Source organism: Physcomitrium patens, chromosome 17, assembly GCF_059467195.1.
Source record: "Physcomitrium patens ecotype Gransden chromosome 17, ASM5946719v1, whole genome shotgun sequence".
In the NCBI taxonomy this organism is placed as follows: Eukaryota; Viridiplantae; Streptophyta; class Bryopsida; order Funariales; family Funariaceae; genus Physcomitrium; species Physcomitrium patens.
In genome coordinates this window covers 9,760,370-9,891,485 of record NC_143426.1, presented here as the reverse complement: position 1 = coordinate 9,891,485, position 131,116 = coordinate 9,760,370, and the positions used below count along the sequence as shown (strand labels likewise).

General features: G+C 36.4%; 14 protein-coding genes across 36 annotated transcripts; 7 read left to right on the top strand and 7 right to left on the bottom strand.

The window, feature by feature from the left end:
- Positions 1 to 3,058: 3,058 nt before the first annotated feature.
- On the top strand, positions 3,059 to 9,022 carry LOC112294459 (uncharacterized). 4 transcript variants are annotated; one of them, XM_090243723.1, is made up of 7 exons: positions 3,059 to 3,196; positions 3,507 to 3,747; positions 4,079 to 5,146; positions 5,545 to 6,554; positions 6,685 to 7,209; positions 7,698 to 8,192; positions 8,680 to 9,022. In XM_090243723.1, the coding sequence occupies exons 3-7, from the start codon at positions 4,396 to 4,398 to the stop codon at positions 8,974 to 8,976; spliced, it is 3,078 nt and encodes a 1,025-aa protein (XP_090099849.1). In that variant the 5' UTR covers positions 3,059 to 3,196; positions 3,507 to 3,747; positions 4,079 to 4,395; the 3' UTR covers positions 8,977 to 9,022. The 4 variants fall into 4 exon arrangements, with proteins under 4 accessions (XP_090099849.1, XP_090099848.1, XP_024400663.1 ...); XM_090243722.1 differs by having other exon boundaries at positions 8,677 to 9,022; XM_024544895.3 differs by having other exon boundaries at positions 3,507 to 3,751.
- A 5,351-nt stretch (positions 9,023 to 14,373) lies between these two features.
- Positions 14,374 to 18,794, bottom strand: LOC112294008 (glucan endo-1,3-beta-glucosidase 3). Of its 2 annotated transcripts, none has more exons than XM_024544077.3 (6): positions 17,683 to 18,794; positions 16,915 to 17,023; positions 15,631 to 16,676; positions 15,243 to 15,459; positions 14,970 to 14,997; positions 14,374 to 14,833 (listed from the first exon to the last, which is right to left on the bottom strand). In XM_024544077.3, the coding sequence occupies exons 2-6, from the start codon at positions 16,985 to 16,987 to the stop codon at positions 14,728 to 14,730; spliced, it is 1,470 nt and encodes a 489-aa protein (XP_024399845.1). In that variant the 5' UTR covers positions 16,988 to 17,023; positions 17,683 to 18,794; the 3' UTR covers positions 14,374 to 14,727. The 2 variants fall into 2 exon arrangements, with proteins under 2 accessions (XP_024399845.1, XP_024399844.1); XM_024544076.3 differs by having other exon boundaries at positions 17,181 to 18,352.
- A 25,342-nt stretch (positions 18,795 to 44,136) lies between these two features.
- Positions 44,137 to 47,514, bottom strand: LOC112294019 (uncharacterized). 2 transcript variants are annotated; one of them, XM_024544100.3, is made up of 5 exons: positions 47,287 to 47,514; positions 46,430 to 46,698; positions 45,790 to 45,857; positions 45,478 to 45,647; positions 44,137 to 45,219 (listed from the first exon to the last, which is right to left on the bottom strand). In XM_024544100.3, the coding sequence occupies exons 2-5, from the start codon at positions 46,572 to 46,574 to the stop codon at positions 44,571 to 44,573; spliced, it is 1,032 nt and encodes a 343-aa protein (XP_024399868.1). In that variant the 5' UTR covers positions 46,575 to 46,698; positions 47,287 to 47,514; the 3' UTR covers positions 44,137 to 44,570. The 2 variants fall into 2 exon arrangements, with proteins under 2 accessions (XP_024399868.1, XP_024399869.1); XM_024544101.3 differs by having other exon boundaries at positions 47,302 to 47,469.
- A 4,829-nt stretch (positions 47,515 to 52,343) lies between these two features.
- Positions 52,344 to 55,391, top strand: LOC112294783 (uncharacterized). 2 transcript variants are annotated; one of them, XM_024545614.3, is made up of 4 exons: positions 52,344 to 52,770; positions 53,157 to 53,667; positions 53,916 to 54,074; positions 54,264 to 55,391. In XM_024545614.3, the coding sequence occupies exons 2-4, from the start codon at positions 53,335 to 53,337 to the stop codon at positions 54,843 to 54,845; spliced, it is 1,074 nt and encodes a 357-aa protein (XP_024401382.1). In that variant the 5' UTR covers positions 52,344 to 52,770; positions 53,157 to 53,334; the 3' UTR covers positions 54,846 to 55,391. The 2 variants fall into 2 exon arrangements, with proteins under 2 accessions (XP_024401382.1, XP_090099847.1); XM_090243721.1 differs by lacking the exon at positions 52,344 to 52,770 and having other exon boundaries at positions 52,924 to 53,667.
- Positions 54,926 to 58,373, bottom strand: LOC112294782 (uncharacterized). Of its 3 annotated transcripts, none has more exons than XM_024545612.3 (5): positions 57,997 to 58,373; positions 56,956 to 57,132; positions 56,767 to 56,839; positions 56,426 to 56,528; positions 54,926 to 56,312 (listed from the first exon to the last, which is right to left on the bottom strand). In XM_024545612.3, the coding sequence occupies exons 1-5, from the start codon at positions 58,106 to 58,108 to the stop codon at positions 55,374 to 55,376; spliced, it is 1,404 nt and encodes a 467-aa protein (XP_024401380.1). In that variant the 5' UTR covers positions 58,109 to 58,373; the 3' UTR covers positions 54,926 to 55,373. The 3 variants fall into 3 exon arrangements, with proteins under 3 accessions (XP_024401380.1, XP_024401379.1, XP_090099846.1); XM_024545611.3 differs by having other exon boundaries at positions 56,426 to 56,531; positions 57,997 to 58,260; XM_090243720.1 differs by lacking the exon at positions 57,997 to 58,373 and having other exon boundaries at positions 56,426 to 56,531; positions 56,767 to 56,982.
- A 14,165-nt stretch (positions 58,374 to 72,538) lies between these two features.
- LOC112294556 (uncharacterized) lies at positions 72,539 to 77,066 on the bottom strand. 2 transcript variants are annotated; one of them, XM_024545132.3, is made up of 13 exons: positions 76,909 to 77,066; positions 75,860 to 76,309; positions 75,631 to 75,757; positions 75,420 to 75,493; positions 75,253 to 75,299; positions 74,948 to 75,098; positions 74,701 to 74,769; positions 74,105 to 74,309; positions 73,821 to 73,882; positions 73,619 to 73,722; positions 73,417 to 73,471; positions 73,259 to 73,306; positions 72,539 to 73,065 (listed from the first exon to the last, which is right to left on the bottom strand). In XM_024545132.3, exons 2-13 carry the CDS (start codon positions 76,194 to 76,196, stop codon positions 72,800 to 72,802), a joined length of 1,545 nt encoding a protein of 514 aa, XP_024400900.1. In that variant the 5' UTR covers positions 76,197 to 76,309; positions 76,909 to 77,066; the 3' UTR covers positions 72,539 to 72,799. The 2 variants fall into 2 exon arrangements, with proteins under 2 accessions (XP_024400900.1, XP_024400899.1); XM_024545131.3 differs by lacking the exon at positions 76,909 to 77,066 and adding an exon at positions 76,588 to 76,868.
- Positions 77,067 to 77,096: 30 nt separating this feature from the next.
- LOC112294557 (acyl-CoA-binding domain-containing protein 1) lies at positions 77,097 to 78,757 on the top strand. 10 transcript variants are annotated; one of them, XM_024545140.3, is made up of 3 exons: positions 77,097 to 77,237; positions 78,018 to 78,241; positions 78,362 to 78,757. In XM_024545140.3, the coding sequence occupies exons 2-3, from the start codon at positions 78,044 to 78,046 to the stop codon at positions 78,584 to 78,586; spliced, it is 423 nt and encodes a 140-aa protein (XP_024400908.1). In that variant the 5' UTR covers positions 77,097 to 77,237; positions 78,018 to 78,043; the 3' UTR covers positions 78,587 to 78,757. The 10 variants fall into 10 exon arrangements, with proteins under 10 accessions (XP_024400908.1, XP_073396322.1, XP_024400903.1 ...); XM_073540221.2 differs by lacking the exon at positions 77,097 to 77,237 and adding an exon at positions 77,251 to 77,275; XM_024545135.3 differs by lacking the exon at positions 77,097 to 77,237 and adding an exon at positions 77,254 to 77,299.
- A 2,558-nt stretch (positions 78,758 to 81,315) lies between these two features.
- On the top strand, positions 81,316 to 83,784 carry LOC112294246 (uncharacterized). Its single transcript, XM_024544521.3, has 2 exons — positions 81,316 to 81,510; positions 81,876 to 83,784. The coding sequence occupies exon 2, from the start codon at positions 82,142 to 82,144 to the stop codon at positions 83,195 to 83,197; it is 1,056 nt and encodes a 351-aa protein (XP_024400289.1). The 5' UTR covers positions 81,316 to 81,510; positions 81,876 to 82,141; the 3' UTR covers positions 83,198 to 83,784.
- A 3,404-nt stretch (positions 83,785 to 87,188) lies between these two features.
- LOC112294537 (dolichyl-diphosphooligosaccharide--protein glycosyltransferase subunit STT3B) lies at positions 87,189 to 91,489 on the top strand. Its single transcript, XM_024545085.3, has 6 exons — positions 87,189 to 88,159; positions 88,943 to 89,473; positions 89,645 to 90,099; positions 90,304 to 90,426; positions 90,768 to 90,827; positions 91,073 to 91,489. Exons 1-6 carry the CDS (start codon positions 87,212 to 87,214, stop codon positions 91,200 to 91,202), a joined length of 2,247 nt encoding a protein of 748 aa, XP_024400853.2. The 5' UTR covers positions 87,189 to 87,211; the 3' UTR covers positions 91,203 to 91,489.
- An 846-nt stretch (positions 91,490 to 92,335) lies between these two features.
- Positions 92,336 to 96,275, bottom strand: LOC112294538 (origin of replication complex subunit 5). Its single transcript, XM_024545086.3, has 7 exons — positions 95,575 to 96,275; positions 95,053 to 95,404; positions 94,389 to 94,708; positions 93,976 to 94,184; positions 93,593 to 93,827; positions 92,957 to 93,305; positions 92,336 to 92,745 (listed from the first exon to the last, which is right to left on the bottom strand). Exons 1-7 carry the CDS (start codon positions 95,961 to 95,963, stop codon positions 92,695 to 92,697), a joined length of 1,905 nt encoding a protein of 634 aa, XP_024400854.1. The 5' UTR covers positions 95,964 to 96,275; the 3' UTR covers positions 92,336 to 92,694.
- A 190-nt stretch (positions 96,276 to 96,465) lies between these two features.
- On the top strand, positions 96,466 to 98,500 carry LOC112294540 (large ribosomal subunit protein eL32z). 2 transcript variants are annotated; one of them, XM_024545091.3, is made up of 4 exons: positions 96,466 to 96,612; positions 97,089 to 97,270; positions 97,640 to 97,809; positions 97,988 to 98,500. In XM_024545091.3, exons 1-3 carry the CDS (start codon positions 96,523 to 96,525, stop codon positions 97,767 to 97,769), a joined length of 402 nt encoding a protein of 133 aa, XP_024400859.1. In that variant the 5' UTR covers positions 96,466 to 96,522; the 3' UTR covers positions 97,770 to 97,809; positions 97,988 to 98,500. The 2 variants fall into 2 exon arrangements, with proteins under 2 accessions (XP_024400859.1, XP_024400858.1); XM_024545090.3 differs by lacking the exon at positions 97,988 to 98,500 and having other exon boundaries at positions 97,640 to 97,867.
- A 726-nt stretch (positions 98,501 to 99,226) lies between these two features.
- Positions 99,227 to 102,561, bottom strand: LOC112294539 (uncharacterized). 3 transcript variants are annotated; one of them, XM_073540255.2, is made up of 5 exons: positions 102,080 to 102,561; positions 100,460 to 101,417; positions 100,143 to 100,283; positions 99,874 to 99,977; positions 99,227 to 99,534 (listed from the first exon to the last, which is right to left on the bottom strand). In XM_073540255.2, the coding sequence occupies exons 2-3, from the start codon at positions 101,248 to 101,250 to the stop codon at positions 100,175 to 100,177; spliced, it is 900 nt and encodes a 299-aa protein (XP_073396356.1). In that variant the 5' UTR covers positions 101,251 to 101,417; positions 102,080 to 102,561; the 3' UTR covers positions 99,227 to 99,534; positions 99,874 to 99,977; positions 100,143 to 100,174. The 3 variants fall into 3 exon arrangements, with proteins under 3 accessions (XP_073396356.1, XP_073396354.1, XP_073396355.1); XM_073540253.2 differs by having other exon boundaries at positions 99,874 to 99,946; positions 102,080 to 102,558; XM_073540254.2 differs by lacking the exon at positions 102,080 to 102,561 and adding an exon at positions 101,861 to 102,052 and having other exon boundaries at positions 99,874 to 99,946.
- A 1,026-nt stretch (positions 102,562 to 103,587) lies between these two features.
- Positions 103,588 to 107,857, top strand: LOC112294169 (protein XAP5 CIRCADIAN TIMEKEEPER). Of its 2 annotated transcripts, none has more exons than XR_002973246.3 (12): positions 103,588 to 103,841; positions 104,555 to 104,620; positions 104,830 to 104,894; positions 105,037 to 105,149; positions 105,457 to 105,544; positions 105,885 to 105,961; positions 106,112 to 106,173; positions 106,452 to 106,583; positions 106,832 to 106,910; positions 107,132 to 107,197; positions 107,336 to 107,410; positions 107,660 to 107,857. XR_002973246.3 is itself a non-coding variant. In XM_024544387.3 (12 exons), the coding sequence occupies exons 1-12, from the start codon at positions 103,590 to 103,592 to the stop codon at positions 107,708 to 107,710; spliced, it is 1,101 nt and encodes a 366-aa protein (XP_024400155.2). In that variant the 5' UTR covers positions 103,588 to 103,589; the 3' UTR covers positions 107,711 to 107,857. The 2 variants fall into 2 exon arrangements, 1 of the variants encoding a protein (XP_024400155.2); XM_024544387.3 differs by having other exon boundaries at positions 106,832 to 106,885.
- Positions 107,858 to 108,772: 915 nt separating this feature from the next.
- Positions 108,773 to 114,273, bottom strand: LOC112294168 (uncharacterized). The gene is made up of 6 exons (XM_024544384.3): positions 113,801 to 114,273; positions 111,082 to 112,653; positions 110,695 to 110,821; positions 110,154 to 110,433; positions 109,754 to 110,031; positions 108,773 to 109,591 (listed from the first exon to the last, which is right to left on the bottom strand). The coding sequence occupies exons 2-6, from the start codon at positions 112,413 to 112,415 to the stop codon at positions 109,160 to 109,162; spliced, it is 2,451 nt and encodes an 816-aa protein (XP_024400152.1). The 5' UTR covers positions 112,416 to 112,653; positions 113,801 to 114,273; the 3' UTR covers positions 108,773 to 109,159.
- Positions 114,274 to 131,116: the final 16,843 nt, after the last annotated feature.

Genomic DNA, 131,116 nt, shown 5'->3' with positions numbered 1-131,116 from the left:
TTTATTACAGATCTTTGAAGTTCAAATTTATATGATTTTAAATTCATAATCGTAGATCAATTCACCAAAATGATATTTTTTTTATTATATACAAAATCTATTTAAAGTGAAGAAATAACTAAGCTTTTCATTGATAATATCTATTGGTATCATGGATTACCAAAGGATATTATATTGGATAGGGGAACTCAATTTATATCAAGATTTTAGAGAACCCTATTCAAGATTCTAAAGGTGGATATAAAGCTCTCTTTTGATTTTCGTCTTCAAACTGATGGGCAAATAAAAGAGGTGAATCAAGTTCTGGAGCAATATTTGAGGTGTACCATCAACTATCATCAAGATGATTGGACAACTCTTTTGCCATTGGCAAAGTTTGTATATAATAATTTAATACATTCTTCTACTCAATAAATATTTTTTTTTGCTAATTATGGTTATCATCTACAACTTGATATTTTTTACATTTTAAAAATTGATAATCCTATGATGGAAGATTTAGCAAATCATTTATCAAAGTTACATGCAACAATAAAGACACAATTAAAAGAAGCTTAAGAATGATAAAAGACCAATGCTGATGCCTATCGCAAAGAACAACCACAATTCAACATAAGTGAGAAGATATGATTACTTCATTGCAATATCAAGACTATTCGTTCTTATGATAAATTGGACAATTATAAGTTGAGATCTTTTTTTATTTGTGAATAAGTCAATCTTGTTGCTTATCAATTATATCTATTGGAATCTATGAAGCTCCACCTTGTATTTCATATATCCTTTCTTGAGCAATATAAGACAATGAATATCTCAAGAAGAAGATAAATACCACCTTCTTCTATAGAAATAGATAATAATCAAGAGTTTGAGATAGAAGAAGTATTAGATTCAAAGCAACACCGAAATAGGTTAGAATATCTTGTTCATTGCCATGGATATGATATTTGTGAATGTATATAAGAGCCAACAAAGAATCTTATAAATATAACAAAGAAGGTTGAAGCCTTTCATTGATGACTCCATCGAAACCAAGATGAAGAATTGTAAAGATCCATAAAAGATGATGAACACTCTTTATAGAACTCGTTCCTAGAAGGAAGGATAATGTCACAAATATGAACATTTATCCCAATAGTTACATATATGATTACATAGAAGTAAGTAAATATAGATTAATTTCATAAAGTCTTCTAAAATAGCTTCCTAGAAGCTTCATAGACGTAATTTTGACTTTAGATGTGTTTGTAGATTAGAAACTTGGCCAACAAGTTAACCACATATTGGTAGCTTGTAGAATAAGTTAATTTTGTATAATAGCTTGTGAAACAAGCTAACTATGTGGTACATACATAGATAACTTACCTTGCTAGTTAAGACATGTGGCTACCAAAATCAACACATGTTGGAGGTCCAATAAAATATCACCATATAGCTCCTAGTTAGAGAATATATATAGAGTCACTCTTGTCAACGCCTTTCTAGTCCTTAGTCTTGTTTCAAGACTTTCTAGTCTTCTTGTTTTTGGAAATAGTCATTCTAGTTCAATATTATATCATCTTTGAGTGACTTTTTAGTTTGTTTTAGTGATATAAGAGTGTGTTGAGGATTTTCTTTCTTCAAGATTTATATCCTTGCCATCTAGTATCCTCTCCAAAAACCATAAATTCTTTCAATTTGCCTAATATGTCTTGAATGTACTTGATAGAGTCTTTGTCAAAGATGATTTTTAGTGATTGAATGATGTCTTCTTCTTTGAGTCATTCTTCTTATTGTGCATCCTATTCTAGTTTTGATAGCTCATGTATTTTTTGTATCTCATTTCCATCTCATCACAAAAAATATGATATTTTCTTCTCTATGAATTCATTTGGCATTATATTTATGAAAATTGGAATAATTTCAAAGTTCAATGGTCTTTGTCTGAGTGATGGAATCTCATATGGTTCCTTGAACTTTCTATAGTCCTCCATAAGGAATTCCAAAAAGGTTGATAAAACCTATGCAATGAATTTTTTAAGTTCTTTCATACTTTGTATAAGTGTGGGATAGGTTCAAGTGACCATGTTGGCAGAGAATCAACTTTCCTTGCACTTGCCTATTGATAATCTATTTGTGTAGGAAACAATATATATATATATATATATATATATATATATGAATATTTGTGTCGCCTCATGTACTAAATGTGTCCTCGAGATTCTCTACTAGTCACTTGTATTAAGGTGTGCCTTGTAGTATTACTATTCTTTGTCTTGATATTGGAGCAACAATGTCTTTTTTCCTGGTTCTCCCATGTATGCTCAACAATACATTACCATATATTCTATTAATATATTTATATGTATTAAAAAAATTAAAAAACTTCAAAAAATAATTGAACATTTTAAAATAATTATTAATAAGTTTTGTTGATTATTTTTTAATTATTTTATTGTCATGCAAAAAAATTACATAAAATTATAAAAAAATTAGCATGAAAAAATTATATTATATCTAAACTTAAATATAATATCATATATAACATAAAATATTATATTTTCGTATTTTATAATACAATACTTGATATTCAAATATTATGAAATATATTTAAGTTTGATAGTTTGAATAATTTTATCAATGAAAAAATTCTAAAAAAATTAATATTCAATATAAAAGATATTGCATTGTACAATATGACATATAGTCTATAATATAAGAAGAATATTAAAATTTAAAATGAATAAATCATAATGAAGAATAATAGATAAATTTTATTATATTTTTCATTTTCATTTTGAAAATATACAATGAAAAACTAAATAAATTTAATAATTATTGTATTCATACTTAATTATCATCTTCATGAGGGTGTGGAGAGCTCGATGCAAGTTTGAAGGGCAGATTACCGTTGATGGGTGAGGATAAATCAATACCACCTCCAAATACCCGACGGCAGGGGGGGATGAGAAACGAGCATCGCCATCCACATCCATTTGGGGCTTACCTCCCAATGAGCCACGTAGGTTTAGAAAGGGGTGGCAAAAAGCTGAGGTGGCTGTCCAGCTTTATCCCCCGTCCCCAGCTTTTGTTGCCATCCACACACCAGTTGCCAAGCTCACACTCCAACACTCCCCGTCGCCGCTCCTTAATGGGGAGCGTTGTCATGGCCTCCCGCTCCATCAAATTCGTCTCCACGGATTCCTCCATCAATCAGGTCCTCCTTCTTGCCTTGTCTTTGTCAATCAAAAATCTCAATTCCTTCTTTCGGCTTCATTTTTCGCAGCTTCTAACGCTGCAAGGTGGAAGCCATTGTCTTCGACAGGCGTCTGTTGTCATGTATTTAGGGTTTCCTCTCTTGTTATGTGGTGTCGTTGATTCCGGAGGCAGGGGACTTAGCGGTTTAATTGTGAATAAAAATGTGCTTGATTTTCGCAAGAAATTTTTTAGAGCATTTATTCATGGTTTTGGTTGAGGAGGGCAACGATTTTCACTTTTGTGGCTTTTTTTTTAATAATGATGAGCAGTTGCAGAAAAGAGTTACCAGCATTCAGGAGAAGCGTGTGGATTCCTCGTCAGGAGGGCTGGTAGTGACAGCTGCGGATGTGATCGATCCTAATTTGCTGTTGCCTTCTGTGCTGCCATTCAAGAGAATAAAACTCACTGATCGCTATCCCAAGGGTCAAACTCGGGGGTGGCACTGAAAGCATCTCAAGCAGATCATTCAGGATGAGAGTTATCATACGTACCATGCGGTTGAGCCTTCTTGTACGTGCGTAACTCATCTCCTTGCAACCCTCATATTCGACTTAATTTTGTCTTCGTTGTAATTAAGGATTGCTGTAAGACAAGTGTGCGAGGTTTATTGCTGCTGGTGCTGATTTGGCAACCTGGTGACTTTTAGATGTAAACATTGATGCTCTACCTTCCATGTATCCCGCAAAATAATAATGTGACATCACTGGTTTCGAGGTAGGCTGGGATTCCTGACATTTGCTGTTGAAGTAGTAATCGTTCAAAATGATTTGATTAAGGATGTTTTATGTAGATAAGGTGATTCTTAGCTTCATATTCATGTGTGGCGGATGCGGTGATGCAGGCACCTTACACAGACCCCAGGAACAAGCTGCGCTACGTCAATGCAGAAGTGTTCAAGAGAATTAGATCCTCACCGGATGAACAATTTCAAGGCTATTTTTCTCTTCGGAATGCAGCCGTTTTGCTGAAAGAAGGATTGAAAATTGGTCTTGATTTCAATCACATATCGTACGCCTAACATTTTTTGAGGACTCGAATGAGCGTTGTAGATAATTGAAGCTAGCTGTCGCCTGATATCCTCTTATTTCTTTAGATACTTCCATTTGAATTTTTCATTGATGTAATACATTCTATCAACTTCTTTTTCTATTTCTGGAAATGGACTGTACGAGGGTTTGTAGTATATTTGGTCCGTGTCTTGGTTGCATCGGAGGCAATGAACTTGGTTCATTGACGCAGCTAGCATCAGCAAAGCAGAAGTTTCCGTTGTCAGTGTATAGTTCCAGCTTTAATGGAAGGAAGAGTTTGAAGAGTATAAGTCATACAATGGGGCACTCGTGTTTACAAGACTCACCGGTTCGGCTAACGTCCTTTCCCCGGGAACGATTTTCTTTTAATGATATTACAGCTACTTCTGCTACAGCAAAAGCTAGTGAGGTTTTGACCACGTTGGGAGGAGAAACCGCTAATGTTTCGTACGAAGTGAGCAACGAAAGTTTCCTTAGCGATGATGTGAAGGCAGACATAGATGATGGTAACAACGTTGAAACAGAAACACTTAAGCTCTTAGAGTGGCCCAGAGTATGTATTCAAGTGTCAGAGTTTGCGAGTACGCCTATGGCAGTAGCAGTCGCTCGCAAGGGGGATTTGCCCATTGGCAGAACTGTAGTTGAAAGTGAGGAGCTTCAAGCACAGACGGTAGCTGCTCAATTACTCTCCAGCCCGCTTGAGTTCTCTGGTATTGAAGACCTTCGAAAATTTATCGAAGATGCTCAATCTGGAAATGTTTGTCAATTGGAAGAGCTTTGTCTAGTGAGGAAAACTTTAGCAGCGGTGAGACGTTTACACAATCAGGTTGTTGGCCAGTCCCGTGATGGAGCCTCCATAGAAACCCATAAAGATGAACAAGGTGTGTAACGCCGTCACCTATTTCATTCGATCTTTACGTCTTTGCAAGCGAATATCTATTCATGTTTTTGATCAGCTCTGGTTTCATCCACACCCAAAGCAAGCCATGAAGTCCCTGTCATGCCCACGTTATGCAATTGCCTTAGGTGTTGCAAGGTTTGCTCAGTCTACAACATTTTGTTTTCTGCTAATTCTCTAAGCATGCACCACATATGTTCCTGCTTTCAGTGCCTTGTCTCAAGTCATTTCAAGCTTGTTTGTGATGGACATAGCAATTTCGAATCGCTTCTCTCACATGACGCTACTCTTCTGGTTGCATTCAGAAACGATTGCAGGTAGGCGTAACCGCAGATCGAATCATTTAAGCTGACTCTTCAGATTCATCTCTGCATGTTTCAGGTGCTGCGTCGATTGGTCCATTGCAAGCAGTAATGCTTGGGTGTAATTTATGTTCCGAGCTCGAGTCGGCAATCGAGTATTGCTTGGATTGTTCACGCTCTACTATTCTCGACAGAGCCAGCTCAAAACTGGCTTCAGTAAGGTTAATGAGGCAGGAAAATTCTATGGCCCTTGAATCACTCATAAAAGAGACAGCTGCGATGGTTTTCAGTGCAGGGGGTATGGACTCCCAGCTTGTAACTAAGCGGCGGGGTCGGATGTGTGTAGCCGTAAGAGCTTCCCAGAAGGGGCTACTTAAAGGTGGCGTTACATTAGATGTTAGCAATACAGGTGCTACGTATTTTATGGAGCCCGAATCTGCCATACATTTCAACAATGAGGAGATTCAACTTGCGGAAGAGGAAAAGCTAGAAGAGATTGCTGTGTTACGACAGCTGACCTTCATGCTTCTTGATACAAGTGATGATGTCATCGACCTTTTAGAGAGGGTCACAACTCTTGACCTTGCTTGTGCACGAGCGGGTCATTCAGCTTGGCTTAATGGAGCTCGCCCAGTCTTTGTCAATAGTATGGCGGATTCTATGTCTTCAAGCCATTCTTCCTCTGCCCTTGACACAACGCCAGCAAAAGAGGACCTGTTGCTGGTGGATATTAAGGGTGTGCGCCATCCTCTTTTACTGGGTTCTGCGCTCGAATCTCCTGTCAATTCACCTAGATATGGTATTTATATTCGGCAGAAGGAAAAATCAAGAAGGTCCTCTTCTGGTTTGAAGGGTGCTGTGGAGAGCTCAAATGTGGACAGGATGTTGCCTGTGCCAATTGATATCAACATTAGAACAGGAGTTAAAGTTGTGACGATAACAGGTCCTAATACTGGTGGGAAGACTGCTGCTCTGAAGACTTTGGGTGTTGTAGCCTTAATGGCAAAGGCGGGCTTATGTTTGCCTGCCACTGGTGTTCCACGACTCCCCTGGTTTGACTCCATTCTTGCGGACATCGGGGATGATCAGGTTTGGCATTTTACTGTCGCCGATTTTGCTGCTGATAACCATGTGTTGCATTTCAAAACATGACATTACTTCTGAACATGAGAGGATGATCCTAAGCATAGTCAGTTTGATTGTGTGGTTCTGGTTGCAGTCTTTAGAGCGCAACTTGTCAACCTTCAGTGGTCATATCCGAAGAGTCCGTCAGATTCTAGAAGCTGGCACAGCTCAGTCATTGATACTGCTTGACGAGATTGGAGGGGGGACGGATCCCTCTGAAGGCGCTGCTTTAGCGACAGCAATTCTTAGAAATCTAGCTGCCTCTGTACAGTTAACACTTGCAACTACCCATTGTGCCGAGTTGCGCACATTAAAAGACCATGACCCTGAGTTTGAGAATGCATCAGTTGAGTTTGATGTTAAGACTCTTCGACCTACTTATCGAGTTTTATGGGGCATAGCCGGTCAATCTAATGCACTTAATATAGCAGCTTCTCTTGGGTTTGACTCGGAGGTTCTCACTCGAGCTAGGGAGTTGGTTACGAAGCTGGTTCCTGCAAGCCTGGGTGCCAGGAGCACTGAATTGATGGTGCCACTTGTTAAGCAGCGGAATGAACAATTGGAGCGGTCTGCTGCTGCAGCTTCTGCACTCGCAATCATCTCAAAGCTTTATAATAAGGTGAGCATTATTATTTATAGACAACTTTTTTAGTTTAAAAGTGCTCTTTCACATAAGTATGCTCGTTACATTTCCACTCCTTTCCGACTGTTACTGGACATAATAATTTGGATATCTGTGTTTGCTACTGGTAGGAGATTTTGGGGACTTGTCCTCCCCGATCTTGCTGTTGTGAACCTCTTAAAGTAGAAGAGTTAAGCTAGAGATCAAATAATGAGTTACTAGTTTAGAGGAGGATGTTTCTTAAATTGCAAGAACAAGAAAATCGAACATTTCCATGTCCATTTTACTGCTTAATGTGATAGTCATCCTGGTGGAACTTGCTTGGGATCTAGCCGTGACCTTTTGAGGGGTCAGCCTGTTCCATGCTCTACCTGCGCCTAGCTTCTGTCTCTTTACTTCTCTAGCATGTTTCTTCGAATTATTGTTTCTCGACTGGGACAACGGTCGCGGCTGAGTGTGAATACGCCTCTTCTTGTCTTATTTAGTTGCAATCAGAGGCGGAAAATCTGGCCCAGAAGGAAGCTAAGCTACGGCGTTTGCAAGAGGAAGCCACAAATAAAAAGGTCGCACATGCTAATGCAAGTTTGGAGGAAATCCTCTTAAAATTTCAAGAATCAGCGCATCAGAAGGCTAAAGAGGACGAAGGATTCTCCATGCGTGATGCTCAAGCTGCAATAATAGCAGTTGTAGAAGAACATGCCACTAAACCTGTGGCATCAATTACGTCAAATCCTGCAAGTATCACTGAACCAGAAGGTAAGGAAGGAGAAGGCGAGCAGCTCAGAGTTGGGGATGAAGTGATTATCAAGCGGCTGGGAAAATTGCCAGCAACTATTGTTGATATCCCGCAGGCTGAAAATGATTATTTGACTGTGCAAGTGGGCACCATGAAGATGAGAGTTAAATTGAATGAAATTCTTTCAAGAGTAGCAAGATCGGCAAAAGGAGGTGCAAGGACTCCTACAGAGAATAAAATGAAGGTTGGTAACTCGCAAGGCTCTCCATATATATTACTATTTCTCGGTCACGCAATACTCAGCTCGACCTGGTCGAGGCAGTTAATCTCAGTCTCGCACCTCTAGGGTGCTTTGCGGTTCTTTGGAAGTATGGATAGATACATGTTCTAACTATTTTGTGACGTATAATCCTTAGTTGTCTCAAGCATCTGTTGTCCCTAGTGATCGATGAAAAGTTATTATGTATATGGAATTTCGTGATAGTCGGTGCCTGAATTTATGTACCCAGGGTTCAGTTGAATGGGCTCCTTGCTTTCGAGGGGTAGCTGTCTCATATTTTCCCAATAGAAGAACGATTCGCAGCCATCGTTTGTAATTCGGGTTGTAATGGATTGTAGGGAATTTCTTAAGAGAATCACGGGCCTAATAAATTCATGCCTTTACTATTGTTTCCTGTTGACATATGTTGATGTTAAGAGATTGACGTTTTCCTGTTCACCTTGTTCAGCAGCCTGCCAGATCAAGCAAGGCTGAGGCAGAACCAGAGGAGATCAAGTTTGACGCTGCCGTACAGACCTCAAAGAACACGCTCGATCTGCGAGGAAAGCGAGTAGAGGAGTCATTACAGGAGTTGGATTTGGCACTCGCCGGCCGTTCACGAGGCTCTGTATTATTTATTGTGCATGGCATGGGTACTGGGGCTGTGAAGGAGGCGGTTTTACTACGCTTGAGAAAACATCCTTACGTTGCTAAATTTGAGCAAGAAAGCGTTATGAATCCTGGATGTACTATTGTTTACATTAAGTGAATAGTGTTCCGCATCGTATGTGTTGGAACGGGCGTGACATTGATTATGATGCTGACTACAACAGAAGTTGAAATTGGATTATGGTGCTTCTCGTTTTTGTTGTTGTTATTTTTTCTTTTTCTTTTTTTTTCTTTTTTCTCTTTTGACAGAAGTAAAGAGACTCCTTACTGCAGATATGATATAAATACATACGTACCAGCCAGTTCTGGCCAGCACACATGACATCAACTACCTAATCTACGACTTAAGATGCAAATCTAGGACTGACTAATTTTCTTTTCGGGGCTTTCGATGCTCATGTTGCTACCAAGTCGTTAACACACCATTGTTGGAAATTCTCCACCTGGGTGTTTGCTTTGTCCAGTGCCTTCTTGATCTTGGCCTGCGTTGATACACATGCCACCCGCCCAAAGTCGACAAGGTTAAGCCAAATCTTGTTGTACATCTGCTCTTTTTGCCAATGTCTCCCAGTAAACACGGCATCTTTTCTTTCAAGCCAGAGATTTCATATGACTATCGCTAGCAAACAACAGCCAATATTTGCCAACTTTCTTGAATTTTTGTGGGATCTTGTGTGCAAAAATCCCCTGTTTCTAGGTGAGCATGAAAATGTGAGCAGGGTGGCCACGCACTCCTATTCCTGTGGAATGGTGAACATTGCATAGACTTGCATTTTTGTGTCCACAATTGGCACCTCTACTAGCCACCTTGGTGCCCCTACTAACCAAATAACAGTTAGTTTGTGACCCAATTAGGGTTGCAAGTGTTCCTTCTCCTATTAATTTCTCCAGTATTCTACTTCTCCGCTACCATGTCCAAACAATTGATGGACACTCCCACAACCTATATAGCACAATTTTACACTTTATTTAAGAAACAAATATGACAACATTGATCTATGGCATTGCTCATTTTTTCTCTCCACATATTCATTATAGTTGATTGGTGCAATACAAGCTAAAAGAGGTTAGCCTCTTTGCGTTCCTATTGTCTATTCTACATGTTATTCCATCATAAGCTGACAACACTTTCAATCACTTTGCTTCCATGGCTATCGGCATAATGTGATGTTGTTGCAGAAGTTGTCAACCCATCTAAGTTGAATAACATACAAAGGAAGTGCTACACAACCATCAAAATCTCTTGGGGTGCCACTAAAGTATGTTAATTCAATCTTTAAAAAACAAAATGAGTACTTTCTTTAGCCCTCATTTCACTTGTTCAACTTGGACCCAATGTATAAAGCCTTATATTAAGGTGTTTATAGCTTATCTTTCATCCAAACTAAAAATTTCCTTATATTTGACAATATAAGGAAATCAATAATGGTGTTAGCTACATGGTTGCGAGTATTTGCTTGTACTTGATATATTGGTACATTGATGAGGATCTTCAAGTGGATCAAAGCTTGTTCAAAGTTATATATATATATATATATATATATATATATGGTTTATATTACTATGTGAGGAAGTATGTTATCTTTTGTTGCATAAATGTCCATCCATTCTTGTATTGATATACACAATTGAAAAGAACGGAGTATGTTCCCTCAAGTCTCATATAATAGTTTGAAGGCAACATCCCATGCTCTCGTTTATTCTATAATAAGCTAAAACAACCCATGGCTTCTATTGTTGTAATAAAGCATTTTCTATTTCAGATATCCTTGTAACTCAATACACTTGCTTGCTGCAAATAGAATGCCTATAATTTGAAAAAACCTAGCCCGATCATTGAGATTGTGGAATAGTTCTACAAAGTATAGCATAGCAATTCCTCTAAGTTCTTTGGAGGAACAAGAGTGAGCTTTGTGAGGATCTATTTGCATGCTTCAACGATCCAATTTCACACTATAGATCCACGGTTGCATTGGTGCAATAGAATTGTGAAATAATAAAGGCTTAGAGGCCATCTCTTGCCACCATATGGTTGGAAGTGACTTAATATGTATTATAACAAGAATTAGAGGTTTAATTGCCTAGGTTTGAATGCCTTAACAATCCATTTGATCATTAGTAATATTATTACATCTTCAAGGTGTATAAGGTTGATTCCCTTTTTGGCTTTGAGTTGGCAATATTATATCTATCCAACTTTTGATTTGGAACATTCCATAGTACTAGAAGTTAGATTAGTCCCTATAGAGATTTTGATCTTAGATATTCTCTTCTTTGTATCTTTCTACACCAATATGAAGAAGAATAGTAAAGATAGTAGAATGCTATTAATCACTACTGCCCAACTTGCTGCATTGATCTTGATGGTGTACAAATATGCAAGTTTTTCCCAAATTCTATTTGTCAAAAATTTGTCTATACCAATAGAATTCAGAGAGAGGTTGAAAGGAGAGCTAAGAAGTTTGTTCATGGCATTGTATTTTCTCCATGTTATCTTTAATTGTTTGGTCCAAAGGGATCTTAGTACGTCACATAGTGATTTTTAATACTTGAATTTCACCAATTGATATTAAGACTAGAGGCCAAATAAAATGACTAAAGAAAATAGATGATGTTACAAATTGGCTCATCTTCTTCCTAGAGGGTGAAAGATGTGTCATCTACATATTGCACCATAATCTATTGTTGATTGTCTTTTGATAGTTGAACTCCTTGAATCTTGCCTTCTTTTTCTTCTTTATACATTGAAGTATTAAACTCTTCTGCCACTATGAAAAGAAAGTAAGGGATAAGCAAGAATCCTTATTGTATTCTTTTTTGTATTGGAAAGAAAGAAGAAAGGAAGTTCTTGATCTTTACACATGCTTCAATGTCACAAAAAAATAAATAAGCTATATTTGTGAATTTGCATGGTAGAATAAGAACCTCCATTATAAAGAATATGAAATGCCAAACCAATAAAATATAGGCTTTGGAAAAATCTAGTTTAAGAAAGAGTAGATGTTTACATGATTGCTTTACTTATGCAATTAGTTTTTTGTATAAGAAATAGATTATCTTCTATGTATCTCATTGAAAAGAAGGTAGATTGATGAAGATTTATGGTTTTTATATAAGATTAGTTGTTGTTAGAGCTTGAAGGACTTGACATATATCTTGTATTCAAGGTTCAATAAGATTACTAGCCTCTAGTTGGTGAAGAGTTGTCTAGGGCCTTTGTTGTAAAGCAAGGCAATCATTTCAATTGTTATGCTTGGATATAAGGAATCAAAAGAGTTGCTACCATATATCATTTAAAGATACTCAAGACCTATTACATCCAAAAAGGCCATATAGAACTCTACTACAATCCCATCTAAGCTTAGGAATTTCCTTGGTTGTAATACCTATAGAGCTTGAGTAAGCTCAACTAATTGAATTGGATGTTATAATAATATTCTCATTGCAATTGTAGTTTGCTTGAAAAACTTTGCAAAGATTGCATGCTTGCACTGATAAATGTTGACAATGGTACATTGGCTTTGTATAGTGTCTCACAGAACTTAGCACATATAAATGAGATCATAGCTTAGCTATGGTGTAGTTAACTATGTCTATCTTTAAGGGAAATAATATGGAAAGATGTTGACCTTTCTTTGTATGTACAGAAGAATTCTCACAAGCTCTTATCTTTGATTTATATCTAGTTCAACATACTATGTACTCGTTAGTTGTCAACTTTGCACCTATCCATATACTAGATGTTACATCTTGTAACATGCCCACATCCACATATGCATGTAATTCCACATCACTTGTATCCATTTGAATAGCTACAATTCCCACAACTAGTTCTTGTATCAATTTGTCTTCCTCTATCCATTGAACTCTTATTTTATGTATCCATAATCTTTTATAAAATTTGATGCATCTTTGCATTTTATCAAAAAAATTGTGATGCAAGTAGGCTATCTATATATGGCAAACTATTACTTGTACTTCTACATCATCTAAGTAAAATATACTCATAACACATGTCAAATATCAAGGCTTGATCTCTTAAAGAAATACTTGCCACCACATAGGATAGTGATTTGCATGTGTATTACCTTTGTATATTCTATATTCAACACAAATGATGGATCTTCCAAGAGATGCAAACAAGTAAATTTTGTCTAGTTTTCTACTATCTCTTGGCCCATCTTCTACTATCTTAAGCGAAGCGGATTGCATTAGAGGAAGGAATAAGATTATTAACTCTTAGAGCCGTCTTGACAAGAAAAGTTGTCCCCTTCTGCTTCAACATTGTTTGTCTAGTAAAATTAGATTTGTTGATTTGTCTTTCTACAAAATTCATATCACCTATGAAGAGCTACCTACAATCATGGGATAATCTAGTTATGAACTCTATTCATAGGTTGTATCGCTTTAGTATTGTCTGTGGGGTATATACGTTGAGCAGGGACAAGTCTTTCCTGAGAGCATATTGAAGTCTCAACCATTGCGCTTGCCGTGAACAACAGTGATGGAAAGAACTAACCATGGGACAAAGTTGGGATGAGACCCACATATTCACACCTCCGCTACCAGCACCATTGATGTTTTCATCATTTATGTATGCTTTAGTTGCCTCGTGGCCTTAGAAATTAGCTTTTGGCCAAATCTTATATTGTATGGCAGCAAGCTTCAGCCCGAGAAATTTTTGCTCCTGAAAGCACAGAAAATCCAGTCCCAATATGTAAGCTGTGAATAATTATGCACGTGTTGTTAACATGAAGCCTCCAAGTGTTGATTCCAACAATTAATGGTGCTTTTTGACCGTCAAGAAGGCAACAATAAACTCAAGATTTCATTTGGGATGCCTTGTCCCTTGAACCACTTGTGGAAGATTAAAACTAGGCAAGCAAAGATTTGTCCTATCATCCTGTGCGGCATTCCTTTGTGTGTCATCTAGTGAACTTGTGGTAAAAGGTTGTTAATCCTAAGAAATCCTATTATGAACAGTTCCCACCACTAAACACCTCATGGTCCTCAGTTGAGCTGTGACCGATTATTATGAAGATGATCAGATATCTTCCACTATTATGATTGAACCCGAACAATACGTATAGGACCCAATGCAATTATATTTGTACTCTCGGCAGCTTTGCTACCCAGCAAGAAGAGCGAACCTGATCACATCTCCGTTCTTGTTCTTCTTTACATCAATGCTACTTGTTCGTGAATTGTTGTCACCAGAAGATCCGAAGAAATTATTGCACATTGATGAATGAAGTATATGTTGCAGGATATTTTCAATTGAGGGGAAAAAAAAATAGTGAAGATATAGGTGAGGGTTACAATTAATAGCAGTGGCGATGAAAAATTGTTCTATATTAGATGAATAAGTTATCTGGGGGTTTGTCTATGACACAGAATTTATTTAAGAGAACAAAGTTTTGCTGGGTGGTCGTATGTGGGACAGTTTAGGTTGTATATTAGACGTTGACGTTGAGGTAGACATCACATTATTTGGAAGTTGTTCTTGAAGTTTTCCTGTTGAATTCTGAAATTTGATGGAAAGCGGAAGTGCCATGTCACTAGTACTTAGCAGTTTTTCCAGCTACATACCGTCGTGATAGTCTAGACGTCCAAATCTGCTCAAAATTCTGCGTCTACAAAGCCTACTTTTAACATTCGGCTTCTAACAACGGATTATTCGTCATACTCATGTTGGTTCTCAAAGCGATGTGAAATGGGACTTGCCAGCCCTCATTCATTCTAGCAAAGCTTGAGCTGGGACTAAATGAACGAGAGTCTCTACTTAGTGAGAATGAGCAGACGCCAAAAATTGCAGTTCGACTCAAGGATGAGATAAACAGGACAGCCCTCGCTATCTGGTGCTAAAACACAGTGCCAAAGCCGCTGATGAGAGCAAAATTATGACCTTAGGAGCCAAGTACTTCGCTGCGGATCTTTGTCCTGATGCTAAGTGGGTGCTGCACAACAAATCGAACACAATATATCAGCTTCCCATTGTTAAATCATTGAGATGATAATCTGATTAAAAGCTTATTCATTATCTCAATGCTACCGGTGGTAGCGAACTGACACGATAGACGTGGGGGTACATACTTGGAAGGGTAAACACATGCCGTGTAACCTGGACATACAGAGAAAGGTACTTATTAGACATTGGGATGGTCGCACTTAGAACATTCTCAGTAGAAACACATCTTTGAACACATGAAAATTCCTCAAACATAAGCTTTGAACTACAATGATTGACCAATTCTGAAGCATACTAGACGAACTAGATCCTATTCAAGTAGTTTCCTCACATTCAAACATTGTGTCTGTGAGCTTAGTGACCGGTGGCGATTTAGGCTAACGAATCTCTTAACTTACTAGGATCCTTAGTGGTGAGTGTTGCTGTTCCCTGAAAGTTGCAGGCATTAGCCGAGTTGGAATTCTTCTGATAGTAGCTGTTGATTGCCCACGATGCATGAGATGTTCTGGTATTAGGCAGGAAGCACGCTTGACCTGGTTGAATAGGCAAGCAGTCTGCTTGTCCAAGTCCACATGCGTAATCTAGAGCTGCTTGCAAGGCATCCTGGCTTGCATCCTGCAGAGCGACAAGGTGCCGTCCAATTATATAGCTTATAAATTGTTAGATGCCTCAATAGAATCATCCGGCTCCACAAACGGATGAAGATCTTGTAGTAAACTGGATTAAAGGACACTGCAGAACTACTTTACTTTCAGACTAAATTAGTATAGAGCCGTGATGCCAGACCTGCTTGGCCACACACCATGTGCGAGTAGCAGAAGCAGCAGGGGGGCCAATGGGAACCTGGGTAACTTGACTCCCTGAAAGATCGACAGCGTATACAGGCGCCATTTCCGCACTAAACAATCCCATGCTCCGAGTGGACAGAGGACCTTGACGCTTATCTTCGTTGAAAAGTTCATAGATATAAGTGATGATCAACACTCCGGGTCTGCCTGGACTGCCGACCTTGCTCAGCACATGCTTCACAAGGTTGGCATTGTAAGTCTGTGCATTCGATGGGGAAAGACCTTTCTCATAAGCCTCTCCTTGGGAAGGCCACCCCGTTTCACTGACCACAATGGTGAGGTCTGTATGATTGAGCTTGGCCAGTGCTGCGTAGGTTGCATCTAAAAGCGAGTCAAAGGCGTTAGTATATAAAAACCCGGTGGCAGAATCCACCACTCCAGGATTGTTCTGAAATAGTGCAAACTCTAGGCTTATATTAGTTTGGCCGTGCTGGTATTCCTTGTGAGGATAAACGTTCAGGAAGTAGAAGGACCCAATCGCCGAGAGGAAGTCCAGCATTGGCACCAAGGTCGTCTTGGTCAGATTTGCACTAAATGCGCCTATTGAAGGAGGAAATTTGCTTACGAGGAGATCCGCCGACATAGGGGTCGTGACTTTCATCATGCTGTCGAGACTGTAAGATACAAGAGCCGTGTGTATGAGCTTCATCGCAGGCAGGAGCATTACTGCTTGACTAGATTCATAGCTGAGGACTTCGTTGCCCACGGCGATGGCTGTAATGTTGCATTTTGAAGCATACGGCACTATGTGGTCGTTAACCCACTTGTAAGCAGTGGCATTGTCTTGCCCGATGGCTACGATCTCGTCATTTCGTACCCCAACGACGAGCTGAATATTGGAGCCTTGGAATGCATTGAGGACTGAAGGGTTGGTGTCGTATATGCGTGCTTGCGTCACCCCGGATTTTTTCAGTAGAGCCACAGCTTGAGTGGGTGTTGGCAAGTTGTCTCCATAAGTTCCGTAGTTAACACCGATAGAGGCCTCTGATGCAGGTTTTCAAACACAGGAATGACCAAGATCAATGCATATACTGAGGCAAATTGGTTGACATTAAGAGTGTCGATCTGCGGTAGGCATTGCAAAGTTTTTCTACTAATTGGTTCAATACCTCCATAACAGCCACAACCTACAAATCTCGAATGTCCAGGAAACTATAAACCTCAAGACCCTCTGAACCACAAGCCTATTTTAGGGGGTGCATGGATTAGCAGTGTCCTGTACCTGCACTTGAAATTAGAATGAAGATTGAAATAGCTTGAAATATTCGCATCATATGTGCGACTCTAACAGCCATAGCTGCAAATTCCACGGTGGGCTTGAAACTCTGGCACTGACGAATCACAAACGTTTCGTTAGAAATCAGTAGTATCTCGAGCAAGAGGCGGACAGCGATACTATGTCATTGATTCCAAGTAGAGTTTTTGACAGCAATATAACAAATACTTCAGGTAAGTTAAATCAACGAGGAAGATATGAGAATGCGGTACCTAACAACTAAAACTAGCCCCCAATTATAGACTGCCGGATATCCCCTGCACGCTACAAGGGCTTTGAATGGACAATAATCGTGAGGGAATAGCTATTGAGAGCAACAGCCACAGCAACGGTGGGAGCTCTTCACCACGTAGGGCGACAACTGAAATCCATCCTTCGCCCAACCAGATGTCCCACACTAAGGCATGAAAGCTTTCAGAAGGAGTACAAGCTGCAGCAACTAAATTGGTGAAATGCAGTTCGACAATAGAACGCTTGGCTCGCAACTCTACGAAGCCGAGTCTTGTGAGAAGCACGAGAGGTCAAATACTCCACGTTCGAGACATGAATCCAACAGAGCTAGATGTGAGACAGCACATCTGTTATTCAGCAGAATCCGCGAGGCGGTGGAGAACGAACACCTTCTTGTAAGAAGAATAGGAACCTGTAGAGACCAAGGGTTTAAGGAAGAGACCGTTGAGGCAGAAGGGCTTGACAATGATGTCAGAATAGTACCTCTCCCTCGGTTTTGCGGAATCCAATGTACTAGCTTATTATCAAAGCCCTCCTTTCGCATCCATCCTCGCTGTGAATGTTCCGCCTGCGTGCCGTCTTTTGAAAACTTGACAGATATGCTCAGAGATGGCGGATTTGACAGTAGGCTGTGGTCTGGGCAACGGGACATGAAAACTTCTCTACTTCGCTTCTGCCTAATCTGACATAGGTGAAATCCGCTCTGCATGCTGAGAGTAGCAGCCAGGAGGATTCTGAGACTATTAAGAATCCAAGACAAGGAATGGCCCTGAAGAACTTCTTCCCCATTTATGAACGTATCTGGACCCAAATCATGTAGTAGGAGGGGACAGCAAACAGGTGAGGCTAATTAAGTTTCTGCCATCAAGGACTTGGAAAACATCATCACGATCACCCATCATAAACCCAACAGTAATCTCTACGTACGCCTGCATGTTTTATCTAACGTTGCCACTGGATAAGCATATAAATCTTTTCATCACCTTAAGGAACCCTACTATTCTATTACATATATATATATATAGTAAACTACAGCATTTATATCAGCTACGGGCCTAGCAGTTTGTAGACTGTAGACGAACATTCCTAACGCTACAGAAACTTGTTCATTGCATCATTCCCAAATAGATGACGGTTAGTTGATATCGCGCGGTACAGGAAAGTATCCATCAAGAGCCGGCCGTGACGAGTGACTGTTGAGGATGATATACATACTGGTATTTGTAACCAAGTCTCTGGTAGAGCCAGAGTAGGATACACATTCAAACCCAGTCAAAATCCTCTTCCCGGCTCTGCAGCGTCGGGCGTACCGATGAGCTGCTGCTGTGGTGACCGATTCCCAACGCTTACGCAGGGGGAGATAACCCAACCAACGGATCTCAACCTCGACGCCTCCTCCTCATCGCATGACAGGCTCAGCGCTGGTCTCGAGACGAGTCCCCTTTCAGCCATCACTTCCGACGCAAGCAAACCCCCCCTCCGAGTGTGGATCCCCTGGGCACCCACCCAGTGTGGCTGCCTGCCTTGTAAGTGCCTTGACTCGGAGCATTGTCAGGGTCGGCAGCTTCGCTGACAATTTAGGGTTTCGGAAACCATCGCCAAAACCCCCACTTCTCTGGGGCTCCGTTGCGAAGACGACGACGGATTCCGGATGGAACATGCGAAGAGATCGACAACGAATGATCTCATCCATCGACCTGCCCTTTTCTGTAATCGCGACAACGATCCGTTCGATCATCTGTCTACTCTTCACGAGAACGAACGATTCATTCATCCTCTTTCTTAAATGACCTATTATTACTCTTTGGTGCATGGAGGACAACTGTGGTTAATGGCTTGTTGCAATTAACTCATACTTTTTCTGTACATCATTTTATGTTAGTTTGAATATCTCACATTTTAAGAGCCCACGTCAATATATTTATTTATTTATTTATTTATTTATTTTGACACAATTAGAATTTTTCTATTGCAAAAATGTTAATGTACAATACTCCAACAAGGGCCAATCAGGGGAGTTAGGATATTATTATGTACTATGAACAAAGTTACTTCTAGACCAGCTAAGTTTCTGCACAAGTTCAGTTTGTTGCTGTGTTGCCAGGATTTGATTCACACACCATTGGTGGCGGAAATGGTGGTGCTCAGCAGCTGCTTGTAGTGGCCTACGTTTTGCATTCTCTTGTATTTTTAACCATGTATTCCTATCTTTGTCAATAAGTTGTAGCCAATTTTTTTGATAAATTTACTCTTTGTGCCAACATATGATATTAAAGGTAGCATCATTTCTTTCGATCTAAATTATCCACATAATAATCTCCTATATTAGCAACCATATTTTGGTCACTTTCTTGAACCTTTGAGGTTTTCAATAAGCAAATATGCAATGGATTCAAGAGGGTGAAAATTGTGTAAGTTACAAATTGTCAGAAAGGACATTCCTTGTACCACTTGATAGACTAGGATTGCCAATTTTTTTACTACTTTGGTACAACCTTTCTTTTGTTTTCTCTCTCTATTGTGAATGGTATTCTTTAATAGGAGTAAGTAATTAAATAATATAAATTCTTCATCTTTAAGCTTTTATCATAAAGTTACATTCCTAAAATCTGTGTAGTATAAATTTGTGGATATCTGCCAAGTAAATTGGATAGGACTTATCTATGGTGTTACACCATCTGCCTCTCCAAACATTTACAACTACCACATAATATAAGATCAATCACATGAGTCCAATTTCTTTTCTTGCATGCTCTGTGTGATTGTCATTTTACATACTCTAAACTAATCTAATCGAAATAAACCTGAATAGGAGGATTCAAATATGACGAAAGACTATTTGCATGATTTTTTACATTATGGTCACATAATTAATTATCTCATGATCAACTAAAATACTCAAGAATGCTATATATCTTTCGTATTCTATCAAAGAAAATATTACAATCCATAATTCTATCTTATATATCCATTGTCTCTTCTCCTCTCCAAACTTATGACAACAATAGGTTATACTACACTATCTTAAAAGACTGCATAAAACATTCAATAATCCAATTACTAGAATTTTCTAAACTGATTGTCATTCCCATTAATCTGCTTCACACAATTCCAAAGTCCACATACTTCTTGAATCTCAATATTCAATGTATTATAATTCTTCCAATTATATCCATACTTCATAAACATCTTTCATTATCAACTTTTCAATCCTCTTTTTATAATTCAGCATACAATAAATTTAATTTTTTATTTGATATCATCTATATCAAATCTTTCTTTCATTCTAGAATTTTACTTCACAATATTCAAAAACTTCTATTATTCTTATTCTATAAAAAAAAAACAAAGAATAAAGTGGTAGTACCAAGCTTATCCTAACTCATGACTATTATAGTCTGGCCCTTTCTACTTCTTCTTCAACCTACTTATGTTTTCCTCAAAATGCCAACCACTACACAATCGATGATAACTATTTTTTTTGACTACATCATCCATTCTACCTACTAAACTATCCATTCATCAGTTTACTAACTTCTTTTAACCCTACATACTAGGTATTATAAAATAAAAAAATCATATCCATTCTACATAGTCCCACTGCTAACTGTACAGCATCTTCGTAAATATAGAATTGGTAAAAGAAAAGTGCTTCAATAGAATCCTTACAAAATCTCTAACTCTCTAGCTTGCTAGATTGATCAATCTCAACATTCTCTTTAGGTAGTTCCACTGATTCTGATTCTAATGAAAAGTCCTCATCCTCCTCCGATACTTTCATTGGCTCTCTCTTCAATTGGGCTAATAAGTACTCATTCTACACTTCTAATTCACGACCTTGAGCCTCCAACTACAGAATCTTGATATCTTTCGCTTCCAAATGGTGTTGTTATTGCCTCACCTTTTTTTTTAATTCATCAATTGTTGAAATGGGTAGAATAGATATTTTTGACTAATCAATATTAGCTAAATCAACCTCTAATTTTGTCACTACAGCCTTCAAAGTTTCAATTTCTATCCATAATATTTTTGTATCAATTTTATATTCATCATCCAATGTCCATTTTTCTTGTTCTAATAATGCTATCTTTTTTCATTCTATTTTAAATTGACACGTTGTTTTTTTTCATTTCAACATTGATGTACTACAAATCTAGATTAGATCTTGCCTTTGGTCTTCCATGATATGTTGAATGCGTTCTTTTTCTTTTTTCCAACCTTCTTGTTTCTCCCTGAATCTAAGCTCCAATATCAACTTGGATTTCGAATTTTTTTAGATAATTTGATCTTATTCCTTAATTTGACGGCTTTGTTCCAATAGCTCTTTCATGTTTGCCTCTAATTATTGCCTTAAGTACCCTTCTCCATCTAGTTTACTCACCATGAGTTATAATTGAGAGATCTGAGCGAATATGACATCCTTGAGATTCACTATTTCTAATGTTCTATCTTGTGAAAATGCTAACTTATTTATGTCCATCAAAACGAAAACTTCAACCTCCACTTTGATTGCTGAAGAGATTAGAATCTGCTCTAGTAGAATCTCTTGTATAGCCTCATGTCTCAACAAGATACTTGATTCCCCAATTTTGTGCACCACGAACCCAAGACTAGTTGTCAATGCCATAAAATTCCAAACACTTCGTTGAAGCATTGGAGAGGGCATATTGTTTGCTCTTACTAGCAATGTTTGACTCAATGTATATGCAATCAAAGAGTGTACATAATTGAAGCAAAACAAATATACAAATTTTCCTATCTTCCATTTGACTCCTATTTTTTCATGGATTTTAGTTGCTACAAAAGTTATGCAATTAAACACCATACTTTCCAGCGTTCCTACTATATCAAATAGTAGCCATTTGAACATGTATATAGTGTGTCGATTTAAGCCTAATCACATTTGAATGAAATGCATCTACTGTCAAGGACAAAGACTCGATGAGGGAAAATATACACCAAAAGGCTATCTCGATATAATAAGTCAAAATATAAACAAGTAGGTATATTAAAAGGAAACTGGAATGGCTATTGCCACAAGACAAGAAACTAAAGACTCTTGAACCTGGACTAGAAGCAAGAAAGGAGTTGACAAGAGTGAAGAAGCCTTCACTCTTGTCTCTATATATACTATCTAACTAGGGGCTACGTGGCGACGTTCTATAGGACCTCCAATATGTGTTGACTTTGTAGGATACATGCCTTGACTTACAAGGCAAGTTTTTCTACGTGTGGGCCACATAGTTAGCTTGATCTTCAAGCTAACAACATGTGTGGCACATGGCCAACTTGTTGACCACGTTTCTAATCCAAAAAGTCAATTAAAGACACCTATGAAGTCAAAGTAGCGTCTAGGAAGTTTCTAGGAAGCTTCTATATTAAATATTATAGAATTAACTTACTTTTATCTACTTTTACTTACTTCTACCTATTTCTATATGTAATTATTAGCTTACATGATTATGGCCGTGACATTACCCCCCCTTCTAGAGACGAGTTCCACGAGGAGCGGTCATCATTTGTTGAGGAAATCTATGATGCGACGAATTGTATTCGCCACATACTCTGATCTCTGTTCTCTTCGAAGATGATTGATAGGGCCTCTCAACCATCAGTAGTGTCTCATACTAGGGCGGGAAGACCACCCAATTATTTGATCATTGTTAAGGCCTTCGTAACTTCCTTCGAATAGAATATTCGGAACACCATCAGGAGTTGTTCCTACCTCTAGCAAAATCACCAAACATCGAGAGTCCCTTCCCAAATCGTGATACCAAATGCATTGTATCTCACCATCTGTTCGAGGAAGAACATGTCGTTCTTGAAGATCTTCATCTCGATTGCGTCGTCTTGAAGGTTGTGACAATCGTAATGTCTCGTCCGACAGGTCAGCAAACGAAGGTTCTTGAGTTGAATCCGCTGGTTGTTGGCTCTCCATCTAATTAGCGTCACAAATGCAAAGAAGTTATAAACAAGGATAGGAAATTGAATGTTATCTTGCCTCAATCTTGTCTCTTTTATAAGAGAGATTTTCATCTTGGTTTTGATGGATGTCGTTGATGAAAAACTTTGACTTTAGTTGATGCATTTCCTAGTTTCCTGGATGGCTCCCATGTGCGTTCACTAATATCATATCCGCGCCAATGAACAAGATATTCCAGCTTATTTCGGCGCCGCCTTGAGTCTAATATCTCTTCCACCTCAAATTCTTCATTATTATCTACTTCTATAGAAGGCGGTGGCATTTGTCTTCTTCCTTGTATATCCACTGTCTTATATGGTTCAAGAAGAGACACGTGGAATATAGGATGGATCTTCATTGACTCCGGTAGATGTAACCGATATACAACTGGGTTGATCTGTTCAAAAACAGAAAAGGGGCCAAGCCTACGATAGTCCAACTTGTCACAAGGTGGAGTAGTCTTGATATTGCGACGAAGTAGCCATACCTTATCACCCACGTTGAATTATGGTTGCTCCTTACGATATAGATCTACGTTTATCTTTTGTCGTTCTTGAGCTTCCTTCAATTGCGTCTTCATTATTGCATGTAACTTTGACAACCGATTTGTCATATCTTCTGTTGCAGGATTATCAACTTTTGAAAAATCAAAAGTATCAAGTCGTGGATGATAGCCATAATTGGCAAAGAAAGGTGTTTCTTGCGTGGAAGAATGTACCGTATTATTATAAGCAAACTCTGCCAATGGCAGAAGGGTTGTCCAATCATCTTGTTGGTAGTCGATAGTACACCTTAAATATTGCTCCAAGACTTGGTTTACGCGCTCTGTTTGTCCATCAGTTTGAAGATGGAAAGCCAAAGATAGCTTTATGTCCACTTTTAAAATCTTGAAAAGTGTCCTCCAAAATCTTGACACAAATTGAGTTCCCCTATCCGATATGATATCTTTAGGTAATCCATGATAGCGATAGATATTATCAATGAAAAGCTTAGTTGTTTCTTCACCTGTGATAGATTTTGTACATGGCACAAAATGTACCATCTTGGTGAAACGATCTACTATCACAAATATAGAATCATAAGATCTTGAGCTTGGAAGATCTGTGATGAAATCCATAGAAACAGAAGACCATGGTTGTTCTGGTATAGGTAATGGCTGAAGAAGTCCGTAAGGTCGATGACGAGGAATTTTTGATCTTGAATAAATATCACATGATTGTACAAAGTCTTTGATTGACTTCCACATTTGTGGCCACCAAAAATCTCTTGATATGAGTTCCAAAGTCTTATTATATCCAAAGTGCCCTGCTGCTGAAAAGTCATGACATGCTTGAAGAACACGTAAACGAGCTTCTCCTTCTGGAACATATAGGCGTCCTTCAAAATATAATAGATTATTCTTGAACTCAAACTTAGAAGGATCATGAGACTTGAAAGAATTATTCTCGATATCATAAACAAGAGGGTCTGAGGACATACTTGACTGGATTTGCTTGAGAAAAGTTGAATCAACAGTCAATGTTGATTTCATTGCTCGGAGATGAAATTGCTTCGGTTTCAAGAGGACCGTTCTTTATTGCTCAAAAGCTGCATCTCCTTCTTTTGGTGCAAAATAAGAACGTCTAGATAGGGCATCAGACAAACCTTGTTGTTTTTCTGGCCGATAAGTGATAATGAACTCGAATCTTGACAAAGACATACTCCAACGAGCTTGACGACGATTCAACACGCGTGCTGACATGAAATACTCGAGGTTCTTGTGATCTGTATACACAGTGACTGGACTAGAAGCGCCTTCTAGATAATGACGCCATTCTTGAAAGGAATCCACGATCGCAAGAAGTTCTTTATCGTGGTTCTTTATTGTAGAAGTATACTTGACGAACATGTATTTCATGTTCTTCGACGTTCTTAGAATAGATCAGGATATCGTCTAGATAGCAGACGACAAAATTGTCTAAGAATTCACGAAATACATCATTCATGAAATGTTGAAAAGCAGTTGGTGCATTCGTGAGTCCAAAGGGCATGACATTATATTCGAAATGTCCATACCTGGTTCGAAACGCAGTCTTCCATTTATCTCCTTCTTTGATCCGTACTAGATTATATGCTCCTCTTAGATCTATTTTTGTATAGATCTTAGCTTGATTCAACTAGTCAAGGAGTCCTGATATCAAAGGTAATGGATACCTGTTCTTGATTGTGATCTTGTTGAGTCCTCGATAATCAACACACATTCGTAAAGATCCATCTTTTTTTTTTACGAATAGAATTGGAGCTCCTGCTGGAGATTTTGAATGGCGTATGAAATTCTTCGCTAAATTCTCGTCAATATGTGTCTTGAGTTCAGCCATCTCATCTTGCGATAAACTGTAAATTGGTCCAAATGGTGGCTGAGTTCCTTCCTTGAGGTCGATTGAACAATCATATGGGCGATGCTCAGAAAGAATATCTGCATTCTTTTTCTCAAAAACGTCTTGATACTCCTGATATTGACTTGGAATGCCAATTGAAGTCTTTACGTTTTCAGAAATAGGTGCAGCATAAATAGCAAAAGTTGATCCTTCTTTTGCTGCGTGTATAAATGCTTTTGCACCTATCAGTACGGGTTTTACTATACTAGACTTATAATTTTTTACTTGGTTGGTAGAACTATTAATAACGCTTTGGGAAAAGTCAAGTTTACGTGAATTCCAATCTATTCGAGGGTTATATTTTTCTAGCCAGGATAAACCTAAAATAACTGGATTGGACGGGGATTTAATTATGTTAAAAGCTATGTAGCTATCATGACCGTCTATTGTTACTTTTATAGGATGAGTTTCATGAGTGACATCTCCAGAAGACAAGGGACGACCATCTATGACTTCTACATGTACTGGTTTAGGTTTCTGTACAAAGGGTATTTTACGACTTTTAACAAATTGTTCATCTAAAAAACATGCTGAGGCTCTCGAATCTAATAAAGCAGAGGCTTTGTAATTCTTAGGTCCTAAATATAAGTCTATTATAAAACAAGGAGACGGTTGTGAGGAGAGGATAGGACCTTCATTAGGAATTGTACAAGGTTCCAGCTGCACGGTCCCTATTGTAGCTGGACGAATCCGTTTTCTGACATGTTGTCTTCTTTGACCGTCGTACCCCTCATTTTATAGTTGCATTGTTTCTTTGGACAATGTTGAGCAGTGTGCTTAGGTTCTCCGCAATATAAACATAATCCTTCTTGACGACGACGAATCTTTTCTTGCTCAGTTAAGGGTTTAAAACGTACCGCGTCAATTTGCATGTCTTCTACTTCCGAATGTACGTTTGGCAAAGATGTTGATGTTGCCATTGAGTAATAACGTTGAGGTTCCCGTGAATGATTCTCGGATCGAAATTCGAAAAGTCGATTATCACATTTTACCGCAAAATCGATTGCTTGACTCAAAGTTTGAGGATCAGGTAAGTTGAGCATCAATTTCTTTACTTCGTATTGCAATCCATAAAGAAATTGACTGATGAGTGCAGCATCATCCCACTTGATGTCAATTGCAAGTTGTCGAAATTGTGAAGCATATATTGTTACTGAGCAATTTCCTTGTCACAGAATTCGGATCTTATTTGTTGCAACATGAGTTACATCGTGTTCACCATACATAGATCGAAACTCCGCCAAAAAAGCTTCCAAATTGTCCAATATTGGATTTCGTTGTTCAAGAAAAGACGAAAACCACGATAATGCAGAACCAGAAAGTAGAGTGCCAATAAACCTGACTTGTGATCTTGGAGTTGGATAGCTTTGCGGTTGAAGTTCAATTGGCAATTGTACTTGATTGATGAACCCTCGAAACTTTGATCTCATACTATCAAATTTCTCAGGTAAGGCAATTCTTGGTTCTCTAGTGCTTATAGGGTGTTGTACAATTGGAGAAGGAACGTGATTTGTTGTAGATGTTGAAGCAGCTCCGATCATCTCTATATCTCCACTTTCTGCTATTCTTGTTCTTTCCTGTGTTGGTGAATTGAGTTGATGCATCGCAAGCATTAACTCCCTCATTTGCTCTTACATTTGTGCCATTGCACTCTTCATTTCAACAAGCTCTGCCATAATGACACTAAGAAGAAAAATTTGTTTGATATTGCTCAAGACAAAAGAAAAGAAAGACTTGATAACAAAGAAGATACTAAGAACAATATCAGTTTAGAAGTGGGTAATCCGCAAACTTCTAATACGCTTATGTCTTGTCAAGAGAAAGAGGTAATCCACTCTTACTCAAGAAAAAACAAAGCTCTGATATTGTAAGTGTACTCTTGTCAATCTGTCAAGGACAAAGACTCGATGAGGGAAAATATACACCAAAAGGCTATCTCGATATAATAAGTCAAAATATAAACAAGTAGGTATATTAAAAGGAAACTGGAATGGCTATTGCCACAAGACAAGAAACTAAAGACTCTTGAACCTGGACTAGAAGCAAGAAAGGAGTTGACAAGAGTGAAGAAGCCTTCACTCTTGTCACTATATATACTATCTAACTAGGGGCTACGTGGCGACGTTCTATAGGACCTCCAATATGTGTTGACTTTGTAGGACACATGCCTTGACTTACAAGGCAAGTTTTTCTACGTGTGGGCCACATAGTTAGCTTGATCTTCAAGCTAACAACATGTGTGGCACATGGCCAATTTGTTGACCACGTTTCTAATCCAAAAAGTCAATTAAAGACACCTATGAAGTCAAAGTAGCGTCTAGGAAGTTTCTAGAAAGCTTCTATATTAAATATTATAGAATTAACTTACTTTTATCTACTTTTACTTACTTCTACTTATTTCTATATGTAATTATTAGCTTACATGATTATGGCCGTGACATCTACTCCATAAGCTCTGAGATAAATACCTCTGTCGTTTACGACTTTATTATATATAAATAAGTTTTTTTTTTTTAATTCAATTTTTAAAGCTCGTTTTGATTTTATGTATAATAAAATTATAATCAATTTTTTTTGATATGTCTGGTAAATTGGATATGCATAAAATCTTCCAATTAAATTGAACTATTAGAAAAATCTTCTACTATACGATACGGTCTATCCCAACGGACTTGAAATTTTCCTGAAAAATTATTAAATTGGTTATAATAAAGTAGCACTAGATCATTAGGCAAAAATACTTTGGAATGTAATTTACTATCATAATTACTCTTACATCGACACTATATAGCTTCCATAGTCAGAAGAGCTGTAGCCCTAACTTCATCTAATTTTTCCAAATCTGCAAATCAAAATTGGATGGATTCTTTGTCGCCAAGACGTTCATCCAATGTAATCTTCAAACTGTACACTTCTAATTCAATTGGTACTATTTTTTCTTATCTGTATACTAATTGAAATGGTATAGAATTGATAGTTACTTTATATGCAATACGATATGCCTACAATGCAGCAAACAACTTAGTATCTCAATTCATTTCTACACCAAACACTATCTTAGTTAAAATTTTGCACAGAATACCCTTAGTCTTTTCAATCTGCTCATTGGCCCGAGGATGATATGGGATTATTTTTCAATGTTTGATCTCATATTTATTTATCAAGACAATAATCGTAGAATTAATAAAATGGGTGCCTCGATCACTAACCAATTCTTTTAGACATCCAAACTGAGTGATAATATTTTCATATAAAAATGTGGCTATTATATTGGCATTATTAGTTTTTGTTGCGACGGCTTCAGTCCATTTTGTTACATAATTGGTCGCTACCAAAATATATCTTTTTTGTCCATTTCGTGAGACTAGAGTGATTGGTCCTACAAAATCAATACCCTTTTTTTTAAATAGTCCTTGTGCCAAAATTGGTACCAATGGCATGGCAGAAATTCTACTAGATTGACCAATGCATTGACAAAGATCACAATGTCACACATATTGGTGTGCATTTGAAAACATTGTTGGCCACCAATAACCAGCCATTAAAGCTTTATGAATAGTACTATCAATAGCAAAATGTCGACCACAACTATCTAAATGACAGCCTTTCAATATATTACACACTTTACTTTGAAAGATACAACGGTGTAAAATTCTATCTCGCCCTTATTTATATAAGGCATCGCCAATCATTGTATACGATGCACTTTTATAATTAAGCATTTCTAAAGTTTCTCACTATAAGTAGGTGAAAATGTTTGAAATATCAGATACTGAATCAATTCACTATATTCAGGTGTAATGACATCCGCAGTAAATAATTCCATATGAGATAGGGCATCATTGATAGGCTCATTATCCAGTATATTGGATGAATGGGACATGTGGTCCGTATTAGCATTTTTCTTTTTTTGTTTGACATTGATAGTAAAGTTAAATTCTTGAAGTAGTAACATCCATCAAATAATGTGTCTACTCAATTGAGGTTTATTAACCATCTACTTAAGAGCATCATGATCGACATGAAATATAAAGTCATAACCAAGTAAATAATGCCAAAATTTTTGAACAAAATAAATCATTCCGAAAGCTTCTCATTCAATCATAGTATAATTTTATTCAGCTACAACTAATTGTCAACTAGCATAATATATTAGATGATACAAATCCTTTTCATCTTTCTAACTCAACACGGATCCTATAGTAACATTGAATGCATCAACATAAACATAAAAAAATTTTGTCCAACAAGGTACAACCAATACTGGTGTAGATACCAATTTTTGTTTTAATTCTTCAAACTTAATTGTACATTTCTTAATCCAAATTGGACTAGACCCATCCAACGTGGGTTTCTTCAAGAGATTAGTTAGAGACTGACATATGACTACAAATAAATGAATAAATCATCAATAATAACTCACATGGCTGACAAAACCATGAACACCTGACATTCTTTCAGGCTTTGGTAAAGCCAATATAGAAGTAGCTTTATCCAAGTCATTAGCAATACTAGCCACTCAGACTATGTGTTCCAATAATTTACCATATTATACCCCAAATTGGCATTTTTCCAAATTCAATGAGATCCCATAATAGCCACAGTGTTCCAAATACTTACTGAGACATTCCAAATGATTGATCTTCATACTAAATGTGCAAAAATCATCTAAAAATATATCCATCAAATATCATAAATGAGCTTGAAGAGCTTGCGTCATTACTCTCTGCAACATGGCTGGGACATTACATAACTCAAATGGCATAACTTTATAAGCAAAGGTCCCTCAATCCGTAGTGAAAGTAGTCTTTAATTGGTCTTCTTCTATAATTTTAAATTAATTATAAGCCAAAAATCCATCCAAAAAGGAATAACATTCATGTTTAGCTACCACATCCAAGATACTATTTGTAAAAGATAAAGAAAAATAATCCTTTTTAGTAGCCACATTTAATTTATGGAAATCTTGATATATTAAATTTTTTCCTTTCTTCTTTGGCACCATTATAATTGGTGAAATCCATTCACTATATGGGATTAGATAAATAAAACCTACATCAAGAAGTTTGTTTAATTCTTCTTTCATTATAAGGAAATATTTTGGATTGAGTCGATGTTGTCTTTGACGAACTGGTGTAGCATTCTCCTCCAAAATAATTTGATGCTCACAAACTTCAACAAGAATGCCTTTCAAATCCACATATGACCACGCAAATGAAGATTTATGATGTAGGTAGAAAGCCTTTTAGTTTTTCAACTTGATATCTATAATCCCATTGATAACCTTCGATATTTCATTGATAACCTTCGATATTTCATTAGTGCCTAAGTTGAAGGATTGGCACACAGGTTCCTCAATAACATCCGATTTGATGTTCGTCTTCAGCTCGTAATCTCTCATATAATTCGACAAATTGGAACTATCCAATTCTAGTTCAAATATACTAACTTCATTAATTGCAAAATTATTCATCCAATTGGCAATAGTATGATCAGAGTTCATTGTATCCTCTAGATATACTAAGTATTTTTCTGGTCCTCTATATTGGTATAATATGCGTTGCTTCTATATGTGAAGTCGATCATCACCAACTTGTATTGTATTGATAATTTCATCATATTCCACATTAGATTGACCTTCATCATTAGATGTCGCCTCTCAACCTAGAATTTGAGACTCTCATGATATTGAACTGGATACATTTGTAACACAATCTTATTTTTTTCTTTCCCAATAGTCAATGTTCTATGGCCTAAATCATTCCTAGCTTTGGCTTGATATAGCCATGGTCTACCCAATAAGATTGGATAGGATAATATGGAATATTATAATTGAAAAATAACATAATCAATCTTGTATAAGATTCCAACAATTACAGTGGCAATACTATGTAGGATATCCATTGATTTCTTGTGACTATAATCTACCATTCTTAATATAAATATTGTGGGTAATAATTATTTTTAAGTCCAAGTCCTCTATTGTATTAGTATTTATTAGATTCAAACTAGAGCCACCATCCTCTTGAACAACAAAAATAAGAATACCATCGATGGATACATCAATAGTTGGTGCTCCCGGATTGAAATTTAAACTAACTTTATGAATTTTTCTATTACGGGACCTACATCTTATTAATGAGGAATTTAATATAGAATGACATTTAGGGGCTACCACCAAAAGTTGTTTCATTATAATACAAGACTAAATTACATCCAAATCTTTCAAAATATCATACAATTTCATATTAGTAGTGATTCTCAAAGTCCTCTTTTTTTTCATGGATTTTAACTTAATCCCTTGAGATAATATATCTTTCTTTATAGAATTCGAATGTGGAATAGCTAAATAAAATTTGTCAAAATGTCCATCTATGAGAAGATCCTTTAATATATAAGATGGCTTTTGAAACTTTCCAGATAATGGTATTAGTTTAGTGTGAATCAATACCTCAATCCTAGGAATATTATTAGCTTGTACAGATGGACCAAGTTCTAACATTGATAATATTTTTGGTGCAAATATTAGATCTAGAGTTCTTATAATTGGATTGAAATGGTCCTTCATAATTGGTATATCCAATTACAGAATTAGGTCTTTCCCTTTTTGCTAGTCTCTGGTAAGTACTATATGAATGCGTTCTATCCAATTTACAAGAGAATCTTATGGCCCTCAATTATTTTCTTCTCTCTTACTATACAGCTTGATTTGCTGGTCTTATATATTAAAATTAAACATAGCATTGCACTATTGATATGTATATCCTTACTTATAATTTTTTCATACTTTAACATATTCATCACTCGTCTTTGAATTGAGACATTCACTAGCATAATGTCTTATTGGCCTGCAATGATAACATCAAAGTGGTCTTCTTCCAACTTTATCAAGAATATTGGGTGTTTCTATTAGTATATATTAGCCAGACATGTTCTAGGTTGGATGGATAAATAATCTTGGCTGTCCAGTTAGTACTGTAGAATCTGAATTTGGTTTTTGAATGGGTGGATATTGAAAATATCCTTGTTGATTTTGTTCAATACATTGAGAATTGGATCCACATTCTTGATTATACCTAAAATTTTAAAAATTAAAAAAATCCTATTTTATTTATTTGAATGATTCCTGTTCTAGCCAAATCTATTTCCTATTTGGACTTGATTAACTTCCCACAAAGTGAGTTGAATCATGGTCTGATTATTGAATTATTGTTACTTTTTTCAATTCTAATAATTAGTGGTGACATGCTTATTCCCACAAAATGTACATTGCACAATCATTTGAGGTGGTCAAGAACATTTTGTTACCATATGGCCTTGTCTTTTATAATTACTGCTGAAAATATTAGGATGCATATTGATTGCTTTATGTCTCTTTTCTTTATCCTTAACTAGATTAACATCCAATTCATCCATCTTCTTTGTCAAAGTTAACAACAAAGCCTTATTTGGATCTTTTGATAATATTTCATTAGGTAATTCTTTTATAGACACTAGTTTTTTATACAAGAGGTGTGGAAAATACGGAACTACTGCTGTTGGTGGTATAGCTTGCAATAGAACAACATTAACTATTTCCTATGGATTAAGATTTTTACCGTAATCAATCATTCTTGGATAATTGTCCACTACTTCATTCCAAGCTTGCATTTGATAATTTCTTTGAGATGGAATCATCGTGGCTTCTATGGTTAGAAATTGGTCATTATGACATTCTTCTCATACCTTAGCTTGATCAAGCAAAGAAGCAACAATGGCCAATTGGGCCTCTTTTATAAACATCTTCAATTTTGGTGGGTATAGTCTGTTTACCAATATAGATAAAACAAAAAAATCTAACATTTGATTATTTGGCCATTTATAAAAGATATCTACTACTTAGCCATAATATGACTGCACCACTTCTCTTGGTAACATTCTACTATTCATTAATCTTTTCCTGAGATGTTCTTCAAATCCAATTAGTTAAAATGGGTTAAGAACATAATTTTTAATACCTCCCAATTAGGAAACTAGCCCACAAGCTGGCGATTATATCATTCAAATATTATGTCTTTCAAGATCACTAGCAACTATTTTAACTAAATATCTTCCTTTCTATCATTATTAGCTACTTATGTCGTCAAGAACTGAGATAAATATTGATCTAAATTTGTACCTAATAAGTCTCTAAAAATAGATAATGGAACTATAATAATTATATGATTGCCCTCTCAACCTATTTGAACTGTAATTGGAACTACTGGGTCTCTTGTTGCCATTCAAGATGAAAATGTTCCACTTAATTGCTTATTAAAATAAATACTATCTTCAACAATTATCTTTTTCAGACTTTTCAACCTCCTTAATTTATTATTATTATCTAAAAATAATTTTATATATTGAATTGGAGGTGAAAATGATGAATTTTAAAACATGCTAAATTGGCCTCTGTTGGCAAGCAATTCATGCCATTCTAAAGAATCAATCTTGCTAGAATTGGTTGTACCCTCTATTAAAAAAGTATCCAATAGAGTACCCAATCCTTCTATGCCTCCTTTACTTTCAATTAACGGACTCAAGAAATATGCTGGATTGTTAATAGAATTTTTTGCGAGTACTCTTGGTAATTTTTTAATAGTATATATGACTAAAATATTAATGATTTTTCAAGTTCTTGGTATGCTCAAATATATCAACAGACATGCAACCATGGTTTAATCTAACTCTGTCAATGCTTCTTTTTTAGATTATATTCTTGCTCATTCCACAACAAATTTCTTGCTTATGCTCTCTCTTATCTTCCTTTCAATTGGTTTATTTTTCTTAGTGCAATGTTCTTATTCTTATTAATCATAGTCTTTTATCATAATATTGAAATTACTTTCTATTTCCAATCTAATTACAAATATAGCTTCACTTTCAAATCAACATCAATTTTGTAACTTCTTTGTGCGACACTACAATGACACACTCCATAGTTAACTCCTAACACTCAATACTATTGTGAATTTCTTGCAGCGACATCAAAATGTGATTGTTTTTTTATTTACTCTATACTAATCTAATCAGAATAAACCTATATAGGGATATTCAAACAAAAAGAAAGACTATCTGTATAAGTTTTTACGTTATGATAACACAATTAACTATTTCCTGATCAATTAAAGCACCCAAGAATGTTATATGTCTTTTGTATTCTATCAAAGAAAATATTGCAATCCATAATTCTATCTTATGTATCCACTGACTCCTCTCTTCTCCAAACTTATGACAATAATAGGTTATACTACACTATCTTAAAAGACTGCATAAAACATTCAATAATCCAATCACTAGAATTTTCCAAACTAATTGTCATTCCCATTAATCTGCTTCACACAATTCCAAACTCCACATACTTCTTCTTGAATCTCAATTTTCAATATATTATAATTCTCCCAATTATATCCATACTTCACAAACATCTTTCATTGTCAACTTTTCAATCTTCTTTTTATAATTCAGCATATAATAAATTCAATTTCTCATTTGATATCATCCATATCAAATCTTTCTTTCATTCTGGAATTTTACTTCACAATATTCAAAAACTTCCATTACTCTTATTCTACAAAAAAAACAAAGAACAAAGAGGTAGTATTAAGCTTATCCTAACTCATGACTATTATAGTCTAGCCCTTTCTACTTCTTCTGTAACCTACTTATGTTTTCCTCAAAATACCAACAACTACACAACCGATGATAATTATTTTTTCTGACTACATCATCTATTTTGCCTGCTAAACTATCTATTCATGAATTTACTAGCTTCTTTTAATCCTACATATTAGATATTTTAAAACAAAAAAATCCTACTCATTCTACACTCTGTATTATAAATATTTTTTCATTTTAGTTTAAATCTACATAGTAAAAGCTCTTTCTATTTGTAGATTATTATATTTGATATGATTTGTCTATTTTATAATAAGGAGTAGCCAAGTTTAGCCATATATTACATAAATAGAATAGGTCTTATCTATTAATACTTTCTTGGATTTCAAATTAATATATTGACTCTACTACTTCATAAAAAGGTGACCTTTACTCCCTGACTTTTAACCATTAAGATGATTTGAATGCTTTTGAATTGACCTATAATATAAGTAAATTTGAAGATCTCTCTCTTCATTATCTGATTTTTTGAATATTTCTATTCTTGTAATAATATTGGATAGTTGTTATTTTATCCAAGGATGCTATATATTATTACTTACAAAAGAACCTAGAATTCTCTCACAAATAGATTGACTTTCATATCTATATTAGTTTACTAGATAATTTTTGACAAAAAAGAATCTTCTTTTAGATACAGCCCTATCATTTTACTTACTTATAGCCTTTGATTGGAAGTAGAAAGGATTTACTATTTTTGTTGGATTAGTGTGACAATTAGTAACTTCTAAGCTCTTCCTTTTTTTTATAATAATCCATATTAATTTTATCCTTCATCAAAATTCATGAAGTTTTTATTATCTATAAGTCCTCATATGTCTTTAAGCTAAATTTGTGGAGCCTTGTTATCCATATTTTGGAGAAGCCTAATCCAAATATGTTGATATTTGGATGATGCCATACATTAAAATTAATCTACTCCTTATGATAGAAAGTAGTATGATACCTTTGAAAGAAGTTCTTTCCATGTCATTCTAATTTTATTTCAAATTTTTGATCCTTATTTGATTTTATACTTTATATTAATAAAAAATTCAAGACTTAGTTGCGACCTTCTTCTTGCATAAAGTTGAAATAGATTAAGCTTGTGTTGCAATATCATATGTAGATTAGAGTCACATGGTTTCATTGCTTCAATATTTTATTTAATAAATAAAGCCATTAAGTTGATGAGATTAATTCCTCCCTTATACAAAGGTTGATAATATTCTAACCACACTGCCTTAGTTTAAGCTCATTGTATAGTGCTTCTTATAAGATAATTACTAAGAGATGCTTTGGTTTTTGCTAAGTTCTTTTTTGTCCTTCTCTATAGAGATATGGAGAAAAATATTATCAATAAGAGAACTTTATTAACTATGATTCTACTTTCTATTATATTAATTTTAATTAAGCACCAATAACTTAATATTTTGTTGATTTTTTGTTATAGGAATGAATCAAAGTCTTTCAACTCAAGAAAAAGTCCAAAAAGTGTTCTTAGTAGTTTTTTTATCTCTTCATCATTAGTCCATGTTATACCTAATATATTTATCTAGAAGAGTTGAATAATTAAATAGTTGATTTTCCAATGTCTATGTAATTTAGTCCAATTTAATATGAGTCTTAATTTTGAGTAAAATTTATTTAGTGTATAGATAACATATTACATATTTTCTTCCCTTCTTAATAATGTCAAAGATGTGTTGTTTATACATTATGCTATAATTTGTTATCTATTAACTATAAGAAGTTATATTTTTTTTATTAGACCCTATTCTACTTCCCTTGCAATTATAGAGTTTAGTACTTCTACTTCTATAAGAAATCTAATTGTTAATTTCTTTGCTCTATAGTTTTGCTCAAAAGCCTATAATGTGTTGGAAGATTAGTTAGTTTAGTTGTTAATTTATGGCCATGCAGCCATTCATTAAAAAGTGGCATCAAATATATCATTAATTTCCAATTAATTTTTCTTATGGATCTTGCGAAAGTATCAAGAGATTACAATATATCCTTTGATTGTATTTTTGTTGTTCAGATAGCTAATTTCTTGCTTACTCTATTTGTGATAGTACCACATTGGTGTCAGCTTCACGTATACTAGAACCTTCCTCTTTATTAAATTCAATTGCAATCACAATTTCTTAAGTCAATTCATTCCTTGTGCTGCCATTATGATGTGCTTTTAGTCTACATTTCTTGTCAAGATTGTTTTGGATTTTGACTTTGTTGAGGTCCTTGATATGTAATAAGCCGTAGTAACCTTATTGGTTTTTATTTAATGTATGTTTTGTTTGCTATAAAGTATTCTACTTAGCAATCCTTCATCTTATTATCTAATCATTTTGAACCTTATTTAGCTTATTGATGTTTTAAAATTTGCATATATTGTAGAAGGACATCCATCCACGACTTTTCTCTTTGTTTCTTCAGGTGGTCTATTTTTAAAAAACTTATTGTGGATCCTTGGAATTTAGTCTATTACCTTGTCTAATTTATTTTCTTATTTGTATTTGACTTCTCTCTCTAATTGAGCTATCGAGATCAACTATAGATCTATTGTTTGGTATTTTAGCCATATGTATTACTAATCCTTGTACCACGAAAAGAAGACAAATCCTATCCTTATTTGGTATTGATGGATATTCATTTTTTTATAGAATCATTTTATTTAGGTAGGCCTATTGATTAATGGAGAGGCTAATCCGAAATTGTGTCCCCAATGCCTTGGTGTACCTTAAATTGTATCCAAATTCACCATTCTATACCAGATATGCAATAGATAAGCAGTATCTATACCTAATTGGAAGTTTGTTGTAATCAACCTAAATTTAAATAATGCTTTTTGTCACGAGATTGAAAGTACCAATTGTGATTATGTATGGGCTACTATTTGTGAGAGTAATGCAAAAAATTTGATCTATCCCATGAAAGTTGTCTTTGACTCTTTCCAATAGAATCTCAAGACTTTATGCAAGATCTCTTACATTACTTACTATTTATTTGACATTACTTTAAAGATTATTCATATCAATATTTTCATGCTAACAAGACAATTTGGATTAAACCTTGCCATCTACAATTAGAAAATATAAATTCTCCATTGTGAGTTGTATGTAATCTACATAAAGACAGGTTGTGATGTTATTTTATCTTTACTCACAATTTAAAAGAATTCATAACCTAAGTCTTGACTTAGTTTAATTTCATTTTTAACTTTGTTCTATAGCTGGTTTAACTAGGCCTACAATGTTTTAGCTATGGATTGATCTTCCATAAAGTATGTTTTTATAATAAAGTATTATAAATATTCTATTTTAGTTTTAATTTTACCTTCATGGACCTTGACCTCTATTGCCTTCGTATTCAACAAAAATCTAATATTACTTCTAAATAAGTCCTCAAAGAAGTTTTTACTTGGAGTGATGTGGGTTGGATTAATTGTTGCATACTTTCTAAGATTTGGAGCTGCTACAATTAACTCCAATTCTACTCTATCATCCTTGCAAGTTTTATCTACTCTTTGTCTATCTTCTAAGGTGGTAGGAGCTACCAATGCATAGACTAGCATAGTCTTAAGTACTTTTGCATATGATACCATTTTCAATATTGACTCATCTCCCTCATATTATCTTAAGCAATTAGATAGTTATTGCATCTTTACATAAAAATCCTAATATATTAAAATATTTTTCATAAAATTAATTCTAATCCACTAAACAACATCACCACAATACCTTTTTCTTGTATATATTCCACTTAGGTGGAAAGGATTGCACTACATGGTGATTAATCCTTTCACTTCACTATGATTGAGCTTTCATTATGCTAAAGACAAAATGTATACTTTGACTACTCTTGGCAATCATTTTGTGTTGAGACAGCCTCTATAAAGCGTCATAGTGTCCTAATATTGTTCATGTCAATGTTTTATTCTTGTCTAAGCATTTCCAATTTTAACATGTTTTTTTAGATTTAATAATGATTTTAAAATATCTTCATTATGACTTCTTATAAATTTAGTTTGGTATCTTTTTTTTAATTCATTCTTTAAAAATTAGAAAATACTTTGGAATAAAAAATATCTCACATTACACATGTAGCACACTTTGAAAACTTTATTTTATCACTTTTATAATCTAAGTAGATATTTTTGATATACATAAAGTTATAGAATCCTATTTTTATTCAGTAATTGTTGATGTACTCATTAACATCAATATTATTTTTTTCTTTTCAAAAAATAATCTTTGTTTCTTTAGGTAACTTATTAACATTCTCTACTTCCTTCAATTTAAAAGTATAGATATATATAAATCATAATAGAACTATGAAGAAAAAATATACTCATGTATCACTGAAAATAATAGTTAATAAAGAAAGAAGAAATAATTATGTGATAAAAAAGAACTAAAATGGCTATTTTTATTTCCAAATAAAAAGAAACTAAAGAATCTTTAACTAAGACTATAACTTAAGAAAGGTGTTGACAAGAGTGATCATCGCCTTTCCTTTGTTTCAACATATGGTAGCTAATAAGTAGGTTGCATGGTTGCCAAGATAAGTAGTATTTTAAAAATTAAAACATGTAATTTTTTTTATAAAAATACAAAAGAAACTTCTAACATAATTTAACAATGATGGTATGGTAAAAAAAAAAATTTAACAAAAAAATATATAATTTCTTAAATATTTATTTATTTATTTATTTTTATACTATACATAAAAATTTGTATTCAGTAATGTTTTTGATGTTAAATCTTTTGGCTCTATAAGACTATTTTAAATTTGTAGAAAATAATAGCATTGTGTAGACTTCTATAATTTTGTGATAAAATAAAGTTGTATAATATTCTATTATTAGACCTATTAAAATATAATATAAATTATAATTTAGATGTACTTTATGTAATTTTTTTAATTTAATAGATATAGAAAATTAGGTTAGTAAATAAATTATTCTCATTTGATACAACTTACTTTAAAAATAGAAAATAGAAAAATAAGAAATTTTAAAAATTATAAATTAGCTATAATATTTCTGGTTTATAATATGATCTATGAATTATATTCTATTAAACTTACTCGTGTTTATTCTAGTCAATAGAAACTAATGGATTTTTGATTTTGTAATTCATTGTCTTTGTCACTAAATTTAAAGAATAATATTTACAAAATATTTTCTAACAAAATTTCTCAATATTCTTTATCAGTTGATAAAATAAATTTTAAATATAATATAACTATAGAAATATTATTTTATTTATGTTTTTTAATAAAATATTTAAATTTGTATACATACCAAAATTTAATGCTGGAAAATATATGTGTGTATATATATATCCATACATACATACATATATATATATATATATATAAGATTCCTGTATGAAGTCTAAAATTAATGGTGTTTAGCATTATGGTACAAAAATAATATAAGAACACAAATGGATATAGTTTAAAATATTAATCTTTATGACAATTTAAAATGATTCTTTTTGTTTTGTTTTGTTTGTTTGTTTGTTTTGTTGTTGTTGTTGTTGTTGTGTTGTGTTTTTTTTTTTTTTTTTTTTTTTTTTTTTCACATTTCAGATTAGTAAAACATCAACTCAAAACTAATTTTCAATCTATTAGTATATGTTATTTATTTAAAGATTTTTTTTAGGTGTTAATTTTAAATATCATCATTAAGTGTATATTTATATTTTAAATAAACAAATATCTTTTTAATCAATGCAAATATTCCATCTGTGTACAGCCATTAACTACTTTATTCTTAACAAAGCAGTTCAAGTTTATTCTTGGTGATTTTATATACTCATAATATTTGAAATATATCCAAAATTACTATTGTATAACAGATCAGCGAAATCAAAAATTGCTTATCATTGTTCCGATAAATATTTACAAGTGATGTGTATGACATAATAAAGGCAATATCCCAGATAAACAAATTTTATTATAAAGATTATTTAAACATATCAATCATTAAAAAAAATTCAAGTAATGATCCTTTTCATTGCTCTATATATATATATATATATATATATACACACACACATATATTCAAAATAAAAATAGAAAAAACTAAATTTGATATTTATGTTATAACATATTAATTGAATTTGATTATATATATATATATATATATATATATATTTAGACATAATTAATATTTCAATCATTGTTTCACTATTATATTTTATTATTAATAAGCCAATGATATATCTTATTCGTTTTTAGTTAAATCTACTTCCACTTATACTAGTTTTTCTTCTATTAAACAATGATATTGCATATTCTAGCTATGGCAATTACATATTTTTATTTAATTTAAGTTTTTTAATTAATATACTTAGAAAACACACAATTTAGTTGTTAAGATTTTAAAATCCATAAAGACAACTAAGAAGATGCTTTAAACAATACAAGTTTTTGAAACATTGTTATAACAAAAGAAATTCTTTTGTATTAAATTGTTAAAAAATTTTACTTATAAAGATTAATGAAAAGATAAATTTATATTTTAAATTTTAATTTTTTTGTTTACAAAATAATCTTATTTAAGAATATAAAGTATATTAGATTTAGATTGTTTTAGATGTCAAGAAAAATATAATCTAAATATGCACATGAAAAAATTGGCAAAAACTTTAGAAAGCTTGATAAGCCATTTTGAATACAAAACAATGAGTTTGGACCGTTTTATTTTTATTTTTATAATTTATTTACACTTGGTATGTAAAACATATTTACACATGCTAAAAAAGCAATAAGATTTAAAATATCTGCAAATATCTATTGATTTTTGGTTCTAAAAATTGTTATAAATAATTATGTAATCATAAATTTTACTTGTTTAAAAGACACTTTACTAAAAAAATGTTTTAAGACCCATATACCAATTAAAAAATTATTATTAATCGTGAATTTTTATTTTGTACATTTAATATTTTAAAATACAAGTTGTGGCACAAACATAGAGGGACTTTAAATATTTTTTATTATTAAATTTATCATTTAATATATTTTGAAAATAGTTTTTAAAAATTTAGAATTTTAATCTACTAATTTTTTTAAAACAATAAAGTTTAATTTACTAATTTTATATTTTCTTATAAACCATTGCTAAATACTTAAAAAGAAATTCTACAATTGAATTTAATAAACATGAAGACACTACTAAAAATATTCTGATTTTTGCAAAGTTATTTTTTCCATCTTGCATACTGTGTGTTTTACAGGTCTTCTTTATTTTATCATCAGTTTTATGTTTTTTTTACAGTTTAACAGAACTGAAATTTTCTACAACTTAATAATCTTTTTCTACATGATTATTTATTTACAAAGATTTTTCTTTTAACACGCTTTAAATTTACATCTTTAGCTAATATAAATTATGAAAAAATATATCAGTTTTCTAAATGTTTTAAATTTGAATTTAATATTTGGTTTTATTATTAAATTGATTATTTAAGATTTCTAATTTTTAATTTTTAATTCTAAAAAAAATACTTGTATGAATTTAAGTATAGATTGAATTATTATCATGATTGAAAAAATCTAATAAAAATAATTAAATTGTATATCTACCCATCTATTCATAAATTATCTATAAGTATAAATCAAACTGGTAAGCAAAAAAAATTAGATATTCAATTGCTTTAGATGCATAGTGCTGCTTAAAAAATAAAAAAATAAGAACACAAAATAGGTAGATTATAAGTCAAGAGCAACGAAAGGCATAACATGTGTAACAATGTGTGCTATTTAACAATAAATAAATGGGAGATATGCCATGGTTCGAAAATCAACAATTATTTTAACAAGACCTTATTAAATCAATAAATAGTGATTAGTGTAGGAAGGTGTTGATTCAAAGTGTTATCTATCCCTTCCTTGTGCTTATTAAAGAAAAGATTAGACAAGGTTTAGGTTAACAAGACAAGTATGTTTTAGACTTAAAAGAACAAATTGCACAATTTTGTATTTCCTTTACTGTAGAAGGTTCTATTTCAAAAAAGCAAATGTTGTAGTTTACAAATAATCAACTCCTAGATTAGATATGAGGGATGATAAATGTTTTAAATTAATATTTATCCAAGCAAAGAGTTTATGTGTATCTAATTTTTTTTAATGTGTCCACATAAGGTGATAACCTTAGGGTAATACATGTAACCAAAAGAAATATGTAACATTTCAAAACAATATGATGTAATTCAATAAATTTACTCATGAGGAAATCTAAAGCATGCATCATCTTTTGAGTTCAATCTTAGAACTTCTTAGATGTAAAGAAACCACTTTTTTCATATTAAAGAACCTCACTAGTACATGTACACTTTTCAAAATATGTTAATATTAAATTAAGGATCAAGTCTAATGTACAACACTGAAGGAAATTGTGGGTCAGGGGCAATACCCAACCAGATAGAAGAAAGATATTGCTAACACTTGAGAAATCAAACATCAACCAAAGCACAGTTTTGCTAGAATATTTGAGGTTGGAATGGAGTGATCCCAGTGTGACTAGGAATGGACACTGATAAAATTGGTCAGGACTTACACCATGATAGTCTTTTAATTGATTTTTGGCACATGGCTGAGGTCTAGGTCAACGCTGGAGCAAGGTTACACATGGTAGCATGGTTCTGTAATGAAAACTACGGTCTTTGTGCAGAAAGGTCGTGAACATAAATTGAAACGAAATGCCATCCAGCGCACACAAGTATGCCAAACAAATATATACCTGAACTTCACTCGCTTTACATCTAACAGCTAGACTCGGACAACACTACATCTCTCTGGACGAACCACACAAGTAGGAGAAAGTTTCTGTCGGTTTTACATTTGCTAGGTGTTATGAAGGTTAAGAGCAGATCGTGTAAAAATGATAGCTTAACTGTTTAGTACACTGAATCTTCTTGAAATCGTAGCAGGACACACAATTATGAGAGCCTCGACTCAGAAAGTTGGCGATACAAGCACGACATCGTAGATGGAATGAAATTCTGTGGAATCTACAGTCATAACCACCAACACTCCACCAACTCTTTCAACTAAAACTATGACGACCAGATTTTTCTTGGTACCAAAAAGGTTCCGGAGTTCAGTGGCAGAAGACTCGCTGATGAGTAATGTTCCTCAAGTCCTTTCAGAGTAAACCAAAAAGAAAAAAATGTTGCCGAATTATCAACAAGTGGCAACTCTCGGTTGTCCGTATACAAGGGCCTGCACCAAGATCATGAACCCTCCACAACACACGGCCACTAGTGATGGAACATTTGCTTAGAAAGAAGGCGCAAAGATGATCCTCAGGACACATCAGAAAAGGCAGCTTTCCAATGCTTAGGTAAAGAATCTCCAAACACAAATTTCAACGTGGCTGCATCTTTTGCTCCAAGCTTGTGAATACCATACCCACGAGTGACAGCATGTGCTATTGAGCTTCGACCTCGTAGAGATGCTTTCTTCCTGGTTCTCACAAGCAAGCTAGAGGCTGTTGGAAAGCCACCTTCACTTAAATTTTCCGAGCCCAGAATTAAACTCTCTGGACACTCTATATAGATGTCCTTATCTTCCGGGAGATTCGATGTCGTAGCTAGCTCTTTCTCCAAAGATCCCCACCACCTAGTAGAAGCTCTGCGAAGACCTTTAGATGGAAATCCGATTTTGAAGTCATCAAGTGTTGAAGCTGGCTTCTGCTTCTGAGGAGCTGGAGCATGCGATATCGCGGGGCTCCGCACATGTGAGGGTGCCGGGCTATGAGATTGTGCTAGAGTATTTTGTTGATTAACTCTCTGTGCTGGAGAATTCCCTGGAGCGGAAGTCTTGGTCTGCGCAGCTGACGCAATCTTTTGTGCAGACTTCTGCACTTGTGCACGTTGTACTGATGCTCCACCTGCCTGCTGTGCCGGTCGTTTAGGGTCAGTTTGTCCCACAGTCATAGTTGGGTTTGACCCACTGCAGGACACATTCCACTGTCAAAGTGAATTCGAAACATGAATTTGAAAAAAACTAAGACTCGACAGCAAAGATGCAGCAGCGAGGATAGCCTCTAACACCTCCAACAGAGAAACAGTACATCAGATCAGGCTCAACAAGCGAGTACTCAATCCAGAAAATTTGAAAAAGGAGTAGATTCATGAAACAATTAATTATGATATTAAAAATAGATTTTCACCCATGACAGAATAATGAGAACAGGAACCGTAGACTTACATTGGAGAGGTTGAGACGGGAATGGAAGCAGGAGTAGGAACAGGCGTTCCTGAAATATTTTCCAAAGAAGATGTCGGCTGCTTATCTAAAACTTTGTATGCACTAGGGTTGGCTGCCAATTCCTTGAGACCCTCCTCTTTGATTTCTTCTATTGACTTGCCTGCCATAACCTGACGTGCCGACAACAATCTTCTAAGTGATTTCAACACAATAGAAGCACCTCCTAAGAGCGGGATATGCTCAACCCACAAGTTTCTTCCAGAGCACACAATGTGTTAACATTATGTAGTGGCATACTTTACAGGACTTTACCTTGCGGTAAGGCCACCGAGCAATGCCATTTTCCTTGCAGATGCGCTGAAGAACGCTCCCACATACATCTGGCACATGACCAATAAAAAGGTTATCAAAAATTCCTCTTTCACGCCCTGACTTATCTACTAAAATAAACGCAAGCTCGTAACGTAGGTAACTATTGTAAGAACAAATCGCAAAAAAGAAGAGAACCACTATTTTCATGTAGACTATCATATGTAATTGTCTCAGAGTATCAAAAGAATTTCAGCACTAAAGTAAACGATGACAACGTGACACTCCTCCGCACAAATTTCATGATTTAATATCGTTACCGTGTTCCTAAAATTTGATCTTACCAAAGTTTTGTGCACGAATTAAGTTCGCAATGCACGGTTCCTTGACCTGACTGAGATACTCATGTCTTCTCCTAAGGAATTAACATTCAAACATCAACTTCTGACGGATGGCCATCTGAAAACCTTGCAAAGACGCAAAAGACAGATTGAACAATGCACGAGAATCTAGAACAAAATGACTGAGACATGGCAGGATAATAAACACAACAAACCCTCTGAAAGATTGACATTCCCATCCTTCCTCGGCAGGCAAACATTCATTTCATTTGACCAAAGGTGAATTAGGTCAAGCTACTCACTAAGCTTTTGGGCAGCCTCAGCAATGGGAAAAGAGAAAAACTTGGCCACGTCGTCAATCGTAAGCGAGCCGTCTGACCATGACACAGATTGCGGTGCCATGCCCAGCTTGGCCATGTGACGATTCATCAACACATCAGACGGCATGATCTTTAAAACTTAACATTTCCGCCTCCCAGTGCATGAATTCAAAACGACAACAGAAGAGTTCTTCGCCTTTACTGCACACAGATCCCACCTCAACTCTATCCTTCTGCAACCTTGAGCAGACCTGAATTTCACACCCCAGAAGTTGGATTACCAATGTGACCACACAATAACCCTCACCTCTACCCTCAGAATCTCTGCCTCCAAATTCAAGTTACAAGAAATGGGGCAAGAATGAGAAAAAAAACAAGAAAAAAAAAAAAAAAATGCAATGGCGATCGTCATACTTTCCGAACAAAGGAACCCTTCGCGCAGCACCTTAAACAATCGAACTAAAGCATCTGCTGCAACAGTCCTTACTACCAAGCTATCCCTGGCTTAGCCCATCATCACGACCTCTCGAAAACAACTCAAGCTTCGCCTCAATACAACTACAATCATCAGCAGAAGATGACAATTCACAATCTGTTGATTCAATTCTGATTAAAGGAAAAAAAAAACCCCAAAGACCTTAACCAAACACAAATCCACAAATTCGAACCAATCAGTGACCAAACCAATTCATGACAATCAGGCCACTAGGTTTCAACCCACCACACAGACCCAGAAAACCCTAAACACCAATGCCTCGACAGCAATACGGAGGGGGGGGGGTCAAACCCAATTAGCAGAATACAGAAGAATTGCAGTACTGACGGTACGGCGCGCTTACAGTAGAAAGACTCACACCCTCGTCATCGCCACATCGTTTCCTACGGCAAAATTGTGCGGTCCCTCGGGGTTTTGCTCCGTTCTGAGCGCCCTCATTGCCTTCTATCGACAATTAACGGCAGAATGTAGCCTTGCGCAACCATCCCCACTCCCGCACCTCGCGTGTGCTCTCTCTCGCTCTCTCTCTCTGCAGCGCAATTCATTCAATCCTGGCCCTGCTGCTGCTGCAGATGATCAGGGCCTCCTCCCCGTCGGCGACCTCAGCCCTGTCGGAGCCACTCTCCCGTCCACGGTATTACGTCTCGACGGCGCTCGGTCTTCGGGTTCGGAGGGCGGTCGCACGGTATTGAGTGAAGAAGGGGGAGTGCCAGGTGTGCGTGGGGGATTAGGGGTGTGGGATAGACTATTTAATGGCTTTACTATTTTATTTTCCACTTTCAACCCCCCATTGTTTACTTTGGGCATAGTCCACCATTGGAATCATGTGTGCGCATTCAATGGCCGTGCTTTTTTGTTTGTGTGTGTCCTGTGTGGTGTTTGTCAATGTTTCATGTCTTGGTCACATCACTACCACAAACCATATGTACAATGAATAAATCATGAATAGTCTATGAAAAATGTATATGTACATATATATAGAGTAGTAGTAGTGGTGGTGGTAATAATTAATGGAGAAGAATGGACTATCAAGAAGTAAATTAATTATTTAAAAAATCAAAAATCAAACCAAAACAAAGACAAGCAAGAGTAACACAAAAATGCATATGTTTGTATATACACTGCTCAAAATATTGAGCTTGATCCAAAATTTTGAACCATGTCATTTTATAATAAAAACTACTTGGAGTTGATGCTTTATTTGTTTTGGGGATATCTTTTTTTTTTGTAAGATTTTTTTTATTAAATGAATTTCAAAATTAGGGATTTATGTTTTTTTTTATTATTTTTACATTCAGAAAAGGAAACATACACCTGAAATACATGTTAAAATTGAGGATAAATATAAAATTAATGTTTATACTCTACAAATTTTCATGTAGAACTGTTGTTTTAAAAAAAGAAACTTTATATCTTAAAATTTAAGACACTAAACGAAAGTGGTAAAATTAGTAATAGTGTCTACAATTTGAAAAAAAACTCTATCACTTATAAATTTTATTGCAATCAAATTTTTGGTAACAATAAACTAAGTTAATTGCAAATTAATAAAACTAATCAGTTTATGCAATATTAAAAATTTTGAATTATAAAATAAGAAGAAAACATTTTGATTGATAATACTAAAAAAATCTTTGACGAATTTATCTATTAACATGTTCTTAAAAAAGCATGAATTATGTCATGAAATTGAACAAGTTTAATTTATTCTTTAATCGATAGTGTGTGTTTTATGTTGATATAATTTTAAATTTATAAAAGTATTTCGGAAATCAAGGGTCAAGAAGTTTATATACATAAATATATAGATAGATAAATATATATATATATATATAGTACGATTTTTGATATTTTCCTTTCTTTCTAAAGTATTGTTGTCATTTAATTATGAATAAATCTAAAAATATAAAAAAACATAATATATATCTCTAAAAGTTAGATGGACCCAATCTTAATAAACTGTATTTTAAGATTCCTTTTAAGATGATTAAATAGTCCAAAATAGAATACAGTGCCAAATTCTTGGTATTTATTTTAAGTGAGAATTTTTATGTGTAGAATGACCTGAGAAATATCATTGTATAAAAGGATTCTTTTTTTGAAGGGACTTTGGATAGAAATTATTTTTAACAGTTACCAAGTAATACTGAAATATCAAAATGTTTTAATAGCCAATAGGACTGTATGTTGTTGATAGCACAATTTTTTTAGTATAGATGCAAAATTCTATATACATTTAAAATATTCATAAAGGTTTAAGGCTATGTAAATTATGTAAGTCTTTTAACTTTATAATCCTCATATAGTAAAATTTAGGATTATTTTTTAAAATCCTGTTTTCAAAATTCAATTGAAACATCACAATTACTTCATGCAATTTTGTATTTCCTCTCTCTTGGATTTTACATGCTAAAGTGTCTAATATAACTTTGCCACTCAACCCAAGCATTAGGTATACTACATTTTAGTGTCAAAAACAAAAAACAAAACAATTATCGAAACTATGTGTGTATATCATCCAAGAAAAAAAAAAAAAAAAAAAAAAAAAAAAAACTTTTCTTTTACCCAATCCTTATTTTTGGACGTCAAAAGAAGAATTATTAACCTATTTGGCCAAGTTAGAATGACAACTTTTGCAAAAGAATTTGCCCAACACTAATACATTGACACACAAATAAAATTCTTTATGAGATTTTAATTTTCAATTTAATTAGAATGTCGTTTGATTCCAACCCTCCTCTTCCAAAGTAGCAACATTTATTTGGCATAAAAGAGTAGCAATCAACACATAGAGATGCAAAGTCAATCCTATCATTGGCATTTAGTATGTTGTATGCCCTCTTAACAAGCCTCAATCTATCATACATCAATTCTAGGAGTGTTTACAAGCTTGCAAAATTTGAGATCGGTCTATCCCTCTCCTATACAAATTGACTTCAAATCCTTGATAATAGTGTCCATAGAAGACCTTCTCATAGAAATATGCCATATTTGCAACTAAGATCTTTCTTAGATCCAAATGTTTTTGGAAAATATAGTTGCTACTTTGTGGGCTTTGCTTATGGACTATTTGGATTCAAAGAAATAAGTTTGTGTTCAAACAAAAAGTACGGAGTAACTTCCATACTAGAATGTTACTTTAACAAAAGGGACAATGAAAACGAGATTATTAAGAATCAATTATCACATTGATAAAGGAAAAAGCTTCCAAATTAGACAAATTGCCATAAAAAAAAAAAACTGACGCCAACAGTGTATAAATAAAGGAATAATAAAAAAAGCTTTTAAAACCCCATTACCACGGCATCATCCTCTGACATAGTTCCCTTCTACAAAAGAGCCAAGGAAATATCACAAGTGGGTACATTGCATTCTTTTTTTCTTTCTTGTTTTTTCTGTGTCTTTAATTATTTATTTATTTATTTATTATGACATCTCTCTGTTGTCTTCGCACTAAATGATTTCAGCAGGTCTCTGCCATTTGGCAAATGAAAGACCTCAAAAGCCAATTTAGGCATCTCTTTACTTTCAAACCCTGAAGGCTGTAGAGATTCCATTCTTTCTCACTAAAAGCTACATTTCCTTAACGTTGTATATGATATAATTAGAGGAATATATGTTTTAATACTCTTATCTGGATTTTGTCTTGTCCATGAATGTGTAGTGAACTTTTGGCAACGTTTGTTAAATGCCTCTTTAAAAAACAGAAAAAAAAAAAAAAAAAAAGGATAACAAGAAGAAAGTATCTAAGAGCACATTGCCAACTAGTTTCAATCATTCATTTAAAAGGTGTTTCTTTTTTCTCAAAAACAATGGGTATTGCCAATTTCTCTACAAACATTGCAACTTACAAATTTCTAAGTTGTAATTTATGCATTCCTTGAATGAATTTTTATATGAATTTGAAAGAACTAGCGACGTATTCATGAGGAAAAACTCTCTTGAGCATTTAAAAAAAACATGTGAAAATAATCCCTTGGATCTGGCCTGTATTATTGATTCAACACTAGTAATAAAGCGATTTTTTTTTTTTTTTTTTTTTTTTTTACTGTGGCATTGGCTTTGGAAGTAGAATTAAAAAGATTTGATGTTGAGAGAAAGACTCCATAACTCGAACAAGCTCAAACGCACACCATACATTTATTCAAAACCCTAATTTGCCCCTACATCATTTGGCCATTGCCTGAGCCTGTTTAATTGTCTCTGATGCTGGTTTGCCACATTTTCATACTAAAAATTGGTCAAGATCATATATGGGCATATAAAAATATTCTTTCACACATCATGATCACATGTATATACAAACATGTTATAGATCATAGACTTGTAGTTACAAGTTTGAGAAAACTCTCCTGTTTTTTTAAATCTAAGCATCCATCTTGTGTGGCCCCATACCATAGTCAACATTGGTTTAGCCTCGTGCTTCATTGTAGCTCCAACTTGCAGTGAGTTTTTATTGCATGTGTATACAAAATATAATTTATTGATGTGCGTGAGAATTCACTGCTCCGAGTTTTAGAAAACTCTCATATTTTTCAACATCTAGTCATGTATAAAGTGCGGCACTGTTTGGTGATGATGATGTTGGTCGACGAGAAGTCTTTGAGAGATTTCATGGAAAATGTAGATCCTATTCCAAATTGACTATTTGCATGCTCTGAGGGATAATTCAGTAGTTGAAAGCTGACTTGAGAAAAATGAGAACACAAATCATGTGCTTTCTCAACGCTTTGAAACTCTATGATAACCCTTCTTTTCTGTGCATTCATATCTACAAGGGGCACTAAAGAATATCCACACACACACACACAAATACATATATATATATATATATATATATGTTTTATTGTTCATTCAAACTTTGACCAAGACTTTTTGACAAAGACCCACAGACCAACTCCAACTTTAACATCAATGTAGTGAATAAGGAAAGGCCAAGCAACGTTCCTACCCTAAGGAAAAGGCACCACACCACCTCATGTAACCCATATTAAAACTCATAAAACCAATACCCACAAACACACACACACACACACAATATCTAATCAACATAATCACCCACATGTCACCTTGATGAATGAAGCATGGCAATTTGGGGTACAGAACAGAATAAAGGAAATCCTGAGAGGAGAATGAAGCCAGCATCGGTGGAGAATGAGTGAACTCCAGTTTGGATTCTGCTAATCAAAACCGCAATTTTTATAATTGCAGCGGTGATGGGAAGAATCTGCAAGCGGCGCGGCGAGGGGGGGGGAGGAGGTCAACACGGAGCCACTGATGCAAGTGTGTGGGATCTGGAGTCTTATCGGGAAACTGTCATGGGATCCTAATTTAGCACTAATCTCATCGCACGTCGGCTTAATCACACGGTGCCTCCATCATCAAGCTACTCGAGTGAAGACTAACCTCGCACATTAGCAAAACCAAAAGTGGGAGTCAAAGATGGGAAGGCGCGCCAACTCCCTGCGCCAAGCGTGCGGCAAGCTTGCATCACAGCAGCAGGAGCAGCAGCCAGCCAGCAGTGGCAGCAGCAGCGGCAGCCTCCATAGCCTCGAGATTAACACCACTGCGAAGTCGGGTTGCACTTGCGGGGTTGGGTTGAGTTGGGTTGGGTTAAGCTAATCAGCTCGTCACCTCGGGGTTGTGAAGATTCCGCAGCGTACCGTGAGTATCACAGTCACTCGTGGAAGGGGCGACTGGGGGCTGGCAACGATCTTTTGACTGCGACTACTAGTTGGGGTTGAAACTATGGGGTGACCCTTGGAGGGGATGCCACGGATCCCCATCCTTGAATTAATCGGCATGTGCAGAGATTGCAGGCCACGGGGTAAGCCTTGTAAGAGTGTTAATGCATCTACCCATTCGTCTTGCGTCCCATGTGCAGCAATCCAGCTTTCTGTCGGGCCAGCCTGCGTGTGATCATTCTCTAGTCTCTGCGTGAAGTACTTCTACTCCTGACCCGCCTTCTCTTCTTCTTCCTCCTCCTCCTCCTGGTTCTGCTGCGTTGTGAGCTGCTTGCTTGCTTGCTGGCGCGGCGTTAGTGGTCGTAACGTGTTGTTGGTAAAGTTTTGGAAAGCTTGCAAAGGGTAGAGGAAGGGTGGCCAGGAGGGCGCCTGTGATGATGTGCTGGAGATCGTCGCATTAACTCTAAGTCAAGAATTATGTCGTGGTCTGATTTTGATACCTGTCAAATTGCGGGGCGGATTCGGTCAGACTGAACATCTATTTGAAGGCCAGTGATGCGTTGGCGGTTTCTAAGCGAAACGTGATCCATCAGACCTTCGACGTGCGGTCGTTGACGTTAGGACGTGCTTTCTGGTGAGATGCATACACGCTCAGCAATGGAGTCGTGTTGGTCACTGGACTAAACAGTGAAGGGATTCCCCGTTCGATGCTTTTTGCCACCACGGTTTGGATAATCGTTGCATCCTTTCGAGGGAGGAGGAGAATTTTGGAGATCATGACGAGGTTGGGGCTGCGGAACTTCACTTGTTTACTTCCGGCTGAGACGTTGGATCACGGTCACCATGAGTGGTCGGAGGAGGTGGAGCAGCCGGGGACCTCGTACAACAGCAAAGGAAATTTTTCCTACACGGAGAACAGGAAGGTGAAGGGTTCTGCTGCAGCTGGCGAGTTTGAGGGTGCAAGGGGGAGGGAAAGGATGAACTGCTCCAGTGGCGGAGCTCATATGCTTGCGTGTTTCCGAGCTGGTGCCATTAATCTGGTCCGTTACCCTCAGCTATCGGTGCTTGTGATATCTTGAGCTGGAAATTTGCGTTTCTGTGTGAGGATGTTTGTTTATGAATTGTGAAGGGTTTCGGATTTCTTAGAAACGAACCCAACATGAGAAATTTTTCCTACTAGCCTTCCATTAGGGTCGCCGGGGTGAGATTTCTGCAGTAAATACGAGGTTTAGCCCCACGTGCTGTGGCGGACTTTGTAGTGAAATGTGGTAGTGGTGTGATTTTGCAGATAGTGCATCCAGCTATGGTGAGTATTGGGGGACAGAAACAAGGAGCATCGACAGTGCAGCCTTTGAACTCTTTGCCACGGGGTGGCTTCCTCGACGGCGCTGCCGACCACGACAGTGGCGACGATCCAACGTCACCTGTTGTCACTTGTATCGGACAGGTATTCTACTATTCCTCCTTATCGGTTTTCTCCTTCCCATCGCAGAAAAGGGTTTTTCTTGTGCGGTTCGAATCCGTTTCGCTGCGGACATGGACAAGTTAGGGCTATGAGACACGGTGCTCTGAATTCTCGATCCCGAACGTACCCATGGCTACGAGAATGAATCTATGTATGATACTCGTGGCGCAGGTGAAGAAAGACAAGTCGAAGACACCACCTAAAACACCGCCCAAAACGCCAACGAACGCTGCAGAGGCAGCGCCAGACCTGCGGAGTTTGAAATCAATGCGAGAGAAGCCTCAGAGATTCGAGAGCGCGTCCGCGCCCTCCTCTCCGAAGCCATCCAGATGGCGACAATTCCTCGGTCCAAGAGGAATGTTAAACCCCAGCGTGCAAAGCCGGAACGAGAACGAGTTTCACGTAGATCTCAACAGGTTCAGTTCAGCCTGCTCCAGCATTGCCAAGACGGCACCCACCTTGGACATGAAGTCCAGCAGGACACAGACCGGCACCTTCTTGGCCAAGTCCCTCATGATGCTGCAGCTGGAGTGCGACTCGGCGCGAGATGAATCTCCTGGTGTGAGTGATGTGAGCGCTTCCAAGACGAAACCGAGTGAAATCAAATGTAACGAGGAAACTAAATGCATAGCCTCAAGACCGCCTGCAGCGGTGTGTAACAATACGAGAGGTGGAAGTGATGAGGTTCTGCTTTGGAAACGGCGAAGTGGAGCAAAGCCCCTCACGCTGGACTTGAAGAGGCGGGCAGTGTAATGAAAGGTCGACAAACGAGCCAAGAAAACTTACTCAACTAACAAGGAAGACGAAGAAAAAGCTTGGAGAATCTTAGGGAGGTCCGTGAAAGACATGAGCCTATTATTCAATTGGAGCATAGGGTATCGCAACACATTTTTCAGCGGCCACATGACATTCTCACATGAAATTAGCTAGTACAGAGAGAGACCATCAGTGGCTCCTCTTGGGAATGCTTTTCCCTATCTCTTCAGGATACTTCAGAAATCACTACATCGTCACTTTCGTGTAGGTTTGTTTTTGGTGCTAACAAGTGTAATACAGCTAGGTAAGGAAATTTATTATCCTGAACAGCAATAGGTTCACTCGTCAACTACGCCAGCTTGAAGAGCGACATTTCTCAGACTCGGTGCGAGCCAAACTCTAGAAGTGCTTTTCTCATGCAAGCTCGTTCAGGGTACCTGCTTTGCTACCCAGCCAGCGTAGGTCACGTTATTATTTCTGAATGTGTACAAAGGAGTAGCACTCCAATCTATATGACATCTCACCCTATTTTGGGGTTCTAAACCATGGCTTTTCATGAATGGTCTCCTCCAACCCTCCCTGTCCCTCTAATCCGTAACATTCAAACCAATTGAATGAATCGTCGAATTTGTCGGAGTTGGATGCTGGTTCTGGAAGATTGGGAATTATCTCAACCCCCATTGACTGCTCGGAGCTGAACGTCGTTTGAATGCCTTGCAAACTGGTGTCCCTCTCGTCCTCCAGTGGCTGTTGCGGCACTTGGACTGGAATATCACCACTGGGCACTCGCGTCACTAGATGCCGGAGACTAGTCGGTGGAATGAGATTCGATGTTGTGCAGTCGAATGCTGGTTGGGGGAAGGGGGGAGCGTCTTGTGCAATTTGTACAGGTATTGATCGGAGGGAAGAAACCACTCCAGGGTTTGGAGGATACGTAATTGCACGTGGGGAGGAGCTATGCATCACTTGCTGGAAGGATTGTGGATTCGCACAGTTTACACGAGAGTGTGACGTGACTGCAGAGCTTGTGTTATTGCCATGACCCGCATCAAACACATACTCAGAGCCCATGAGGCCTGGATTCAGCATCTGGTGGGGTGGGAATCTGGACGAGCTGGGGGCTTCCATTGTTGTCGGAGCACCAAGGCTAAGTCCAAACATCACCTGCATCGACGCCTTCTGCTGGAAGTTGACATCCACAGCTTCAAGGCCAAGAGCCGTGGGATTGTGGGGTATGTTTTGAAACGCATTGTTTGGCAGATGACCACCTCCTCCCACCGAAGTGCCGTATTGCCACGGTTCCAGATGCAGTGAGCTGCGATGGTTTTGTTGGCCTTGTGATTGGTGTGTCAATTGGGGTTGATTTTGGTGTCGAGGCGTTTTCATGTTGGACCACGATTGTTCTGGTTTGTGAATTTGTTGCTGTCCTAGCACACCAACGCTCTGCACCCCTGAAACTCCAGCCTGCGCTACAACCTCGAATTACTGAGGGTAGAATTCATGCACTTTCAGTTTAAGCAGGAAAAAAAAAGGAAGACAAAAAGGAAAAAAGAAAAGAAGCTTGAAGTGACACATACAATTGCTTCTTTACGCAAAGCTTGCTGCGTTACAGCGGAGGCCCCACACAACAAATGGTGTATCTGCATCTGAGGAAAAGGGTCCCAAGAAGATATTCCTTGCCTGCTAGAATGTAGACATCATCAGCATTATTAGCATATTAAGTAAGGACTTTATTCGTGTTGCACTTCTAATCGTACTTTGAAAACGATCAGTCGTAAGAATGATCAACAACCATAGTCTCACCAGGAAAAACTTGTTGGCAGTTGGACACAAACTCACTATGTGCTGAAGAAAAGTTCAACTAGTTGCCTGCAGCTCCAGCTTGGTTACGTGAGTGCAATAGCGATTATTTACATACCTTGAGTTTGTGGTGGCGGCTGGATACTTGTGGCAAAGTCTTTCATATTCCTTCCACTTTTCTAAGTCTCTCGCTAGAATGGCAAACATTGGAAAAGTTAGAAAGAGAATAAGGACACCGCGATGTTAACAAGCATATATCATATTCAATACGATTCCCAAGACTTTGATGAAACTAACGAGAATACACCTTCGTGGTGACCATTCATGTGGCCCCCCAAGGCTTGTGACTTTGAGTAAGATTTAGGGCAAAATCTGCACTTGAATTTTTTGTCTCCGTTCTCTCCGAGCTTTGTATTTTGAGCCACACCTCCGACCCCGTTCCAGTCAAACAATATAGTCGGCACAGATGGTGGTGGCTTTCTTCCTGCAATCCACATTACATGCGAGCTCAATTTGTTGTGGGGAAAAAGAACTAGAAAAAAGAAAAGAAAACCCAACATCCGTAAGTAATACCACAATTCGCCTCTAGATATCATGATCCTTCTGAAGCAGCACTTACAGAAGTATATCGATGCTGAAAGAGCTTAGACAACAGCACACAAAAAAAAAAAAAAAAAAAAAAAAAATTAAAACAAAAAATGAAGAGAGTGTTATTCATCTCCTGGCAAAACAGGTTCAATCTCAAGCACTCTCTCATATTCACTCACAAAGAAGCACAGTGAAATGTGAAAAAGTTTGTGAAATCGACCAGGTCGATGGATCTGTCAAATTCATTTAAGTCAAATGAAGTTCCAGAACCAGTTTTGCATAAGTTGTATACCTGTCCAACCCACTTAATTTGAAAACAAACCTCCTTTTTCGAAACTCACTTTATATTACCAACCACAAAAGCGAAAAAACATTAAAAAAAAAAAAAAAAAAAAACAATGTAAAAACAAACACACAAACAAACAAACAAACAAAAAATAAAACCAAGACGTGAATTACACAACAGATGGCAAACAACACCACCTGCACTTTGTCATATTAGAAGAAACACGAAACCAAGTCAAACTCTAACTTGACCAAACAGCGTTCACAGACGGCAGACTGAATATAACCCACAGCAACACCGAGTCCACACTTCAGAGCACAAATTAGCCATCCACATTGCGAGAAACACGAGCCATGCAACACAACAACAACAACAACAACAACAACAGTGTGCGTCCCTTCCGAGGCAGAGAGTGAGAATTCAAAGCACATTCTGCGACCATGAGGAGGGGTGGGGATCACCAGTCTGTGTTACCTTGGCTGTGATCAGCATAAATGCCAGCCTTCCTACTGCGCTTGTGGCAGCTTGGGGCAGCAGCAGCATCACCGCTGTGCACGGATGAAGACGCCGAGGAAATGCGATCCATGATGCCAATGCAACAACAAAATCAACGACAACAAAAACAAAACAAAAGAAAACACACACACACACACACACCTCTCAAAAACAAAACAAAACAGAAAAACACACGCGCGCGCACACACACACACACACACCTCTCAAAAATAAAGCAAAACAGAAAAACACACGCACACACACATACTCACAACTCTCAAAAACAAAACCAGCTCTCAAGAAACACACACACACACACAACAAAACACAGCACAACACTGAGAACGTGAGAAGCTGGCAAAGGAGGACGTGATGGCAACATAAATAATATTTTCTCCGTTGTTAAATTTGTGGCCATTTTCGATGCCAAAGTGTGAAAAGAGAACAACGTTCATGTGGGTTAGTAATAATAAATGAGTGGACTCCACTTTGCTATTGCTAATTCTGTAGTTTCAGCTTAAATTTGCAACTGAAGTGCAACTAATGTGGTTGTTGTTGGTCAATAGTAAAAGGGTTGCTTGCGACAGGTTTCTTAAAATTATACCTGATCTGGGGTTTTAATGTTTATTAATATGTGTGAATGTGGCATTTCAGAGACTTTTATCTTTATGCTTTGTGGACATCCAAGATAAGGTGATTTTGTTATCTTGCTTTTGTGGGCTATGAAAATGAACAGTTGGCTGGTTTTAAAATTTATAAGTAAAAGGCATCAAACAAAAAAAATTACAAAAGTAAAAGTTAGACAAATATTAATGCTTAAAGAAATTAAAACATGAAATTCATTTAAAAAGATTGAACAAAGATACCAATCATCCATGTAGAAATTTATTACAAAGACCACTGTTAATTTATGATAATAAGGTAAACAAATAATTAAATAAAGTTGTGTTATATTCTTTTCAGGGTATTTTAACTATTGATGGACTATATTACTATACATAGACACATTACGGAGTTTCATAATAAGCATTTTTTAAAAGAATGTCTTCTACTTTCAATAATTATATCTTCTATCATACTAGCATTCTTTTCTTTTTATAACATTCAAATATATATTAAATCAAATCGAAATTTAAATTGTTGTGAAATGACATTATTAAATCTTCTTCCAATCACATTGAATTTTTTAGTACCTAGTATTAAAAATAGATGTGATTATATTTTAAAAAAAGACATACATATATACATACATACATATATCCATATATATATATATACACACACACATATATATATATATATAGATATAGATAGATATCACATTTTTTTATATTACATAGTTTATATTTCATAAGTACTATAATTAAAAATACACTTTAGATATTACCTTGCCCAATACAAAGACCACAATTAGCTTATAATGTAAAAATTATAATTAATAAAGATAAATAATTTCTTTTCACCATACATCATCAAATATTTTATTTAGATTATTTCATGTATCACATTAGTGTAATTATGTATATTCTTTGGATATAATAGATATTAATTTTTAGTAAGCAATATCACAAAAATTAAAAGTAGGCAATAAATAAAAGTGGTTTGATATAAATATTAATACAATAAAATTTAACCTTTTTTATAAAGAGTAGAATATATAGACACAAAATGGATGTTTTATGTCTATTTTCTATATATATGTCGTAGGTCTTTTGTAACTTGTTGAAAATTACTTCTTCTATGGTCAAAATCATACTTATAAGTATAAAATGTAGCATTTGATGTTATATAAAAATCTAAAATATTTTAATTATTGAATGATCATTTTGTAATATATAATTTTAATAAAAAATATTATTCTTAAATATTTTTATTTTAAAGACAATAAAAGCTATAAGTATTTGTATTTATTTAATTTTCTATTGTTTGCATCTTGAATACATTTCTTGTTAATTTATGTATTTATATATCATAGTGCACATAAAATTTACTTTAAACTATAAAACTTATTTATAACATGTTTGTTTTTATCAACAATAGAATAGTTTGATGAACTACCTACAATGACAACATATCAACACCTCACAACTACAATAGAAAATAATAATATAAAACACATTTAAAATAAAAAATGATAAAATATTTTATATTAAAATTTAAATAATCATTAAATCTAATAATTGAAAAGATGTTACAACCTTAAGTATAAAATTAAAATTTATAAATAGCATCTAAATAATTTCTTTATAAAAAATAAAGTTAATTCTTACAATTAATTAATTAATTAAATTATATTTTAAATAAATATTTAATATTATAAAAATCAATATTTATTAAAAATATTTAAATATTATTTTAACATAAATATGGAATAGATCTAGCCTTTTATTAGAGCAATCCACCTATCATCACAATCATGAAAAAATAATGACTTTTATTTTCATTTTTCTATTACTAAATCTCCAACCAATGAAAACCAAACACATTCATTATGATTACCTAATCTTCATTGTTGTTATAATCATAGCTACCTCCATCTATTGCAATATTTTTTTTAAAAAATCCTAATTATTTGTTTAAAAAAGAGCAAGAAATTCAATTCAAAATAATTTCATTACCTTGCTCTTACTTTGTAGCTCAACTTTACTCAAGTTCACTCAAATTTGCTTGTGAGTCTGTCACGGACATACATATAATTACCTATATGAATAGATAAAAGTATGTAAAAGTAGATAAAAGTAGGTTAATTGTGTAATATCTTCTAGAGAAGCTTCTTAGAAGCTTCATAGACGCTGCTTTGACTTTATAGGAGTCTATAGTTGACTTTTAGGTTAGAAACTTGGTCAACAAGTTAGCCATGTGCCACACATGTTGGAAGCTTAAAGAACAAGCTAACTACGTGGTCCATCCATAGAAAACTTGCCTTGCAAGCAAAGGCATGTGGCCTAGAAAGTCAACATATATTGGAGGTCTTATAGAACATCGCCACGTGGCTTCTAGTTAGATAGTATATATAGAGGCAAGAGTGAAGCCCTCTTCACTCTTGTCAACTCCTTTCTTGCTTCTAGTCTAGTTTCAAGGGTCTCTAGTTTTCTTGTATTTTGGCAATAGCCATTCCAGTTTCTTTCTTAATATACATATTTCTATTTTGTCCTATTTCTTTTTGAGAAAAGTCTCACTTACTCTTTAGCTTTCATCGAGTTCTTGTCCTTGACAGATTGACAAGAGTACACTTACAATATCAGAGCTTTGTCTTTTCTTGATTAAGAGTGGATTACCCCTTTTTCTTGATAAGACATAAGCGCATTAGAAGTTGCGGATTACCCTCTTTTAAACTGATATTGTTCTTAGTATTTTCTTTGTTATCAATTCCTCTCTTCTATTTTGAGCGTTATTAGACATCTTCTCTTTTCTAAGTGCTACTATGGCAGAGCTTGTTGAAATGAAGAGTGCAATGGCACAGATGCAAGAACAATTGAGGGAGTTAATGCTTGCGATGCATCAACTCAATTTACCACCACAAGGAGCAACAAGAATGGTAGGAAGTGAAGATATAGAGATGATTGGGGCTGCTTCAACATCTGCACCAAACCATGTCCCTTCTCCCAGAATGGAACACCCTTCGAGTGTTAGAGAACCGAGAGTTGCCTTGCCTGAGAAGTTTGATGGTACCAGATCCAAGTTTCGAGGATTCATCAATCAGGTCCAACTAGTGATTGAACTTCAACCCCAGAGCTATCCAACTCCAGGGTCACAAGTTAGATTCATTGGTACACTTCTTTCAGGTTCAGCATTGTCATGGTTTTCATCTTTTCTTGAACGACGAGATCCAATATTGGATAATCTGGAGGCTTTTTTGGCGGAGTTTCGATCCATGTTTGGAGAACATGATGCAATTCGTGTTGCAACCAACAAGATCCGTATTTTGCGACAAGGCAATCGATCAGTAACATTATATGCTTCACAATTTTGACAACTTGCAACTGATATCAAGTGGGATGATGCCGCACTTGTGAGTCAATTTCTCTACGGATTACAATATGAGGTAAAGAAATTGATGCTTAATTTACTTGATCCTCAAACATTGAGTCAAGCAATTGACTTTGCTGTGAAGTGCGACAATCGACTTTTTGAATTTCGATCCGAGAGTCGCACAAGTGGGCCTCAACGTTACTACAATTCAATGGCAACACCGACGTCTCCTCAACACATACCTTCAGAAGTAGAGGATATGCAAATTGATGCGGTACGTTTCAAACCTCTTACTGAGCAAGAAAAGTCTCGTCATCGACAAGAAGGATTGTGCTTATATTGTGGAGAACCTAAGCACACTGCTCAACATTGTCCAAAGAAGCGACGCAACTACAAAATGAGGAGTACGGCTGTCAAAGAAGACAGTATGTCAGAAAACGAGTACGTCCAGCTACAATAGGGACCGTGCGGCTGGAATCTTGTACAACTTCTAATGAAGGTCCTATCCTCTCCTCAGAACCATCTCCTTGTTTTATAATAGATGTGCGTTTAGGACCTAATAATTACAGAGCCTCTGCCTTGATAGATTCAGGAGCCTCATCTTGTTTTTTAGATGAAGAATTTGCTAGATGTCATAGAATATCATTAATATAAAAAACTAAACCTGTACACGTAGAAGTCATAGATGGTCGTCCGTTGTCTTCTGGAGATGTAACTCACGAAACACTTCCTGTAGATGTAGTAATAAATGGTCATAGTAGTTGCGTAATTTTTAATATAATTAGATCTCCCTCTAATCCAGTTATTTTAGGCTTATCATGGTTAGAAAAGTATAATCCTCGAATAGATTGGATTTCTCGTAAACTTGATTTTCCTCGGAGCATTAGTAACAGTTCTATTAATCAAGTAAAAAACCATGAGTCTAGTATAGTAAAACCCGCACTTATAGGTGCAAAAGCATTTATACACGCAGCAAAAGAAGGATCAACTTTTGCTATTTATGCTGCACCTATTTCTGAAAGCGTAAAGACTTCAAGTGGCATTCCAAGTCAATATCAGGATTATCAAGACGTTTTTGAGAAAAAGAATGCAGATATTCTTCCTGAGCATCGCCCATACGATTGTTCAATCGATCTCAAGGAAGGAACTCTGCCACCATTTGGACCAATTTACAGTTTATCGCAAGATGAGTTGGCTGAACTCAAGACATATATTGACGAGAATTTAGCAAAGAATTTCATACGCCATTCAAAATCTCCAGCAGGAGCTCCAATTTTATTCGTAAAGAAAAAAGATGGATCTTTACGAATGTGTGTTGACTATCGAGGACTCAACAAGATCACAATCAAGAACAAGTATCCATTACCTTTGATATCAGGACTCCTTGACCAGTTAAATCAAGCTAAGATCTATACAAAAATAGATCTAAGAGGAGCATATAATCTAGTACGGATCAAAGAAGGAGATGAATGGAAGACTGCGTTTCGAACCAGGTACGGGCATTTTGAATATAATGTCATGCCTTTTGGACTCACGAATGCACCAGCTGCTTTTCAACATCTCATGAATGATGTATTTCGTGAATTCTTAGACAATTTTGTCGTCTGCTACCTAGACGATATCTTGATTTATTCTAAGAATGTTGAAGAACATGAAATACATGTTCGTCAAGTATTACAAAAACTCAGAGATGCAGGATTGTACGCCAAGATGGAAAAGTGTGTATTTCACACTACTCAAGTTGACTTTTTAGGATACATCATTTCAAATGATGGTCTCACGATGGATTCTAAGAAAGTCCAAACAATCATGGATTAGAAGATTCCAAGGACAGTAAGAGATGTCCAATGTTTCTTGGGATTTGCCAATTACTATCGGATCTTCATCAAAGATTTCTCACGAGTTGCAGCTCCACTTACACGCTTGACTAGTAAAGATAAATTCCAATGGAATCAAGAAGCGGAAGCAGCATTTGAAGCCTTGAAGACATCGTTTGTCTCTGCACCAGTCTTATATCGTGTTGACTTTTCCAAGGTATTTTTTATGGAAACAGACGCATCGGATTTTGCCTTGGGTGCAGTTTTATCACAAATGGGAACAGATGACAAACTTCATCCGATAGCTTTTCATTCAAGAAAATTCTCAGCAGCCGAGATTAATTATGAGATCCACGATAAAGAACTTCTTGCAATCGTGGATTCCTTTCAAGAATGGCGTCATTATTTAGAAGGTGCTTCTAGTCCAGTCACTGTGTATACAGATCACAAGAACCTCGAGTATTTCATGTCAGCACGCGTGTTGAATCGTCGTCAAGCTCGTTGGAGTATGTCTTTGTCAAGATTCGACTTCATTATCACTTATCGGCCAGGAAAACAACAAGGTTTGTCCGATGCCCTGTCTAGACGTTCTTATTTTGCACCAAAAGAAGGAGATGCAGCTTTTGAGCAACAAAGAACGGTCCTCTTGAAATCGGAGCAATTTCATCTCCGAGCAGTGAAATCAACATTGACTGTTGATTCAACTTTTCTCAAGCAAATCCAGTCCAGTATGTCCTCAGACCCTCTTGTTCATGATATCGAGAATAATTCTTCCAAGTCTCATGATTCTTCTAAGTTCGAGTTCAAGAATAATCTATTATATTTTGAAGGACGCCTATATGTTCCAGAAGGAATAGCACGTTTGCGTGTTCTTCAAGCACGTCATGACTTTCCAGCAGCAGGGCACTTTGGATATAATAAGACTTTGGAACTCATATCAAGAGATTTTTGGTGGCCACAAATGTGGAAGTCAGTCAAAGACTTTGTACAATCATGTGATATTTGTTCAAGATCAAAAATTCCTCGACATCGACCTTACGGACTTCTTCAGCCATTACCTATACCAGAACAACCATGGTCTTCTGTTTCTATGGATTTCATCACAGATCTTCCAAACTCAAGATCTTATGATTCTATATTTGTGATAGTAGATCGTTTCACCAAGATGGCACATTTTATGCCATGTACAAAATCTATCACAGGTGAAGAAACAGCTAAGCTTTTCATTGATAATATCTATCGCTATCATGGATTACCTAAAGATATCATATCGGATAGGGGAACTCAATTTGTGTCGAGATTCTGGAGGACTCTTTTCAAGATTTTAAAAGTGGACATAAAGCTATCTTCAGCTTTCCATCCTCAAACTGATGGACAAACAGAGCGCGTAAACCAAGTCTTGGAACAGTATTTAAGGTGTACCATCAACTACCAACAAGATGATTGGACAATCCTTCTGCCATTGGCAGAGTTTGCTTATAATAATACGGTACATTCCTCCATACAACAAACACCTTTCTTTGCCAATTATGGCTATCATCCACGACTTGATACTTTTGATTTTTCAAAAGTTGATAATCCTGCACCAGAAGATATGGCAAATCGGTTGTCAGAGTTACATGCAATAATGAAGGCGCAGTTGAAGAAAGCTCAAGAACGACAAAAGATAAATGCAGATGTATATCGTAAAGAGCAACCACAACTCAACGTGGGTGATAAGGTATGGCTACTTCGTCGCAATATCAAGACCACTCGACCTTGTGACAAATTGGACTATCGTAGGCTTGGCCCCTTTTCTGTTTCTGAACAGATCAACCCAGTTGCATATCGGTTACATCTACCGGAGTCAATGAAGATCCATCCTGTATTCCACGTGTCTCTTCTTGAACCATATAAGACAGTGGATATACAAGGAAGAAGACAAATGCCACCGCCTCCTATAGAAGTAGATAATAATGAAGAATTTGAGGTGGAAGAGATATTAGACTCAAGGCGGCGCCGAAATAAGCTGGAATATCTTGTTCATTGGTGCGGATATGATATTAGTGAGCGCACATGGGAGCCATCCAGGAATCTAGCAAATGCATCAGCTAAAGTCAAAGTTTTTCATCAACGACATCCATCAAAACCAAGATGAAAACCTCTCTTATAAAAGAGACAAGATTGAGGCAAGATAACATTCAATTTCCTATCCTTGTTTGTAACTTCTTTGCATTTTGTGACGCTAATTAGATGGAGAGCCAACAACCAGCGGATTCAACTCAAGAACCTTCGTTTGCTGACTTACCGGATGAGACATTGCGATTGTCACAACCTTCAAGACGACGCAACCGAGATGAAGACCCTCAAGAACGACATGTTCTTCCTCGAATAGATGGTGAGATACAACGCGTTTGGTATCACGACCTTGGAAGAGATTCTCGATGTTTGGTGATATTATTGGAGATAGGAACGACTCCTGATGGTGTTTCAAATGTATTATTTGAAGGAAGTTATGAAGGCCTCAACAGTGATCAAATAACAGGGTGGTCTTCTCGCCCTGGAATGGGACACTATCGATGGCTAAGAGGACCCATCAACTATCTTCGAAGAGAACAAAGATCAGAGTATGTAGCAAATACAATTCGCCGCATATTAGATTTTCTCAATATATAATCACCGCTCCTCGTGGAACTCGTCCCTAGAAGGGGGGGTAATGTCACGTACATACATATAATTACCTATATGAATAGATAAAAGTATGTAAAAGTAGATAAAAGTAGGTTAATTGTGTAATATCTTCTAGAGAAGCTTCTTAGAAGCTTCATAGACGCTGCTTTGACTTTATAGGAGTCTATAGTTGACTTTTAGGTTAGAAACTTGGTCAACAAGTTAGCCATGTGCCACACATGTTGGAAGCTTAAAGAACAAGCTAACTACGTGGTCCATCCATAGAAAACTTGCCTTGCAAGCAAAGGCATGTGGCCTAGAAAGTCAACATATATTGGAGGTCTTATAGAACATCGCCACGTGGCTTCTAGTTAGATAGTATATATAGAGGCAAGAGTGAAGCCCTCTTCACTCTTGTCAACTCCTTTCTTGCTTCTAGTCTAGTTTCAAGGGTCTCTAGTTTTCTTGTATTTTGGCAATAGCCATTCCAGTTTCTTTCTTAATATACATATTTCTATTTTGTCCTATTTCTTTTTGAGAAAAGTCTCACTTACTCTTTAGCTTTCATCGAGTTCTTGTCCTTGACAGAGTCTAATTACCTTGTTCCTACTTTGTATCTTAAGTGTGCTTAGTTTTGCTTTGATGTGCTTCTAAGTTTTATTGCCTTGCTACTATCTCATAGCTTAGATCCGGTTAGGTACAATCAAATCTACTTATATCAACTATTTGTAAGACAACATTCTCTTGGTCTTTATCTTGTGCATATTCAAGCATTGTTGTTGCTTGTATTATTTGTAAGCATTGATTACAAAGTGGTGTTGAACTTGCATTCTAAAGACTATGGTCTTGGCTCCCCCACTTAGTAAATATTTCACTCCTCTTTTCATTTTTTTTTTAATGTCTTGTAAACTTGCTTTAAATGAGATCTGTGCTTTGTGGTTGTGGGCTAGGCTAATTCAAAGATTTTTTTGTTTGTCATAGTTTGGAAGCATGCATTGCTGTCTCTAGAAGATTGTTACAATTGCTCCTAAGATAATATATCTTCTTGTTTAAAAAGACATATTATGACTAACTTTATTATAAGAATTGATATGCTAATTGAAATTACTTCACATACAATTTGGGCTTTTTATTATTGTATATAGGTAGTAGATGCTTTGTAGTAGCAAAAATTGGATATGGTGGAGAATATCATTCCAATATGTTATGTTGCTTCACCTACTCCTAGGTAAAAACCTACAAGATGCATATAATACATATTAATTTGTACATCTTCTAAGCTTTGTCATTCTGGTATTTTTTCATTTGAAAGTTCAATGCATATATATGTAACATTTTCTATCATCTTGATATTTATTTTGTATTTTGATGTCTTTAGGAATCCTTAAGTAGTGCAAACTTTGATCCAATGTAGACTTCCTTTAGCGTCAAGATGGTCCTCATGAAGTATATAAAGGTAAGTGAATGGATGATTGTAATTGATTTGGAAAGCTATCTATTCCTATTATTTTTTTATTAAAGATTGTATATTCTAATTGGTCAAGGCTTAGTGCTTAATAAAATAATTTCCATAATTCTATAATAAATTAGTTCTATTATGGCTCACATTGCAGAAAATACATATATTACTAAGTCTACACATTTGTTGCATAGACTTAGAATCTTCATAAAAAGTCCATAGTGGTGTATATTTATGACATTACATACATGCATGGATAATGAGCAATCTCATAGTTATTGCTACATTTGTATTATTTATTTTTTTTTTCTAACTATAGGCAATTCATCTCTTCTTCTTTATTATCATACTCATTCATTGATCGTCTATTTTGTTTAATCAAACTTCATATATTGCACAATCTTTGCACTATACTCAAGATGGCACTCATTGCTTTATTAATGTTGTTGATTCTTGTTGCAACATTACTTTGTATTCATGTCAATTCTTTCATTTTAGTCTCTTATTATTTATTAATAGTTATTTTTGATATGATTAAATCTTATTTTTATATTTCATAATTTTTATATAAATATTTTAAATAAAACTATTAATTTTACATATTATATTTCATAATTTTTATATTAATACATTATTCTCAAGTACAAATTGAGTATAATTTTGCCTTTAATAGGCTAATTTTGGATACTTTATATTAAAATATATATATCAAAAGTAACTATATTTATTTGATTTTACAAATCATAGAAGATTTTACATGATGCATCTTGATTTTGTAAAGTTGTTATATGATATTTATTGTTGTGCTTAGAATTTTGTGTTCCTATGTACTATCTAATAAGAATTCTAGTAATGAACTTCTTGTGGGATTGTCTTTTAAAACTTATCTACTATCTGAGATGTTGTGTGCTATTGCTTAAAGCTTTGAATTGAAGAGATTTTTGATGTCATGTTGAATTAGAATTTGTTCTCAGTTTTCATATTTTACTAGGATATCTTCTGAGTATGTTGAACAAACTTTAGAGATAACTCATTTGATTCAAGTAGTTGACAAAAATCTAAAAAAAATTATATAATTGCATGAAATGGAGAAGTGACTTGTGATAGAAAATCATGTTTGCAATGTGCATTGCATTTTGACACGCATTATGTACACTCTTTTCATATATATTTTTTTCATTAACAAAATAATTTGAATAAATTATAATCAAAATTTTTTAAAAAATATATTAACTTCTATTTTTATATTAATAATCTTTAATAGATTATAACTATAAATTGGAGTATATTACTAGTCAATAATTGTGAAAAAAAAGTCACTCTTGTAAGATATATGCAAACATTATGGCCAATACATTTACAATTTTTGCAAAGACATGTTATTGTTACTTCAAAAATTTCAAATTGTGAAGAACATTGTATAGATATCTCAACATCTACCTCACTTCTCAATATGTTCCTAGTTCCATGCAGCTTTTCTTTTGGACAACTTATTCTCAAGTTTTTCAATCCCACAGTAACTATTGTAAATTCCAACAATTGATTATATAATTTTTCTTATTGGTAGAAAGGTAGTAGATCAATTGTACCACTAACATCATAATAGACCAGACAAAAAGCTTTAGAAGAAAGTTCAATTTGTGGTAGTATAGCAACTAATAATTCAAAATTATTCACCAAATAATATTGATGATAAAAAATCAATAATTTCCAAAATGCCACCATTTCTTAGTAAACTTCAAATATAATGCTTACATAAAAGATCCAATGTACTTATCATTATTATCAATTGCTATTCATGTATATTTATATTGTTCAAAAATAAGATTAAGAACATATAGAGAAATATATTTTACAATGTTAATGAAGAAACCAATATTGTATTAATGACATATACAAATTTTTTCTAAATTCTCTTGAATCTTGATTTTTCTTTTTATATTTTCAAAAAACTGAGAAAAAAATTTAAACTTTTCTAAGGTCTTTGATAGAAACTTTTAAATATAATTTCAACGCTAAATGTTGACTTTCTACTCATGATATAGTAACACTTCTAAGATAAAAGAAGTTCTTTGTTCAAAATTTAACAAGTCGTTTCTTGTGTGATATCCACGTATTTTATAAATATACAATAGTTGCATGAATAATAATGGAGATGTACTAGTTACAAAGATTAGACCATTCAAGATTAAAAAGTTCTTCAAAATGAGCACTAAACACAATGGTCTAATATACAAGAAATGAAGGCCATCATGTTTCCACCTTATTTGAAAAATACTTCTTATGATTAGCTAACATACTTTTTTGAAGATGCAAAATGCAGAGTAAGACATTTGAAGTGAAAAATATTAGTTCAATAGCATTTATTAATGCCAAATCCTTATTGGTACCATTGCATATGGATCAAATACCTCTATACAATTTCAGAAATTTGGTTAATGCCCAAAAAAAGAAAGATTATATTTTTTCTTGGAAAAAAGCAACAATAATGAAAAAAGAAGTATTAAGAGTTGTCATTCCCACAATATGCAACATAGTCATTCTAAACCTATTTGTTTTGTATGTACAATCGATAACAATAAATAAAGTATATCTTTTTGCAAGTCTAAGGCACTCAAAATATATAAAATACAAAGAAGTTACTTTATTGTTTTCATCACATTAATAAATAAAATGATATTTAGTAACATATACAGTTTTCATAAGACAAACAAAAGGTGAATGACCAATAAGTGCAATATGACATAATCTCTGCCTCTCATTGTAAATAGTATAAGTAATAGCTTTGTTATTTGAATTGCTCTTTCATAAAGCAATGACAACATTTTTTGGTGGAACTCCTACAGCAAGCAATCATAATGTCATTTTTTTTTTTTTCTTCAATTGGTTGAAAATGCCAAGCCAATGAATGACTTGAAAGAAAAGAAAAAGGTCCATGATTATAAAAATCTTTCCAAACTTTCAAGTATTATTGTATACTATCCTACAAACAACGTGCATGCAACTCAAATGGACATCTAATCAATCAACTTGCACTATTTCATTGACAAATATGATTATTTTGCTCACAATAAATTCTTCCTCTATCACACTTGAAATCAATGCAATCCTTCTTAGAATAATATTTGCAAACAACATATCTTTGATTATATGCAAATGTATCTATACTATCTTTCATCTCTTCTATACTTTCAAAATATCCTTCTAGTAGTGCAACCATGTGTACCTCACTTTCTATTGCAAAATGCAAATAATTGTAGAGTATACAATTTCGTCTCTTTTATATATACTACACAATGTCAAAAATGTGAAACTATAGTATAGGGTTAATAAAAAGAAGATTGAATATATAAAGACTTCTAGATGTAACAAAGCAAGATAAATACAAATAGCCATTGATAACCATTGCCATTAGTCATACATTTGTGATTAAGTAAATTATATATGAAAAACCATGATTCTATTAATCAAAATGTAGATGATGGTTTTAATGATGAAGAAGATCTCAACAATTAATGTACCAATTTGTAATGATGGATAGATTGATTTAGTAAAAGATTGGGTCTATCAAATATTTCCCTATTTTAATCAATCTACATCTTGTGTAAGTTGAACACTACTAAAATCACTATGCTAGCAAAACCACATAGGATTTTTTAGATTGAAGATTAAAATTACAATAAAAATATAATAATAATAATAATAATAATAGAATATTCTTATCAATATTGGCATTTTAACTTATTAAACACACATACAAAACACTAGTAACAATTCTATTGAGATTATATCATTCTTTATAATTAGATATTTGTTTGATCATAATTGTCTTATTTCAAATTTTGAATCATTTAGCTTGTTTTTTACAAACATTTTAATTTCTAACAAAATGACTATTTCAAGAAACAAAAAGACTTGCAATCTACAAAATAAATCACAATTTTCAAAAATAATTGACAAAAATAAGAATAATTTTAGTCTTGCTTGTGTATGTATTTATGAAGTCTAAAATCCAACTTATCCTTCAAACTTAGATTTGATATTTATATTTATATTTATTTGAGCTGATTGTTATACATAACAATTGAAATTTTCGATATTGTATGGACTTTAATATTTTAAATACACTGAAAATTACATTAAAGATTAGTTACACAAATCTAAATGCTAAAGAAACCCCAAATTTTAAGATATCTTTCCAACCACTTAAGAAATTGACCATTATACATGCTATTTTGACATATCTTCTTTCATCTACTTTCATTAACTCCTTGACCAAAATTGTGCAAAAATGAACATTTTAACTTGCAGACCTCCATAAAAGATTAGAGGCAACAAACGAAACCAAGGAATTCCTACCATAGTGATGCTCCACGTTGCAAAAATATTTAAAGATGGAGCATTTTGCGCTCTGCAATACAGCCACATCCCAAATTCTCTACAGGAAAACAAATTTCCTCCTCGTCCCCCAACAGTGCTCCCAATAGGTGCAGCTTTCTCTGAAGAAAATCCTTCCATGCCATCTTCACTGTTTGCCACCCCTAACGATGAAAACTAGAGGAAATAACATGAGAAATATTTTGGGTTAGCTTGGGTGCACATTCGAATCTGAACCATGCAACTCTGAAACTTGAACACTCAGTCTTGCCTTTTGAACAAAAAAAACAAAAATACAAAACAAACTGAAAGCACAAGAGCTTTCAATTTATGTTCTGATTATTACTCACGCTGTTGCTTACCCCCTCCTCACGCTGGTGATGATAACTATCTGTCGGACCTAGACCAGGTTTAGCAGCTCTTGCTGAGCTATAACTAGTGTCAAAAACCATACAACGACCATTGTGGTCCATTCCTACTGTGCAGATAGACTACAAAAGCCGTGGTGCTATTCTACTTTCCACATCACACGACCCAGCCTAACATCAATCACAACATGCCCTTTTGTGCTGCCAACACTCGGTGGCTTTGTTTCATCAGCCTGGACATCTTCTGGTGCCTCACCCTTTTCTTTAACCACTGTCCGAGCACTATCCACTTTCATCAAGTCTAAAAGCGGTCGAGGGCCTTTCCACATCTTGCTGGCCCATTTCTGTATCTTATCTGCTTCCTCATCACGATTAGGGAATTTGTGGATGATTTCTGCATAGCGAGCTGTGGTTCAACAAAGAAGAATAGTCAACAAGAATGAACAGTATTTAATACCATGTTCATATATTAGATTCGGAGCCTGATAAAACTGAGATATTTTTCTGCTATGGAATGAAACATTTCATAGTGTAAGTTCATGTCGTCCTTTCTAAAAGATAATTTGCAATGACTGGGTAAATCAACAAATCAGCTGTACCTCTTGAAAGACACATTACATCAACAAGATCCACAATTTTTCCTGTATCTGTACACACTCCATAAAATGCAGTAATAAGAAAATGTGTACGCATGCAGAAACGAGAATTGCGATCCGATGAAAATCTGCTCAATAATATCGCAGTTTGTAGCACACACCTGGCACATCTATGGATGGACTCCTTAAATAATCCTGACATCGTCGATATAGACCCTGTACAACAAACGTTCGATCCAAAAACCGTGAGACCAAACAGTAAAGGAGTAAATTTAAGCATTCAACTGCAAAAGAACGCAGGAGAAAGGAAAGAAAATAGAAAATTGATAGCAGATAACATCAGTCACAAGATTTCTCACTAACCTCTGCAATAATGAAACTATCGCCACTTCCCATGACTTTTCCTCTGCGTGCATACACATCCGCAAGACATGCCAAGATAATTCCTACCCGTGGATGTTTGTCACCTGCCATAAGACGAGTTGCAAAATTGCATCGTTATGGAAAGTTGGCGGCTGCATATTTTATCCTCTTTCTCCCAGCCAGAATGTACAATATATCTCACCATTAATCTTTTCTGCTTGAGTAAGTGCCTCAGTGATTTTACTCTCTGCTTCGTCGAAATCTCTGAATGCACACAAGCGAACGTCACTGAAATGGTGTAACCGTCAAATTTGTGTACAAGTATATAATGTGAAACCAAACATTTATTTAACAAGACCTGACCAGACAGCACAGTTACAACCTGGAAAGGAATTGTGAAGCTTCGAATTTCATATGCGTAGTTAGTTATTAATTATCTTTTGAGTTACTGTTCTTGAGATTGAAATAGGAATAAGGAATTCATACCCCACGTGACAGGCAAGTTGGCCTAATCCTGCCAGAGCTCCAACCTGAACTTCTTCCGGGGTCATAGCACATGAAGCCAGAGTCACCTTGCTTGAACTTTCCTTCGAGTTTTGAAGTATTGAAATAGTTCTTCTATATAGGTCGCCAGCAATTTTCAAGTAGCCCCCAATATGAGCACACTGAGCTACACTAAGCATTCCTACAGCTGAAATAAAAAATCCAAAGTCAGATTCCTTGGCTAATCATACGACTGCGAAGTAAAGAGGTTTCCAATCTCGTGTTATAAAAGAAACTTTGCAAAACGATGAAATCCATTCCTGCTAGAAACATATGTCATGTCCAGATCCAGGTTGTCCCCAATAATTGAACACATATTGAATGGACGTTGCATGAATCAGGTTGATAGCCTGCCCAATTAGCAACATGGCCGCTGAGTACAGATGGTGCCCCTAAGAGCACTATTAGTTTATTCCAAATTATTATACAATGCTCTACCTTTCTCATACTTAAACTAGAGCCATAAGAATAGATGCATCATCAATAATCACTAGATGGTTCGAAATCATGGGAAGAAAAATAACATCATAAAGACTCACCAACCCCAGCTGCACGGTGACAGTCTTCTTCAAGCCTTTTAGGAACATCTTCAAATAGTTGTGTATCAGCTGGCATACGCACATACACTAAAATGTAAGAGACCTGGTCGTATTGGCTACTTACTATGGCATCCTACACCAACGACAAGAATGGTTCATCTTTATGCTGAGTATTGTAACAAATTTCCGCCATGACCAACTTAACTCAATACGCGATCCTCAAAAAAGATGAAATTCAGAACCATACCAGCTCCATGCCGTGCACAGACCGATGCAGGTAAAAGAGCAACTGCTTTGCTTCGAAACTGGAGCTCCACAAGCTCTTCTTTTGGCACTGAATCGCCTGCAGCCATTACAAGTTGGCCACAACTGTGTGCATACTTGAGAGCTGACCCTTCCTGGAACAATTCAAGTATAAATAGAGTTATCTTTATTAATTTAGGCACTATCATTTGCAGCACTAGAAAATAATTGGATGTAATATATTGATGTCTACACACAATCAGAATTGCTAACAAAAAAAATTCAGTACAAACGGTGGCTTCAGGTTACTTCGTGTAAGCGTAAGCAAAGTCCAGCTAAGGCTTCCAAGGCAGCCACTGTAATTGCACAAACAACACGATAAGTCCACTTTAGCAAGAAAGTGTTTCAACCATCTGTACATTAAGAAAAGAACGATTCACTAATATAATCAGCAAAGAACACCAAAGCTTGCTCACCTCGAAGCCCTAAGCCAGCTGACTTAAGGTCACTAGCTACTTGTAAAGCTTCCACAGCATCAGTACATTCTCCTCTGCGTTTGTTTAAACAAATACAATGACCATGTCACAATGGATAAAGTTTCACAATTTGTTCAAAATAATTGTATCGAACGCCGACTTGCATTCATACCCACAAACGAATTTGGAAATTACTTGGCACGAAATGCACCTGTCACAGTGGAAAGTAGCTAGGGTAAGAAGCACACGGCCAGCTGCAGGGGCAGCTGATGATCCTTCGTTAAGAAGAAAAGTTCTTCCCTGTTCCAACACGCGGATAGCCTCCACATGGGCTGATTCTGCAATCCGCATTAAATATGTATTTTTCTCTCAACCTATCCACCCATTGATATAGAAACATAATACGAGAATTGAAAAGCTATTAGGGCGCGGAAGCTTACCATTACTCCTACAAGAGGCTGCATACTTAATCATCTCCGTTGCAATAGAATCAGCGTCGGGCTTTGCTTTCTCGCTGTCGTTCCTGGCATACCATCGCTGTTGCCCATTGTGTTTAACTTTGGGATCAACAAAATCTACTTCTATTCGTTGCACTTGCCAAGCACTCTGTGGGCAGATCTTCCGCACATTCTCTGCTGCGTGGCACAGTCCCGCGCTTTTCACACTCGATTGCAGCGATAGAGGTGCGACACGAACTCCAGCTAAAATCGACCCGAGACCCACCAGCCGGTGGAAACATTCCTTGGTTAACCTCCGGGAGGAGCTCCCAGCAGCCATAGCCGCTCAAGCTCTGCTCTGATTCCTGGAGCCGAATAGACCTCGCCTCCTACAAAAATGAATGCTCCTTCGCTGACTAGATGTCAGTTCACTCCTAAATTCCTCTCAAATCCCTGCATACAGCGACCGGGATGAGATACAATCACCCCTGATAACCATACAACTGACTCTCTGAAGCCTACTATGGGTCTGGGTCAGTGACGATTCCACACCAACTCTGAGAGATTGACAAGTCAAAAAACGGCAAATGGATTACTTTCTTCCCAATTCAACATTTCCAACTAACGAATAGAGACAGAGTAGGTGGCGCCGACAAGAGATACTACAACCAAATTGTTCCACAAAAAATCGTGTGAATTACTTCTAATACTTCTGCACATGTAACACTCACATGCAGTGTGCAGTCCACTAAGCGAGAAATTATTCATGCAACACAGATGTTAGACAATTCATTTATTCTCCAGGAGACAATTCTAAAAGCTATAATGCTTCAGCATGGTAAGCAGTCAATGAAAATCCAGCGCGACAGTATCGTGTCACATGCGATTTCAACATCATAAAACAAACATAAGCGCCACGAAAACGATTGTCACTCTGAAGCCTCCGAGACAGAGAGACAGAGCCCCAACAAAGAAATTATCAACAAAGGTTCAGGTCGCCCATGGAATGACAAGAAATCAGAGATTGTTCTCAAGAGGGCTTAAGTAGGCACCATTTCTTCCCGACGCAGGAAACGTGGCGAGATGCATCAGCACTGCGCGCATGGCGAGCAACACCAGAGGTCAAGCCAGCAACCCGTGACTTGTGGGGCCAAAAGCTGATGTATATCCAGGGGTTAGCATCGGACAAGTAAGTTGCACTATTGATATTTGCTCTCTGCAGGACATTTCCTGAAAAAGGTCAAGCGCGAGCACCGCTTATTGATATCCGGAATTGGCCGTAACTCACCAGTTGATTGCCTTCTCTAACTTCATACTTCGGAGAGGTCCTGCACTGTACCGCGTTCACATTTCGCGAATCGCTGTCGCGGTGGATTGTAAGGTATGCGTATCGCAATTTCAGAGTGAATATGCTGCAGTGTAAGCAGGGAATTCTGTCAGAACGTATCAACGAACCTTGCCATTTTCTTTTCTTTTCTTTTCTTGTCTTTTATTTTTATTGATTCTTCAATGACCGGGGACACTTATTCGGAGTAGAGGTGGTCTTCTCACAGTTATCACAAGGCTTGGGGCATGAAATGTGACTTTCTCAATCTTTACATCAAATTTCGAGGTTCAGAAGGTTTTAATTGGTTTTCCTTTCTCAAGGACTTCAAGGATCACTGAGAGCTAGCTCTGTTTTCACCATCATTTGTAGGGTCCTTTCACGTGATTTTCAGAGAACTTTTGGGGTAGGCAGTGAAACTGGGATAGATATATCATCAAACCCTGAGCGTTGTTGATTTATTTCGGAAAATTAGAGGGCGATATGGGTAGCTTGTTACTTGAGTGAGGACAATCGTTTGGTGAGCAGCAACAGCCTGTGTAATTGAGCAATGGTTGTCAGTGGATAGGATAATTTGCACAACGGGTGGTCGCAATTTTTGCATACAGTCTGTCTGCAATAGTTGATTTCGGAAGCTTGCAAGGACTTCATTAAAGCTCTGTCGCATGAAATCGCGTCGTGTTGTTGTTAGGGTATAAGTTTGAGGTCACTTGTGCGCAATTTGTAGTTTTTTTTTTCTTTTTTTTTTCTTTTATCTTTTGAAATATTTTAAAACGCTTCTGAGCAGCGTAAGTATGTTGGACGATAGCTGAGAAGTGGGTGTTGTACATTATGCAGAATTGGGAATTTGGAGACCATCTAAGATGAGTACACGGGATATCGAGGGCGAGTGGCGAGCAGCCTCCTACTTCTTAGCGAAGGGTCCTTCAGCAACGTTGCAGTATTTGCAAAAGGATGTGCGGTCCAATTTGTTCGCATTGAAGGCCCAAGCCTTGGACGGGGATTGTCCTCCTGGTCAAGACGGATCGATGGCTATGGATCCCTCGCTCAGAATTAGACAGGTCTGTTGTGGAACGCCCGTCGCCATGTCTAAGCTACAAATCTCTATGCTGAATATATTTGGCTTCTTGATTACGAACCCGTTTGAAACCTATTGCAAGTGACGACTTCTCCCGTGACAGGAAGCGTGGAATGCCCTGAAGGGGATGTCGAGGGAGCAAGCCAAGCGGAATTTCGTCGATTTACTCACAGAGGTGCTCCCTGAGTGGAAGAAGTGGAGCGCAGATTACGCATCTAAGACAAACAGTGGAGAAGAACACGAGAGTGAGGCTGATAAGCTCGTGAAAGCTTTCAAACTAAGGATGGGCATATCCTCTAGTACCTCAATCCAATTGTCGAGGCTGTAGTTAGACAACTGTAAATGTTGGGGTGGGTAGACATCATCAGTCTACCACAATGGTAAGCTAGATCGCGAACATATTACTCGAATTCGCTGCGCAAATTATCCAAAGCTTCTTAGTAATCTGAAGAGTTGCGTGGTCACACCAGTGAATCAAAAGAACGTGTCTTTGCATTCATGATATGAGTTACTGTTCCTCATAATATGTGTCGTATTGTTTTGTCGGTTCAAAAGATTGCTGGATAAGAGTTGCGCTGAGCTTTAATTTCACCTTCTGTTGAAAACTTGATGATGTCCAAGCGAAGTAGACGTGCTTGTGGATTGAGCTCTTTCACAAATTTGACCAAAATTTGTGCACATAGTAATGGTAATGAGAAACTTCGAGGATGCAACGAAAGAGAAGTCTAGTAAGCCATCTCTTTGAAGTCCGTTATCTTTCAGAAACTGTTCCCCACCTTTATGCAGGTGCACCGTAGGCAAAATCTCTAAATTCTCGTACTCGACAATCCATGGTTGGCTCTTGTACTCGATAACAACAAACTCTAGCTGGTCACCTACTTCATGAGCATGCAACCGTGGGAAGGGTTGGCTCCTGCATCTGGATTACAAAACTCGTTCCAGAAACTGCTCAAACTCGGAAAACATCTCGAGCAACCATTCACAAATTGGCAGATAGAGACTATTGCGAGGGCCTTTTGGAAACACAACTACTTCTCGAGATATATTCACCGATTCTAATGTGAGAAATTATTTTTCGTGCATGGGCAGAAGGTGCTGGATGAGGTGAACTCAACGACGCACGCCGCTTCGCTCTTTTACTGTTGTGAGATGCTAGATTCGGTGAAGCACTCAGAATGTGCCTTCTTGAGATTTTTACAACATACCACATCATCAATTGTCATGTTAAACGCAAACTGGGGTACCCCATTGAGGATGAGTCCTGTCACTATGTCCAGACACTTCACACTCGCCCTCCTTTCCTCCCGTCTGATTGGGGTTGCTAACTGCCTGCAGAATAACGCCATGTGCTCATTTCCACCCACATATGCTCTGGTCAAGTTGATGGTGTGTGGTGATGCTCTCCAACACTGTTACGTCCTGGCTTGTCCAGACACATTAGCACCCTCGTCATGCTCAGAAACCAGAAGCAGGCATTAGTCTTTGCTTTGTTAAACCTCTTCACAGCACAAACTCGGAAAATGCTGTCGTGCCTTCAACCCTCACACTCTTAAATACAACAGTTAGTTGTGCACACAAAATGGACAGTTGAGCTGGACTTTTACATGCCAAGGATTGTAAAGGTTCTCAGGTTTGATTGTTCCAGTGTTGCTGAGCTTCTGTTGCCCCATGAACCCAAGAGTTGTTGCATTTTTTCACACACATACTATTACTGAATTCAAGCATGGTGGGTATCCTCTTATTGTGCGTTTTTTTTCTTTTTCTGAGGGGCGAGTTATCCATCAGCTTCGGCTTGACTCAGAAAGCATGGAATGCTTAAGTGCGGTTGATTACATGTGAATTTACTTGTTCAATTGTGTGCTGTTGTGACTGTTTTGTGTGTCAAGTTTGGCAAGTTTCAACAAGTTGGGTGATTAGGAAAGTTTGCAAGCTTTGTGAAGACATGATGATGCTTGTTGATATAAAGGGAAGTAGATTATGTACCAACTTGCTTGGCTATACAAGTATACATTTGTTGATAACCTAGTCATTAGAATATTTTGTACGCTTGCATGAATACTCAAATGGTTTCATGTTTATAAATATACACACATATATATATATATATATATATATATATATGCAAAAAAAGAAGTCTAGTCATTGAAGATCACCGTCAATCAATTGTAGTTTTATAATTTATAACTTTATAAATCACTCTCAAAGAAAGCAGGTTTGTATTATAATACAGTTTTTTTATATATATAAAACAAAAAATTCACAATTGCAGTGTAACACCTTTAAAAAATTTAATGAAATTAAAAGAGAAAATAGGATCTTGGAATAATGCCTTTGATTCCTAGATCTTAGCAAGGATCGAACACGAGACCTCCCAATGATCGGGCTCACAATCGGTGCCGGTGATAGAATCATCCGCTGGCGGGAGTGCAACCAATAGGTTCACGTAAATAATTCCGGTTCCGCCAGGCAACTAAACTGCTCGGAAAGAGCCCTCCAAGGGCAGGAAACGCGAGCCATAGAACCATGAAACAGAGGTGATGGCCACGTCGGCATGCCGGGCCCGCTATTATAAGCCCAAATAGAACTCAACCCATTGAATAGGACAAACTGATTGGCTCTGAAAGGACTCTGAATTAAGGGTGGGGTGTGGAGTAATGGAGTGGTGGTAGCCCGCTGAAAGTCGGCGTCGGATCCGCCAATCTGCACCCTCCTGAAAACCTCCGGCTCCAGAGACGAAGCTCCCCAACACCCCAATTTCGGTAGAAGCGCTGGCCGACATGAGCGTGGATGGGCGCTAAGTCGGACTGCGAACCCTTGTCCTCGGGTTCTGCGCCATCGACGATCCCTCATCCAAGCCCAGCACACTGGATTGAATTGCCGGCACAACGGTATCGGGATGAAACTGCTGGAAGGATTCCGTGGCAAGACCCAGTTCCGGGTAGAAGCCGCACTGCTTCTTCCAATGTGAATCATGCGCCTATGTCTGCACCAGCACCATGTTCCTTGGAAAGAGTGGGCTTTGTGGATATAAAACCAGGGCTCAGTGCCGACCATCTACCCCCCAATCCAGTTTGTGTGCGCTTTGCTCTTGTGAGAGCCATTAATTTCCAACTCTGCAGTCGCCTGTCTTGCGGTGCAGGAGATCTTTGTTTGTGGAAGTTCGTGAGGTGAGGGTTTTGGTTGTGTGATGCGAAACGCGTTGAATGGTTGCATTGTGTGTGACCAGACACCGTGGCTATTGAAAATCAGCTTGTAAGTTTCTGTCCCTGATCCACTCCGATTGCCGTGAGTGGTTCGTTTCTGCGCGTTTTTGGAAGTTGTGGAAGTTGCGAGTGGAAGTCTGTGGATTGAAATCTGTTGGCTTCGTGCACCTGGTTAAGTTCTTAGGAGAAAGATACAGTGTATTATGAACGTGAAATGTCAGGAGTTTTGTCTTGTGAGGGATACGTATCATGAGTTTTAACAGAAATCGTGTCATTGATCAGTGCATCCGGCGATTAGTTATAGATTGTGAACTTCAGATATCTTGTTTACTTAAAGCGTGCTCGGTTTAGTTAAATTCCAGGTATAGGAGGTGCATGGAATGTACTCTAACGTGAATTTTCTACTGTTTACAGATCAACAGTGGCTGATCCTTTTCAACTATTGCGAGCGCATCATACAACTGCAGTGTTTCATCGCCTCAACATAAAAGTTTCATGCTACACGTAGTAATATTGAGGAGGGTCGGACCACAATTTGTGACGGATTTAAGGCTTATTTTCCTTTAAATGTGAACCCGCAAGAGATTACCTTCCCTAGTTTCCATGAGGTAGATCACGTCGCTCTGCAATCAGCACTTATATCGTTTATCAGCAGCACAAACTCAATCTCTCACGCACCGATGGCAAGGATGTTCAACAGCAGCGACAACTATGGGTACTCCTCAAGCGATTGTCCCTCTTCGAATTCACATCGTCGGACTTATATGTGCAAAGTTTGTGGGAACCATTTCAACTCGGGACAATCTCTGGGCGGTCACATGAATGTGCACCGAAACGATCGGAGGTCTCCAAGCAATTGTCAGTACAATCGTTCTAAAGGTTCTCCGACCTACTCCTCTCCGGGAGCGGGAAGCGGAGACGAGTGTTCGACACAGTTCAAAGGAGTGCGTTACCGTAAAGAGCAGAACAGGTGGGTGGCCGAAATAAGACCTCCACGATCGAGTAAAACTTGGTGGCTAGGCACTTATTCCACCCCTACAGAGGCAGCATATGCCTACGACGTGGCAATTAAGTATTTCGGAAGTGAAACGTCCCTCAATTTTGATGGTCACCCAGTTTACGACCAAATCCCTACAATCTCCACAACTATGCCAAAGGATTTCGCAATGCAGCTCAGAGAGGTGGTAAAAAAGTACGGCAAGTTGGCGATGCAGTCAGATGGAAGCGGCAGAGCGTCATTTTCGTTTGGCAATGCGTACAATCCTTATGAAACTTATCCGCCTCCATACACATGTGCAAGCAACGACGTCGATTCGGATGATGGTGAAGATGACGAAGAGGAGGAGGAGGAGGAGGAACAGGAGGAACAGGAGGAGATGGAAGAGGAGGTTGAACAGGAAGATGAAGGACAACCAGTACAGGAGGAAGAAAACTGGGAGAATTATGTTAATTTTCCTAGGAATCAGACCACCGAGCAATCTCTAGATGACCACGCTCCCATCGACAATGAGCAGACGCCAACATCCATATTCGATGCCGCTGATCTCAATGCATTCAATGGCGCCAGCTATCCACCCCAGCATTCTTCCTTCACGATGGATTACGATCTGAGTACATACAACTACTGCTTTTCACCTCCGCAGCACCCATTCTTATCTGATTATGATTACAACTGTGGTACCTATCAACCCCAAGCGCAATTTTGGTCACAAAGCTACCAGTACAGCAGCTACTAAAGTCTCAACTCTGGAGTCCCAAGGTTATGCCTGATCTGCTTGAGTTATCAGCGTAAGATGTAAGATAAGAAATCGTCCTGCCAGATTTAGTGACGCGAACATGTATTATAAGTGTCTCCGATGTTCTCCCTGTGCTGTGCTCAGGATGGCTAGCTGTGCAGGACCTGCTGTATCAAGTTACTAGAACGTCGAGGAGTCTTTCCGGAAACGTACCCATTGTGGTAGTCCACGACTAATTACACTGTCAACTTCGTGTTGTCCTTTTGGTCTTCAGATGTAAGTTTTTGTGAGGTTCATGGGCCGGTGGAATACTTTCATAGATAAGCCGTGGACTAGCTTAGCATGACTTGTAGTTACAATAGCCAGCATAGCTATGATATAACAAACTGGGTACTAGGTCAGGGTTGGACTAACTCCCTGGTAGTGTTGGGAAATCTGAGTTGTAAAAATGAGCAATGGATGTGCAATGCCAAGCGGAACTAAACTCTGTTGTTTAGTGCTTGGTACCTAAATTTTGTCCACATGGGTCGTTCTTGCCGCTGGAGTGAGCCTGCATATTTTCAAGCATAAAGCAATTTGTTACTGTACAGTACTACTGATTCAGTTGAATGGTGAAATGGGTTTGAAGGAACAGTGTTTGCATTTTGCAGTTATTGAGTCTATTCAGTCTTTTCGTTTGTAAACACTCAGTCCCTCAACTTCACATCTTCTTTGATTGAACTCTTCTTTGACTTGCGCATTGAAATAAACTACTCGAAGTGCATTCTGAAATTACAGAAGTTACATAAATTGAGATTTAATTTTTTAATTTTTAATTTTTTTTTCCTCGAATATTGTTAATTTGAAACCTATTCGCAATCAGTTTATGGTTTTCAAGGCATTTTTAGTCATATGGATTCATTTGAGGAAGAGCCTGTGCAAAAATTGAAGCTTTAATGCATTGTTGCGATCTGGTCATTTCTATGATTTTCTTGAAAAACTTCTGACAAGGTCCATTAAATTGAGACACACGAAATTTTTTATATTAATTAGAATAGTTTTGGAATTTTTAGATTAACAACCATAATATATGTATATATATATATATATATATATATATGTATATATATGAGGTTTTAAATATAATACAAAATTTAAGTAAAAAAATGCATATTTTCTATTGGAAGTAAAAAATAATAAATCCTATTTTGGTTCATCTTAATTACATTTTTGTCTTTTTTATACTATTTTTTTAATATTCTAAACATGCCTATAAAAACTATATTCAATATTTATCTTCCTTCATTATTATATTTTATTATACCAATGATATTTTTTAATAACTTATAATTTGTTTTCTTCAAATAGTTTTCAAATTTTAATTTTTCTTCTAAATATTTTTTTCATTAGATGCTTAAATTTAAAACCATAAATCTAATATCACATTTAAATTACTTATTCCTTTAAACATAATCTATTTAATGCAATTTGAAGAAATACGAGGTGAGTATTGTTAAAAACAATGTAAAGAATTATAGGTTATATGTAATTGTGTGTTAATGAATTCATTACCATATTAAAATCTAAAAATTAAGGTATAACATTCAAATCTATCAATTAAGATCCTCTACTAATCCACCTTTTGTAAATAGTTGAAAAATTAAAAATGTTGAATTATATTACACACTATTTGTTTAAATAGATGTAAGTTAGTAATATTGATGTAAATAAATTCCTAAACATTGAAAATTTTTGTAATAGACTATAGAAGATACAAAAAAATAATCTTAAGTCATAACTTTTATTTTAAAAAATACAAATAAATATAAAAAATTTATTAATGCAACATCCCTAATTAATATTGCTACACCTTAATTAATACATACCACAATTTTGGGGGTGTTAAGAGGATCAAGGAGGGCTCAGCTTCCTTTTCTAGTGGTCCTACTAATAAGCCAAGAAGCAAAGTCAAGAGCCTCCAAAATAGTTACTTTTTTGGACTTTATTTGTAAAACCCAATTTTGAATTAAAAAGGTGATAGAAAGTTGAGAACATTGATAGAAGGTTGAAAAAAACTATAGCATGGATAGCTTTTGGAATAGCAATGTCAAGAAGAGGAGGTGATAGAACATTGAGATCATTCTTGGAGGACCAAAGACAACTTCTATGAGAGTAAAAAATAAAACATCATTTTGCAAAAAACATGAAGGATGAGGGAAGCCTTGATCGTACATGCTTGTTAAGCCTAAGTACGCTTATAATTATAAAAGCTCATATAAAATGTTAATTATATTTTCTTTGCAAGTTTGTAATTGTATTAGAGTATAAGACACAACAAAGAAAATATCCAATTTAAAATCAAGTTTTACAAACAAAGTCCAAAATAAAATTCTTTTTGAAAGCTTTGCCCCTTAACATTACATGTAGATCAATCAACATGACCATTGCAAAGAAGCATTGTATACCCCTTCTTTCCCTTCTCTTGCAATTGTAGAAGATACTAATTAGGATGTAACAATATTAATTAAGTATGTAGCTTCAATAATTTCTTAAATATATTATCATATTTATTTATGATATTTTAGTACAAAATTAATTTTTTATTTAGTAACCATAAAAATATTTTATATATTATTAAATATATTTATAATTAGAATTATAGATGTGGTCATATTTATGGATTAAAAAATAAGAAAACATCGTAACTTGCCGAAATTGTGTTTACCTTTTAAAAATATTCTAAATCTTTTTTATGTTGTTAAAGTTTACTTTTTTTCTTTCTATTAATTGTACCATTTGCTTACTATCCACATATAATTTAGGTTGTGCTTTTAGCATTTATCAAAATATTTGTAGATTCATCTTTTTGTTAAGAGTAATTAAACGTTTTTTATTTCAAGGAAATCCATTTATATGTCAAAATATGAAATTTGTACAATCACATTGTGCACAAATAAAAAGAATCATCAACTCATTAGTAGCTATGTCTACTCATAAAACAACTTAAATAAAACTAGTTATCTATATTAGAAAGCATCAAAGCAATTTAAAAATTGAAAAAAATAATAATAAAAACAAATACACAATGCATTCTCTTTGTGAATTTCACATTGAAGAAGAAAAAATCTAATATAAGGAGATTAATTGGAAAATGTGACCTTTTATTTTTTGAAGAAAATATTTCAAATATTTTTTATTATTTATTATTTTTTAATTATCTATAATACATTCTCTAAAGTCATAAAAAATAATCAAAATTCACTATGATAGAATTATTCTCCATTAAATTTTCTTTTGTCCACCCATTATCCTTACCTAGTTGCACTCCCACAATTCTCTCATATTATTAAGTAATAAAAAACAACTTATGAACTTATATATCAAAGAAAAAATACCTTTCTGATATGATTTCACATGCTTACTACATCCTCACACTAGCATAATTGAATCCAATGCACATTAACAATTATCTCCCCAAAACAATGGAGACTTTGGGAGCATTCTAGAATAGGAAGACACGTGCGCAACAAAAAAAAAAACCGACAAGCTCACTCCTCATCGAAACCATCGCAATCCGCACTCAGCGCCACGCCGAGTGGAGGCGGGCATGGAGGTCGCCACTTCATTGCGGAGGAGGAGCAACCGTGAGGCTTCGTCTTCTTCATGTCTTGTAGATGAGTCTACTCTCTGTACACTACACCGCACTAGCGCGCAAAGCATAAGGATCCACCGCAAACAGCAGCAATATATTAAAAAAACCTATGCAACTCGAGGGTGAAGGGTTTGGTGACACGACAATGGGAACGTCAAATAGTGACAGGTTCCGATCTGGAATGGTAGTGCAGGGCGCCGTCAGGCTCGGGTTCAAGTTCGGTTGGGAAGCCATAGTAGGTACGAATGAGGCCAGGGGTAGGTTCGGAGACTAGGTTGGGAAGAGGTTCGGACGAGAGAGGGAGGAAGGGACCGAGAGGGGAAGCGAGAGAGAGAGCTCGGTGTCGCCATAGCCAGCCCAGTCCAGTGAAGCCAGCTGCAACGATGGCGTCCAGCGGGAAGAATACGCCTGACGGCAAAGCTGCGAAGGCGCCATCGAGCACAGCATCGGTAGCGCCTTCGTCGTCGTCTCTGAATGTGGAAAAATGGGATTCGTTGATGTCGTCTATCAAGAATTTCAAGCTCAAGACGAAGCAGCAGGAGCTTCTCATTCGCATCGCGGTACTGGTGCTGATTTACATTCTGGCCTTCGCGACGCGTTTGTTCAGCGTGTTGCGGTACGAGAGTGTCATCCACGAGTTTGATCCTTACTTTAACTACCGCACCACTCTGTATTTGACAGAGAAGGGTTTTTCGGAGTTTTGGAACTGGTTTGATTATGAGAGCTGGTATCCGCTGGGCCGCATTGTCGGCGGGACTTTGTACCCCGGGCTTATGGTTACGGCCGCGATCATCTACTGGACGTTGCGCTTTTTCAGTTTCGCGGTGCACATCAAGGATGTGTGCGTTCTCACGGCCCCCTTCTTTGCCTCTAACACAGCCATGGTGGCGTATTTCTTCGGCACCGAGCTCAGGGATCGGGGAACGGGGCTTGTGGCTGCCATATTGCTGGCCATTTGTCCTGGTTACATTTCTCGCTCTGTGGCGGGGTCGTATGATAACGAGGCAGTCGCAATTTTCGCTCTTGTGCTTACATTCTACCTATTTGTGAAGGCTGTGAATACGGGTTCGTTGGTTTGGTCTCTGTTCTCGGCCTTCGCATATTTCTACATGGTCTCTGCGTGGGGAGGCTATATTTTTATCATCAACCTTCTACCAATTTATGTATTGGTGCTGTTGGTTACTGGGCGATACTCAGTCCGGTTGTATATTGCTTACAACACAGTGTACATCATAGGCATGCTACTGGCTATGCAGATTAGGTTTGTTGGTTACCAGCATGTGCAGTCTGGGGAGCACATGGCAGCCATGGGAGTCTTCTTCCTTATGCAGGCAAGAATTTTATTCTATCTTCCATCTCCTTTAAGTGCTACATTCCTTTACTCATGCATCAGTTTCCACTTTTCTTTTCCTTTTTAAATCTTTTTTTTAGGTTCATATTATTTTCTGAGCGCTCTTCAATATAGATAGAGTTATTTGATAACAGTAAATGATCCACAGGCGAGCTCACAGTCGAGTTCATCAAAACCTACTAGTGTCTCTGTAAGTGCAAGCATAATGTCTTGCAGCCTTCACTCTGATCTGCAGTGTCCATATATCAGTGTCTTGAGTTCAGTGGTCCGGTCCTTTTTTGGTGCAGAAATCACATCATTTATAACTTTCCAGCTGATAACTGCCATGTCCCTTCTAGATCATGTTCAATTTGGATTGTCGGAGATCAAACCATCCCATTGAGCAAAAGCCAATGTCGAATTTGCACTTTGAAACATAGGTTTAGGTAGGGATGCCTTATTATTCCTGACGAAGTTTCTGAGTCAAATGTTAGCGCTCTGTTGCTTTTCGTGGTAGCAGTCTATTTAGTAAAACTTCCCTCAAGTAATGTAAATGCGGATCATTTGGAAGTTGGTAGTAAAGTAGGTCTGCTTTTTGGGCCTTTCGAATGGTTTTCTATTGTTAACCTGCCGGAAAAGCTTTTCTAGCAAAATCCTGGATTTACTGCGCTTTTCTGCACAAATTTAATTTCGTTTATCACTTTCTGTCCACTTTATTCGATGATGTTTCGGTGTAGTGCCTTGAAGTGGATGGAGCAACTAACTGACGGTGATATCATGGCAGGTGTTTTATCTGGTTGAGTATGTGAAGAAACAGCTTGGTGACCCTAAATTATTCAAGGCGTTTCTACGAGTTACAGTCACTTTGGCAGTTGGTGCAGGGGCATTGGCATTGATAGTTGGTTTGGCCACTGGATATATCTCTCCATGGACAGGGCGGTTCTACTCGCTTCTAGATCCGACGTATGCCAAGATTCATATTCCCATTATTGCTTCAGTATCTGAGCACCAACCGACCGCATGGTCGTCTTTCATGTTTGACTTTCACATCCTTTTAATCCTCTTTCCAGCTGGTCTTTACTTCTGTTTCAAAAATTTAACAGATGGAACCATTTTCATCATTATCTATGGCATGACAAGCTTGTACTTTGCGGGCGTTATGGTGCGGCTCATTTTGGTGGCCACTCCTGCCGTCTGCTTGATTAGTGCTATTGCAATATCAGCTACGCTCAAGAACCTCTCTGGCCTACTTAGAGAGAAGGCTCCGATATACACTTCGACTAAGATAACAGCCAAGCAAAAAGCTTCTGCCAAGGTGCAACTCGTGGTATTCTTGAACATAGAAGTCTTCTTTGCCAGATATGTTGTTTTTAGTAACTTTTCCTGGTGTGATTTGTCGGCCATCATTGTTAGTTAATGATGCGAGGCTTTTCTCTCATTTAAAAATTCATATTTATTTTTTTGACTGGATCAATTTGCATTGCAGTCTGGAGCTGACCAGCCACTACCGTTCCAGAAGGAAGGAGCCATGTTATTGTTACTGGGCAGTCTATATCTAATGATCAGCTTTGTGATTCATTGTACATGGGTCACTTCAGAGGCTTACTCTTCACCTTCAATCGTATTGGCAGCAAGACAGTCTAATGGTGATCGTGTAATCTTTGATGATTTCCGGGAAGCTTACTATTGGCTACAGCATAACACACCTCCAGATGCCAAAGTCATGTCCTGGTGGGATTACGGATACCAGATTACAGCCATGGGCAACCGAACTGTCATTGTGGATAATAATACATGGAACAACACACATATCGCAACTGTCGGGCGTGCCATGGCTTCAAATGAGGATGATGCATATGAAATCATGAGGCAGCTGGATGTTAATTACGTACTGGTGGTTTTTGGTGGTATAACAGGGTATTCTTCTGACGATATCAACAAGTATGGACATCAGAACCTTGCCATGTGTCATGTCTTGACGTTATTGATACTTCTATGGGTATTCTACCAGGTTAATGTGCATAAAAGTGACATGTATCCGTTGTTGTTTATTCTTTTGATATACTATATTTGCGTAGAATTCTTCGGTGTAGGGTCGATATTCTTTTTTCATGTATCTTTATATTGTTTCCAATGATCTTCCAGATTTCTTTGGATGGTTCGAATTGGCTCTGGTGTGTTCCCGGTGATACAAGAGGCTGACTACCTCAACAACGGCGAGTATCGTATTGACAAGGAGGCAGCTCCTAAAATGCTCGAATGTCTAATGTACGTCATTTCTCTTTTGACTGGTTGACTTTAAGCACCAACGTATATTGTGTCTGCTGCCATCCACATTTATTTTTTTATTTTTATTTTTTATTTTTATTTATTTTGCATTTTACATTTAGTTATCTATCCGATTTTATATTTGGTTGCAAAGAATTGTACATGACCCAGTTGCAACTTTACAGTATGAACTTTTTCTGTACAAGCATTTTTTTATTCGAACATATATTTGGTTCCACTAATTAGCAGGTAAAAACTTCATAATGTATTGAAATTTCTTGTGAGATATTGGAAAGGAAAAAGGTTATCGTCTCTGAGAAGTTGTCCTGGTTCATGGGCAGGTACAAGCTATGTTACTATAGGTTCGGAGAAATGCAAACGGAATATGGCAGACCCAGCGGGTAAGTTATTTAACATGCATGTTAAAAGTAGCTACTTGCTTGCTCAACTCTTTATCTCACCATGTTATGGTGGTATTGTCTCTGAGAGGATTACGAACCACACAAATACTGAGCTTCAATAGCCTATGCTATCGTTGGTGCTTCAATTTATGCAACTTCTTAGAGTATGTTTTCTGATGTTTCATGTCGGGCTATTTCATTACAAGTCTTCTCTGCTTCATATACTAAGAATAATATCATTGCAGATTTGATCGTGCTCGAGGTGTTGAGATTGGGAACAAGGAATTCGAATTGAAGCATGTTGAAGAGGCTTTTACAACTCAAAACTGGATTGTGCGCATATACAAAGTGAAACCTCCTGTTAATCGAAAGTGATCTACACCACATTGCATCCCATCGTTTGAGGATGATTAGTGGACCCTTTTGCCGAATCAAGCATGTGAAGTTTTGTATAATCAACCACGTTTGGATTAAACAAGAGGTAATGCAATTTCTGTGCGTCTGAAATATGAGGTGCTCTTTATCTACCTTGGCGGCAAGTGAGGTAGTTAGAATGAGGAGGAACACCTTATCTTTGATATACTAAGTTCCTTAGCGTAGGATGACTACCAAAGATAATGATGTTTTCAAACCATAATTAGCTAAATTTTGGTGACCAGAAATCTGATCCTGGTTGAGTGTGGACTCTACATTTGTTGGACTTCTACAGACTTCCTGGTTTGCATGTTGGATTTGGATTCTTTGTATGATGTACAATCTGTTGTGGGTGTGGAGAAGCCTTGCCTTCGTATTTGAAGATGTTGCACGATTTGTGGATCTTGCATTAACACTTGGGTGTAAAAGCAACTTTAGCGTCAACCGTTATGACAATTTGTTTCAAGTCGAATGTCATAGCATTAAGGAATTTATTACTATTTCTGGACCAAAACGTTAGATTTCTATGCATACCTCATACTACTGCAGCTTAAATTACAGTTCTGTCTACAAGCACTGAGCAATGCTAACACATATCTTTGCAAATAGGTCAAAGTTAAACTTGTATGAATACTCGGGACTTTACATATCAAAATATTAGCTTCTTGAATAGACTTGTGCAATGATATCATATTATTTTTCACTTTAAATCTTGAAAAATCACAATATAAAATATCATTTGTTGTTTTGATTACATGCACTGGAATCAAAGTTGTTTAATGGTAAAATCAATTTAGAAAATGCTTCAGAAGTTTGGTCTGAATTAAATTCCTACACAGAAATTAATTATATATTAAAATTTGCCAGTCTGTACAAAGAACAATACGAACTCTCTAGTGACGACACAAAGAATGAACATAACTGACATTTTTGAATTGTGGGAATGCTCTACAAGTCCAATATCCATATGATGATAAAGATGGTTTTGTTAGAAAGCCATGATAATCAAAAAGTCAGAATGCTATGACTTGTGATGCCACCAACTGCTCATTTGTGACAGTCTCATCGTAATCTACATATGAACAAATACCATCTTTCGTTTTAAGAGGTGGATGTTACCATGGCACAAAGCATGATGTAGTTGTATTTGAATCAGAGACACACAATAGGCCATAATAATTCCTGATAAACATTTTGAAGATGCATCAGGATTAAGGCCTGTAAAACTCAAGCTTCAAGTGTAGAAGAAACTATGATAACTAGCATGCCGTCACCATGGACCAAGTCCATGTCCCTAAGCAAATGGAATTAAAAGTCATGAAAAGACATCTTGGACATCTTGTTCATCTGCTCAGAACAAACCACTTAACATGATAACAGACTGGTGAACATGGTCTTTCAAAGAAGGCACTTTTTATGTCACCAGAAGTAATCGAGTTTCAGCGCATTATAATTAGCCGTGAAGCAAATACTTGGAGAGAGGAAATTGAACACTCCTTGCAACCTGTCCACATGTTGTAAATACAATACATCAGTAATAACTAGAAATCCTTCTCAATATCTACAGAAATCGTGTTAGTTTACAGTGTACATTTCATATCCAAACAATTTGTGGAGCTTGACGACTGCTTCAAAGAAAATTTCTCAGAATCAAAAATTACTTGAAAGGACTAATAAAAAATGTGCGCAGAAAGAAACACAGAGAAGAAAGTAACCTTCTGAATAAGGTTTCCATCTACGTTGCAGCGATAACGAGCATTGCCGTCAAGAGGGTTAGTAGAACTTTTAGACAAAAGATTCACACTAACGAGGGTAGATAGCTGCATAAGGACGTCCGCTGAGAGCTCCTCTGTCATGTGACCATCCCCCTCTGCTTCTTCAAGGTTCCCATTGAAGAGAGGTCCAGAATGGAAGGACCCAAACCCATTGCTAGGAGCAGAATCACTTTCAACAACAATGCAGCGGAAAATGGCCAATAGCCTCTCAAGTGGAAAGCTGCCAGGCCCCTTCATTTGTTGCTCATGAGCCTCAGCCTCCTTTCTTTCCATGGCTGAAGAGGAATTCCTGTGAATCACAACCACGTTGTCAAATCATGGTCCCAGTGTATCTGACACACAGACTGCACTACGTATTAATATGAAGTACAAGAGGTACATACGATTTCCTCTCATCAACGGAAGTATTGTTATAAATTACCAAGCAGATATAGAGGGACCTGAAGAGACAGTGTACTCAAAGCGGCTTCGATAAAGGACAATGAAGTTGTAAGTGCAAGAACAGCCCACACCATGGTGTCTTTTGGCTGAACGAAGGATGAATCTTCATAGTTTTGATAAATATTTAGTACTTACTTCCTCCTCTTCCGAGAGCTGCCCCGAGCACCATCCCCTGCGTCGAACAGTGCAGCATCCAGTGTAGCAGCATTTCGTGAGGCTATGTAGGCAGCGAGCAGGAGGTACTTGCTGCATTGTGGCATCTCAAAAGCCATGTCCTGTACGTCTTTTCCAGACGATAGAGTCCTTCTGGGAGTGGACTTTGTACGTGCTAGGTTTCCGCCTGATTGATCAATTTTGCTTCTCTTTGGCCCTGTTGAACATATCATTAGCAAGGATCAGAATAAAGGATAATGTTGACCCACAATGAAACCACAGTATCTACAAGTCACCTAATTTAGAGTGGAGAACTCTGTAACAAATACACAAGTAACAAGACAATGCAAAATGGCAAAACATACCTGGAGTAGAGGAATTTATGATAAGGGTTTGAGAAAGGGCTGGCCGAATGTAAGGCTGCAGCATTGCATATCGCTGCCGCTTGCCGTTGTCGTCAGGTGTGGTTGCCCCCCGAAGCATAGGTTCACAATACTTTTCGTACAGAGGCTCTAAACTCCTGGAAAGCTCCGTTACACGTCGACATGCCCGACTAAATGTCTTCAAAACAGCACTGAAGGACACAGGGAAACCCCCAAATTTAATCACTGACGATTCAAAAGTGTAGTGACCAACATTGATTTGCCTGTGTCCCTTGCCATAGAAACAGTGATCATGGCAATGTAGATTGAGAGTCCGAACGAGCTGACATCCAAAAAGCAGGTAGGTTACGTGCGATTTTCAAGTGGCAACATATGCCTCCGACTGAAAACCTTACCTCAGAAATGAAGCATAAAGGTCAACGTTGGGGCGCTGAAGAAGGAGAATCTGGTTAAGCTCAGAATCATTGTAATCGCGAAAATACATGGAGAGTGGCTCCCGAGACAAGCTGGACGCCTGATACCCATCAAGACCTACGCTGCTAATGAATATAAGCCCCAGGTTTGACAATCTAGTCAACTCTGAAAGCCTAAACAACGCGCCCAGAAGTAGAGCACCGCCAGTCCACCCACGTGACAGCTCCACGTTGTCGAAAATTAAGTAAACCGTGTCATCAACGTTCGCACACGATGTTCTGCAGGCTGCCTTTGGAGCGTTCTGTTCTGCATAAACAGGCGATTGAGCCACAATAACATACGGCTATATTCGCTTCACATCAACAATATTAAAGAGTTTATTTTGAAGATGTATACATACTGATAAAGAAAAGTAATCTGGACTCCACTCATGTCACAACCCAATATGACCTAGAAAGGTACAGCCAAGTTTCGTAAACAGAATCCTGATTCCGCATTACTTCAGACACTGGGCAATTTGCCAAACACATCTTTACAACACTATATTGTTGGTGATAATTTTGACGCCGTTGATTACCATGGAAAGTGAAACTCTCAAATGATTCCATGTTGAAAATCTGAGTAGAAAATCTGTCTGTATCGCACCTTATTGGCAGATCGAAATCTCGCATCATGGGAGCTCTTACGAGACAAGGCCTGTGCACAAGCTGCAGGCAAATGCTTCGTGAAGTCTATCAGTCTTTCGCATTTACGCGCACTCCCATAGTTGTTGGAAGCCGATCGAACATGGCCCAAGAGCTGATTGAGCATGGATTCAAACATAAGCCGTGGCGTGTGACTTGATCGACAACTCACATATGCATGAGGGCGCCCAAGAACTCTCATTGTCTCACGCACTATGCTAGTCTTCCCAGTCGCAGCTGGTCCATACACAAACAAAGGTGGGATGAGGTCACAGGGTCGCCCCAGAAGATTCAGCAGCTGATTGATCTCATTTCTGTATGCAAGAAACATGAATTTAGCCTACTTCGTCCAGAGCTGTACAACATCATTGCACCCAATGCAACGTTGCAGTGGTAGCCAACATACAACACAACCGAGAAAATTAGACCTGTTTCAATTAATCAACAAAATCAATTCAGAGGGCATGCTTTTCAAATTAGTTACCTGCGGCCCGGGAAGATTTGGCTCATGTAGTCTAAAGTGGACGTTCTGCTGCTGCGGGAGGTTTTAGATTGTGGGCCGCCATTATTGCCCAGATTCACAGCATCGCTGTCAATGGCTACTCCCCCATCCGATACATTTCTGCCCGATCGCGAGGGAGAAGCCAGCAAAGCTCGCCTCAAGGGCCGGCCCGGGAGTGGCGACGTTTTCGGCTGCACCACACCATGTGGGCTACGCCGAGTTGAAGGTGAGCATGGACTACCCCGACTCTGGCCCGGAGTCACCTCCGACACAAAACCATCCGGAACCTTCTTGGGGCTGGCAGAGGACGCACGATGCGATGCACTGCGGGTTTCCGGGCAAATAACTCTCTGTTCTGGCAATCCCTCCATCGCATCAAAACCCTTTCAAACCATCATCCCCCAAAAATATAGAACAACCCACAGGGAAAGGGGCATTACACACCACAAAGCCCACCCACGTCACTAACCCTCAAACTCCACACCATTACCATCATCAACCAACACGCACACAGACTAGTAAAATCTCCCCCCCCCCCCACAACCGGATTCCAACAAATTATGACTAACCCATTGATCAAACAACAATGCCGCGTAACAGTGGCCCATTACCATAGCCACCCATCGCTGCAAAAAACGAAGCAAAGCGGGAAACACTCACAGCTGTACAGGGTATCAGCACTCAGTTTTAAATTTGCGAGGATCTCAATCGAGGCTCAATATATATCCAGGTAGGTAATGGATGAATGAGAAAGTCCTTATTTTTCATTCGTTCTTGTGGGCGATGTGAGCCCCAAACCCTAAGCCCTGGAGGGGAGCATAGTCCGCGATAACAAAGCCCAGGAAGGTCCTCTCCAGCCGGCTCTTTCTTTGGGTACCTCTCGCAGCGCGGTCGATCTTCTTCTCCTTCGAGCTTCACCAATCTGCCAAGATGGTGACGCCTCTCATCAAGCGCGATGTCGTCAAGAAGCGGGTCAAGAAGTTCAAGCGCATGCAGTCTGACCGCAAGATTTGCGTGAAGGTATTGAAACTCTTCATGAACATTTTCCGTTTTTTTTTTTCTTTTTCTTTTTTTTTTTTTTTTTTTTTTTTTTTTTTTTTGCCGTTTCTCCTCCGTGCTTCTGCGCTGCCTCTAGTTTGAAGGATAGATGGTCGTATAGGCTGCTCGTTTGTGGAGTGGTGTCTTTTGCGATTTTTTCTTTCCAAGTGTGTACCTGTTAGTTACAAGTTTTGCATGACGAGGGTTTTTTTTAGATTCATTGTGTAATGGCACTTGTGTGCTTTGGTTGTGGAGGTTGTTTTTGGAATAGAGGGTCATTGGTTTTGGTTTGAAGCTTCTTTGTGTTGGTGAGATTTGGTAGTTACCTTTCTTAGGTTTTCCCACGCGCACATTTTGATGCGGCTGATTTGGTTCTGAACGAGCCCTCAGAATTGATTTTTTTAAATTGTTGTACGGCTGCTGACGAGAGTTTTGGCCGGTGTGTATGTCTCTGTCAGACGAATTGGAGGAGGCCAAAGGGTATCGATTCTAGAGTTCGTCGTAAGTTCAAAGGCACTACTTTGATGCCCAACATTGGTTACGGCTCAAACAAGAAGACGAGACATGTGCTCCCAAGTGGATTTGTGAAGTTTTTGGTTCACAATGTGAAGGACGTGGAGCTTCTGTTGATGCACAACAGGTAATCAGTTTTTTCATGCTTTTCCCTCTCCACTGGAAATCACTCATTAAAGTGAGCTCTTACGGGTGTAGCTTCGGTGTGCTTGGAGTTTAAAAATGAAATGAGATGTATGATGTCATGATTGTAGATGAGATGTTTGAGGCATATTGCAACTGATGCGCAAAGTAATGAGAGAATAGATCCATCATCCCCACTGCTTGTTGACATTCTGGGACACATAACGGTGTCGCCTTCTTGTCCCCCACGTACTCCCATGTTCCTGCTAGCGAGCTACGTGGTATTGTGCATTAATTAAAATTTTGGTAAAGTGGGTACTCGTGATTTAATTTGGCCCGCTAAGTCTGAACATTTGTGTATATGATAATGCAGAAAATACAGCGCTGAAATCGCACATAATGTATCCACCCTGAAGAGGAAGGCTATCGTGGAGCGTGCAGCCCAGTTGAACATTGCATTGACCAACGGAAGCGCCCGCCTTCGCAGCCAAGAAGACGAATAAATCATAGGACTTAGTGCAGTTCTCTGACGTCTTCCGTAATGTATGTGGCCTATGTGGAAAATTTTCACCTTTTTATCGAGAAAAGAAAAATTTGTGAACTCCTTTGACGGTCTCTCGCTGCTTTATGTTGTGATCCTTTTTCTGATTTGTGAAGAACCGAGTTTGGAGTGAATATCAGTTCTAAATTGGCTATTCTTTGGGTGACAACACTTCCGCAGGCGAAATCTATCTATTCTAAGATGCATCATAAAGATCTGGAGATTGCGTCTTTCTTCCTTCAATATGACGTCAGATATACTTTTTGGGCCGCGAGATATCTGTTCAAGTAATTTTATGAAATGTTAGTTATTGCTACGAGGGTTGTAGTTGTCAATTGTCACGAGTGCAGGAACCCGGAGATTGTAACAATGTCTTTAACAGCTTTGAGAGGAATGCCTGGTCCATCGGGAATGCTAATCACTTACCAATATGTGTGTATTCGTCCAATTCAGCCTTTCATGTCAGCACATCATCCAGCAGGTGTCCACATCCATACGCTCAAAGCGGGACACATGTGTGTAATGAATGAACATTAGTGTGAATGGGGCTTCGATTGAACTGATGTCAGAACTTGTGCGAATCCATAAGATGAGCACTTCTGCTACTGACAATAACCTTGATGTCACAACAATGTTTCTTGTACAGAAGCTTGTGTACACTCTGTAATGCAGAATTATGTGAATTTTAATGGAGCTAAATGTGTGAATAATTGTTTGGGTTTAAAATCATTTTCATCGTATATATTATTTTATTCTTCTTCCTGAAGTAGGATTGAGTGTTTGTCTTGATGTGAGTACTATTTGGTAAATTATTTGTAAGCACGCCTCTTCAAAACTATTTATAATTTTTATTCTGTTTATATCTGTGGCATTGCGATGATTAATCGAGATCTTTTAATTTACCTGCATCAAAATAAATTCAAAGTATAGTTTACACCCCATTTCCATCCATTAACCCATCTGAAATTAGATTTTAGCAGTTGCACATCTAGCAGTGTAGCAATATTCCAAAACACCACACACATGAGTATAAGTAACCAATGTTCTGTGCAGTAAAACTATCACCAAGAGTGTTGAAGCCTAATGACATTTCACCTAGTTAACAATATTATCAAAAGTTCATTAACAACGGTTTGTTCACAGAAGAAATGATATGCCTTGTTGGTGGATAAAAAAGTATATCTAAGGATTTACTGTGATTACAGAACTGTTAGACACAACTTCCTGGGAGATTTTGATGGCAAAATGACATGGCTGTGACAAGAATAAAGGTTTCATATTCCGAATTTTAGGTAGGATTAGAAGATTGAGATAGCATCGCGTTGCACACATACATCATAATAACTCAGCTGAAGATTAATGTAAAGATGGAGTTGGACAGTGCATATTCAAATGCAAATTACAAGTCAATTGCATATCTGAGAGTATCAACACCTGAATTTTTTACTGCAAACTGAAATACTACACAATGCACTGCATGCCAGGCTAAACCGAAGCGTTCCAGGAGTTGCAAAATGGCAGCTGAACTCAATTCTATACAAACTAACTCCGATCCATCTGACAAGGCAGTCAGTAGCAATGGTACCCCAAGTAGTGTGCTGGATCCAAGAACGCCTAACTGAACCCATTTACGAGAAGTCGATAGCGAAACATTGTCGAGGAATCAGGAAGTTCGCAATTAATTTCGAACTACGCAATCCAGCTCTTTGCCCTCCAGTGGGAAATTGCTGTGCCATACATTACGAATGGTTACAGTGCAGATCACCACATCTCAAAGCATTTGATAGTAAACATTTACTGCATGGTAACTCTTTACCGTTCCATTCACTAATTTTCACACTGAACCTCAGTGGCTTGCCCGAACGAACATTATCAGTGACACCACTCCAAGAGCGAACACGTAGAAACACTCGAATTGTGAAGGACAACATACCACCAGAGGAGTGAATACATCCTCCTGAATTCAGCAAATAATCACGAGATATTCCTTACCTGCCTAACAAGGTTGATATTTAACAATAGCAGAAAAAATGTTTGAAAGTGGAACACAAGCCACGATACAGTACCTCATACATAGTGTGCCTCTTTTATAAGCTCAAAACCCCCGACACGCCTCTCAATATGTCTTCCTAAAATTCTCTGCACATCCCACAGGACAGCGCAAAGCCATCTGACAGATTCAACCACGACGGCAGTGCAGTATCAAGACCAGAAAAAACTGGACCACTAGAAGCTGGAACTAGTAACGGTAAATGCCATTTAAACGAAATAACAGGGGTGCTCAATTTTGAATGCTACAAAAGGTGGGTTGCATCGAGCGTGAGAACAGGTATACCTAGATGATGCAATAGGTTATTTCGTAGGTTGTCAGAAAGTATCACCATCAATGGAGCTCCTGGGGCTGGAAAGATTATCACGTGACTTACAATTGTACTTGTGTCCGTCGGACCAATGTTTCACTTGACATTCTCGAGAGCTGGACAACGAACCAAGTCGGATCAGATAAATTAGGTAAGGGCTTCGAAAGGGAATCATTGCCCTCGATAACAATTGCGATTATCATGATCATAACAAACCTTCAACAGGGTAAACCGCTAATCTTTACCCGGTCTTCAGGATTACCTGCTAGGCCAAGGAGAGAAGAAAACGTACCAGTAACTGATGCTCTTGCAGCGAGAGCATCGCCGTCTTGTGGGCTTCTGACACACAACACAGCTAAGACCCTGGACGTTTCTAGGAGAAAATTGGGCAGTTTCTAGCCTGCCTGCTTCCTCCTCTTTCCACCTTCTACGAGCGTCCTCTTCTGCTGCGGCGGCTCGTCTCCTACGCTCTTCCTCGGCCTCTCGCTTGGCTTGAGCTTCTAAGTCTGCTTTCCTTCTCTGCCATTCTTGCTCTTCTTCTTCTTGTCTCCTCAACTCATTCTCAGCTTCTTCTCTGCGTTTGCGGTCTTCCATCTCCGCTTGCTTCCGAAGAGCATCAGCCTCTTCCTTTCTTCGGATGTAATCCGCTTCCTCTCGTTTCCTGTGCTTCTCGTCTTCTTCAACTTGCCGTCTGCGTTGTAATTCAGCTTCTTCATGCCTCCTGTGCTGTTCCTGTTCTACAACTTGCTTCCTTCTGCGAGGATCAGCCTCAGAGTCCCTATATCCTCTTCTATCCTCCCTCCACTCTCCTATCCCTATATCGTGTCCATAACCGTTTCCTGGCGACGCTCTGCGGCGAAAATCCTGAGACTCTACCTGTTTATGCCGCCTGTAATCCTCTTCCAGCTCTCTTTCGGCCATCGCCTGCTCTCGCATCGCCGCTTGCTGGAGTCTTTGAAATTCGCTTCGGCGAACATGGCTAGTTTTCGTGGACCGCTGACAACAAAACCATACGCCATAGGCGCATGCTATAATCGGTAGCAACAACACAGCAGGAATGTGTATATCCAAAAGTTCCCACATTTTGGACCTCGTTTCTTTCTCCCTCCAGGCACACAACAAGTGCTGTCTGACCACCAAGTGCCTTCGTCTCCCTAGAAACTTCTTATGACAGCCCTCTCTCGCTTAGAAGAAACTCAAAGCCCGACACACGTGCCCTAGAATGCTCCAGACTAGTATACTTCAAAACCCTGAATGCAATTTGTGGCAACAAGGATCAGCACACGTTCTAAATGACCCAAACTGAGTGAATCAACAAACCTGCCCATTGCCAGACGCACAATGGTATGCCAAATGGATTATGAACACAAGCAACATGAGAGAATACGTCAGGTTTGATTGATCAACCGCCGGCGGATCTTACTGTTAGTCAGAAAAGTACAGCATTGTTCGAATATTACCAAGTCATTTGCCTCTCGGCCGAAAGCTAAGAACCTCAGCAACCAATTCATTGAAGTACAATTACACTAGCATCCATTTGATTACTTACGCTTCCAGAAACAAATGACAACGACAAGCACAATACAGAATCCCAGCTAGATTCCAACAGCAGAGGTTCAAAACTAGCAAGCTCTTGTCTGGTTCAAAACGGCGAGGTCTCGACAACTGAAAAGTGTAGCCCTACAAAACTAACCTCGACCAATTTCATGAAGCCCCAGATAATCTTCAGAAAAAAGAGGGCACATGCATCCTAAATACGGGACGATGAGCAGGGCTCAACACGAAAAATAATGAACGGTACAGCACAAAACCTTGTGTGGGGTTCCAATGGTTCCAGCGGGACGCTGAAGGGTTAAGGGCACAACACTCTAATCCTAGCGAAAAAGCCTGCCTAGGGATTGCCAGGTCTTACAGAAGTTGGATGAAGAGCTGCCACAGCACCAAGGCAGCTTTACAGACCAAAGAAACACGGCGTCTGGTGCAACGGCTACGCGAAGAGAACAGTGCTCCAACAGTGAGTTTCACTTTAACTGCTTCCTGTTGAGTCCTGGGACGCTCTGAAACTCTGCAATGACGGGAGGCAGACGCGGGAGGGAGTCTGCAGGGGGTGAGGAGCAAGTCACGCTCTTAAGCAAGCGCACAACTTAGACAAATTCCTCCGTGTTCAGTATCTTGTTTGTATCTACACAGGTATCCACTGGCAAGGTGATACACATTGACCTCGCAGGCTCCAAGGCTCTCTCTCCACACAGATTCAGGGCTTAGGGTTGGTGAGCTAAATCTCCATCATTGGCATCATCAGCTTCGGCTATGGCCGTTGGAGTGAAAAACCTAGTAGCAGGTACTGCTGGACTGCAAAGGAAGATATGGCAGAAGTACTAGAGTGAGTGGTGGATCGTTTATTGCGTGAAATTGTACATGTTGAGCTTTGTCATGGCAATTGGAAACTTTGGAATAAAACGACGATGACGACTCATTGGTCATGTGGGAAAGTAGGGTGGTGGTGGGATTGACCGAGTCAAATGGAGAACGGAGGGGAGGGAGCACCTCTGGCCCGCTGAAAGCCCTGGTTTCCGCTCTGGCAGCAAAACGGCTCTACTTCTCGTCTTATTCCTCAAGTGTCCCTTCCTCCCCTTGCCCTCCTCTTCGAGCCGCCACGCTTTTCATCGACCACATGAAACCATTACCCTTGAAACTGTCAATTCCAACGTTCGGATTCGATTAACCTCAGTGCGCGTGTGGGAGTTTGACAAATCAGCAACCTGTTGATAGTCCTTCTCGCTTCGTTTCCTTGTGAATTTATGCGTCACGTGCGAGACGACCCATCACGGAGAATATAATCCACTGTCTCAACCGGGATGATATGCTCGCACGGATACGTTGCGTTGGAGTGGGCCCGGTTACAATCCATCACACCTATTTTCACTTTCATTCTTCGTTTTATCTTCTTAATTCTTCCGCTTCCTGTTCAACCATTTTAGGAATCATCAATGAATTGAAATCAGATAGGGGGTGGGGGGGGGGGGGAGGTTTGCCAAACCGGGCAATTTGATGGTGAAAATTAGGCTTCAGTTGGCCACATGAACAGCTCGATTTCACACAATTGGCATCTAATTTCAAAATCACATAAACCTTTTGCCCATTGCATACCCATACCGTTCTATGGCTTCTCGCCTTCTCCTATTTTAAAAAACCGGACGGAGTTCTAGCAATGTATAACCAACGGCAAAAAATTAAAAGACAAAAAAAAAAAATTCTTACAGCTTTAATTTCTTTTAAATGAAAATGCTCGCAACCAGACGCGTTAATCCACGTTGAAGCTCTCTTCTAGAAGACTCCAGATTTAGCTCGACGTCTTCGGTCACTGGTTTTCTGCTACAATATCGGGGAGAATAAGTATTCGAGGGCTCTTTTGAATGCCGATGATGGTACCAGCTTTGAAGCGATTGATAAGCATTGAGGTCGAGGTTAGAGAGAATTCTGTTATTGTAGTGCGGAGGTTTGCGGCCATGTCAGGGATGGGGGATGGGTACGTAGGCACCGCCCAGGATGCCGCCAGGATTCGGCGGCTTGAGAAGCAGCGCGAGGCGGAGCGGAAGCGTATTCAGGACCTCAAGAAGAAGTCTGCGGAGGGGCAGGGAGGTCTTCTGCAATTCGGCTCCGGCACTTCAGAGGTAGAGTACTTGCAGCTCGATTCCTTTTCTCTTTTTTTTATATCTGTTTGTGTTGCAACTACGAATAAGGAGATGGAGTTCGATGACGGATAACAACTGTGCCGCGACCTTAACGAATTTTCTGTGTAACTCGCCACGAACGGTTGAGTGTTAATTTGTGCGTTCACTGGGTTGTTAAGTCTCCTTGAATTCGCTCTCCATTGTGTTTGAGCTGAGAATGTGAGCCTTATTGCGATGCATTACATGAGCTTGTAGCATAGAATCATTGGACACACCATTTAATTGGTAATGTTAACTGGGAGCTTCTTTCATAAGCCATTGAGGGAATACTAGGTATCGCATGGAGACCAATTATTGTAGAGGATGTTACGACATAAGCTACGTGCTGGGGTTTGAATCCTGGTCTCTCTACGCATTATGTCTCAATACCAGGGTTGAGTTTTGGCTGAAAGATTTAGTGATGTAATTTTGGGGAGCACACTGAGATGATGTTAGGGTTCCTCGACTCACTGTCGGAGTTTGAATGGGAGAGAGTTTAGTTTATTCTGTATCGTTAATATTTTGATTGAATATTTTTCCATTGTGCCCGCCCTTTACCGAGAGAACTTGAATTTTGCCATCTTATATTTTTCTGATTACACTGTTTTGATGCGTACTGCTGTTTTCTTCTGTTATGATTGAATAACGATTTTGGTTTCTATGCTACGATGCAGTTATTGGAAAGTGCGTTCAAGAAAGAAACTGTGGGACTTGTGACTCGGGAACAGTTTGTGGAGAAGGTATGAATTTTATCTGTCTTCTTTGTAAAATCTGAATTTATTCAGCGCACCAATCATATTATTGCAGATGCTTCCTCATAAGTTATCTCCTCTTTGCTTGACGCTCATGTGTTACCTGCTTGGATTCACTGAAATTTGCAGCTGTACAGATTACGTTGTTTTGTCTTCGTCAGTAAATTGATCTCTGGGTATGCATGTGCGATTCGCAGAGAGTCAATTTGCAATCAAAACTTGAAGAAGAGGAGAAAGAGAAGCAGCAGAAGCTCGCTCTAGAGTACTAATTAGGACCTTCTCGCATATTGGCCGCTATGCTTAATGATTGTATTCAGTGATTTTCTATGTTTGTGTCACCTAAATGGTCGTTCAACTTTTGTCTCGAATTCCAATTCAAGCTCATTTTAATTTTGTCCCCGTAGGGAGGAGCAGAGACATGTGCAAAAACGGAAGAAACGGAGGGTTAAAGGCCCTTCACGTCTTTCTTTTTCTGATGAAATTGACGGGGACACAGATGAAGAAAGTGAAGCTGTTGGTATGTATTGCTATTCCCTTCTATACTTGCTGAATGCACACTTCAGTGCTTTAAGCTAAGAAACTTCAGGTTTGTAGAGAATATGAGATTTGGGATTTTTCCTCGTCTCTGGGTACCTTAAATATTAATAGGTTTCACGCGAGTTCCACAATTCGAATTGAGAACCGTAAAATGAACACTGTAGCTGTCTCGTCAGTTAATTCTCGGATTTTTTACTGTATGCTGTTGAGTGGATTTTCTTATCTGATAATGTTTGTAAGCTGGCTTCGCGATCCCTCCATGAATCTCGATATTACTACCATTGCAGAGAAACAGAAAGGAGAACCTTTGAAACAGCAAAAGCTAGGAAAATTTGGGAAAGATCCTAATGTCGAGACCAGCTTCTTACCTGACAGGTATTGTGATTGTACTTTCTTTCCCCAGCTCACTATTATTTGTTGACCGAGGAGCGCTGGTGTCCTGTGCTTTGTCTAATCCTCGTTTTTGACACTGACTATCAAGTATGTTGAGTTCATATGTTATGGTCTAGTATGTTCAGACTGTGTGTAGTGTCAAAGTGAACTTCGTTTCTTTTCCATAAATGTGTTTTTTTCTCGGATAAAATGTAGCCGCTTTACATGATTCGCAATAAGTGAACAGCACTGCCGTCCATCTTCTTGGAATTTATATTTGGTTGCAAGCAATCCAGCTATAAATCTTACTATGCTATGAAGAGTGTGGAGGGTGGAACTGCAGAGAGCGGGAGGCTGAGGAGCAAGCTGAGAGAGAGCGCCTGCGGAATCAGTGGCTTCAAGAGCAAGCTCGCATTAAAAGTAATACAGTTTCCTAGTATATCCAATTGAGTGGTGATTGTACGTATTTAACCTGCAAAAATGTCAGCTGTGGCACTGCCTTAAGTGCCTACATCGTTGTCCACCTCAGCGACTGTAAGATTAATACGATTCGTTGATGTCTAATTACAGACGAGCCTTTGGAGATTACTTACAGTTACTGGGATGGAGCTGGGCATCGTCGAGTCATACAGGTGGCCTTTCCTCCTCAGCTATTTTATTCGCATTGTTGCACACATTCTCTTGAATCCGAGATTTGTAGCGCAATGTATCTATGCTCCCTAGGGTTTTTTGAATGGAATGTGGCGTACATTCTCTTCACAGCCGTATGCTTGTTCCGGTGATTATTCTGAGCTGATGTGTGTGCTTTAATTTCTTACTACTGCAAGGAGTAAATTAAGTCATTGTAGTTTGTAATTTAGGATTCAGTTCAATAAGTAATCAGGAAATATATGGTTCAATAATTTTGCAGGTTCGCAAAGGCGACACTATAGCTGAATTTTTGCGAGCTGTTCAACAGCAGCTTGCTTCAGAATTTCGAGAGATACGTACGGCATCTGTTGAGAATCTCCTCTATGTGAAGGAGGATCTCATCATCCCTCACGTAAGCATTACCCCTTGTGGTTGCCAAAAGTAGCATTCAATAATAACCTAGCTTAGCTGCAGAACCCAGTGACTCTAGTGAGGATTTTGAGGGTTCACTTGACACTGAATTGAGAATGAGGATACAAAACATGTGGTTAGTGTTCACTTAGGCCTGTCTTGTGATTTGAGCTCATTTTTGTTTTGAGACACCGTTTTCAATTAAGCTTTAGTTGTAAAGATGTATGTGGGTATATTTTTTTTGTGCAGCAACATAGCTTTTATGACCTCATTATCAACAAGGCGAGGGGCAAAAGTGGGCCGGTAAACCTAAAGTCTCTATTGCCTAGTTATGTTTTATCTCTACTATTGCCATGATCAGAATTAGGTGATGACGAATATTAGTCAATTGTTTCACTCGGGTTGGAAACCAACATGGTTAAAATTTGCAACTTGTGGTTAAGAAGACATGGTCACAGATGTTTGTAGAGAACTATCTGGAGAACTCTGAGGAGAAGTGGGTTATTATATGTACGTGTGTTCACTCTTAAACATACTTTTTGTGTGCAGCTTTTTCATTTTGATGTCCACGAAGATATTCGAACAATAGCAGATGCTACGATCGAAAAGGATGAGGTATCAATCGGAATCATTACAATTTATCGATGTAGTGCGTCAGCGCATCAATTTTTTGTATTTGGCGGCTACTAAACTTAGGTCTATCAAGCCTTACATTAAGCACACAATTTAATACTTCCTGTTAAATGTTTGCAGTCGCACGCAGGGAAAGTAGTTGAGCGTCACTGGTATGAGAAAAATAAGCACATTTTCCCAGCCTCAAGATGGGAGGTGAGCATGAGTTCTAAAGTTTGCTATCAATGGATTGCACGTATCTAAATGTATTTGATCGCCTCGAAGTTAATTTTTTTGTCACATTGATTGACAGTTACTTTTACCACGCTAATTTCTAAGTGTCATTGTTAGTTGTCATATGCTAGCTTTATGAAATAATGCACCTAAATATTTGGCCGCTAACGGTTCCATTAACTCAGGGCACCGATATATGTAGAGCTAATACTACTGTTCCCTCCGTCGCAGATATATGATCCTACCAAGAAATGGGAGCGATATACAATTCACGGTGACTGACTGGAGTTCGGTTGGACGATACCAGTCCGCTGATCTTATCATCAGTTGTTTTAAAAAGTTTTGGCCACTCAGTTGCAGCTGATTTTTCTTTTGACAACTTCACTTGTTATTATTTTAATGAGAAAAAGTCTGACATTCACACTTGCACACCATTTGGGTATTTTATATAATAATATTCAATTTACTGGACTTAACACAACTGAAGATTATTCGCAATAAAGAACCAAGTTCGAAAAAGAAAAAGAAAACACACTGGCTATATTTGTCAACACTTTGTAACTCCACCTTGACATAAATTTACATAACAATACTATTAAAACAGTTCTCAAATACTTATAAAAAATACATATGAGGAAATATAAACATTTTATTTGACATATCACAACATATATATGCTGTAATAGGCTTTCCATAATAACTAGCTTTTTTAATAATGATACATCATCCAATTGCACTTATTTGATGACATTGTATCTTATCACTACTAAATATTAATACGCACATATTTGTTTTAGATTCAAGATGATTATAAAAATGTCTTTTTAACGTGCTTATCAACAAAATAATGAGATAATGCAGTTATCTGATTTTGTATTTTATTTTACAAAAATATTATAAAGAGAATTTTAATTTAAAAAAACACATTACATCTGCATTTAATATTTAAAATGCAAAAAAATCCATTCTATAAAAACATGAATGAGCATGCTTCTAATCCAACAAACTATTATGTCACTACAAACCTTCACATGTTACACGATAAGTAAATAAATAGTAGATGATTAAAACAGAGCCTAAAAACTCTTGTGCCACAGAAGACCTAACTACCACAAGCACCATATACTCTATGGTGAGGATCATAAATAAAAAAATAAAAAAAGAGGTTGCTCCCATCCGATACCCTCTAGCTCCAACCTCAACCCAAATGTCACCTTGTGGATGGTTATCCACAAGGTGGCATTCATGTGCAATACACTCGGTAGATCACACCCACTTCAAGTTTACCAAATGTTCTTTCAAAGCAAACGGTAACAGAAAAAAACATTGTGAAGATCAAGAAAATTTGATACAGTTTGTGCCGAACCACTGTTTATCTGCAGAGAAATGTCCAAAACAGGAAGTAGATTAAATCAAAGCCTCTACAAGGAATTGGGGGTTGGGTACTAGCGCAAAGGCAGTTCCAGATATAGTATTCCAGATACATCATCCTCCCTCTCAGCTGGATATGGTACAAGGTTGACGTGGTAGAAGTGGAGCTTTGAGAAGACTGCGCATGTGAGAACAATGAGAAGACAACGCATCATCTTCATGTATCCCATCAAGGCAGAAGAATCACATTCAAACCCAATTATAAGATCCATGCACTGACTACCACGTCCAAGTAAGTGAGGGTATACTAGGAATGTACACAAGGATGCACAATGAGTCTAAGTTGTGAGAAGTTGGAACTTATGGGCTCCCATCGCGGATGGGCTCCCAAATGGTCATGGCGTGAGTGATGTGGTTCTTCCACCCGATCAGAAACCAGTGACCGTCATGTCCAACGCCGTAATCTCTGTGATAAACTCTCATCGCCATTTTGATCTTCGCCATAGTCTCCCCACTGCTCGGTATCTGCTGGAACCCAGCACGCGTAGTGCGCGCCTGCCATTGGCGGTAGGTTTCAGTGCGCTCCACTCTCTCCAGCCCTTCGCAAGCGACCACGTTCAGAATCTCTCTGCCAACAATCTCGTGGTCTATGAGTTGTCTGTCTACATGATCTGGAGGGAACGAGGACTCCATCGCATCGAATATTGTTGAGAAGTGAGACAATGCCTCCCGGAAGCGGGACATGAAGAAGGGTGCATTGTAGCCAGCGTTGAATACACCTTGCACAAAGACCTTAAGAATCACAACCAAATTTCTGCGTCATCAGTACATTAATGTGCAGAGAGCACATGAAAATTAAAAGAGGACTAGTTGGAGGGATTGACGTAGGTAAATGTTGAAGAATTGGAGCCAAAGAATATACATTCATGCCCGCATACAAACACACATACACACCTTAGGATTTAAGCTTTTTATTCTGCTCAGCACCAGATTGCGTGGGCTAGCTGCGGTCACTGACTCGTCCAGAAGATGGCGAAATCTGAACATGCAATTCACTGCAAGGACCTCATCCTCTCGCAAAAGAAGATGGGCAGGAGTGATAGCTTCCCACTTCTCAGCAATAGCATGGAACTTAAAGGGCACCCCCATTTTCTTTGCAAGCTTGGCCAAACGCCGTCCTGTGTCCTGAATTCGTGCTGAGGGCCTAAACCCAGGTTGAGGCCTATCAATACCTGACCACATATGTAAGACAAGTAAGACCGCAACCAACAACTGCCAGTGGTCAAATATGAGAAGTTTGGTTATGAAATCCTCTCTTCACGTCGCAAATAGAATAGCAAGGAAAAAGTCAAACCTGTGATTCGAAGATGTGGTGGTCCCTCAGGGCGAGTTGAAAGTTGATAGAGAAGACACGGCCATTGTACTCCATAAAGGATTCCATAATCAATAATATGAACCCGAGAAGCACCTTTGAATGCTTCCACTATTGAATGATTAGCAAAGATGTGTGGCACTTGAATGAAAGGGCAATGCTCGCAAAACAGCATTAGCGCCTTCAACATTTGAGCCTCAGAAGGCCGGTTATTACTCAGAGCTGAGTAAAGTTGTCCACCAGTTCCAGACATTTTGGCAACCTGAGAAATATAATCCCGACCTCCCCTTAAGATAGGACTTCATACAGGAGCACCTTTATTGTCAAACTAAAATGAAAACAAAATTCTGAAAAAACATCAAGGCGATGAACACATACTGCATGTGCCAAAATTCAAAGAGTTCACTGTCGTTTCTCACCATTTCCATGAGGCAAATAACAAACATGTTTGCAAGCTCCAATATAACGTATGAGTGAAAAAAACTAGTCTCAGCAACAACGACGAACATTCAAGAAAACTAACCAGAGCTTCCACAAAGTAATGAGCCATTCGTTGTCTTCCATTTCCATAAGCAGACGAGTGTTCACGCAACTCATTAATTAACTCGTTAGCATATCCAAAATTACCTTGCTCCACTGCATGCGCGCATCTGATGAAACAAGGTAGAAGAAGTTTTTAGTTATAACATAACGCAAGAACGTTGAAGTATAGATTGGCAAGTTCATACCTCATAGTTGATCCTCTCCTTGTTCAACTTACAAAAGTATGGACTTTTCTACAATTTATCTTGAGATAACACTTAACAAATCACTAGAAGATTCTGGGGCTGCTGCTGCAACTTAAGCAGCTTAATCATTAACAAACTGCTTAATTTTAAGACGATGCGGTACGAAACACCAGAAACCATACCTGATGAGAAGGTTGGTCAAATCCACGGGAGTCACGTGTACTTCATTGCCATTTGACGACGATATGGGGTTCGTGAAACCGACAGGTAACATACGTCCATTCTTATTCTGAAGAGAATGAGCAGAGTTTACAGAGTCCAACAGAGACGAGCTGGAGTCCAGATATGAACCATTAGCTTGAACATATGCCCAATGATGTTGTGCAACTTCGAAGTCTTCGTCCTTCAAGGTATTGCAACTGCAAAATTCTGAATCTGCGTTGGAACAAGATTCTTCAGGACTCTCCGCGTGTTTATGACCATGCTTGGTTTCTGAGTCTGGACTATCTCTGAGCTCCGGAGGAAGTGGACCACTAAGAATTTCATTGATCCAGCTGTCAACGTGTCCAACATCTTCTACAACATCTTCCTCACCCTGAAACTCCAAGTATTCTTTTTCAAAAAGTCCGGAATTATCCTCAAAGTGAAACTCCGAATTTGTGTTTTCAGCTCCTGGCATTGAAGAATAGCTTGGATCATATGAGATAAGATCCCCAAGTTCTTTCGCCATTGCCTGGTAAGCACTCATCTCGACAAACATACATTTTTTCTCCTCCACTTTTTCATCCATGAGCATGTCCGTTAAATATAAAAACAGGGGCGTTTTCTCTAGTTCTACCGCTACCTCTACCTCTGCAGTAGCCTCTGTGTTATCAACTGATGGAGAATCCGAAGGCTCACTACGACCAAAGGGACAGAAAAAGTCTTCTTCAGGAGTGTCTACTGCACTTCGTTGGGTCGATCCTGAGAAACTATTGAAAGATGTAAGAGGGCACATACTGGAAAAATCCAACGAATCGCTAGACGGCTGAATCCCATAAGAATTTGATCGCATTGTCTGAGAGGAAGTTCTGGAATGAGACACCTGAGAGCGCTCCGACTGAGCTTCGTTGCCAAAGTTATCAGTCAACATCATCTCCAAGCATTCATTTTTCTTCTGTAGCATGGCTGGATTCAGTGCAACTGGGTGCTCGCCCTCTTTAAAGACAGAAGAGATTATTGCCTTCTTCTCCTCCTGGACATTTGCAAGTTCTGGGAAAAGATTAGATAATGATTTCAATGCAGAGAGTGCTGATGGTTTCGACAATGCAGACGTATCAGCCCCTAAATTTGATGTCGACAACCGTGGAATTTGGTTCTGGGTGCTTGAATCTGGTGTGAAGCTCCGCTTCTGGGCTTTTGGCATCTGTGTTTGAAGCCATACTTGTTGGAGCTGCGCAGCAAGTGAAGGACCCTCCCCCGCTCCTCCAGAACCTTCTGTTCTCTCATGCTTACTTCCAGCCATTGCTATAATCATACAGTGAAGAGCTTCAGCGTATGTAAAAAACTTAATGAAGATTTTATGGCCCCCAACAGGACGACTTCTGTAGCATTAATCTTTGAATTCCTTACACCCCAATTCTTGTGGTGGACTTCTGTACTTGTATTTCGTCCTGTTCCGCTACGATCTCCTTAATGCTGAAGCTGAAGGCATCGAAGAAGAAGCTAGTGATTCCGTGCAACATGCCTATTTGCCTTTTCTCGAAGACAAATATCTGGAGTCATAAACGAAGAAACACCCTAAGACATAAGATTATAACTCAGTCTTCTAGACTTCCTAATGGTCATCTCTGAATGTTGCAGCCAAAGCTCTCAAAGACTTTAAGGGCGTGCAAAAAGTTCCATAAAGAAAAAGGAGTTTAATACCCTAACCGCCAGATACATACTGTAACAGCTTCTCAGGAAAAGCAGTAAAAGCTTTTTAATGGTATCTTGTCACTCCTGGGTTTGCGCGAACGAGTTTCTCACGCGTTGCCGTGTGCCAATGACAGTACAGAATCGATGCTAGTACACAGTTGCATCAATACCACCTCCTTTCGTCCAATACCCTCATCTAATTGAAAATTAAAAATAAAACTAACGCCTACGTGCATGTGAACTTCAACGACAAATGAATGACTTGCGCAAATCTGGCAACCCAAAGTGGCACTTTTCTTTCCAAACTGGCCACCTTGTTTTGAATTGGTACTGCAGTACCTAACACCCAGCTTCACAAGCATCTCTACTTCAACTTAAACACTGATCCGCGCAGTGTAACACCTTGCTAGACCTCCATCAAACCACTGTTCATTGAAGAACTTGTTTCTGCAACTTTTACCTTAGAATCCCGTCTTAGAGCTAAGAATTCCTAGATACATCAACCTAGCAACTCAAAGTTTGTGTTCACGAGTAACCATTCCCAAAAACGTTGAGCTACCCCTTTCCTCTCCCCTTCCTAAAAGTAGGGCCGTAGTCCAGTGGAAGTGAAGCTACTCCACACACACGCACACACGCACACACACAGATAATAGCCACACTCCAGATTAGCAATCCTTACACACTTGCAAACAGCTACACTCGTCGACTAGTCCCAAGTAATAAATCACCAAATTTAACCTAACCCAATTTTTCTGCCCCCCTCCGCCTCTCCAAACAATTTCGCACCCCTCCGAACGCAATAATTCTCCCTCACTCAAGGCTCGGCCCAACTGCAACCCTACCCTTCTCCTCCTCGTCGCCCACCCCGAGCTCCGAAAATCCCTTCCATTCCGTAACAAAATCTCAACCCCAGGCTCCTCCCCCAAAAAGCACCCGCAGAATAAAAAAACATCCCACACTCACACGGCTTAACACACTATTGACTCGATCAGTAAAACAACCCACCTGATCAAAGTCTCTCCGCTCTTCCGATTCCCGCCAGCAAGTGCCCCCAAAAGTCACGTCTCTGCAAGCCCCATCATATCACTCGCCGCCCGCATTGCCGAAACCAGCGTCTGAGAGCGAAAGCAGGGATCACAAATGGCATCTTGTGTGCATGGGCTACAAAGACTCATACCCTCGAATCCATGCACAACAGGGAGCCAAAACAGCTCTCACAACCCTCCCTCCTCTCCCTGAAATCCACGAAACGGCACATCTAGGATTCTCATTCGAATCTTCCTCGTGGTATGACCATCCCATTACGTACATCCACTCCGACATTAGATAGTCGTGATCAGTACTCTTGCACATCAGCGGTCAGGAAAGATGCGATTGCGGGTGTACTCGCTGGAGCACCCATGAAAGGTGCGGCAGCTTCCGGTTTCCTTTCTAGGGATCTTTCTAGATGTGAAGCCCCACCATCACGTGCACACACACCCACTCTGGCACCACCCTCCTCCTGTGGATCTTCACTTACAGTATCCTCGCAGATCTTTTCAATCCATTTCGTCTCCAACACATCTCGCGAGAACGCTAACTCTCCCTTCTATCATTCCTCTTTCCCAGGGATAACATAATTGTTTTTTTATACATTAATTTTCTGCCCAAACTCCCTTATCTTATCTATGTGGCATCTGGGACCAGATCTGTAGGGAACCACCTTGGAGCGCAAGGTAATACTGACCTTCTAAAACGATTGTCAGTGCTTCTGGGCAAGACACGGATTCTCGGGAACCCCACGGGGCCAATTAGCGATGTGAAGTTTATTGGAAATTGTGGTGGTTCGTCCAGCGTGGATGCTGCATGACCCAATTGCTGTCTCTGCTAAAGCTTCCTGGACACCTCCCACGCACACCCCACGTCACTGTCTCCCTCGGGTCGGGAGGGGACCTCGGGGATTGCGACAAAGGAATCATCGCCTCCTGCTTCGATCAACGGCCTCCACCAGAATTTCCAGGGGATCTTCAAACCCTCTTCGCTCTGCGTCATTCGGAACTTCGAAACTTCCTTTCCAAGCTCAATGATGCTGCCAAACAGTTTGGAAAAGCTTTGCGGAACAAGCTCGGTGCGACATGGAAACCTTTCTATGCGAAAACGCGTCTGCCTTCCAAAAACAAATCCTAATCCAGAAACATCATACGGCGGTACTTCACGGCACCTCGCTGCACCTCGCGTCGACGCTTCCATGAGCTTGGGCAAGAATTTCTAGGAGTTGACTAGTAAAGTTGGGTCGCTATATAGCTTTAAAATAAGTTCCCTGGTAATGTGCAAATTGTTCGTAATTAATTTAACAATTTAGAAGAAATTACGATTGATTAACTTAAGTTTATGATCCTTTGTTTGTAAGATAGTCTTGCTGAGACAAAATCTTCAAATGTTTTGTAGATTAAAACTTGAGGTTGAATATCTTCTTCTTTTCTTGTTGTCCATCTTTTATTATGGAATTTCTTAACTGGTAGCTGGATTGGAAGTAGAATTTGTACTTTATTTGTAAAAACTTTGATGGTTTTATTTATAGTAACAAATGATGTTACTTTGAAATTCAGTTGAAATTCAGTTGTAGTATTTATTTTACATAAATAAATTAAATCAAATAGTAAATTTTTTTATTAAAAAAAAACATTGGTTTGTTTTCAAGGAGAGTGTGTATGTGCTAAGGATATGAATCTCAAAGAATTAAAATGTCAATATACTCTTGTGTCATTCAAAAAGAGTATAAAATCACTCAAAAATGATATAGTAATAAACTAAAATGGCTATTGCCAAAGATAAGAAGACTAGAAAGTCTTGAGACAAAACTAAGGACTAGAAAGGCCTTGACAAGAGTGAAGAAGGCATCACTCTTGCCTCCATATATACTCTTAACTAGGAGCTACGTGACGATGTCTTATAGGACCCTCAATACATATTAATTTTCTAAGATACATATCTTAACTTGCAAGGCAAGTTTTATATATATATACCACATAGTTAGCTTGTTTCAGAGGCTACCAACACGTGGTTAATTTATTGACCAAGTTTCTATCCTATCAATTAACTACAAATACATGTAAAGTCAAAACAGCATCTATGGAACTTTTAGGAAGTTTTTTTTAGAAAATATTATAAAATAAATCTATTTTTATCTACTTCTACATAATCATATGGATAAATATCATAATAAATATGTATGTCCATGATATTATCTTCCTTTCTAGAAACAAATTCCATAAGGAGCGGTTATCATATGTTGAGGAAATCTAAGATCCAACAAATTATGTTTGTCACATTCTTTGATCTTTGTTTTCTTTGAAGATGGTTAATAGGTCTTTTTAACCATCAATAGTATTCCATACCAAGGCAAGAAGACCACCCTGTTATTTAATTATTTTTGAGGCCTTTATAACTTCCTTCAAATAAAACATTTAGAATACTATTAAGAATCGTTGCAACTTCTAATAAAATCACCAGATATTAGGAATCTTTTTCAAGGTCGTGATACCAAACACGTTGTATCTTGCATCTATTTGAGGAAGGACATGTCATTTTTAAGGATTTTCATCTCGATTACATTGTCTTGAAGGTTGTGACAATTCCAATATTTTATCTAGTAAGTCAGTAATTGATAGTGCTTGAGTTGAATCTGCTAGTTGTTGGTTCTCCATCTTCTTAGCATCACAAATATACAAAAGTATCAAACAAGAGTAGAAACTAGAATGTTATCTTCTTTGAATCTTATTTCTTTTATAACAAAGATTTATTATTCTTCATCATGGTTTTGATGAATGTCATCAAAAAATCTCATCCTTCTTTATTGCATTTACAAGATTCTTTGTTGGCTCTCATGTGTATTTATTAATTTGTTATTCATGCCAATAAATAAGATATTATAACCTATTTTGGCACTACCTTGAATCTAAAACTTTTTTCGCATCAAATTTTTGATTAACATTCATTTTTATAAGAAGAGGTGGCATTTGTCTTCTTCTTGAGATATCCATTTTTTTATATGGCTCAAGAAGAAATACATGGAATATGGGTTGGATCTTCATAGACTCTGATAGATATAATCGATAAACAACATGATTGACTTATTAACAAATAAGAAAAGGTTTTAGCCTACAAGAGTCCAGTTTATCATAAAGGCAAATAATCTTGATATTGCAATGAAGTAGTCCTACTTAATCACCCATGTTGAATTGTGGTTGTTCCTTATGATAGGCATTTGTATTGATCTTATCTCATTCTTGAACTTCCTTTAAATGTGCTTTCATTGTTGTATGTAATTTTGACAAATGATTTGTCAAATCTTTTGCTACAAGATTATCAACCTTTAAAAAGTCAAAGATATCAAGAAGTGTTTGTTGAATAGATAAATGTATGAAATTATTATATGCAAACTTTGTCAATGGCAAAAGAGTTGTCTAATCATTTTGATCATAGTTGATGGTACTACTCAAATAAAGCTTTAGAGTCTGATTCACTCGTTCCATTTGCCCTTCAGTTTGATAATAAAAAGCCGAAGAGAGCTTTACATTCACCATTAGAATCTTGTAAAGGGCTCTCCAAAATCTTGATATAAATTAAGTCTTCCTATCCAATATAATATCCTTGGCCAATCTATAATAGCAATAGATATTATAAAGAAAAAGCTTAGCCGTTCTTTCATTTGTGATAGATTTTATACATAATATAAAATGTGCCATCTTTGTAAAACAATCTACTATCACAAATATAGAATCATATGAATCTAAGATTGGAAGATCCATGAAAAAATCCATAGAAACAAAAAACCATGGTTTTTCCAGAACAGATAATAGTTGAAGAAGTTCATAAGATCAATGTGAAGGAATTTTGGATCTTGAACAAATATCTCATGATTATACAAAGTCTTTAACTGCCTTCTACATTAGAGGCCACCAAAAATATCTAGATATTAGCTTTGAATTCTTATTGTATTCAAAATGTCCAACTATTAGGAAGTCATGAGAAGCTTGAAAAATACGCAATTAAGCTTTAACTTTTATTATGTATAATTGTCTTTTGAAGTAGAGTAGATTATTTTTAAATTCTAACTTAGAGGTATCATCAGACTTAGAAGAATTATTCTTGATATCATGAACAAGAGAATTAGAAGATATACTTAAATAAATTTGTTTGATGAAGGTTGAATCAACAATCAATGTTGAAGTTATTGCTTGAAGATGAAAATGCTTTGGCTTCAAGAAAATTATTCTTTCTTGATCATAAGCTATATCTCTTTCTTTTTGTGCAAGATAAGAATGTCTAGAAAGTGCATATGATAAACCTTGTTGTTTTTCAAATCTATAGGTGATCTTTAAATCAAATCTTGATAAAGACATACTCTAACGATCTTGGTGATGATTCAAAATATATGCCAATATGAAGTACTTGAAGTTCTTATGATCCATGTATATAGTAACTAGACTAAAAGCACTTTTCAGATAATGATTCTATTTTCAAAATTAAACAAAAATTGTAAGAAGCTCTTTGTTGTGAATCTTGTAGTTTATCTTAGCTAATAAAAATTTCTTGGAATAAAAAGCTAGAAAATTTAGCTTATCATTTGCTCTCATTTGTGATAAGAAAACAATCATAGCAAAGTCTGATGTATTTGTTTTCATAAAAGATGTCTTAGAAAAATTGACACAATACAAAATTGGTACAAAAGTAAATATTGTTTTTAAGGCTTCAAAAGATATTACAACTTCTTTGCTCTACTCAAGTCTGTCTTTACATGCTAGCCATGTAAAAAGTATTGCAATTTGAGAAAAGTTCTTGATGAAGATTCAATAATAATTGATAAATTTCAAAAAAAACATTACACATCTTTAAATATTTTTGAGACCTTATAATCTATGATAGTCGGGAATTCCTTAGGATGTATCATTAATCCTTCATTGAAAATGATGTAGCCTAAAAAATCAACTTGAATAGTGTGGAATATATACTTTTTTATCTTTGCATATAATTTTGCATCTCTAAGTTTTTGTAATACATAACAAACATGAAATTCATGTTAGTTTGTGTTTTTAGAATACATTAGAATGTTGTTTAAAAAATAGATAACAAAATCATAAAAAAAAAAAAAAAAAAAAAAAAAAAAAAAAAAAAAAAAAATCTCAAAGACATCATTCATGAAATATTGAAAAGCAGCTAATATATTCATAAGTCCAAAAAGCATGATATTATATTCAAAATGTCCATACCTAATTCAAAAGCAGTCTTCTTTTCATTTTAAAATGAGACAATATTCTCTTAAAGATCTAAAACTCTTTATGTTTATAGCAACGTAAATTTTATCATAAATTGCAAAAAAATAACTACAACAAAATGGAACAAAACTAAACAAAATAAAAAATATAAACCAAATTTTTTTGAGAAAAAGAGGTCAAAGCCATACTTGATTGAATTCTCCAAATGGTTTTAATGTCATGTTATAACACAACTATATAGTGACAAATAAAAATATAGATGTTGTTAGAAAAGAACCTAGTAGGAAGATGTGATACAAAAACAAGGATAAATAATAGGAGGGTAATAAAAAATTTAATCTTAATATTGCATTTTATAGAAAGAGCTTCTATTTGCTTTGTAGGAGCATAAATATTTCAAATTAAAATAATTAAAATAAATAATTAATATAGAAATATTTAAATAGAAATTATCTATAGATTCAAGCAAAAATTACCTCAAATTATCAAATATTGATACCCAAAGAGGACCAATTATCAACCTAGTTTGAAATCAAACCTTGAAGTACAAAATCACATATCTACATCAATTTTGAAATTCTTTAATAGATTAGAGAGCAAGATTTGAGAGTTAACTTCCAAAGAGAATTTTAAGCATTGGTTTTATATCAATCAAGTTAATATTTAATTTTTGGAAATTTTTTAAAATTAATAAAGTTCTTGGTTGGATTAGACTTTGAAAAATAAAATTATGTTTACAAAATTGAAGGTTTCTTGAGTTCTTTGTAGTGTGTACAAGTGAATTTGGGTAGTGAGTTGGTATTCTAATTATTAGTGTGTGTAAATATTTTGAGGTCAATTGAGCTGTTAGATCAAAATGTGTGAAGCTTTTTGTAAGTTAAGGTCTCAAAAATTAAAATTTGAAGGTCAATGAGTATTTTTAAGATCTTTAATAATCTATTAATTGGATTGAAGTGAATTTTCTTGTGTAGAAATTAGACTTGATTTTTAATAATCAAGGTATATTTTGGAGGCAATTCAATAATTTAAAAAGGATTTATGTGCACTAGAAGTTTGATATTTAGATTGGAGTAGAAGGCCAGCCAACACCCGAGTAAAATTTAAGTTGATATTTTATTTGATAAGTTTGATCTTTTTCAAATTTTTTGTGCTTATTGCTAACTTAGTTTTTGAGAGGTGTAAAAAATCTTAAGTAAGATCAATGAAATAATTGATAGATATTGAGGTTCTAAACTGCCTTAGGATTATATTAATTTAATTAGGATTTAATTTAGGATTTAAGAATTGGTTAAGATTTAGGATTTTTTTAGGATTTAGGACTTTTTTTAAGATTTAGTTAGGATTTGATTTAGAATTTAAGTAAAGAATATTAGGATTTGAATTAGGATTAAATTAAGATTTAATTGGAATTTATTTAAGATAAATTTAGGATTTTATTCTAATTCTTCTTTTGAATTTCATAAGATTTCTTCATACTTCTTTCATAATTTCATTGAAGTTTCTTTGGATTTGATTAAAGCTTGATTACTATTGTTATTATTTAAGATTCTATTAGAATTAAAATCTTATTATAGTAATATTTCTTCTATCTTTGACAACCAAGTGATTAGTACATTTTTAAGTAAGACTTTACGTAATATGAAGTTACTCAGTCATTTTCTTGCTTTGTTCAATCATCTTGGAACTTTCAAAAATGTCCCAAATGTAGGACACTACCAAAATAACTACTCTTCCAAATAGTTCTAGAAGTGGGTCTTATCTTGATAACTACCTTTAATTGTTCTAAGATGTTTTAAGGTAAGTTCGATATAGACCACCAACCTAGCCTCAATTCTAAAAACTTCTAGAAACTTCACAAAAACGTCCTCAATTACATATCTCTACATGTCAATAGTACAATTATCTTGTCCATGCTCCATTATACATCTCTTTTTTTAATGCGGACTATATTATATATTCTTTGTAGATCTATTTTTGTATAGATCTTTTTTTGATTGAATTAATCAAGAAATCTTGAAATCAAAGGTAGAAAATACTTTTCTTTATAGTGATCTTATTATATCCTTGATTTTCTATACATATCTATAGAAATCCATCTTTTTCATTTACAAATAAGATGAGAGCTCTTCTAAACAATTTTGAGTGGCGTATGAAGTTCTTAGCTAAATTTTTGTCAATGTACTCATTTAATGCACTCAATTATTTTGTGATAAGAAATAAATTGGTTTGAGTGGTGGTTGTCATGGACATATACATGTAAACCAATAATTACCTATATGATTAGATAAAAGTATGTAAAAGTAGATTAATTCTATAATATCTTCTAAAAAAGCTTCTTTGAAGCTTCATAGATACAACTTTGACTTTATAGGTATCTATAATTGACTTTTAAGATTGAAAACATAGTCAATAAATTGGCCATGTGCCACACATGTTGGTAGCTTCAAGAATAAGCTAACTATGTAGCATACATGTAGAAAACTTGCCTTGTAAGCTAATGCATATGTCTTGCAAAGTCAACACATATTAAAGGTCCTATAAAGCATTACCACGTAGCTTTTAGTTAGATAGTATATATAGAGGTAAGAGTAAAGTCTTCTTCTTTTTTATCAATTCTTTTTTTGCTTCTAATTTAGATTTAAGAGTCTCTAATTTCTTTATCTTTTGGCAATAGCCATTCTAGTTTTTTTTTAAAATACATACTATTTTGTTGTTATTTTGTCATTTTTCTTTTAATATATATTTTTTAAATTTATATGTCTTATTTCAATTCATGTCCTTGATAAATTTATAAGAGTATACTTATAATATTAGAGCTTTGTCATCTCTTGATTAAGAGTGAATTATCTCTTTCTCTTGATAAGACATAAGCATATTAGAAGTTACAGATTATCCTCTTTTAAATTAATATTATTCTTAATATCTTCTTTGTTCTCAAGTCCCTTCTTCTATTTGTCTTGAGCAACATGAAACATTTATTTTTTAACTAATATCATGGAAGGGCTTGCTGAAATGAAAAGTATAATGACACAAATGTAAAAGCAATTGAAAGAGTTAATATTTGCAATGCATCAATTTAGTTTATGACCACAAGGAGCAACAAGAATAGTAGGAAGTGAAGATATAGATATGATTAGAGCTGTTTTAACAACTACATCCAATCATGTCCCTTATCCTATGGTAGAACATCCATGTGGAACTAAAGAATCAAGAGTTGCACAGCTTGAGAAGTTTAATGGTACAAGATCTAAGTTTCGAGGATTTATCAATTAAGTACAACATGGGATTGAACTTGAATTTTAAAGCTATCGAATTCCAAAATCACAAGTTAGATTCATTGGAATATTTCTTTCAAATTCAATAGTATCCTGATTTTCATCTTTTTTTAAATAATGAGATTCAATATCGGATAATTTGGAGGTATTTTTAGTAGAGTTTCAATCCATGTATGGACAATATGATGTAACTCATCTTGCAATCAATAAGATCCATATTTTACAATGAGGCAACTGATCTATAATATTACATGCTTTACAATTTTGACAACTTATAAATGATATCAAGTGAAATAATGTTGTACTTATTAGCCAATTTCTCTATGGATTACAATGTGAGGTAAAGAAATTGATGCTCAACTTACCTAATCCTAAAACATTAAATCAAGCAATTGATTTTGCTATGAAGTATGACAATCAACTTTTCAAATTTTGATCTAAGAATTGAAGAAGTAAGCGTTAACGTTACTATAATTCAATGGCAACACCAATGCCTCTTCAAGACATACATTCAAAAGTAGAGGATATGCAAATTGATGTGGTATGTTTCAAACTTCTTATCAAGCAAGAAAAGATTGATCACCATTAGGAAGGATTATACTTATATTATAGAGAATCTAAGTACACTGCTCAATATTATCTAAAGAAGCGATGCAATTATAAAATAAAAAGTACAAATGTTGAGGAAGATAATATGTTGGAAAATGAATTTGTCTAACTACATTATGGATTGTGCAGCTGGAACCTTATACAATACCTAATGAATTTTCTATTTTTTCCTCAAAATCCTCTCTTTGTTTTATATTAAATATTATTTTAGAACCTATACATTACAAAGCCTCTATCTTGTTAGCTTCAAGAACCTCATGGTGTTTCTTAGATGAAGAATTTGTTAAAAGACTTAACATATCTTTAGTAAGAAAAACTAAAATTATTCATATGGAAGTCATAGATGGTCACTTATTGTCTTCTGGAAATGTTATTCACAAAATCCTTCCTATAGAAGTAATAACTATTGATCATAATAACTCTATGGTATTTAATATCATTAAATCTTCTTGTAATCCAATCATTTTAGGTTTATCATGGTTAAAATAATATGACTTTCAAGTAGATTGGATTTCTTATACTTTTAACTTTTCTAAAAGTATAATTAAGAATGTTGTTAATTAAGTAAAAAATCACAAGTCTAGTACAATTAAACCTATGTATATTAGTATAAGAGTTTTCTTCCATGCTGCAAAAGAAGAATTACCTTGCATCATTTATGCCACGTCCGTTTTTAATGGTACCAAAACTTCAAGTGGTATTCTAAGCCAATATTAGGATTTTGAAGTTATATTCAAGAAAAAGAATGTAGATACTCTTCTATAATTTCATACCTATGTCTATTTAATTAAGTTTAAAAAAAAAAAAAAAAAAAAAAAAAAAAAAAAAATACCATTTGGACCAATCTATAATTTATTACAAAATAAATTGGCCAAACTCAAGGATTATATTGAAGAAAATCTAGCTAAGAACTTCATACGCCATTCCAAATCTCCAACAGGAGTTACAATTCTATTTGTGAAGAGAAAAAGATGAATCATTGCAGATGTCTATTGATTATTGAAGACTCAAGAAGATCACCATCAAAAATAGGTACCTACTATCTATAATATCTAAACTTCTTAATCAATTGAATCAAGCTAAGATATATATAAAAATAGATCTATGAGGAGTATACAATCTGGTATGCATCAAAAGAAGAGATGAATAGAAGATTGCATTTTGAATTAGGTATGGACATTTTGAATATAATGTCATGCCTTTTGGACTTACAAATGCACTTGTAGCTTTTTAACATCTTATGAATGATGTTTTTTGAGAGTTTTTAGATATTTTTGTTGTTTGTTATCTTGAGGACATCTTGATCTATTCTAAGAACACAAAAGAATATAAACTTTTTATTTGTCATGTTTCACAAAAATTAAGAGATGCAAGATTATATGCCAAGATAGAAAAGTGTGTATTTCATATTACTCAAGTTAACTTCTTAGGTTATATCATTTCAAATGATGGATTTATGATAGATCCTAAGAAAGTTCAAACTATTATGGTTTGGAAGATTTCAAAAATAATCCAAGATATCCAATGTTTTTTGGAATTTGCATATTACTATTGAATCTTCATCAAGGACTTCTCTCAAATTACACCTCTACTTACACATTTGACTTGTAAGGACAAATTTCAATGCAATAAAGAAGCGGAAGTAATATTGGAAGCTTTAAAGATATCCTTTGTTTTTACATCAATCTTGTATCACGTTGTCGTAATACGTGAAGTCTTGCTTGAAAATGCTTCGGGTACCTGGCTGTAGAAGGAAGAATGGAAATTGCAACAACAAAGTCTTGATTCTAATAGAATACTAATTAAACTCTAATTAGATCATAATAATGCTAAGTAAGCTTCAATCAAATTCAAAAAAACCTCAAGTAATTTCAAACAAACAATAAAAATTCTTAAAAGAATATTAGAAAGATAACAAATATCATTCAAATACATCTCAATTCAATCTTAATTTAATTCTAGTTAAAATCCTATTGAACTTTATTCAAACTTTAGACCAATACTAATTAAATCTTAAATCATAATAAAATCCTAAACCCTAAATCAAATCCTAAACAAACCTTAGACCAAATTCCAACCAAATTCTAAACCAAATCCTAACCAAACCCTAATCAAACCCTAACCAAATCCTAACCAAATCCTAAATCAAACCCTAACCAAATTCTAATCTAAATCCTAAATCCTAAATCAAATCCTAATCCAGATCCTAAATAAAATCCTAATCAAACCATAAACCAAATCCTAAATCAAATCCTAAAAAAACTTTAAACTAAACCTCAATCAAATCCTAAACTAAACCCTAATCAAACCCTAACTAAACCTTAAACTAAATCCTAAATCCTAAATCAAATTCTAACCAAATCCTAAATCAAATCCTAATACAAATCCTAAACCCTAAACCAAACCCTAACCAAATCCTAAACCCTACACCAAACTCTAACCAAATCCTAGTAATTCCTACAACAAATTAAAACCTCAATAACTAATGAAAACCGTTGATCTTAACTCAAATTTTATAAACTTCTTAAAAATTAAATTAAAAACAAGCACAAAAAATTAAAAAGAATTAAAGTTACCAAATTGATGTTAACTTCAACTTATGAAGATCGCTCCTCATAGAACTCATTACTAGAAGGGGAGGTAATGTCACGGACATATACATGTAAACCAATAATTATCTATATGATTAGATAAAAGTATGTAAAAGTAGATTAATTCTATAATATCTTCTATAGAAGCTATTTTGAAGTCTTATAGATGTAGCTTTAATTTTAAAGATATCTATAATTGATTTTTTAGGTTGGAAACATAATCAATAAGTTGGCCATGTGCCATATATGTTGGCAGCTTCAAGAATAAGCTAACTATGTGATACACAAGTAGAAAACTTGCCTTGCAAGCTAATGCATATGTCCTATAAAATCAACAAATATTAGAAGACCTATAGAGCATTGCCACGTAGCTCCTAGTTAGATAGTATATATAGAGGCAAGAGTGAAGCTATCTTCATTCTTATCAATTCTTTTCTTGCTTCTAGTCTAGATTTAAGAGTCTCTAATTTCCTTGTCTTTTGGAAATAGCCATTCTAATTTCTTTTTAAAATACATACTACTTTATTCATATTTTTTCACTTTTCTTTTAATATGGATTTTAGAAAGATATGCATCTTCTTCCAGTTCATATCCTTGATAGTGGTTGAGCTCTTCTTTGTAGATTAATTGTACAATTATAGAGTCGATGCTTTGAAAAAATATTTAATTTTTTTTTTCAAAAATATCCTAAAAATCTTGATATTGGCTAAAAATATCACTTGATATCTTTCTACTATCAAAAATAGATGTGGCATTTATACAAATGATAGCCTTTCTTTTGCTGCATATATGAAAGCTTTTGTATCTATGAATAAGGGTTTGGATGTACTAGGCTTATCAATTTCTACTTCATAATCAAAATTTTAGATTAAACTACAAGAAAAGTTAAGGTTACAAGAAATCTAATCTATTTGAGGATTATATTTTTTTAACCATTATAATCCTAAAATAACTGGATTTGAAGATCTTATTACATTAAATATTACTATACTATTATGATCTTTAATTACTACATTTAAAATGATAGTCTCATAAGTAATCTCTCAAAAAGATAATAAACTACTATCTATGATTTCTACATATAGGGATTTAGTTTTTTTGAATAAAAATATTTCATATTTTTGAAAAAGTCATTATTTATAAAATAAGTTGAGTATCAAGGACATTAATCTTGAAGAAAGAAAATCTTCAATATACTCTTGAATCATTGAAAAGAACTAGAAAGTCACTAAAAGATGATATAATATTGAACTAGAATGGCTATTGTTAAAAACATGAAAACCAAAAAGTTTTGAAACAAGAGTAAGGACTAGAAAAACATTGATAAGAGTGAAGAAGGTATCACTCTTGCCTCCATATACACTCTTAACTAGGAACTACATGGCGATGTCTTATAAGACTTCCAAAACGTGTTGACTTTACAAGACATGTATCTTCACTTGTAAGGCAAGTTTTTTATATAAGTACCACATGGTTAGCTTGTTCCACATGTGGTTAACTTGTTGATCAAGTTTCTAATCTATCAATCAATTATAAACACATGTAAAGTCAAAGCAATGTCTATAAAGCTTCTAGGAAGCTATTCAAGCTAATATTATGAAATTAATCTATTTTAATCTATTTTTACCTACTTCTACTTAATCATATAAGTATTGATTAGAGTACATATATATATATATATATATATAAATATATATATATACATCCATGATATTACCTTCTTTTCTAGGGATGAGTTTCACAACAAGCAATCTTCATATGTTAAAAAAATCCAAGATGCGACAAATTATATTTATTACATAATCTGATCTTTTTTTTCTTTGAAGATGATTGATAGGTTTTCTTAGCCATTGATAGCATCCAATACTAGGGCAAGAAGACCACCTTGTTATTTGATCATTGTTGAGGCTTTGATAACTTCTTTCAAATAAAATATTTAAAACACTGTCAATAATTGTTCCTATTTCTAATAAAATCAGCAAACATTGAGAGTCTCTTCTAAGGTTGTGATACCAAACACGTTGTATCTCGCCATCCATGTAAAAAATGACATATCATGTTTAAAGATCTTTATTTGATTTTTGTCATCTTCAAGGTCATGACAATTACAGTATTCCTTCTAGTAAGTCTGCAAATGAAAGCTTTTGAGTTAAATTTACTAGTTGTTGATTCTCCATCTTCTTAGCATCACAAATACACAAAAGCTACAAAGAAGGATTGAAGATAGAGTGTTATCTTTCTTTGATCTTATTTCTTTTATATATTAAAAATTTGCTATTCTTTATCTTGATTTAGATGGATGATGTTGATGAAAAGCTTCAACTCTCTTCATTGCATTTCCAAGATTCTTTTTTGGCTGTCATGTGCATTCATTAATATCATATTTGTGCCAATGAACAAGATATTCCAACATATTTTGGTGTTGCCTTGAATCTAAAACTTCTTCTACCTTGAACTCTTGATTATTATCTACTTCTATAGGACGGGGTAGCATTTGTCTTCTTCTCGAGATATTCATTGTCTTATATGGCTCAAAAAAAGACACATGAAATACAATGTATATCTTCATAGACTCTGGTAGATATAATCGATAAGCAACAAGATTGACTTATTTAATAATAAAAAATTGTCCAAGCCTATGATAGTCCAACTTGTTACGAAGATGGAATTTGTTATCTACTTCTATTTGTGATAATATTCTACTAAGGCAAAGTTTGATGCATTGTTTCTATAAAAAATGTCTTGAAGAAGACAATGCCATATAAGATTGGTGTAGAAATAAAGTCTTTTTTTAAAGCATCAAATAATGCTTCGGCTTCTTTATACTAGTCAAGTTTGTCTTAACAAGTCAAACGTGTAAGTAGAGCTCCAACATAAGAAAAATTCTTGATGATGATCTGATAAAAATTGACAAAGCTCAAAAAGTATTGCACATCTTTAATTGTTCTTGAAATCTTCCTATCCATGATAGTTTGGACCTTCTTTAAATCTATCATTAGTCCTTCATTGAAAATGATGTATCTTAGGAAGTTAACTTGACTAGTATAGAATATACATTCTTCAAACTTGACATATAATCTTACATCTCTAAGTTTTTGTAATACATGGCAAACATAAATTTTATGTTCTTTTGTAATTTTAGAATAGATTAAGATATCATCCAAATAACAAATAACAAAATAATCAAGAAATTCATGAAATACATCATTGATTAGATGTTGAAAAGCAATTGGTACATTTATAAGTCTAAAAGGCATGACATTATATTCAAAATATACATATATAATTTGAAACATAGTTTTTCATTCATCTTCTTTTTTAATGTGTATTAGATTAGATGTTCTTTGTAGATTTATTTTTGTATAGATCTTTGCTTAATTTAATTGAATAAAAAGCCCTAAAATCAAAAATAGAAGATATTTATTTTTAATGGTGATCTTGTTGAATCCTCAACACACATCTACAAAGATCTATCTTTTTTCTTCACAAATAAGATAGGACCCCCGGCTAGAGATTTAGAATGATATATGAAATTCTTAATTAAGTTTTCATCAATGTATTCTTTGAGTGGAACCAACTCGTTTTGTGATAGGCTACAGATTAATCCAAATGGTGGTTAAGATCCTTCATGAAGATCAATGGAACAATCATAAGCATGATGCTTTGCAAGACTATTTATATTTTTTTTTCAAAAACATCTTGGAAATCTTGATAGTGGCTAGGAATATGACTTGATAACTTATCACCATCAAAAATAGGTGTGGAATATAAAGTAAAAGATAATCCTTCTTTTGAAGCATTCATAAAAGCTCTCGTACCTACGAATAAGAGTTTAGATGTACTAGACTTATATATTTCAACATGACTAATGGGATTTTAGAATAAACTATCAAAAAAATTAAAGTTACGAGAAATCTAATCTATCTAAGGATTATACTTTTTTAATAAAGATAATTCTAAAATAATTGGATTGGATAAAGATCTTATTATGTTAAATATTACTATGCTATTATGATCTTTAATTGCTATATATAAAGGAATAGTCTCATGCATAATATCTCCAAAAGATAGCAAACAACCATCTATAACTTCTATATGTATACTTTTAGTATTTTTGAGTAATAATATCTCTTATTTTTTGACAATATCTCTCTCTATAAAACAGGTTGAGACTCATGAATCTAACAAAGCTAAGATTTTGTCATTTTTTTGTCCTAAATAAAATTCTATTATAAAACAATGTGAACGATCTCATGAAAGAATAAGATCTTTACTAGGAGTTTTGCAAGATTTCAGGCGCACAATCTCTACTATAGGTGGAGAAACTTGTTTTTTGATGCTTCGTCTTCTTTGGCAAGTATGCTTTTTATTTTGTGATTGCATTGTTTCTTTCGAAAATATTGAGTAATGTATTTAGCTTCTCCACAATATAAGCATAAATCCTCTTGATGTCATAGAATCTTTTTGTACTCTACAAGAGATTTAAAATGTATTATATTAATTTACATTGATTTAAGCCTTGATGAATACGTTTCTACAAACTTGAGAACTATAGTCATTATTTGATTTGTTCCTCTTCAACCAAGTCTTTGTTCTTGACGTCTTTCAAATACTTGATTGTCACATAGAATGGCTTGATCAATAAATTATTTCAAAGATTCAACCTTTGACAATGTCAATAATAAAACTTTGATATTATCCTTTAATCTATATTGAAATTGATTTATAAAGGCTTTATCATTCTAATCCATGTCGCAAGTGAGGTTTTGGAATTTAGCAGCATATATCATGGTTGATTGTGATTCTTGTCATAAAAATAAGAGCTTGGTTTTTACTACTCTTTTTCAATCACTTTTTTTAAATGTGGCCGTAAACACTTTTAGGAATAAATTCAAATTATAAAGAAGTTGTAAATCATTTTTTATTAAAGGTGCAAATCAAAAGAGAGCACTTCTTGATAGAACTACATCTATGAATCCAACTTGAATAAATCCATCAAAATATTAGAAGAGATGGAATTTTAGATAGAGCTTGACTTGTTGGAAAAATCCTCAAAATTTTGATCTTGTTCCATTAAACTTCTCATGCATATTAATCCTTGTCCTTATTATACTTGAAGAAGCAAAACTCCCTGGATTTGGTTGTGAGGTCAATCTACTTCTTTCTTTCAATTGCACAACTTCTTGCTGCAAACTTTGAACTTCTTCTATAGGCATAGGCATAATACTTCCATAATTCACATTAGAAATACGTGAAATTTTCACTCTTAGAGTGTTGACAATCTTATGAAGATCTGTAATAATTGGAAATCTATTCTCACTTTTGCTAAGAGTAGTATTCATAATTTTTTCTTCCGCAGACAATTCAAACAAAAAATTTAAAAAATTAAATTAAATATAGATAATTTATAAATTTTAAAAATAAATTAAAATTTCTACAAATAGGGATAATCTACCATTTTAAAGAAAATAATCAGTGTTAAAAAATAAGATTTTTTTGTTTAAAAGAAAATAATTTGTAACCTTCAAAATATAATTGTAACGGAGAATAGATAAGATATTTGTATTATTGACATATAGCGATAAATAG

Excerpts from the sequence above, each read along its gene's own strand:
- LOC112294539 (XM_073540255.2), bottom strand. The coding sequence starts at position 101,250 with ATGTGGGAACTTTTGGATATACACATTCCTGCTGTGTTGTTGCTACCG. Across the intron at positions 100,284-100,459 it reads TGCAAGAGCATCAGTTACTG|CTCTCGAGAATGTCAAGTGA; the intron begins GTACGTTTTCTT and ends TTCGTTGTCCAG.
- LOC112294557 (XM_024545133.3), top strand. The coding sequence starts at position 77,429 with ATGAAATGTGACTTTCTCAATCTTTACATCAAATTTCGAGGTTCAGAA. Across the intron at positions 77,478-78,017 it reads CAAATTTCGAGGTTCAGAAG|AATTGGGAATTTGGAGACCA; the intron begins GTTTTAATTGGT and ends TACATTATGCAG. Across the intron at positions 78,242-78,361 it reads CCTCGCTCAGAATTAGACAG|GAAGCGTGGAATGCCCTGAA; the intron begins GTCTGTTGTGGA and ends CTCCCGTGACAG.
- LOC112294169 (XM_024544387.3), top strand. The coding sequence starts at position 103,590 with ATGATGGTACCAGCTTTGAAGCGATTGATAAGCATTGAGGTCGAGGTT. Across the intron at positions 103,842-104,554 it reads TCGGCTCCGGCACTTCAGAG|TTATTGGAAAGTGCGTTCAA; the intron begins GTAGAGTACTTG and ends GCTACGATGCAG. Across the intron at positions 107,198-107,335 it reads CTACGATCGAAAAGGATGAG|TCGCACGCAGGGAAAGTAGT; the intron begins GTATCAATCGGA and ends AAATGTTTGCAG.
- LOC112294537 (XM_024545085.3), top strand. The coding sequence starts at position 87,212 with ATGGCGTCCAGCGGGAAGAATACGCCTGACGGCAAAGCTGCGAAGGCG. Across the intron at positions 90,427-90,767 it reads AAAATGCTCGAATGTCTAAT|GTACAAGCTATGTTACTATA; the intron begins GTACGTCATTTC and ends GTTCATGGGCAG. Across the intron at positions 90,828-91,072 it reads GAATATGGCAGACCCAGCGG|ATTTGATCGTGCTCGAGGTG; the intron begins GTAAGTTATTTA and ends ATATCATTGCAG.
- LOC112294246 (XM_024544521.3), top strand. The coding sequence starts at position 82,142 with ATGGCAAGGATGTTCAACAGCAGCGACAACTATGGGTACTCCTCAAGC.
- LOC112294782 (XM_024545611.3), bottom strand. The coding sequence starts at position 58,108 with ATGGATCGCATTTCCTCGGCGTCTTCATCCGTGCACAGCGGTGATGCT. Across the intron at positions 57,133-57,996 it reads TTATGCTGATCACAGCCAAG|GAAGAAAGCCACCACCATCT; the intron begins GTAACACAGACT and ends TGTGGATTGCAG. Across the intron at positions 56,840-56,955 it reads CATGAATGGTCACCACGAAG|CGAGAGACTTAGAAAAGTGG; the intron begins GTGTATTCTCGT and ends TTGCCATTCTAG.
- LOC112294783 (XM_024545614.3), top strand. The coding sequence starts at position 53,335 with ATGCTTTTTGCCACCACGGTTTGGATAATCGTTGCATCCTTTCGAGGG. Across the intron at positions 53,668-53,915 it reads GAGCTGGTGCCATTAATCTG|ATAGTGCATCCAGCTATGGT; the intron begins GTCCGTTACCCT and ends GTGATTTTGCAG. Across the intron at positions 54,075-54,263 it reads TTGTCACTTGTATCGGACAG|GTGAAGAAAGACAAGTCGAA; the intron begins GTATTCTACTAT and ends CTCGTGGCGCAG.
- LOC112294168 (XM_024544384.3), bottom strand. The coding sequence starts at position 112,415 with ATGATTATAGCAATGGCTGGAAGTAAGCATGAGAGAACAGAAGGTTCT. Across the intron at positions 110,032-110,153 it reads ACCACATCTTCGAATCACAG|GTATTGATAGGCCTCAACCT; the intron begins GTTTGACTTTTT and ends ATATGTGGTCAG. Across the intron at positions 109,592-109,753 it reads TAAAAAGCTTAAATCCTAAG|GTCTTTGTGCAAGGTGTATT; the intron begins GTGTGTATGTGT and ends GTGATTCTTAAG.
- LOC112294538 (XM_024545086.3), bottom strand. The coding sequence starts at position 95,963 with ATGGAGGGATTGCCAGAACAGAGAGTTATTTGCCCGGAAACCCGCAGT. Across the intron at positions 95,405-95,574 it reads CAAATCTTCCCGGGCCGCAG|AAATGAGATCAATCAGCTGC; the intron begins GTAACTAATTTG and ends TCTTGCATACAG. Across the intron at positions 94,185-94,388 it reads CTTTATGCTTCATTTCTGAG|TGCTGTTTTGAAGACATTTA; the intron begins GTAAGGTTTTCA and ends TGTGTCCTTCAG.
- LOC112294019 (XM_024544100.3), bottom strand. The coding sequence starts at position 46,574 with ATGCCGTCTGATGTGTTGATGAATCGTCACATGGCCAAGCTGGGCATG. Across the intron at positions 45,648-45,789 it reads CTCGGTGGCCTTACCGCAAG|GTTATGGCAGGCAAGTCAAT; the intron begins GTAAAGTCCTGT and ends TCGGCACGTCAG. Across the intron at positions 45,220-45,477 it reads CCCGTCTCAACCTCTCCAAT|TGGGTCAAACCCAACTATGA; the intron begins GTAAGTCTACGG and ends TGTGTCCTGCAG.
- LOC112294540 (XM_024545091.3), top strand. The coding sequence starts at position 96,523 with ATGGTGACGCCTCTCATCAAGCGCGATGTCGTCAAGAAGCGGGTCAAG. Across the intron at positions 96,613-97,088 it reads ACCGCAAGATTTGCGTGAAG|ACGAATTGGAGGAGGCCAAA; the intron begins GTATTGAAACTC and ends TGTCTCTGTCAG. Across the intron at positions 97,271-97,639 it reads CTTCTGTTGATGCACAACAG|AAAATACAGCGCTGAAATCG; the intron begins GTAATCAGTTTT and ends ATGATAATGCAG.
- LOC112294008 (XM_024544077.3), bottom strand. The coding sequence starts at position 16,987 with ATGGCTGTTAGAGTCGCACATATGATGCGAATATTTCAAGCTATTTCA. Across the intron at positions 15,460-15,630 it reads CATGGTGTGTGGCCAAGCAG|GATGCAAGCCAGGATGCCTT; the intron begins GTCTGGCATCAC and ends GTCGCTCTGCAG. Across the intron at positions 14,834-14,969 it reads GCATGTGTTTACCCTTCCAA|CACCCACTTAGCATCAGGAC; the intron begins GTATGTACCCCC and ends TTTGTTGTGCAG.
- LOC112294556 (XM_024545132.3), bottom strand. The coding sequence starts at position 76,196 with ATGGCTGCTGGGAGCTCCTCCCGGAGGTTAACCAAGGAATGTTTCCAC. Across the intron at positions 75,494-75,630 it reads GCTACTTTCCACTGTGACAG|AGGAGAATGTACTGATGCTG; the intron begins GTGCATTTCGTG and ends AAACAAACGCAG. Across the intron at positions 73,883-74,104 it reads CAACTTGCCTGTCACGTGGG|AGATTTCGACGAAGCAGAGA; the intron begins GTATGAATTCCT and ends GTGTGCATTCAG.
- LOC112294459 (XM_090243722.1), top strand. The coding sequence starts at position 4,396 with ATGGACTGTACGAGGGTTTGTAGTATATTTGGTCCGTGTCTTGGTTGC. Across the intron at positions 7,210-7,697 it reads TCTCAAAGCTTTATAATAAG|TTGCAATCAGAGGCGGAAAA; the intron begins GTGAGCATTATT and ends TGTCTTATTTAG. Across the intron at positions 8,193-8,676 it reads CTACAGAGAATAAAATGAAG|CAGCCTGCCAGATCAAGCAA; the intron begins GTTGGTAACTCG and ends CACCTTGTTCAG.